A 144,179-nucleotide genomic window follows, 5' to 3' on the forward strand; every position below is an offset into this window, starting at 1 on the left:
CCTTGAAAATATAAAATAAATAGAGAACATTTTTTGTTTGAAAAAAAAAAAGTAAAAAAGTCATTGTTGGAAAAAAAAATCGAATCCTTAACATCTGGCCTTGTCTGCCAATGGAAATGAAAGGGTCAATGCTTATGGTACAACCACTTCTTATTATATGACACGTGTCTCTCCTGGACTCAGATGCTCCTGTTCTTTCATCTCTCTGGTATTGTGCAATGCTGATCTCACTGGGGGTGGCAGGGGAAGGAGGAGGTCTGAGCAGATGGTATAAGACTCCTCTGTCTTCTCATCCCACCATCTTCTGAGCGCTGAGTCGGGCTGAGGCTGGAAAAACTGAGAAAGATTGAACCAGACCGACAACACAGGGATCGAAGGTAACACACAAATGATGGGGGGGTTACATTGAATGTGCATGTGGTTATTGACCAGGAGTGAGTATGCAGATAAGAGAAGTCAGAAATCAGCATGACAACTAGGATCCTAGGAGGAGAGGTCACCATATAGAGAAATCTATTATCCCGATATCTGTACTCCTAGGAGGAGGGGTCACCGTATACAGAAATCTATTATCCCAATATCTGTACTCCAAGGAGGAGGGGTTACCATATACAGAAATCTATTATTCTGATATCTGTACTCCTAGGAGGAGGGGTCACCGTATACAGAAATCTATTATCCTGATATTTGTACTCCTAGGAGGAGGGTTCACCATATAAAGAAATCTATTATCCCGATATCTGTACTCCTAGGTGGAGAGGTCACCATATACAGAAATCTAGTATCCCAATATCTGTACTCCTAGGAGGAGGGGTCACCATATACAGAAATCTATTATCCCGATATCTGTACTCCTAGGAGGAGGGGTCACCATATACAGAAATCTATTATCCCGTAATCTGTAATCATAGGAGGAGGGGTCACCATATACAGAAATCTATTATCCCGATATCTGTACTCCTAAGGGGAGGGGTCACCATATACAGAAATCTATTATCCCGATATCTGTACTCCTAGGAGGAGGGGTCACCATATCAGAAATCTATTACCCCAATATCTGTACTCCTAGGTGGAGAGGTCACCATATACAGAAATCTATTTCCCTGATATCTGTACTCTTAGGGGGAGGGGTCACCATATACAGAAATCTATTATTCTGATATCTGTACTCCTAGGAGGAGGAGTCACCATATACAGAAATCTATTATCCTGATATCTGTACTCCTAGGAGGAGGGGTCACCATATACAGAAATCTAGTATCCCAATATCTGTACTCCTAGGAGGAGGGGTCACCATATACAGAAATCTATTATCCCGATATCTGTACTCCTAGGAGGAGGGGTCACCATATACAGAAATCTATTATCCCGTAATCTGTAATCATAGGAGGAGGGGTCACCATATACAGAAATCTATTATCCCGATATCTGTACTCCTAAGGGGAGGGGGTCACCATATACAGAAATCTATTATCCCGATATCTGTACTCCTAGGAGGAGGGGTCACCATATACAGAAATCTATTACCCCAATATCTGTACTCCTAGGTGGAGAGGTCACCATATACAGAAATCTATTTCCCTGATATCTGTACTCTTAGGGGGAGGGGTCACCATATACAGAAATCTATTATTCTGATATCTGTACTCCTAGGAGGAGGAGTCACCATATACAGAAATCTATTATCCTGATATCTGTACTCCTAGGAGGAGGGGTCACCGCATACAAACATATTTGTCTATCTGGACGACCTTCATTCTCCATCTTTCCATTCTGCAGCAGCTGACCTTTGTTAAATCCTAGGGTCTCGACCATAGACTACTTGACCAATCTTTACTCCTTGGGGTCTACTTTAGGTTGCTTTCACACTGATCCGCTTTTGCATTAAAAAAAGCAAAAGAAAAGCACAAGACCATGAAATCCTATGGAACTTTTCACACCGATCAGTTGAAGGTTTGTTGCATTTGTAAAATCCTGCCTGCTGCATTTTTGGTGCATGTTTGTTTCACCAACAAGCACCTACGTCCCCCTTGAAATAAATGGAAACCACATCAAAAATGCACCCGCGGTTGCCTTTTTGGTGCGTTTTTTGAGTTTCACGTCCTTTATTCATGAGTGCAAAATGAAAAAAAAAAACTCTTTTTGCAAGTGAGCAGTGTGAAAAAAAGCTTTATTAAAAATATTGTAAACAAAAAAAAACAAAAAACGAATTAATACATTTACACATTTTTGCAGGAAAATGTGCATTTATTCTTATTTTATTTTATTTAGCTATTTGTTTATTTTAAATCATGCATTTCAATTGTTTTTTTAGTCATAGAAATGTTCCAGCAATACGAGACATCAAAGTACAAGGATAAATCTCTAAGTCACATATCACTGACATACAAATTCCAGCTGCAGATGTTTCTCTGGCAAAACTGTTCCATGCAGAGCTTGAAGATTTTGTATACCGACAACGAGGCTCAAAAATCAGATTAGGAAACCGTTGAGTATTTTTTGTTCCATTTAACCATCTAAAACGCTCTTCCTAACCCCTCCATAAAGAAAGGGAAAACCAATCCTGATACCTGAACATAATTTTGCATCTTTGACCTGTGTTAGTAAATCTGTACACATCATCACAACTACTGAGTGTATCCAGGTAGATTATACCGCGTTTCTTTCAGGGTGAATTGTTCTCTCTTTTTGGTGGTAAATGGTAATGGAGACTTCCAATTTTTTTTTTATTATTATCAAAGAAAAACTAAAAACCCAAAATAGTAAGAAAAAACATTTTTTTTTTCAAAATGTAGCATTCAATTTCTTGCTTTTACCATGGCCTGCCACCAAACAACAACCCAGAATAAATTCTCCTGCTTCTGGCGATTGCAGAGATACCACATGTGGATGGGGGCCACCCATGTGCACCAGAATCGCCCACTGCTGGCTCCATGGGGCCCATACAAGCACAATGGGCTCACCCACCCTGGGTTCACTCACCTCCCATGAGTAGCAACCCATCTGCCCGCCAGCCGCACGCATGGTGTGCCAGTAACATGGGGCCGAACTGTAAAGCCCACTCACTATGCTACTGGTCTCTCTCTTGACAACCGCATGTCTTAGTGCCAGGGATATCAGGTACTTCAGGCCTGAAGGGTTCTTGTGTTTCTAGGATAGCATCTCTCTCTGCTTATCCACCACTGGCCCCTAGCTAGACCAGGTTTGTGACACCATTGGGTAAACCAGGATTCTTCTTTACCAAGTGGAAGTTTGTAAGGGGTACTCTGTCTAGCTTAGCCTCAAAGACTGCATTCCCACCACTCAGAAGCAAGGTTACTGGAACCCACTTCTGACTAGTGTTGGGTGAATGGTTCGGGCCAAGCAAAGGTTAGTCCCAAACATTGCCTCTTCTCCCATTGGAGGAAACCTGAATTTGCGGGGTGATCATTGGCATGTCCACCCGCCGAGTGCCGTGCAATGCACAATGACTTCTATGCCCTGTCTGGGCATAGCTTTGCCCAATCAGTGCGAAGTGAATAGCAGTTGCTAAGGAGTAGGGTCGACCACTGCATCCTTAGCAATAGAGTCATCAACTGTCAATGGGCTTCCCAGCTGACAGCTGAATGAAAAAAGAAAAACATTGCTGGCAATGAAAAAAAAAATGGTGTGGGGACCCCCCCCCCAATTCCATACTAGGCCACCCTTGAGGTCTGGCATAGATTTTAAGGGGAACCCCAAGCCAATTTGTTGTTAAGAAAAGCATGGAGTTCCCTCCAAATCCATATCAGACCCTTATCCAAACATCCAGAAAAGCTGAAGGTCAAGCCCCCCCCTCCAGGCCACATACCTTCAACGTGGTGGGGGTTCTTTGGGACATGGTGGGGGTGTTTTGGGGGCAGAGGGGGCTCTGCCCCCCACCCAAAAGCACCTTGTCCCCATGTTGATAGGGACAAGGGCCTCTTCCAGACAATGCTGGGCTGTGGTTGTGGAGGTCTGTGGACAGGGGTCTTATTAGAACCTAGAAGCCCCATTTAACAAGGGGACCCCCAGATCCCCCCTCCCTATGTCAATGAGTAGGGGGTACATTGTACCCTCTACTCATTCACCAAAAAGAGTGTCAATAAAAAGAAAAAAACACAGTTTTTCATAATTCATATAGTAAAAAAAACAGATGTAGGTCTGCCCGCCAGCACCGCCGAACCCCAAAAATGTAATAAAAAACGCTGATCGCTGAATGTCTGGGTTGCTGTTTGACAAATCTTAACCACTTGCCCTCTGGGCACTTATACCCCCTTCCTAACCAGGCAAATTTTCAGCGTTTAGTGCTCTCACACTGTAAATGACCATTACTCAAAAAATAACTTGCATATAAGCCTTCAAAATGGGGTTTCGATTTTATTTTTTACATTTCGGGTCCCATACACTTCAATGGGGTGGAGTCCAAACTTTCGTGATATTTGAGAGTTCTGGTGCAAACCTAACTGGGGGGGGGTGGGGGGTTTGGTTCAACCCATCTCTACTTCAGTCACATGAGGTGGCCAGAGACTCGGTCCAAGAAAATTTTATTGCATCAGTCACAGTTCCATTCGAATTGTAAATATTCTCACAATCCTCTAAGCTTTGCATCCTCCGTTCATATAATTCTAATTCAAGGATTCAATGTCTCCATCCCACAGGAGAAGCACATCTATCTACCTCCTACAAAAAAAAGCTTGGGTCTCTGATCCTTATAAACAGCATCCTCCTCCCATTTGGCCATAAAGAGGTTGGCCATGTCAGGAGCAAACTTTGCTCCCATTGCCGCTCCTCTATTTTGTAAAAAGTAAGACCTTCCAAACAAAAAAAAATGTATGTCCCATTGCAAATTCTAGTAGCTGTAGTAGAAAGTTCATCTGTATAGAAACTTATATCCCACTTAAGAGAATAAAAAAAAGAAGAATTCCCCTTGGGGTTTTCAGGCAGAAACAAGAAGCAGAGATAAATCCGTGAAAAGTTATATTTATTTTATTGATTCAACGGCTTATTTGCCATCATAGATTTAAAAATACAGGCTCTGGCATATAATATTATAGCATATCAGTGGATAAACAGTATATGCAACATTTAATACAAAATAGGTTACAGGAACAATTTACAAGTACAGCACTTTTTCAAAAGTTGCAAAATAGCACCCGGGCTGCCCCAATGCATTTCGACCTTCAGGGAGTCAGGGTCTTCTTCAGGGGGTAAAAAGCAACAAAGCCCTGGCGAAAGGAGTAGTTATATTGTATATTCTGCAGGTAATCAAAGAAAAAAGACTTTCAATATAATAGGTTTTAACCGAAAAATGTATGTAATATCAAAACTTATTTAGCTAATATTTACCAGTACCACCGAACCAATGCTTTTCAACCAGAGACTTATAATAAAATCTGAAAAACGGAACAGTGCCTTCCCTCAAAGGGTCATCCTGGATCCGCTGCCCCACTATTTTGACCCACCTCAACCACCCACCAAGATGGACACGGGGGGGGGGGGGAGGGGGGACAAAAGAAGGGGAGAAAAAAGGAACACGACTTCACGGGGGCATCAAACACTAGCTTACAAGAATTGACAGTGTCTGGAGTTTCCCCAGGGTGATCAGAGGAACAGAGGAGGAGGTTCTTGGCACACCCAAGGTGGCCACACCTAAAAATAATGAAATACAATATTATATGATATGGAGCAAATACATCACAAAAAATGTATATTATAACTAGTTGTTTGACTGGAGTATTGCGTATATTGTGTTAATCTACAAAAGCATAGATAAGTGGGAATAGTGAAATGAGAGGGAATGCCACTTTGTTTCCCAAGTAATGTTTAAACAAATAATATCAGGTGTGATATTCCATATTGTGACAATCGGTATTATGCTAAATAATGTGAATGTAGTTCAAAAATGACAATAATAATAATAATAATAATAATAATAATAAACTAGTGATGCAAATATACCAAAAATGTGTGATTATATCCCACTTAAGAAAGCCATCCACAGCATCAAGTCCCTTCTGATGGCAAAGGATAGTATATGAAACATCAGCAAATATTATCATGTCCATTATGGTCACCCAGGAGGCCCAGTCCCTTAATATATCAGTTGTCACCAGCCAGACCTGTCATTCAGATTCGGTGTGAAGGAAGTGATGCAACAAGCTGTTTTCGGGACTGAAGAATCAGCTCATCTCTAATTGTGACTTATGTGGCCACTTATTGAAGACGGCGTCCAGATATCTTTGGCTGTAAAATGTTTGTTCTACTCACAAATGCCAAACAGAGATTAATTATTTCTCATTTGTGTTTGTATGTTCTCAGGGTGATGGAGCTGGGTGTGCTGGTGTTGCTGTTGCTGGTCCCCACGTCTCTTGCACAGGAAGGTAGGTGATAAATCCTTCCTATACTTACTACTAGTGGAAATAAGTGACTTGTAATATTCCATCTTCTCTGCTATTCAAATGCTCCTCTGCTTTTACATTTCTCCTTTATTTAAAGAGGTTCTCCAGAGAAGAGCTTGGCTTCTCCCCTCATGTAGGATTCTCTGCACACTACATTACTACTTTTAGAGCTCTAAATTGCATAGGAGAGCCCAGGGCTGGGTGAGGTCTGAGCCATGACCTGAAATCATATACACAGAGGGAGACAGCCTGTTAAGGGTGGAGCTGTCATAGACACCCATCTGCAGTATGTAGTCTGTGTGTGGAGAGCGGAGGGCTGGGCTGGTATTGGGCAAGTTTTGGGGTCAGCCATTCAGTACAGTTCTCTGCAAGGACCTTTTGGAACCAGAAACAACTGAAGGTCATAAAGTGTGAAAAGTTAATACCCTCTGATATGTTGTCATTGCTGTCTGTTTCCACTTTGGGCAGAATGAGTGAGTAATGTATCTAGAACTGTGAGCTTAAAATGGTTGTAAACCCTTACATGTATTAACTGAAGTAACTCTCCTCAGGTGATGCACAGAGATAAAACAAACCCTCCTACATAAGCTGTACCTGTTTATCTGCCGCATACTTTTCTCTCTAGCCATTCAAAGTACACAAACCAAAGAAATGTTTTTTTCTTGCTCCTGAATGCAGGAGGGGTGGGGATCTGATACACACACTGCACAGCATAGAGCAGGAAGCTGAGTGTAATCTGAGCCCTGAGTGGAGGGAATGGACACATCCCCCTTTACACAATCTTACAGGGAAATATGGAATGCTGAGGTTGTCAATCATCAGATCATAACACTGACAAGGTCTCCTGAAGTGACACGTGGGTGTCATATATGCACAATATGATAGGACCTCAAAGGGCTGACCAGCGGTGATATCAAAAGCCCAGAAACACAGAGAACAGTGTATCCATTGAAACAGTGTAGGTTTATCCTACGTACGGTTAAAAACAAATGACATGAACTGTGGTTACCAGTTGATGACCAAACCCATACCACAGGCATGCAGGAACACGGGGGAACATGGTTGCCAATGAAGACCGTGGGATCCATGTTGGAACCTTCTCGCCGGCCACAGCAAGGAGACGGGTGGATAACCAGAAGTAGCCGGAACCAGGAAGTCTGTGGTGGTGGATACTCACACTGGGACACACCAGAGAATCACGCCAGTTGCCAGGATAACATGTTTTGGGGTAAGGGAAATACCCTGTAACAAGTTATCATGACAACCAGCATGATTCTCTGGTGTGTCCCAGTCTAAGTGTCCACCACCACAGACTTCCTGGCTTCGGCTACTTCCGGTGACGTGGATCCACCCGCCACCTGGCCTCCTCATTCTCAGTAACTGAAATGAGAGATTATTGCATAAGACCAAGATCACCCTCCTGCAGCAGCCAAGTGATCATGTGGGCTATGGTGGAATTTGCAGAAGAAGAGGAGCAGGAAGAAAAGGGTCCATTTGCAGCAGATGGAGACAACTGGTTGGCTTTTACTTTAGAGGAGAAAGAAGAGAAAAGCATTGTCATCCCCTCAACTACCTTCTCTGTATGCTGTGGCTGTAAACTACAAACACTCCAAGATAGAAAAGGCAGATCTGTCCTGCCTCTAGATGGTGGGACCTGATCACCACTTCACCCTGTAGAACCTGATTTCCCCCACTATATCCACATGCAGAACCACTTTAGGCATGTAACCCCCATCCTGAACTATACCAGTCCACATGCCCTCAACATGAGAAGGGTACCTTACTTTCTCCACAATCCTGGCATGGTGATTGTGGGAGTCTGTGGGTAAGAGGCTTATTGGGATCTAGAAACCCCCATGAATGCAGTATAAATGAACCTCCAGATATCCACCCTCTCCCCATATGAATGAGTAAGGAGTATATACTCACAAAAAAAAACTGTAGATAATGACACGTTTCTATACATTCTTTATTAAAAATAAGAAAAAAAAAAAAGTCTCACAATTCAAATCCACCATCAATCATGTCATCAAGCCATTCAATCTCAATGAATGACATCTATCACTTCACGGTGCTACAGTCACCAAATGACAGCTTCCCCATTGACAATTGGAATTTTTGTAAAGGGGCTGAGATGGTTGATGATGTCATTGACCAAATATGGACATTTCTATATTTGGCTGATGATGTCAGCCATCTACTTCCACAATTTGTTTACATTCAGCCATCAGCCATAGGGATGAGCTGAACACCTCCCCCCGGGTCGGTTCGCACCAGAACTTGCGAACAGGCAAAAAATTTGTTTGAACACGCGCACACCATTTAAGTATATGGGACACAAACTTGAAAAATCAAAAGTGGTCATTTTAAAAGCTAATATGCAAGTATTTTCATAAAAAGTGTTTGGGGACCCGGGTCCTACCCCAGGGGACATGTATCAATGCAAAAATAAAAGTTTTAAAAACTGCCATTTTTGCGTGAGAAATTATTTTAATAATGCTTAAAGTGAAACAATAAAAGTGAAATATTCCTTTAAATTTCATACCTGGGGGGTGTCTATAGCATGCCTGTAAAGTGGCGCATTTTTTCTGATTGCAAAATGACATTTCTAAAGGAAAAAAGTCATTTAAAACTGCTTGCGGCTATAATGAATTGTTGGTCCTGGCAATACAGATAAAAGTAATTGAAAAAAAATGGCATGGGTTCCCCCCAGTCCATTACCAGGCCCTTTGGGTCTGGAATGAATATTAAGGGGAACCTCAAACCAAAATGTAAAAAAAAAAATTGGATGGGGATCTCCCCAAATTCCATACCAGGCCCCTCAGGTCTGTTATGGATATTAAGGGGAACCCTGCGCCAACTATTTTTTTTAAATTGGCGTAGGGGTCCCCCTCAAAATCCATACCAGACCCTTCAGGTCTCGGGAACCTCGGGCCAAAATAAAAAAAAATGGCCTGGGGTCCCCCAAAAATCCATATCAGACCCTTATCTAAGCACGCAAACTGGCAGGCCGCAGAAAAAGAGGGGGGAACAAGGGGAACAGGCGCACCCCCCTCCTGTACCGTACCAGGCCACATGCCCTCAACATGGGGAGGATGTCCCCATGTTGATGGGGACAAGGGCCTCATCCCCACAACCCTTGCCCGGTGGTTGTAGGGGTATGCGGGCGGGTAGTTTATTGTAATCTGGAAGCCCCATTTAACAAAGGGGATCCCCAATTCCCAGCAACCCCTTCCAGAAAAGTGTCAAAAATGGTAAAAAACACAAGACACAGCTTGGGACAAGTCCTTTATTAAAAAAAAAAAATGTGAAATGGTAGGGGTACAATGTACCCCTTTACCAATTCACATGGGGGGGCGGAATCTGGGGGCCCCCTTTGTTAAAGGGGGCTTCCAGATTCCGATACACCCCCCACCCACATACCCCCACTGGGCAAGGGTTGTGGGGATCAGGCCCTTGTCCCCATCAACATGGGACATCCTCCCCATGTTGAAGACATGTGGCCTGGTACGGTTCAGGAGGGGGAGGCGCTCTCTCGTCCCCCCTCATTTCCTGCAGCCTGCCAGGTTGCGTGCTCGGATAAGGGTCTGGTATGGATTTATGGGGGCACCCCCACGCAATTTTTTTTTAAATTTTGGTTCGGGATTCCCCTTAATATTCATAACAGACCCAAAGGGCCTGGTAATTGACTGGGGAGGGGGAACCCATGCCGTTTTTTTTCAATGACTTTTATCTGTATTGCCGGGACCCAACAATTCATTATAGACGCAAGCAGTTTTAAATGACTTTTTTTCCTTTAGAAATGTAATTTTGTGCAGGGACTGTTCTAAACACAGGAAAAATGTGCCACTTTACAGGCATACTATAGACACCCCCCAGGTATGACATTTAAAGGAATATTTCACTTTTATTGTTTCACTTTAAGCATTATTAAAATCACTGCTCCCGAAAAAACTGCCGGTTTTTTTTCTTGCATTGATACATGTCCCCTGGGGCAGGACCCGGGTCCCCAAACACTTTTTATGACAATAACTTGCATATTACCCTTTACAATTAGCACTTTTGATTTCTCCCATAGACAAACTGTTCGCTATTCGGCAAACAGGCAAACACCCTATGTTCAAGTCAAACTTACGTTCCACTCGAACATCGGGCTCATCCGTAGTCAGCCAAAAATCTCCCACAGATGAAGGGGCAGTAAGGCTGAGTCATGATATAGAGTGTAGCACTACCCCTGCAGGAACTGCTGGTAATTGGCTCTCCTCCTCCTGCACAGCCAGGCAACACACATTCTCCAATTGTATACAGACATACATAGTCAGTCCCTTGGCTTTGCTTTTATGTTTTATTAGGGGTAACAACTTGGATGGGTGAAGGGATTTTTTGGGATGCACAACTTGAATCAAATAACAAAAACCAGGGACAACTTCCTCCCTATGTACAAGGTATTGAACCGTCCTCCTTTCTGGACACTGACAGTCTCTTAAGATGAAAAAATGCAAAAGCTCCTTAAGGGCTAGGAACTCTCAGTCCCTTAGAAGGGATTACTTTATGTAGTAAGCAACAACCAAGAGTATCTCCCACTCCTCTGTAGAAAGGGATTCCAGTTCTACTGCCTGCAAGACTACCAGCCCACCTGGCTGCTCTGAAGATCTCCCAGGGCAAGGGAAAGGAAGGGTTGAGCACAATGCTGTCTTCCAGAAAGGCTTTCTACATGTGGCAGTCTCTCCTCTTGTAAGACCCTGAGTGTGCGGATGTAATCACACTGTCCTTCTTGCTCCCACCAGGGCCGGTGCTACCACTAGGCAAACTAGGCAGCCGTCTAGGGTGCATTGCTGTCTAAGGGCGCCCGGCCACTGGTTTCCCTCCACGTCTGCATGCTCTGCAGGCTTCAGCATGTAACCAACTCATTCTCTGGCAGCTGCTCCGTCCGACAGGTAGCGTAATTAAAGGTGCAGCACTGGAGCCATCGCTAGAGGAAGCAGAGCCGATGCTTCCTGTATAGCGCCGCCTCCTGTCACATGGGCAGGGCAAAGGGGGTGGGGTCAGGGGTGGAGCCAATGGGGCAGCAAAATTACCTAGGGTGTCGAAAATCCTTTCACCAGCCCTGGCTCCCACTGCGCCTTAGGTAAGATTCCTTTCAAACCACACTGCTGTTAGGGTCCTCCCAAGCCAGCCCAAGCTCAAGCCCGAGGCAGACCCCCCATGAACCAAACGAGTTTTCTTAACACTCCATCTTCCACCTGACTCACCCTGCCACCATGACTCATCCATATTTAAGGCCTGGCTCAGCCACCATGCAAGGCCCACTGCCTGGGGATTGGCAAAGCTCCCCTAAGTATGCAGATTAACCCTCCTGGCCTCCGCCCTCCAGCTTATAGAAATGTCTCCAAACTTCCAGAACCAGGTGGAGGCACCAGAGACCTGCCTGTATGAGTCACCCAGCCTGACCTGTAATAAATTCTTGACCCAGATTCAAGTCTCATTTTACCATGAGCCAATAAATTTGCCTGCACTAATCTAATAGCATACTAGAAGGTGCTACACTCACCCCCTCCTAAAAACAGCCATCTCCTCATTTTCTGAAAAAAATATAAAAATAATGGCTCCTGATCCCTGAAGCAAGGGCATCCCATAAGAAAAATTGGAGGGGAAAGGGGAACGACATTGGAAAGGGCTATGCACAAAATATACAGCGCATTGGTGTAATAAATGAGTGTAGAAAAATATAGTAGTTCTGTACATTAGCATATACATTGCATTTACAATCCTAGCTGACAGGTCCCTGTCACTAGCTAAACAAATGTACAATGCAACTAGGTATACATTACAATAGGTCAGCAGAAGCACCACTTCCGCAGAGGGGTCCCTTCTCTGACAGAACATCAAGACGTTGAAAGTCTGACGTTGAGTCTACTTGGAGCCTATAGACCACCTAGTGGCCAGACGAAAAAAGCTAGGCAGCCCTGAAAAATAGCAAGCCAAACCTAACTAATCTACTTAACTATCTACAGCAAATGGTTCTGCCCGGAAGGGGGTTATGATCCAACTAGTAGAACAGAAACCTTCAAAAAGAAAATATATAAACAGAGTCCATGTAAATGTATTTTTTTCAACATGAAGCAGTCCAGGCCAAACTCCTCCTTCTCCTCCTAAATAGAAACGCACAACAAATAGCAGGGCTGAACAAGGAATGGAAGGCATCAGCAAGTCCTTTCCAGACTCTTCTGGCTGGAATCCTGCGTCAGCCACTTTACTTAAATGAGAACGCCACTCACTACAACAAGGGTGTCCCTGGGCTCAAAAATACATCTGAGGAAGGGGGCACCTGGGTGATACTGTAGCTCCACCAGCGTCCAGAATGGTAATTAAGTAGCTTCTTTTAGGCCATCTGGCCTTAACCAGGACTACTCTGTCTTTGTAGATGGCCTGTTCCAAGCTCATGCTTGATATCCTGGAACCAGGCCCAAAATTTTGAATTGTGAGGTCCCCGAGTGGCTTTGGAACATATAGAAAGTCCCACAAAATGTCATCCTCCCACTGAGTACGAAAGGTCTTGATGTTGTCCATCATATCTTTGGGGACATACGTGTAGTCCGATCCCCATTTCAGTGAGGTCCTCTTTTTCACTTATTGCTGGAACCGCAAAAAAATGGGGAAGTTCCTTAATCCTGCCCTGTCCAGGGGGAACATAGGACTGTGGGGACCTAACAATGCAGTTCTGATATGCAGCATTCTAGGCCCCAGACTGGACCCGATGCTACATGTAAGCTGAGATCAACTTTAACCCTTCTCCACAAGATCACAGCTGGTTCAGTAAATCGCTCGGCCTGTGTAGGGGTTGACACTTCACCAGAGAGTTCTGCTACCAGTTCCCCTTCCTGTGTGTAATTCCCCTATCCCCACTAGACTTCAGACTCACTGACAGTGGACCACTTGTCTAGCTCTGACTCCAAGGACCCAAACTCAGCTTGCAGTCTGGGTGACCACTAATCAATCTCCCCACCGCTATCACTCCTCGTCGGCTCACCTAAATACACCTCTTTCCAGGCTGGGGTGACTGGAACAGCTGGCTTCTCTGATCCATCCACCTGCTCTTGAGAGACAGTACTGATGGGCACCAACTGCTTGGTAGTAGTTTTCCCTGGGCTGTGGGTGGTTGCAGGCCTCCAGCCTCTGCTGCGGGTGTACTTCACAGGGGAATCTCGGTCTGGGGACTCAACCCTGCTGGTGCTCGTTATCTTCATGGGGGAATCTCTGTCCTGGGACTCAACTATACTCTCTGAATCCACTTCCTGTCTCTTTCTGGCCAACCAGGACTTCTCCACTGGCTGCTCTGTACACAGACCTGACTGCAGATCCACACTGTATTTAACAGGTCCCAAGTCGCTAGGTGGAAAACACGCAACTGATGCATTTCTTCACTGCCGACTTCAAATGAGGGCGTCAGGTGAATTCAGAAGTGACGAAACACGTCGGTGACGTGATCTCCACGACAACCGGAAGTGACGTTTGCGGGTCACTGTCAGCTGGTAACACCAGGAAGAAGCTAGTGCGACTGTTCGATAGATGCAGTCGCCTCTCTTTACAACACGACCGGTGACTTTGCTATGGTTTGCTTCTCAATGCTCTATTGTATATTCTTGCTAGTACTTATATATCTTGTAAGGAGGGGCTTTTGGCTTCAATAAAAATTAGGCTAAACAGGATTATGCTATGTTGTTCTTTTACTCTTTCACATGATCCTCATTTACTGGAGCCTTCCATACCCAATAAGAATCTTAGCAGAGCCAGTGGATATCTCTTATGCCGCGTAGACACGAGCGGAGTTTCCGTCGGAAAAATCTTGGATGGTTTTTCCGACGGAATTCCACTCAAGCTTGGTTTGCATACACACGGTCACACGAAAGTTCTCTGAACTTTCGACCGTTAGCAACGCGGTGACGTACAACACTACGACGAGCCGAGAAAATTACGCTGAATTCTTCCGAGCATGTGTCAAATTGTTTCTGAGCGTGCGTAGGAATTTTTCGCGTCGGAATTGCATACAGACGAATGGCATTTCCGATAGAAACTTTTTCCGTTGGAAAAATAGAGAGCCTGCTCTCAATCTTTTGCTGGCCGAAATGCCGCCAGCAAAAGTCAGATGGAGCGTACATGCGGTCGCATTTTCTGACCAAAAGCTCACATCGGACTCTTTCTGGCGCATTTTCCGAACGTGTGTACACGGCATTAGAAGTGACAACAAAGGATGTGCTTAAGGCGTTAATTTTTCTGATATCTGGTGAGTTTACCCCCAAAGGGGCGAGATCTTTTTCACGTGGTGATACGCCTGGGTGTGCAGTGCACAAGTAACAAGAACTTAAATCACCGTAAAGACATTTCACCCAGTGAAAGTCACTTCATTTAACTTTTCTTATATGAGGAATTATAGAAAAGCGTGCCATATGCAGATGGACGGACATGAGTGCCGCTATGGCAGTTTAAAGACACGGGATGTGTTGGACTTTTTAATTGCTATTTGTTATATGTACGATTTATTTTATAGTAGCTGCTAAATATATGTGTGTTTAGAGTGTAGGTGTATATTATTGACATCAATTTCCGTAGAGAAATCTTCCTTGGTGCTGAGCTTCAAGGCCGTTTTTTATACACTTTGTGTTATAATGATCTTTGTCTGTTTTCTTCCCTAGACTTGGAGAATAAAGTCTTCGTCTTCCCCAAAGAAACCAACACGGCTCATGTCATTCTAAGACCTACAATTACAAGACTATTGCAGCAAGTGAGCGTCTGTCTACGTACCTACAGTGAACTTTCACGCCAGTATTCTCTCTTCTCTTTATCTACTCCAACATACAAAGATGCTTTTCTAATCAGGTTCCAGGCTCCAACCACCTATACGGTATACATAAACCATGAAAGCATTGTTTTCAAGAGGGATTCGGAGCCTCCAGACTGGAGCCATATCTGTGTGACCTGGGACTCGAGAACTGGGGTGGTCCAACTTTGGGCAAATGGGAAAATCTCTGCCACGCAATATATTTGGGGACAGTCTTCTATTGCAGTTACAACCAGTGTTAATCTGGGACAGGAACAAGGTTCTTATGGTGGAGGGTTTGATGCTTCTCAGTCATTGGTTGGAGAAATAAGTGACGTCCACATGTGGGATTATGTCCTGACTCCAAAAGACATTCAGAAGGTCATATCTGGTGACCTCCAAGGAAATGTCATTAATTGGAAGGCTCTAGTCTATGAAATGAAAGGGGACGTTCTTCTGCAGCCTATCAATTTGCGTAAGTCTGTAATTTTATCTATATATACTATAATTATTTAGATCCTCTGATGTTCCTTGCAGAATAACTTCAAAAACTGTGATTTATTTGTCATGCACATCAACAATGAGAAGCAGGGCTGCTGTTAGAAATTATGAGCAGGGGAAGGGGCCAATAAATTATATATTTATTGGCCCCTTCCCCTGCTCTCCATTTTGAAACATTCCCCTGTGTGCCTGCAGCAGCTGCCTGCCCTGCAGCAGAGGAGAGGAGAAAAGCAGGCCATGCTGCAGGGGAAAGGAGCACACAGGGGGGGGGGGGGGGTCCGGACAGCAGATGGAAGGGGAGCATGTGCTAGAACCAATCCCCCCGGTAGTGCAGCGGGAAGGAGAAATAGGAGGAATGCAGGGGAAGGCAGAAGAGGATTGGTGTCTGCAATAAGACAGTGCAGACAGTCCCCCTTTTGAACTGATGGGGCCTGGGCCCAGTACAGGAGGGTTGGCTTTACTGCCTTATCAGCAGACCTGATGAGAGGTAAAAATGATAATTGTAAATGAAAAATCGAACAACAAGGAATCGATGTTCTCATGGAGTAACTTAGACAGAGAGGAAGCCTTGCTCTCTTTTCTTCTCATGGAGTAACTTGAGCAACTGAAAGTGGTAACCTAGATTCCTAATGATGAGAGTTTTTCTCAGGTCTAAAATAAAAGTTCCTTCTTGTGATTTTATCATTTATAAGTGGGGCACTGTCCCCGTAGGGCTTGCTGAGTGTTGACTTCATAGGCCCCTCTCTGGTTACCTGCAGCTGGTTGCTGATAGTTTCCACAAGGTTGCTGAGGGGTTTCCAGGTGGGAGAAGGGATGAGTAGGATACTCCAACCGGAACTACTCACAATGGAAAAGGACAACTCTTCCTTGTGAAAGCAGTCACACTGCGTTAACCATACAACCGCATGTATGGAGGAATTAAGTCTTCTTGCTCTCACTAGCAGCAGACTTGATGAACTACATTATATTCAGGACACTCTCTAGTATCCCCTTTACTAACACCCATCCACTGACTCTTCAAGCTGAAGGCGGCGGCCCCCTCACTCGACAGGCTCCAAAGACACAGATCTGTACTCACAGTAGGCAGAATCAGGTCCCCTCTGGTGTTTCCCTTCCAGTAAGCTCTGCGGGACCTCTGGGTTCAGTTTCTTTCTCTCTCTAGGCCCCTGGGTCGCTCATCAGGGAGCCCGCACGGCCCCCTCTACAGAGGAGAGGACAGCCGCCCCCTACCCCCTGGTCTCTGTTCCCCTGGCTCAACTCCCCTGAGCACACGTGCCCTTGACTTTTATTATACTGTAGCTCCCAGCTGTCTCTGATTTTGAGAGACGGTCCCTGATTTTTGAACAAAGTCCCTCTTTCCTTCTCATTTGCCCCTCGTGTTGGTCTGATCCATATAGATGTATATAGAATGCACTATTTATCTTTCAAAAAGTGTTTCCCAGCGCTAAACATTTCATTCAATTTCTAAATTGCTGCATTTGTAAATTCCAAAAGTCAATATAAGGGAATAGAAGTGGTAAAAAAAAAAAAACACTTGTGGGTTTAACTACCGTATGTATCGGCGTATAACACGCACTGGCGTATAACACGCATCCCAAGTTTAGGAGGGCATTTTAAGGAAAAAGTTTTAAGAGGGAAGTTTAAAGGAAAAAAAAAAAGCTTACATTTAAATGCCCATCAATGCAGCCTTATCAGTGTGCATCTGCAGCCTTGTCCATCATTGCAGAATGATCAGTGTCATTTGCAGCTTGCCCAGCATCATTTGCACCTTGCCCAGCGCGGTTTGCAGCCTTGCCAGTGTCATTTTCAGCTTGCACAGCACCATTTGCAGCTTGCACAGCGCCATTTGCGGCCTTGCCCACGTTTAAATTTCCCTCCACCGAGACAGACCGAGCGAGCGGCGCCGAAAAAGACTGAGCTGACTGTACTGTGTACTCGGCTTCGCTCGAAGTCCCGCCTCCCTGCTGTTTCTGGAGCAAGCGCTGCCGAAAAAGGCCAAGCCGACTGTACTGTGTACTCGGCTCGGCTCGGCTCGCAGTCCTGCCCAAAATATCGGCGTTGCTCGACATTTTTTGGCGGCGCTCGGTATTTTTCAGCCGCGCTCGGTATTTTTCAGCCGCGCTCGGTATTTGCAGCTCACAGACAGTGGGGATCAGCGTATAACACGCACCCACAACTTTCCCCCCGATTTTAAGGGGAAAAAAGTGTGTGTTATACGCCGATAAATGCGGTAATAATTTTTGGGGGGAAATTCTCTTTTAAGAGGGCTATGTCCTATGTCTACATACTTTTGCTAACAGGTGTCCCTCATTCCCATCTCAAAAAGTTGGGAGGTATGCTTTTACGCAGTATCCAAGCATGCAATGCAGCACTTTCCTCTGCCCTTCGCCAAGGACTGTAACAAAGCCTCTGCACTCACTTGTCACAAAAAAGAGAAAATGTCGCCCTAGGACTTTAAATGAGGTGAGCACCACTAAGCTAATAAAAGTAACAAGAGTAAGTCCAGTATATATATATATTTTTATTCAGTAACAGTATTACATGCATTATTGTTATTAGAGAAAGCCACTTAATACAAGCTACATATGACTGGGTAGAATAAAATTAGTAGTAATAGTAGTAATGGTACATTTGTGTATGAACAATCACATAACATAACATACAAATGTAGCACTAACCCCCTGAAGGAGCTGCTGGTTAGATTTGGGCTTACCGTTACCTCCTGTTTTCCTTGTTGTACATATAGGGGTTCCCGTGGTAGGTGGCCCAGTAACTTAGAGACTGACAACAGATCCACTTGAATGGATTTTATTTGCAAAAACTTAGACAATGAAACAATCTCTCGAATTGGGATCAAAGGGTTGGAAAGGGAAGTTCAGGTACTCTTAGCCCTTGAACACACGGTCGGACATTCTGACAACCAAATCCGTACATACGGTCGGACAAAGTTGTCGGAAAATCCGATCGTTCAGAACGTGATGACATTATTTCGTTACGATGGGACTACGTTCAGGCTAGTAGCCAATAGCTTTGGTCTAGGAATTTGATCTGAGCATGCGTGGCACTTTGTCCGATCGGAATTCTCTACACACGATCGGACAAAGTCCAATCGGATCACGTCGTCGGAAAAATTTATAGTCCTGCTCTAAAACTTTGTTGGTCGGATATTCCGACGGAAACAGTCCGATGGAGCCCACACACGGTCGGATTATCCGACAACACGGTCAGATCGGACATTTTCCATCGAAATGTCTGACCACGTGTAGAAGGGCTTAGTGTCAAAGTCAAATTTGTTGAAGAACTTGCTTACTTTGACTGCATCCAGAGAATAGCCATTCGCAACTGGATGTTCACTCAGGTTGGACAGTCCCTCTCTCACAAGGCCTAGCAGCCAACAAGGTGTTTACTCAGGAACAAGTCTCTGCCACAGACGTTGTTGTAGAACACGTAGAAAACTAAGCTTGAAAAGACTTGTAGGATACCTGGATCTTTCAGCCAGCTCGGCGATATCCACAAGACCGGATTCTCTCGGTTACTTCAGCCCTTCCAGGCTCTTACTAAGAAACCAACCCGTACGTGGTCTTCTTCTGAAGAGTCTGAACCAGAAACGGCACCCAACCACCTCAGGATCCTTCTTTTAGTTTCCTTGCCTCAGGCTAGCCAGCCCCGTGACATTAAAGTTGGGTGGATCCACACCCCAGGCCATAGCCTTCCTGGGGGCTGGTCAGGAGGACCAGGACCATGAAGTCAGTACATCATTCTGGACCGGAACCCCGAACCACGTGTCATCCGCATCTTAAGTACCCTCTCCCAGAAAGCACAGTGAGAGCGCCACTCCCACTGGGCGGGCTCCGAGAGAGAGTGACTTAAGCACCTAACCAGACAATAGTTCCATTCCTGCCAGAAGAGACAGTGCCCCCTGTGGCCAGGCTGAACATCTCACGGTCCAGTCAGACTGATGCCAAAGTCTAATTTAGACGATGGTACCCAAACCAAACTGCAGTTCAGGCAAAACTTTAACTTTGGAAAAATGCATAGTGCATGCTCTTCAGGAGCCGCTGCTACACAAACATCAGGTGTACCCAACATGTTTTGCGAGTCCCAGCTCACTCTTCAGGGGTAGATGTGTATGAATTGTACCTAAGGTGAAAGGATACAGTTTGGTATATGGCATGATACTGGTATTTTAAGGCAGAGGTTAAGTCCAATATCAAAATATCACCTCCGTAACAACTTGTTCAACTCCAGTCTGTTGGTCTTTGACGGCACCCCCGAACTCCAACACATATTCCACCAATACACTGCGGGACCTTTTTCCACACGATAGGCCTCCAGCGGATAATCAGCTTGGAGACAACCCCCTTCCCGCAGTGCAACCATTACAGTATTCCAGCTAACCTTAGAATACACCGGAGGGGCACATTTTTATTTATTTTTTTATTGAAAAGCCTGTGGCATACAAAACACACCCAAAAACCTCCACTCGGTGCCAAAAAAAAGTGCACACACATCAAGAGTGTAACACAAAAACGTGCAAAGGGTGTACCACTGTCCTCCATGAGGAAGGACCTTACCTTGATCCCCCGGGGCGTTAGGCTCCAGACTAGGGACTGAGGTACCATGAATGGCCCATCTGGCCGAAACCAGACGACCACCTTTCTCTGGAAGGTCTGCCGAAACAGACCCACCCAAGTACTCGGTTGGGGCTCCCCCAAAGGGAAACCCCCAGAGAGAGAGGGCAAACCAAGCCAGAAGGCCTATGTCCACCCCCTCACAAGACTTTCAGGGTTGGCCCGAGGACCGACACCCTACTCATCACACATGCACAGTGACAAAGACGTGGCACAACACACAAAAAATAAATAAATAAAGTGAGGAAGGGATAATGAAGAGAAGAGTGAAAAAGGTGGCCATTGTGTAAAACAATGACCAGGCCCTCCGGCCAGGAATCAAAAATTCCTCTGGTCCCAGACAAAAGGCCCGGCCATAGAGGCCCTAGAGGCAGGTATGAAAAGACATGTGTTATGGTGAAGTGACCTTGGTGCCAAACATCAAAGTGATAAATCACAGTGAAAGTAAGGCACCCTGAACTGCCACTTCAGGGGCACATCACCACAGGCTTTTCAAAAGCATCCCTGACCCCCAGCCTAGACCAAAGCAGCCCCCACCCCAGGCAGAAAGGCATGGAGATCCAGGAGCTTAGTGAGAGCCCTTTGCCATCAGGCCTCACCCTCGCTTCCATCACTCCTACCTAATTACATTCGGGAAGTACTGGTCGTTCCCCCGGTGGGAGAAAGGGGAACCAGCGTTCCCTCCCGAAAAACTGACCGGAGCTAGAGCTGCCCCAATCCAGGCCAGAAGTCCAGGGTCCCCTCCCTTCGGGGCCGACCAGTGGTTCTCCGTCCCCATCAGAAGGCTTCCCTTTCGGCTACGAATCGCTCCAGGTTACCTTCACACCAGCAGGTTTGGCATAACAACCGCCACCCCTGCTCCACCTCGCCGTAGAGCAGGGACGGAAGCAAGCGCCACCTCCTGGCAACTGATAAGAACAGATACTACACTTGATCTTAGCGGAGGTGCCCATACTACCGATGAGCCCCCTACCCTCTTTCCATCACATATGTTTACTGCCACCGTCAAAGACCAACAAAGCACCAAAGCTCCTAAAAGAAAGAAAACTCATAAGCCAACAAACACAGACATCATATAGGGAGGGCGGGTGGGAAAAACTGCCTCCTCCTTCCTTTCTCCGCAACTTTCTGTTCCCCAGCCCAGTCCCGCCTCCTCCTTATATATTACCACTCCCCCTTGGACTTTACTCACTGTCCCCTCCCCTCTTAGCTCTTTATATTAACCCATGCATTGTCTCCGCTTAACACACTGTCATGCCTGGTCCTGCGCTACTTTTTTCTTTTCTGTCTTTTCCGTTCCGGGCCTCACTTGAATGGCATGGACAAAGCACTATAGGCAAATGTGGTAAAAAGACACCAGAGACTAGCATGAGTGGAAATAAAAAAGGTGAGCAAAAAGATGAGAAAGAAATGAAGTGCAAACATAGGAGAAAACCAGTATGATCAGAGACAAGCTGCAGGTGAGCACTTGGGGGGGAACCATGTGGAAAAAAACAAATGAGTATGCCTGAGTGAGATAAGTGTATAATTACATCGGTGGTAGATTCCAATAAGGGGCATCCACAAGCATGTGTGTTCAGTGAAAGAAGAGCTGCAAATGAACCCATGCAGTGCTAAACCTCCAAGTTATATCCAGGAAGGGCTCAGGAGGCTCCGCCCTCAATGTCATATGTGGATGACAGGAAGGTGCACAAGCACCCCTATAGGTCATCCAGATGGTACAATGCGTGCAGCCGTGTCCGGTCCCCTCCCACTGTCCAATATGCCTCCTTATTGAACTAGTGGGGGACAGTCAGAACAAGCCGAGCTGCGCCTGAGCACAATGAGCAGACCTAACCAATAGATCCTGCTCCCTGGTAGGCAGAGAGCACTCTAAGTTCTACCTGACCATCTTCCTGGTAAGCAGAAAGACCAAAAACGATACTCTCTTTTCAATCATTTTTATTAAGTTTAAAGAGAAGGCAAGAATGAAAACAGTATGATTAATCGGCCTGCAGGACCTTCAATACAGAAAATATTAGATACAACCCTAGCTTGAAGGAAGATAAAAATGTCTAAAAAACAAGATTTCAACATTGAAGATGGGACTGAGGTCATAGAGGAATATTGACCACTTAAGCCCCGGGCCAATTGGCTGGCCGAAGACCAGAGCACTTTTTTTGCGATTCGGCACTGCATCGCTCTAACTGACAATTGCGCGGTCGTGCGGATGTGGCTCCTAAACAAAATTCACGTCCTTTTTTTCCCACAAATAGATCTTTCTTTTGGTAGTATTTGATCACCTCTGCGGTTTTTATTTTTTGCGTTATAAACAAAAAAAGAGCGACAATTTTGAAAAAAAAACGCATTATTTTTTACTTTTTGCTATAATAAATATCCCCCAAAAATATTTTTTCCCTCAGTTTAGGCCGATACGTATTCTTCGACATATTTTTGGTAAAAAAAAAAAATTGCAATAAGCGTTTTTTAATTGGTTTGCACAAAAGTTATAGCGTCTACAAAATAGGGGATAGTTTTATGGCATTTTTATATATATATATATATATATATATATATATATATATATATACTGTATATATATTATTTTTACTAGTAATGGCGGTGATCAGCGATTTTTATCATGACTGCGACATTATGGTGGACACATCGGACACTTTTGACACATTTTTGGGACCATTGGCATTAATACAGCGATCAATGCTATAAAATTGCATTGATTACTGTGTAAATGTGACTGGCAGTGAAGGGGTTAACCACTAGGGGCCAGTGAAGGGGTTAAATTTGTCCTAGGGAGTGATTCTAACTGTCTGGCGGGATGGGCTAGCAGTGACACGACACTGATCCCTGCTCCAGATGAGAGGGAGCAGACGATCAGTGTTCTGCCACTAGGCAGAACGGGGAGATGCTGTGTTTACATTAGCATCTCCCCGTTCTCCAGCTCCGTGACACCATCGCGGGCACCCGGAGGACATCAAGTCCGCCGGTCCCGTGGGTGCGGTCAAAGAGCTTGTGGCAGGTGCACGCTCGCCGCAGGCGGCGCAAGTGCGCGTGCACGGAGGAAAATTCAAAGTAACATACAGGTACGTTACTTTGCCCAGCCGTGCCATTCTGCCAACGTATATATGTACAGGAGGCGGCCGGCAAGTTAAACTCCATCTGGGCGTGGAGAGGAAGTCAGTCCCCTGGCCCTGAACTACCATGGATCCTATGTTGCAGAAGATCCTGCTGGGTGAACATTCCACTGGAGAGGATAACGACATGCCACCCTTATGGGAGCAAACTGTAGACTAGGCGCTTTCCACATATAAGCTCGGAGGCTAGAGTCCAAGCCTACTCAACAAGACTGAATTTATACAGCCTACTTAATCCACAGAGGGATTAACCAAGTATAAGTGAAGAAAAAGAGGGGATAGAAAAGGAAAGAGGACACCAAGGTGGCCTTGAAAAAAAGAGAAAGAGGAGGATGTCGAAGCAAAGAGTCTACGGGGAAATTTCCTACTGCTGAACTGTAAGTCCAGAGCAGAGAGATACTTTGATATAGTTTGCCCGAGGTTCCCAGATTGCCTCAAATTATCGTGTAGTGTCCACTGTCCAGTAGTTTAGCCACTATTTGTTCCTGCATCATGATCCAGAAGATCTTCCTCTTAGTTGCCGCAAAAGAGGTCAATGGTTTCTTCCATGCCCCTTGCGAGCGTAATCTTGGCTCCCAAGAGAATGAAGAACATTAGGGCCTGCATACATTTGGAAACTTTTCCCACCCTACATCCCAGCAGGAATATTATGGGGTCCGGAGGCACTGATACCCCCGTATTAGGTGGAAGATTTTATTCCAGTACGATCTGATGAGTGGGACAAGAACACCATGTGAGAAACATGGAGCCCACCAGACCATACCCTCTGGAACATAAGGGGTGATAGGGGCCATTCTGGATGGAACATAATACCATCTTGTTTAGATTTTCAATTTTGCTTCAATCAGGGAGACATTCATCTTTGTATGATCATTCAAAAGATTGAAACCAACGGTTCTGGTGCCACGTGATCGCCACATCCAACTCCCAGGCTCGTGCATAAGATGGTTTGTCTTCTCTGTTTGCCAGTAAGGAGTAAAAACATGATACTCTCTTCTAGCACCTACCTAGGAGAGTGCTGCACAAGCTTAAAATAATACTGTATACTGTTAATAATTGATACAAAACAAGATACAGTGGAACCTTGGATTACGAGCATAATCCGTTCCAGGAGAATGCTTGTAATCCAAAGCACTCGCATATCAAAGCGAGTTTCCCCATAAAATTAATTGGAAACAAAGATAATTTGTTCCACATTGACTTCTATTGCATGTAATACCACATGTGACCAGAGGTTGGGGGGGGGGCGCCAGTGAGATTTGGAAATACTCGGAAACTGCTCGGAAACACTCGGGAACCCAGTATTTCCGAGTGTTTCTGAGTATTTCCGAATATTTGCGAGGGTTTCCGAGCCTCTCCAAATGGCCCCCGCACCTCTGGCCAAATGCGGTACTGCACACAGCAGAGGCTTGAATCCTGCTCGTTTTGCGAGACAACTCTCAAAGGATTAAAAAAAAAAAAATTGCTCGTATTGCGAAACGCTCGTTAACCACGTCACTCGCAATCCGAGGTTCCACTGTACATATAATCTATATATCAACTCCATTCTTTCTGTGTCTATTCTTTGTTCTAAAACTGCATCAGTGATAGAAAAATGATAGCTGAAATGTAAAAGATGAAAGGAGTTACTATCAAAGGTACAATTGTCCTTTAATGTTATATGGCGACCTGCAACCATTAACCACTTCCCGACCGGTGCATGCCGGTGTACGTCGGCAGAATGGCAGGCATATTGGCGTACAGGTACGTCCAATCTTAAATGCCTCCCTGCCATCGCGAGCGTGCCGCTGGCGGCGCAATTGCATGCCAGTCGGGACCCCCATGAGTCCGATCGCAGGTCCCGCGGACTCGATCCCCGTGGACATACCCACGATCGTCTCACAGGGCCGCTGAACTGGGAGATGCCATTGTAAACAGCATTTCTCCATTCTGCCAAGCAACTAGTGACGCTGATCTCTGCTCCATGTGATTGGAGCAGAGATCAGTGTTCACTAAATGAAAGCCCAACCCCCCCACAGTTAGTAACACACCCCTAGGAACACTTAACCCCTACACTGCCATCCACTGGTTAACCCCTTCACTGCCAGTGTCATTTACACAGGAATCACTGCATTTGTATAGCAGTGATTGCTGTATAAATGACAATGGTCCCAAAAATGTGTCAAAAATGTCTGATGTGTCCGCCATAATGTCACAGTCACAAAAAAAATCGCCGAACGCCGCCATTACTAGTAAAAAAAAAATTATTAATAAAAATGCCATAAAACTATCCCCTATTTTGTAAACGCTATAACTTTTGTGCCGAACCAATCAATAATCGCTTATTGCGATTTTTTTTTACCAAAAATATGTAGAAGAATACGTATCGGCCTAAACTGAGGAACAAAAAATGTTTTTTTATATATTTTTGGGGGATATTTATTATAGCAAAAAGTAAAAAATAATGCGTTTTTTTCAAAATTGTCGCTCTATTTTTTTTTATAGCGCAAAAAATAAAAACCGCAGGGGTGATCAAATACCACCAAAAGAAAGCTCTATTTGTGGGGAAAAAAGGACGTCAATTTTGTTTGTGAGCCACGTCGCACGACCGCGCAATTGTCAGTTAAAGCGACGTAGTGCTGATACGCAAAAAGTGGTCTGGTCTTAAGCCAGCAAAATGGTCCGGTCTGTAAGTGGTTAACATACAAATAAAATGTACCGCTATCATTATCAAAGTGATTGTAAGGGTTTTTTTTATTTTTTTATTTTATTAAAATAACAAATATGTAATGCTTACTTGTTCTTTGTAATGGTTTTGCACAGAGCAGCCCCAATCCTCCACTTCTTGGGTCCCCTGTCAAATGCCGCCAGCAAAAGACCGATGTGAGCTTTTTGGTCGGAAAATGCGACCATGTTTATGCTCCATTCGGCATTTCCGCCAGCAAAACGGTTGAAAGCGGGTTCTCAATTTTTCGGTCGGAAAAAAGTTCCGATCGGAAATTCCAAACGTCTGTACCAATTCCGACGTGCAAAATTCCTACGCATGCTCAAACAATTTGATGCATGCTCGGAAGCATTGAACTTGTCGTAGTGTTGTACGCCACCGCGTTCTTGGCGGTCGAAAGTTCAGAGAACCTTTGTGTGACCCGTGTGTATGCAAGCCTAGTTTGAGCGGAATTCCGTCGGAAAAAACATCCAAGATTTTTCTGACGGAAATTCCGCTCGTGTGTAGGGGGCATAAGACCATCTGATAAGCACCGTCAGAGCTTGAGAGGTCAAAGATGGGTGAAAGGAGACGGGGCGGGAGAATTTGTGGGCTGGTTATGTGCAAGGCCGTCTTTAATATTGATTGAAGGCGGGGCAAAATTTTTCTTGCCCCCAATCCCCCCCCCCCCCTCCATGCAATTTTGCACTCCACCTGCTCTGAGACATACAATAGATAGCAGCTAGACTTAAAATCAGTTTACTGAATCAGATCAGGCAGCAAATGCGATTGGTTGCCAGCAGTTACAGCATATCATTACTGCTTAATGACTGGTTGCTAGAGGTTACAGCACACATTATGGCTCACTGATTAGTTGCTAGAGGTTACAGCAAATGATTTCTGCTTGTTAATTAGTTGCTGGAGATTACTGTAAAGTAATAATGCTCACTGACTGGTTGCTAGGGGTTACAGCACATCATCTCCTCACTGCAGGGGAGCATGATACACATATGAATGCCACCTTTATTTACATATCAATGCTGTCGGCTGCATCTATTTCCTTAGTAATGGTGCCACTATTTACATATGAATGCCGGTAATTTACATGTAAACACGGGGTCTGCAGGTGAGTCCTCTGTACACAACAATAGGGCAGAGCTGGTACCAACCCTTCACACTGAGATATCGGGACACAGTCAGGACTAAAACTTCAAGGGCTAAGGGAATTTACACTGGGATAGTTGGCAAGTATGAGGCAGCTGCTTTGGGCCCCATAACAATGACAGGGCCCAGGGCAGCTGCCCTTTTTTGCCCTGCCTTAAAGATGGCCCTGGTTATGTGACTGGGAAAGTCCTTAAGATGTTTCCTCTACAGCTACGGTCAGGGCCCTTTAAGAAGCATTAGCACATTAGACAGTCCGGATCTGCATGCAGCAGAGGTATACTATATGGTGTGGCATAGTCTTTGCACATTTGCAGTGTAGATGTGGGACAGGCACTAGGTAAAGGCGGTCAGATGCACTGACAGTTTAGTGTAGCGGTCGTCTTGGGTTGGTAGGTGTGCACTATAGGTCTGGCATAACTGCGGTATGCGCTGAGCGTACTTGGTATGCTCTTATCAGTCTCTGTTAGCAATGTCAGTAATGGGCTGATGGCCCTCTCACTAATCCTAAGGGTACAGCAGTAGGTACCAAGGTGGAAGCGGCCCCCTCTCTCTCCTGAAGCCTCTAGCAAACAGCGGCGTGAGCGGGTGGTGGTAAATAAATGCTCCGATCTTGTAGCAGTGGCGTGGGTACTGCAGTTGGAGCCACTTCTGCACTGCAACAGGGGTCCTCAACTAACCGTCGCAGGATCTGGTTTTCTCCAGCCCAAGACCTCCAGTGAGCAGGAGCAGAAGTAGTCCTCTCTCCTCCAGACCCTGGGCGCCAAAAACCCTGAACGTTCCCAGGCAGCGCAGTAAAGATCTTCTCTGACACCTCCTTGTGTCATAGAGTCTATTGGGATCTGTAGTTCCTGCAGCCATCCCTGTGCAGTGTAGCAAATCCCAGCATGCATTGCAGCTACTGTGTCCTCCTCTTGCTCTTGATTAGTTGAGTGGCGGCAGCCATGATAATCACACATGTTGGCACCCTACATTGCTTTTAACTTTACTTCATTTTATTTCTGTGATCACCAAGTCATTTATAACTTTTTGACTTCAATAAATCCGTATTTTATATCATTTGACCCGCACCATGTGGAGCTCTTTTTTCTTTTCTCCCTTCTGTGTGGTTTAAACCCTCAAACATTTCTCTCCCCATTTGGGGCGATTGGAGTATTGGACCGTGTCTGAGCTGGATTCCAAACTACCTCGATGTTCCAGTTTGCGAAACACGCCATTGAGTACACTGCTGTTTGAAGTTCCTCCACCAGTCCAACGGACCTCCTTCCATATACTCTCTGGTCCTAGAGTGAGACCTCAAGCCTTTTCAGACTCAATTGTCATATGACTTTGTGAGTCCAACAGAGCTGGTAAGAAGTATTTATCTACCTTCTTTTGATGTTTACAGACAAGCTGGCCTACATGAATATACTTGCCCAGTGACCTGTTTTTGTTTTATGACGGTCCAGTCATCTCTATATCAGCTCCATTGTGAAACTGGTGCCCATCCTATGGACTCTTTTTCTCAAATTATTAACTATATGAATTTTTGTATCACTCTACAATTTATGTTGATTACACATTAATTATTTTACGTTGATTATATTCAGTAATATTGAAGCGCTACACATATTTTTTCTTTTGTATGCTGAACTTTGTTTGTTTTTAGTGTTAGCTGCTATTTTTGGCCATCACCGGCCGTCTTGTTACAGGTTTAACTTTAGCGCAGTGTTTTCCCTTTTACATGATAATCACACAGACACATGCCGCCTGCTGCTGCACTTTTTTTGGGGGGGTGCGGGGGGGGGGGGACGCACCAGACAGACAGCACCCGGCTACACATTCATAAATGTAGCAACCAGTTTTTGAGAGTGTTGGGACTCCTCTACTTCAATAACTGAGGCCTCTGCTTTTTATTAAAATGCGAGCAGAACCTTTGATGAAAAGAAATACCCTTCATTTGGGAAGATGGGAAATGCAAGCTGGCAATGCACATTGGTTCCTGGATCCAAAACCCAATCAATATTTTGAAACAAAATAAAATGGAATCTAATGATCTCTGAGATATATGAGGGTATCCATTTTTAAAAAAAATACAAGGTAAGATGGAGAGATCAAATGAAAAAAAAAAAAAAACACCACATCCCAAATATGAAGAAAATTCAAGCAATTGGAGAAGGGGGCAAAGAGGTAACAAACCTCAGGGATTTTTACGGTGTTAGGTATAGAGATCAAGACTCATAAGCCCTTGTACACACGGTCGGAAATTCCGACGGAATGTTTCCTAACGGACCGTTTTGTCGGATATTCCAACTGTGTGTGGTCTGCATCGGACTGTTTCCGTAGGAATATCCGACGGACCAAATTTTCCGACAAAATGCTCCTATCGGACATACTCCGATCATGTGTAGCCTACTCCGACGGACAAAGTGCCACGCATGCTCAGATCAAATTCCTAGACCGAAGCTATTGGCTACTAGCCTGAACGTAGTCCCGTCGTAACTAAATAACGTCATCACGTTATGTACAATCGGATTTTCCAACAACTTAGTCAGACCGTGTGTATGCAAAATCACTTCCGGACCTCTTGCGGAATTAATCCGTCGGAATTACTCCGACGGATTTGGTTGTCGGAATCTCCGACCGTGTGTACAAGGGCTTACATAGCGTAAAATTTTACGTTTTATTGTAGTAAAAACACAAGAAAAAAGATACATTCCTATCAAAAGGTGAGTTATCTAATAAAGCATATACAGGCAAAGCACTACCACTCTCGACATGTTTCACTCGATCGAGTTTCATCAGGAGATTGCTGGTATGGCACTTTCTATACTATAGATAGCAAAACATAAGGAAAGTATTAAATAATAATACATTGACATGGAAAAACATGTACATTGGCATATAGACTAGGGGGGGAATGTGCTAAGTTTATAAAGAAACAATGGTATCAAAACATAAGGACATGGAAACATGTGGACACATAAAACAAACCAAACCTCACCAAAATTGCTTTGAATCCTTGAAAGATATACACAGAAAAATAATTTCAGTGAATGCACTAGATATCCCATCAGTCCATCATTCCAGCTCAGCCTCTTAGTTACTTGCAGATAACTATTGCTATAATGTTTCTAAAACAAAATAATATGTATAGATAAGCCTTATCCCTTGTACACACGACCGGACTTTTTGACGGACTTTCGGCGAAGTTCCGACGGACTTTCCGAATGAACGGACTTGGCCACACACAATCACACCAAAGTCCGACGGATTCGATTGATGACATACGACCGGACTAGAATAAGGAAGTTCATAGCCAGTAGTCAATAGCTGCCCTAGCGTCGTTTTTTGTCCGTCGGACTAGCATACACACGAACGAATTTCTCGGTCCGGCGGAAGTTCAGGTGGAAAAATTTAAAACATGTTCTATTTCTAAAGTCCGCCGGATTTTTGGCAAGCAAAGGTCCGATGGAGCCCCCACAAGATCGAATTGTCTGACGGACTCGCTCCGTCTGACCTTTGCTGTCAAAAAGTCCGGTCGTGTGTACGCGGCATTCGAAGCATGAATAAGGATAACGGCGATTGTAAAGGTTAGTATATGGCACCTGACAACGGAATGTCAGGAGAAAATATTCACCTTGAATTTAAATAAGGTCGAATCAATCGAGGCGTTTTACTGGCACTGCTGGGAATTAGCTGATCAGCAGGAAAGAAAATATGTTCGACGTGATGGCAAACATCAAAACGGAAAGGTTTGGTAAAAAACCATACACCGTTTCCAAGAGAAACCTATAGGTAATGCAAAGTATAGAATAATAATACTATTACTGCTAAAATTTGGTTGCTGCTCAGGCAATCTAATAATTAAATGTGCATATTACTGTATACAGGGATGTCTCAGGCAGAGTATGATGGCATGTTACTGCCATTTAAATAGCTAGTTTCCGACTCGGCGGCGTCTGACGTCACCGCCGAGTCACGGGGCGTGAAAAAGGATGCCAATGCACATGCGTCAGAAGTGAAGGAGCGGCCCCATGCAAAGGCTTTGCCCTCAGTGCCATCGCAGTTTTTGATTTTTTTATGTTGAATGTTGTAATTCAATAGCAGTTTAAAACTTGCAACATCAACGTTATCTTCCTTGATTTTATCTTTTTTTTTTTGCAATAAATTTTTTTTTGCAATACATTTCCTTGATTTTATCAGCACCCAATGCCTCTCTTTGCATACCTCTCACCCGCTCTACTTCACTATCCAGAGTGGATTTCTCATATCCCTTCTGTTGAAACCTGGTTTATTTAATACTTTTATGAGATACGTTATGTTTTGTTATCTATAGTATAGAAAGTGATATACCAGCAATCTCCTGAAGAAATTCTATCGAGTGAAACATGTCGAGAGCGGTAGTGAGGTAACTCACCTTTTTTCTTGTGTTTTTACTATTTCAATAAAACTTAAAATTTTAAGCTATGTAATGATCTCTATACCTAACACCGTAAAAATCCCTGAGGTTTGTTACCACTTTGCCCCCTTCTCCAATTGCTTGAATTTTATCCATTTTGTTAATTCTAAATTCTACTATTGTTCAGTATCTAAAGCTTTGATATGTAGCAGTAATGGTCTTTGTTTTCTTCCCTAGACCTGGAAGGTAAAGTCTTCGTCTTCCCCCATGAAGCCAACACATCTCATGTCATTCTAAGACCTACAATTACAAAGCCATTGCAGAAAGTCAGCGTCTGTCTACGCTCCTATTCGGATCTTTCACGCCCCTATACGGTCTTCTCTCTTGCTACTCCCGAAGAGGAAAAGGCCTTTCTAATCAACATACAGCCTCCAGACACTTGTTCTGTATATATCAACCAGGAAGTAACTAGTTTTAGGACAGACTCAGAGTCTTTGAGACACACCTGTGTGACCTGGGACTCCGACACTGGAGTGGTCCAACTTTGGGTCAATGAGAAACTCTACCCGGAAGTAGTCTCCATGAAAGGGTCTTCTATTGCAGCTGAAGCCAGCATTGTTCTGGGGCAAGAACAAGACTCTTTTAACGCTTCTCAGTCATTGGTTTGTGAAATAAGTGACATCCACATGTGGAATTATGTCCTGACTACAGAAGACATCAAGAAGGTCATCTCTGGTGACCTCCATGGAAATGTCATTAACTGGCTATCTCTGCACTATGAAATCAAAGGGGACGTTCTTGTCCAGCTTAAACGCCAGAGTAAGTCTGTCGTCTGTCTTTATACAGCTTTTTAATTAGTAAGATTCTCCAATTTTCAGTATATAATTACATTGAAAATTATGATATATTCCTCATGACCATGAATAATGAGAGGCGACAATGACAATTATAAGTGAAAAATCCCCCAACAAAAAAAACAGGGGCGGACTGGGCTGGGGGACAGGGTGACAATTTCCCCCTGGGCCGCTCTGATACCAAAAAAAGACTGCCACAGCGCCGCCGCCACTTCACTCACAGTCAGACAGTATCGTGGCCGGCCAAAAACCGTTTTCACTTGTTCCACCGCTGGGCACTGGTTGCTAAGCCGCCTCGCATCTAGCAACCAGTGACATCACGATAACTAATGCAAAGGCAAAGGCCCCAGAATTCAGAGCAGAGGAGGATTTAACTTCCTCCTCTGCACTTACTGCTTAGCTCCACCCACCTAATCCAGCTTGTGCAGCGGCATGCTCAGAGGAAGAAGTAAACTGGATTTCAGAATCTCTCAAGAATGTGAGGTGAGACCAGGTGCTGAGGATTGAACCATGTGTGTCATGAGGAAGAGATCCATACAGAGAGGAGGACGGCAGTCGGCAGATGAGCTGGGTGCAGAGCAGGGAGCAGATGACACTCTTAAAGTGAGGAGGAGGAGGACACATACTCAGCTCTGTGAGACTCATGCTGTGACTTGTAGTCCTTCACTTTTAGGGAATGTGATCCCCCCCCAAAGTGAAGGACTACAGGTCCCATCATGACCCCCCCCCCCCCAGAGCTGAGAATGTGTCCCCCTCGGGCCTTCAGCTAGTGAAGGAACTACAGGTCACAGCATGAACCTAGAAAATCTAAGGGGTCATATCCTTAGATCTCAGGGGTTCATGCAGGGACTTGTAGTCCTTCACTTTTTGGGGATGCAACCCTCCAAAAGTTAAGGACTACAGGTCCCAGCATGAACCCTCAGAGCTCAGGATGTGCCACACAGCCTCACCCCTCCCCACCCCACTTGCGAAGAACTACAGGTCCTAGCATGGACCCGTGAGACCTAAGGGGGATCACATCTTTAAATCTCAGGGGTTCATGCAGGGACTTGTAGTCCTTCACTTTTGGGGATGCAACCCTCCAAAAGTGAAGGACTACAGGTCCCAGCATGAACCCCTAGAGCTCAGGATGTGCCACACAGCCTCACCCACCACCCCACTAGCGAAGAGCTACAGGTCATAGCATGAACCCATGAGACCTACGGGGGTCACATCTTTAGATCTCAGGGGTTCATGCTGGGACTTGCATTCCTTCACTAGTTGTGGGGGCGGAGGGGGCTCAGGTCCTCAGCTCTGAGGAATTCATACAGGGACCTGTCTGTACTGTTTGTACTTTAGTTCCTGGAGTCCATGGTTGTACAAGTTCCCCGCATTAACCCCCCCCCCCCCCCACCTTTGTGATCATGGAAAACCTTAGACTGTTTCCTCCGATCCACCACTTTGCCACCACTGGCTCCACTCACCCCCCAATACCCCACCAAGAACCACCTTGGTAAACAACACAGAGCTCGGTACACTAAGCAAACTTGCTTTTTATTATTCCCTGCAAAGCAAAGAGAAAACAACAAGATCGCTTTGTAAAAGCACCACATATCACACACAAATTGATGTGTCCCACCACTTCCTGCTCAGGGATGGTGGATCAGCAAGCCCAGATAGCGGGTTCCTGACCCACCATCCCCGAGCATCAGTGTGAAGAACAGAGCCCGCACTAGAGGAAGCAGAGCCGATGCTTCCTGCATAGAGCATGTGCTGTTAATGCCCCAGCTGAAGGTCTGGCAACTCATAGCGGCAGAGCCACAAACCCAGAAGACACACTGAGGGTAAAATGTCAGCTCCCTCGGCATGGACCGGCCTGCGATACGGGGACTTCGTTCTAAGGTAAGTATTTCATAATGAGCCAGTATGCGGTGCATAGTCATACTAGCTCATTATGAATTTGCCTTGCAGGCAACCGTTAGTCTGCAAAGGTGGAATTAATTTATCTTCATCGATTTCTTGAGGTAGATTGATAAATATTTCTGTCCCAATTGAAGGAGCCTCTCCCACCCAGTTTGCAGGAGGGCCACCGTATTCCCTCTGACCATTAGGTATGAGCCCGATGTTCGAGTCGAACGTAAGTTCTACTCAAACATCGGGTGTTCGTCTGTTCGCAGAATAACCATGCCCCCCCCCCCCCCCCGAGTCTGCTGGGAAACACACGAGTCCCGGAGACAGCAGGGACCATCCAGATTGTGCAGCGCGACTCGTGCATGCATAGTAGGGAACCGGGAAGTAAAGCCGCAAGGCTTCACTTCCTGATTCCCCTACCGAAGACGGCAGCACCCAAAAGCCGAGCAACAAATCGGCTTTGGGTGCCGACATTGCAGGCTCCCTGGACAGGTAAGTGTCCATATTTTAAAAGTCAGCAGCTGCAGTATTTGTAGCTGCTGACTTTTTGACGGACCTCCGCTTTAAGAATGTTTAAAGTGAAACAATAAAAATGTAATATTCCTTTAAATATTGTGCCCGGGGGGTGGCGGGTCCCAGCAATACAGATAAAACTTATTGAAAAAACAGTATGGGTTCCCCCCCAGTCCATTACCAGACCAATCCCGAACCGAAATGTAAAAAAAAATTGCATGGGGTTCCCCCCAAATTCCATACCAGGCCCTTCAGGTCTGGTATGGATATTAAGGGGAACCAATTTTTTTTTAAAATGGCGTAGGGGTCCCCCTCAAAATCCATACCAGACCCTTATCTGAGCATGCAACCTGGAAGGCCGCAGGAAAAGAGGGGGAACAAGAGAGCGCCCCCCCCCCTCCTGAACTGTACCAGGCCACATGCCCTCAACATGGGGAGGATGCTTTGGGGTCTGACCCCCAAAGCACCTTGTCCCCATGTTGATGGGGACAAGGGCCTCATCCTCACATCCCTTGTCCGGTGGTTGTGGGAGTCTGTGGGCGAGGGGCTTATCGGAATCTGGAAGCCCCCTTTAACAGGGGGACCTCCAGATCCAGGCTCCCCCCAATGTGAATTGGTAACAGGGTACGCACAGCCCCCCTCCCCCAAAGCACCACCCATGTTGGGGGCATGTGGCCTGGTATGAATACCTATTGTACTGCATTATTTTAGAAGGTGCAGGAAATCATGCAGGTTTTTCTGGGTTGCAGGCTAATCTAAACCAAAAATAGCATTTGGTCAGGCTCCCTTGTACTGGAGGGCTCATGAATAAACATGGCTAAACTCTTGCGAAAAGGAAGATGAAGAAGGGAAGTTAGGAATGAAGAGGAGAAAGAGGGAGTAGGGGCGAAGGAATGAGAGAATGCCAGCAGACGGGCAGAAAAAGATAATGCAGCAGAAAGTATACAGGGAAGAGGGAAACAGAAAAGGGGCAAGGCAGGTCCTGGGGGGTTATAAGTGGAACCAAAAGATCCATGATAGGGTGGCTCTGGTATGCATATACAGGGGGCTCAAGAGGGCAGTAACATCTCATCAAAATCAGAACAATATATCTTTCTCATGACACACAGTATCAGTGCAGAACACTCAATACCTTATACGGGACCATAGTTTCCACCCATCTTCCCAGTTCTCTTTAGTGAGCCCCCAAAGGGGGTTTCTTACACAAGGTGTCCCTCTGTCAGTCAGGGGTCAGGCTCAGAGACCAGTAGCTATAGCAGTAGAGAGGTTCACACCACCCAGCACTAACTGGTCCAAAGACCGATCTACATCAGAGCACCTGATGGTGGAGATGGGTTTTTCTGCATGATAGTATCAGGTTGCAGTCCTCAGGATCACCCCACCAGGAGGTGAGCAAGCCAGGGTCTGGACACAGATCTAAGAGGAAGGGATCAAGCAGAAGTGTAGTCAATAAACAAGCCAAAGGTCGGTAACAAGTGTTTGCAAGTTGAGATCAAGTGAAAGCATAGTCAAGGAATAAGCCAAAGGTTAGTAACAAGTGGTTGCAGGTTGGGATCAAGCAAACTTGTAGTCAGTAAACAGGCCAACGGTCAGTAACAAGTGGTTGCAGGTTGGGATCAAGCAGAATCTTAGTCGGTAAACAAGCCAAATGTCAGTAACAAGTGGTTGCAGGTTGGAATCAAGTGAAAGCATACTCGAGGAGCAGGCCAAATGTCAGTAACAAGTGGTTGCAGTTTGGGATCAAGTGAAAGCATACTTGAGGAACAAGCCAAATGTCAGTAACAAGTGGTTGCAGGTTGGGATCAAGTGAAAGCATACTTGAGGAACAAGCCAAATGTCAGTAACAAGTGGTTGCAGGTTGGGATCAAGTGAAAGCATACTTGAGGAACAAGCCAAATGTCAGTAACAAGTGGTTGCAGGTTGGGATCAAGTGAAAGCATACTTGAGGAACAAGCCAAATGTCAGTAACAAGTGGTTGCAGGTTGGGATCAAGTGAAAGCATACTCAAGGAACAAGCCAAAAGTCAGTAGCAAGTGGTTGCAGGTTGAGATGAAACAAAAGTATATTCAAGGAACAAGCCAAAGGTTGGTAACAAGTTGTTGTAGGTTAAGATCAAGTGAAAGCATAGTTGAGGATAAAGCCAAATGTCAGTAAAAAATGGTAGCAAAAATAAGGACAGCTCCAGGTGTATAAAAGAAGCAAGATATCAGCTGGAGAGAGCACAATATTCTGGCAAACAGGAAGTGAAGAGACATGGCTTAAATAGGAAGTTCATGGGAGGAGCAAAGAGTTCAAGGTTCACCAGGAACAAGATACAAGGCAATGTTGTCCAAGGGATTAGACAGGGAGCAGTCTAGCATCTTGGGTGAGACAGCAAGAAGAGCTACAGCCAGAAATGTCAGAGCTCCCAGATTTATATCTGGACCCTGACACCCTCAGTCCCAGGCCACGAGGCCAGCAAAAACCACGCTACTGACCTGCTAGGCAAAGGTAAGGGGTAGCAAGGTTTTTCCACCTTCTCCATTGTGAGTCCATAACTACACCTCCAGGCACTCCAGCCTTGCAGAGGGCTCTCTCCTCCACTCAGGTACACAGGCCAAAGGCCTATATGGTGTTGGTCAGGGGTGACGTGTTCCCATACCTGAACTACCAGTCTCCACCATAGCTGGTATTAAATGGGCACTGACTCCACCCACTACATGACCAGAGGGGTGGCAACAAATAAACACACGGTTCAGGATCTGCAAACTACATATTTATGCACAAACAAAAATGAATATAATTACCTTCCAGAGATTTATCATTGTATCTTTTTATTTTTATTTTAGACTCTAGCATTCATAAATAAATATTTTTTTTTTGCTCTGGACCTAAAGCTTTGACCTCATAAATTTTGTCTCTTTTCTTCCCTAGACTTGGAGGGTAAAGTCTTCGTCTTCCCCAAAGAAACCAACACCGCTCATGTCATTCTAAGACCTACAACTATAAAGCCATTGCGGAATGCCAGCGTCTGTCTACGTACCTTCAGTGATCTTCCACGCCCCTATACGTTGTTCTCTATGGCTACTCCAAGATGCGCTGATGCTTTGCGCATCTACTTTGAGCCTCCATACACCTATAAACTATTCATAAATAATGCAATGACTGCTTTTACACTAAACTGGAAGTCTTTTTACTGGAGGCACATCTGTGTGTCCTGGGACAGCAGATATGAAGGAGCCTATCTTTGGCTCAATGGAAAGCTCTCCTCCCAAAGGGGTTACATGAGAAAATATCATCCCAATTATTATATTGATGCTGAAAGCAGTATTGTTCTGGGACAGGACCAGGATTCTTTTGGTGGAGGGTTCGATGCTTCTCAGTCATTGGTTGGTGAAATAAGTGACGTCCACATGTGGGATTACGTCCTGACTCAGGAAGACATCCAGAAGGTCCTCTCTGGTGATCTCCATGGAAATGTCATTAATTGGAAGTCCTTACGTTGTGAAATTAAAGGGGAAGTTCTCGTCAAGCCTGAAACTCAACGTAAGTCTATCCTCTTACTATATACACATTATTAATTATAAAGGTCCTTCAACTTTCAGTACAGAATTACATTGAATATTATTTTATTTGTCATACACATCAGCAGTGAAAGGTGACAATGACACAAAACTGAAGGGTTGTGGTTTCAGAAACCAAGGTCCACCTTGAGTCTATTATCTCTTGTGTCAAACAGGATTATCGTTTGCAGTTCGTGATTTTTCCTTTCCTGACTATTTTTAAAGGTCACTTTAAGAACTAAAACCTTCATGTCTGCCATAGAATGGCCTGGTTGTGATAAATGATGTCCCACTGGTGTGCAGAAGTCATCTAAACGTTCTTCTATGATGTGTCTGTGTAACTTTATTCTTTTTCTTTTGTAATTTCTGTCTTGTTTCACCAAAATAACATTCTTATGCCCCGTACACACGATAGGATTTTCCGACGGAAAAAATCTCGGATGGTTTTTCCCGACGGAATCCCGCTCAAGCTTGGCTTGCATACACACGGGTCACACAAAAGTTCTCGGAACTTTCGACCGTCAAGAATGCAGTGACGTGCAACACTACGCCAAGCCGAGAAAATGAAGTTTAAAGCTTCCGAGTATAGCACTAACCCCCGAAGGAGCTGCTGAAATTTGATTCTGGCCTGCACTCTGCTAATGAACCCCCCCCCCCCCTCCCCGAATTGGCTCAGTCCCCTTGACACAGCTGTGGTGCAATGCAATAAAGTACAAGATAATATAATACAATATACCGGTATTGTTACCTCAGGATCCACTGGCTCCACCTGCTGGGAGAAAACAACACTCCACACAACTGGATACTTAACCAAATATATTTTACTGTGAATATGTTTCAAAAGTTGATCACAGTAATTGTGCTGTCGTCCCAAAATAGGACGACACTACAATGGATTTCAACATAAACAATTAAAAACAATATATTGTAGACATGTCACTGGAGAAGTGATCGAGGGGGTGTACATCTCACCTAGGTTGCTACACAGTGTGAGATGGTAAATCCAGGATGGATCAGTTTCTCAGCAGCGATATGCTGCTGAGTTATTTAATTTTGCCGGGCCTGGGTTTATATGGAATGGCAGGTAGGTTTGGTAGAGGGACCTGTCATTCCACATCCCCCGATCCAGTTCTGGGTTTGGGATCAGGTGAGCTTTGATCCTAATTAGCCTGGGAAGCTAAAGGCTCTGCAGGGTCTGCAGGTGATTGCTCTCAGCCAGGGAAACGAACAGTCTGTGTGTTTGAGGAAGCTGCAAGCACAGCCACTGCTGGAGCTAAAACTCACCCTGCGATATCCAGGTGAAAGACGCTGTGTTTGTAAGTGTCAGATAGGTGAGCAGAACCTGTTAGTAAGCGCCCAGCCGGGCTAGGACTTTTATTTTTGTTGTACTTAGAAAGCACGGTGTTGCTGTATATTTTGTTTGCTGGACTGTTTGTACCACGAATAAACGCCAAGATCTGCTTTATAAATTCCAAGTCTGCTGTGAACTGTGTCCAAACACACCCTACCCCGGGAAGATCCCTTACAATTGGTGGAGGTAGCGGGCAACACGGTTGCTAGGGGCAACGGTGTGGACAGACTTGGCTACAGCTGCTGATGTCCTGGGTGAAAGCTGCAACTACACTCCAAGAACAGTCCAGCAACATGGAGGAGATGCTGAAGCAGTTTATGCAAGTGAGTTTGCAACAACAGCAGGCTCAGACAGAGGCCAATAGACGACATGAACAGTCCATGGCTGCACAACAACAACTTATCGAGCACCTGATAGCAATTCGAGAGGCGCCTGTGGTTGCTAATCCACCCACAGTGATGGGAGCCGCTCCAGAGATTTTTTTTGGGAGAAGGACTGTGCAGAAAGCGCTGCAAAAGATGACTGCTGAGGACGATGTTGAGGCCTTTCTAACAGTATTTGAGCGCGTGGCTGAGCGAGAGAAGTTACCAGCCGCTGAGTGGGCAGAGGTAATTGCGCCCTATTTAACAGGTGAACCCCAAAAGGCCTACTATGACCTCAGTGAGCAAGAGGTTAAGGACTATACTCGGCTAAAAGAGGAGATACTTGCCCGACTAGGAGTTACTACTGCAGTCCGTGCCCGGAGGGTACGCAACTGGAGCTACAGTCTGGACAAATCAGCGAGGTCCCAGATGTATGACCTAATCCATTTGGCAAGAAAGTGGTTGGAGCCAGACACTTCTACTCCTGCACAAATCCTAGAGAAGGTCGTGATGGATCGCTACCTCCGAGCGCTTCCTACTGACCTGCAACGCTGGGTGGGACAAGGTGATCCTAAGAATGCAAACGAACTTGTCAACCTTGTGGAGAGGTTCCAGGCGACTGAGGACTACCTCCGTGATGTTCCTGCAGCATCTTCACCTCCCCGGAGTGCCAGATCTGTGCCGTCAGCTGGTAAGAGACTTCCATCTATTGGGGGAGTGTGGAGGGGTGCTGATGGAGGGAAAAGGGCTCAAGTGGTGTCTCAGGGACAAAAGACTGGTGATGGTCCCGGGTGGCTAAGGGGCTCTGAAAAGGACTCCTTGCCAAGGGGACCAGGCCCTATCCAGTGTTGGAGATGCCATGAGGCGGGACACGTGTCTGCCCATTGCCCTCTTACCTCTGAACCCATGGAATGTGACGCTAGCCGGCGTCAGTCGCTATTTGCGGAACCATCTTGTGCTGCAGTTCCTGGACTAGAGACTGAACCGCAAATCTGCAACATCACAATCAATGACTTTCCTGTTAAAGCGTTAATGGACTCAGGAAGCCTTGTAACCTTGGTGCATGCTAGCCTGGTGACTGGGGACTTAGAGTCTAAAAAGCATATGAGCGTTGTGTGTATACATGGTGATACACAAGTGTACCCTATAGTGCTGGCTAAAGTCGGGACTGAACAAGGCACAGTACAATATGAAGTGGGTGTGGTTAAAAACCTCATGCATAATGTAATATTGGGGCGCGATTTTCCTTTATTCTGGGCTCTCTGGGAAAAAAGAAAAATCCCCAAAAGGAGTGAGGATACCTCTAAGGTGGTTGCCTTGTCCACTGTGAATGATAAAAGTGTACAGGATGAAAATGATTGTTTTCCTTTGCAGGTCCTGGCTGGGGAGGAGGAGGCTCCTCCCACTGAGCAAAATATACTAGACTTAGAGGTGTCTAGCGATAATTTTGGGGCTGCACAATTACAGGACCCCACTCTCAAAAATGCGAGAGAGCAGGTTGCTGTTATGAATGGGGTACCTCAGGAACCAGATGCTGAAAAAAGATTTCCACATTTTTCGGTGACTAATGATCTTTTCTATAGAGTCAATAAGGTTAAGGATGAGATTGTGGAACAGCTTCTGGTACCTAAGCCGTACCGGCGTCAGGTGCTTGACATGGCACATAACCATGTTCTTGGGGGACACTTGGGGACTGACAAAACGCGAGAGAGGGTTCTCCAGAGGTTTTTTTGGCCGGCCATATATGATGACATTAAAAAATACTGTGAGTCGTGCCCCACATGTCAGGTTAGTGCCCCAGTGTCACATTTTCGCAGTCCTTTGGTTTCGCTCCCTATTATAGAGGTGCCTTTTGAGCGTATTGCCATGGATTTAGTGGGTCCCATTGTAAAGTCAGCTAGAGGACACCAGTATATTTTGGTAGTCCTGGATTATGCGACCCGCTATCCTGAGGCTGTACCCTTAAGAAACACTGCATCTAAAACAATTGCACGTGAGTTGTTTTATATGTTCTCTAGGACTGGGATCCCCAAAGAAATCCTAACTGACCAAGGTACGCCATTTATGTCGAAAGTAATGAAGGAATTATGCAGACTATTTAAAATCTCACACATCCGTACCTCTGTATACCACCCCCAGACGGACGGATTGGTGGAGAGATTTAATAAAACTTTGAAACATATGTTGAAGAAAGTGGTGGCAAAAGATGGTCGTGACTGGGATCATTTATTACCCTACCTCATGTTTGCTATTAGGGAGGTGCCCCAAGCGTCCACAGGGTTCTCACCATTCGAGTTGGTCTATGGTCATCACCCTAGGGGTCTACTAGACATTGCAAAAGAGACATGGGAGAATGAGTCCACCCCATACAAGAGTGTTATTGAGCATGTAGCACAAATGCAGGACCGTATAGCCACTGTAATGCCCCTGGTAAGGGAACACCTCCAGAGGGCTCAAGAGGCCCAAAGTAGAATTTACAACCGGTCCGCAAGAATCAGGACATTCAACCCAGGCGATAGGGTCCTTATACTAGTCCCCACTGTTGAGAGTAAATTCTTGGCGAAGTGGCAAGGTCCCTATGAAATTGTTGAAAAGGTCAGTGAGGTGAACTACAAGGTGCACCAACCAGGTAGAAGGAAGCCTTTCCAAGTTTATCACATAAACTTGATCAAGCCCTGGAAAGACAGGGAATCCTTGGTGGCGACAAATACTGTTAATAATTTGTCACCACCAATCCCTCCAGTCAAGGTAGGTGATACTCTATCAGTGTCACAGAAACAGGAGGCTCAGGAATTTTTACAGAAAAACAAAAACAAGTTCTCTGACCTCCCAGGGCGTACACACCTCATCCATCATCACATTGAAACTGAGCCTAGAAGCAGAGTAAACCTTAAGCCCTATAGGATACCCGAGGCACGTAGGGAAGCCGTATCTGCCGAGGTAAAACGCATGCTTGCTCTGGGGGTAATTGAGGTGTCACAGAGTGAATGGTCCAGCCCAATTGTGCTAATCCCAAAGCCCAATGGAACTTGGAGGTTCTGTAACGATTTCAGAAAGTTGAATGAGATCTCCAAGTTCGATGCGTATCCTATGCCCAGGGTAGATGAGTTGATTGAGAAGTTGGGTAACGCCAGGTACATAACCACCCTCGATCTCACAAAGGGCTACTGGCAGATTCCACTTTCTGACGAGGCTAAAAAGAAAACTGCATTCTCCACCCCTGATGGGCTATTCCAGTATGTAGTGATGCCATTCGGGTTACATGGAGCGCCTGCAACTTTCCAGAGGTTGATGGACTTGATTCTGCGACCACATCGTGATTACTCAGCTGCCTACCTCGATGATGTGGTCATTTTTAGCCCTGATTGGGAAAGTCACCTCTGTAAGGTACAGGCCGTGTTGGATGCCATAAGTGATGCGGGGTTGACCATAAATGCCGAGAAGTGTGCTCTAGCCCTAGAAGAGGCCAAATATCTAGGCTACATTATTGGGAGAGGGTTGATTAAGCCACAGCTAAATAAAATTGAGGCAATACAGAATTGGCCTAGACCCCTGACAAAGAAACAGGTTAGAGCTTTCCTGGGTATTACGGGGTATTACCGTAGATTTGTGCCGAACTTTGCCTCAGTTGCTGCTCCACTAACTGACTTGACAAAGGGCGGAAAGACAGCAATGGTCACGTGGACCCCAGAGGCCGAGAAGGCTTTCCAAAGCCTTAAGTCTGCCTTGTGCCAACCACCTGTCTTAGTCACCCCCGATTTCAGGCGAGAATTTCTGGTCCAGACAGATGCCTCTAACACAGGCTTAGGTGCAGTACTCTCACAAGTAGTGAATGGTGAGGAGCATCCAGTGACGTACTTGAGTAGAAAACTAACCCCGGCCGAGAAAAATTATGCCATTGTGGAGCGAGAATGTTTGGCAGTGAAGTGGGCCCTAGAATCGTTAAAGTATTACTTGCTAGGCAGGAAATTCAAGTTGGTGACAGACCATGCCCCCCTAACATGGATGAAGTTAAACAAGGAGAGAAATGCAAGAGTGACTAGATGGTTTCTGTCCCTACAAAACTTTAATTTCACTGTGGAACACAGGCCAGGGAAATTACAGGCAAATGCTGACGCATTGTCAAGGGTAAGTTGTCTGTGGGGACAAAAGGCTCAGCCCTCCGGTCTGAAAAAGAGGGGGGGGATATGTAGACATGTCACTGGAGAAGTGATCGAGGGGGTGTACATCTCACCTAGGTTGCTACACAGTGTGAGATGGTAAATCCAGGATGGATCAGTTTCTCAGCAGCGATATGCTGCTGAGTTATTTAATTTTGCCGGGCCTGGGTTTATATGGAATGGCAGGTAGGTTTGGTAGAGGGACCTGTCATTCCACATCCCCCGATCCAGTTCTGGGTTTGGGATCAGGTGAGCTTTGATCCTAATTAGCCTGGGAAGCTAAAGGCTCTGCAGGGTCTGCAGGTGATTGCTCTCAGCCAGGGAAACGAACAGTCTGTGTGTTTGAGGAAGCTGCAAGCACAGCCACTGCTGGAGCTAAAACTCACCCTGCGATATCCAGGTGAAAGACGCTGTGTTTGTAAGTGTCAGATAGGTGAGCAGAACCTGTTAGTAAGCGCCCAGCCGGGCTAGGACTTTTATTTTTGTTGTACTTAGAAAGCACGGTGTTGCTGTATATTTTGTTTGCTGGACTGTTTGTACCACGAATAAACGCCAAGATCTGCTTTATAAATTCCAAGTCTGCTGTGAACTGTGTCCAAACACACCCTACCCCGGGAAGATCCCTTACAATATATATATATATATATATATATATATATATATACCTGGGAGCTCCCCCTACTTTTAAAGCTATGCATGAGATCTCACTTAAAGTACTTAGTCTTTGATCGTCTTGCCTTCGCTAGCTAAAGTAACTCCTTGTAACTTGTAATCCACAGGTTAAAGTAAGTTAAGTTGAGGTAAAGGTGCTCCTGGTGTAACTTCAGTACTATATTACGAGGCTTAAGACGTCAGAGTAGATAGGCCTCAAGTCTGCTCAGTGTCAGTTGCTCTGCTCCTCCTCCGTGGAACTATAAATCCCAGTGAGGCCTGTGTATGAATCTAACTGCATGTGAAAGTTAACAAACTGTGGGCCGTAACCCGCTCACCAACTGGATCAGAGCTCCGTGTAGTATTTTTGGTCCAGTGACTGCAGCTTGCTTCTCCATCAGGTGGGTTTGTAGCTCCCTTCCACTCTGCTGGGTGAACCCGGTCCTCTGATGCTCAAACGAGTGTCTCTGGATCTCTCCAATCCGGTCACTGTGTCTCTGGCACTGTCAGGTCACTCACACAAACTGTTGGAGTTGCGCTCTGCGATGGTTGTAGGCCCCTTCTCATGGAAGGCGTCCTCACAGATCCCCACAGGCAGACCATGCAATCCCAAGAGACCTAAAATGGCCGCTTGGGCTCCTTTTATGTCCTACCAGCATTCAGTGCAAGAGAGGGTGTCCATGGGTAGGTCTCCAAGCATCCTGGGTAAAAAAGGTCAACCTTCAAATGTAAATAATCAGTTACTTCCTGTATTCAGTCTTTGTGCTTTGTGAAAGCAATATTCGTTTCAGTTCACTACCTGTGTTTGACCGCTAGATGGTGCCAAATACTAAGCTATAGAATAGTCCATAGGCTTACATTGTAAAACATCAACATTACATTAGTAGGCAAAAGTTGTCAGCGCTACACGAGCATGCATTGAATTGTTTCCGAGCATGCATAGGAATTTTGCGTGTCCGAATTGCTACATTCTGATAGGAACGTTTTCCATTTTGGAAAAATAGAGAAACTGCTCTCAATCTTTTGCTGGCAGAAATTCTGCCAGCAAAAGTCTGATGGAGCGTTACACATGAGCAGAATTTCCGACCAAAAGCTCACATCGGACTTTTGCTGGCAGAATTTCCGATTGTGTGTACGGGGCATTAGTTGTAGTTGTGGCAAGTTGTAATGAGGTACACCACACATTACAGGGCAGCACAGTGGTGTAGTGGTTAGCGCTTTCACCTAGCAGCAGTGGGGTCGCTGGTTCAAATCCTGACCACGACTCCATCTGCCTGAAGCTTGCATTTTCTCCCTGTGCCTGCGTGGGCTTCCTCCGGGTACTCCGGTTTCCTCCCACACTCCAAAGACATGCTGGTATGTTATTCAGATCCTGTCTATAAAATTGACCCGTGTATGTGTTTGAAAGCACGTCGAGATCCTACGGGGTAAATTAACGCGCTATATCAAGATGCAACTCAACATAACAAGACATGGCATAGAGCAGTAATGGCGAACCTTGGCACTCCAGATGTTTTGGAACTACATTTCCCATGATGCTCAACTACACCACAGAGTGCACGAGCATCATGGGAAATGTAGTTTCATAACATCTGGGGTGCCAAGGTTCGCCATCACTGGCATAGAGCAATACTCCCATAGAACCATGACATTGCTGATTTCACATAACACAAGTCTTGCCTCCCTCTTGCACAAATGCTACAGTTGGTATTCTCATTTAATACCTTGACAAAAATGTAACCAATTTTACTGGTACCAGGGATTACGACAAGGTTTTATAAAACCAACATTTTTATTACATGGTTAAAATTACATTAAGGCTCGGTTCACACAGGGGCGACTTGTCCGGGCAACTTAGCCGCCTGACAAGTCACGCTCCGTTCTGTACTATGGAACCGTTCTAATAGTCGCTCCGACTTAGAAAAAAGGTTCCTGTACTATTTTTGGGGCGACTGCAGGTGACTTGCATTGACTTCTATACAGAAGTCGTTTTGCAAGTCGCCACTGAAGTCATGTGCAGGTCACGTCTGTGAGTCGCGCTGCAAGTCGTGCCACCCCTGTGTGAACCGAGCCTTAGTGTCAATATTTATTTATTGAAAGGTAACAGATAATAATATCACAGAATACAGAAAGTACAATAAATGTCAGAGATACATCAGAACAAGGTGGAAGGCCCATAAGCCAAGGTAGCTATAATCATGGATTTTTTTTTCAAGTGGAACTCAGTTCCACCACCTCTGGCTCAGACCCTTTGGTGCCCCCTGCTCACCACAATCACTTGTAAACACAGAAGTCAGGTTTCTGTGTTTACAAGTGATAACTCTGCACTCTGTGTGTAACCCCCCCCCCCCCCCCGAACTCTGCACTCTGTATGTAATGCAATCCTGGTATTTATTGCCCCTTTAGGACCCTCCTACTTGTAATAATATGCCCAAACCATTGTGATTCCATTTTGATATGTATGCTTTGATATGCATTGCCAGTTCAACTATTAAAGAATGCTTAGAAAGATGATTAGAAAGATGCTTGTGCAAGTTTGTGAATATTGACTGACCACACCCACTATTTGATGTGACTTGGAGGGTGTGTGTAGGGGAGTGGTTTTGGGGGGGGGGGGGGAGGTTGTGGTTGAGTAACAGTACCTATTGTTTGAGAAAAGGGGCTATAAGGCCTTAATACTATAAGGCTATAATACTATATTGATGCACACAAAAATATGTTACGGAATAGTTACAAGTCATTATGGGGGTGTGCTCTGCCAGAAATCGAAGGGTAAGAGCATAGAAAAGTAGGAAAAGCAGAGAAAAGGGGATGGGGGGGTAGGAGAAAAGGAAAAAGTAGGGGTAAGAAACCAAGCTAGCCACCATAATGTTGCCATGGTTAAGGAGCAGTAGCAAGTACATGTAGGAACTTCAGGAAAACATTAACTTATCAAACGTTAATGCCCCGGAGCTTGTTGTTGGAAATTCCGGCCGTATGTAGGCTCCCTCTGACTTTTTTCATCGGAATTTCCAACACACAAAATTGTAGATCTCGATCTAAAATTTCCCTACAACAAAATCCGTTGTCGGAAATTCCGAGCGTGTGTGTACACAATTCCAACACACAAAGTTCCAGACGTGCTCGTAATCAAGCAGAAGAGCCGCACTGGGCTATTGAACTTAATTTTTCTCGGCTCGTCGTACGTGTTGTACGTCACCGCGTTCTTGACGTTCGGAATTTCCGACAAGATTTGTGTGACCGCGTGTATGCAAGACAAGTTTGAGCCAACGTCCGTCGGAAAAAAAAATCCCATGGATTTTGTTGTCGGAATGTGCGATTGTGTGTACGGGGAATTACAGTACAATTGGAATTGGACAACCAAACAGCCCAGTTATTCCTGAACTTTGCAGCCATTAAGGTCGTAAGTCTAATGTTAAGTTGACATTGAATAAATATACAGCCTTGTTACAAGGGCTGCCGGGCGTTTACACACATGTGTTACAGGGCCAGCCAGGCGTCTCTATGCACGTGTTATAGAGGCAGGAGATGGCCTATAGTTTGCAGCAATAGTTAAGTCTTTGTAAGGCCGCGTACACACTCGGGGACTGTTCGCTCAACTTTGTCCGCTGAACAGTGTTTCAGCGGACAGTCCGCCCGTGTGTGGGCTTTCAGCGGACAGTTTCAGCGAACAGTCTGCTGAACAAGGTTTTTCGGAATTTCCGAAAAACTGTCCGCTGAAACCGCGAACAGTCCCCTCGTGTGTAGGCTTGTTCGTCAAACAAAGTATCGCGCATGCTCAGAAAGAATTTATACGCCGAAGGTTGCATTGCAGTGTATAGGACGTCGTTTTCTAGTCCCGTCGTACGTGCCGTTCACGTCATCGCGCACGGTTTCAGCAAACTGTTCGTTCGTCGCGTGTGGCCATGTCCGTCCATGCTAATTTTGAGCGGACTGTCCGCTGAAACTGTTTGACGGACAAAGTTGAGCGAACAGTCCCCGCGTGTGTACGCGGCCTTAGGCCGCGTACACACGCGCGGACTGTTCGCCCAACCTTGTTCGTCAAACAGTTTCGGCAAACAGTCCGCTCAAAATTTGCATGAGCGGACTTGCCCACACACGAGCGGACTGTTTCAGCGAACTGTTTGCCAAACAGTTCGCTCAACTTTTGAAATGAACGGACTCGCCCACGTAAGGCGGAGCCAAGTCCGCCCATTTCGAGCGCGTGTACAGGTAGGCGGGGCCCGCGAAGGAGACGTCGCGGGCTCCGCCGCCTGGAATGGGCTTAAAGGGGAACCCCAACGCCGAAAAAAATCGGCGTGGGGGTTCCCCCAAAGTCCACACCAGACCCTTGTCCGAGCACGCTACCCGGCCGGCCAGGAAAGGGGGGCGAGCGAGCGCGCCCCCCCTCCTGAGCCGTACCAGGCCGCGTGCCCTCAACATGGGGGGTGCCTTGGGGAAGGGGGGGCCGCGCGGCCCCCCCTTCCCCAAGGCACCCCCACCCCAAAGCACCTTGTCCCCATGTTGATGAGGACAAGGGCCTCTTCCCGACAACCCTGGCCGTTGGTTGTCGGGGTCTGCGGGCGGGGGGCTTATCGGAATCCGGGAGCCCCCTTTAATAAGGGGGCCCCCGGATAACGGCCCCCCACCCTATGTGAATGAGTATGGGGTACAATGTACCCCTACCCATTCACCTGTGAAATAAAGTACAAAAAAAAAACACAACACAGGGAAAAAATATTTTATTGCACAGCTCCGGGGGTCTTCCGTCTTCGGGGGTCTTGTCCCCCTCTTCGGTTCTTCTGCCGGGCCACCGCGCCTTCTTATAGCTCTTTTACAGGCGGTGGCCCGGTCTTCTGTCACCGTCTTCCGTTCTTCTGCCGCCGCCTTCGGTTCTTCTGCCGGGCCACCGCGCCTTCTTATAGCTCTTTTTGAGGCGGTAGCCCGGTCTTCTGTCGCCGCTGTCGCAGCCGCCGCCGCCGCCGCCTTCCGTTCTTGTTCTTCTTGTTCTTCTTCTTCTCCTGGAGATGTTGACTCGACGAGCTCTCCGGCCGGAATGCCAGGGACACGCTCCGCTGCCACTTATATAGTGACAATGGGGCGGTGTCACATGGTATATGTCACATGGGTTGGTCACATGGTGACCCCGCCCCCTTACGATGTCATAGTCCCCATGTGACATCAACCCATGTGACCAACCCATGTGACATATACCATGTGACACCGCCCCATTGTCACTATATAAGTGGCAGCGGAGCGTGTCCCTGGCATTCCGGCCGGAGAGCTCGTCGAGTCAACATCTCCAGGAGAAGAAGAAGAAGAAGAACAAGAAGAACAAGAACGGAAGGCGGCGGCGGCGACAGCGGCGACAGAAGACCGGGCCACCGCCTGTAAAAGAGCTACAAGAAGGCGCGGTGGCCCGGCAGAAGAACCGAAGGCGGCGACAGAAGAACGGAAGGCAGCGGCGACAGAAGACCGGGCCACCGCCTGTAAAAGAGCTATAAGAAGGCGCGGTGGCCCGGCAGAAGAACCGAAGAGGGGGACAAGACCCCCGAAGACGGAAGACCCCCGGAGCTGTGCAATAAAATATTTTTCCCTGTGTTGTGTTTTTTTTTTGTACTTTATTTCACAGGTGAATGGGTAGGGGTACATTGTACCCCATACTCATTCACATAGGGTGGGGGGCCGGTATCCGGGGGCCCCCTTATTAAAGGGGGCTCCCGGATTCCGATAAGCCCCCCGCCCGCAGACCCCGACAACCAACGGCCAGGGTTGTCGGGAAGAGGCCCTTGTCCTCATCAACATGGGGACAAGGTGCTTTGGGGTGGGGGGGGCCGCGCGGCCCCCCCTTCCCCAAGGCACCCCCCATGTTGAGGGCACGCGGCCTGGTACGGCTCAGGAGGTGGGGCGCGCTCGCTCGCCCCCCTTTCCTGGCCGGCCGGGTAGCGTGCTCGGACAAGGGTCTGGTGTGGACTTTGGGGGAACCCCCACGCCGATTTTTTTCGGCGTTGGGGTTCCCCTTTAAGCCCATTCCAGGCGGCGGAGCCCGCGACGTCTCCTTCGCGGGCCCCGCCTACCTGTACACGCGCTCGAAATGGGCGGACTTTCCGAGCGGGAACAGTTTGCTCATTTCGAAAGTGGCCTACACACGGGCGGACTGTTCGCTCAAACACAGTTTCAGCGGACAGTTTTTCGGAATTTCCGAAAGACTTTGTCCGTCCAACTGTCCGCTGAAACTGTCCGCTGAAAGCCCACACACGGGCGGACTGTCCGCCCAAACACTGTTCAGCGGACAAGGTTGGGCGAACAGTCTGCCCGTGTGTACGCGGCCTCAGACTTAGGAATTGTCACAATCATTGTTCTTAGCATTTCAGGAGGGAAATACCGAGAGGAGGAAGCAAGATTGAAGACAGATTGCAGATAGGGATCAACTTCTGCAGAGAGATACTTATAATATTAATTTGAGAACTCTTCTTCTCCCGGGGATTTACGGTTGGGCAATTTATTCATTGTTAGACAGATTTCTTGAGGTGTGAAGGGTTGCGAGATAAGTTGGTCAGCAGTTAGAGTGGGTAGCTGCGCCTTCTGGAGGAAGCCTTTAATGAGGGCTGGAGCAGCATCACACCTAAGTAGATCATAGAGAGATTGCTAATAATCTCCAAAGGCATTGGCTATGTAATTCGGATTACATAGCTTACATTGGGAAAAGGGATGGGTAAGGAAGGCAGTTTTGCTGTGCTGACTTCCTCCTGGGGCTGTACCTCTGCTGTGCTCAGTATGTCAGTACAGCACAGGAATGGTGGAAACCCCTCATAATGAGCACAGCAGAGGTACAGCACCCGGAAGAAATCAGCACAGCACAGGGATGGTGGGAGCCCCTCATAATAAGCAACCCCAGGAGGAAGTCAGCATAGCACATGGATGGTGGGAGCCCCTCATAATAAGCAGCCCCAGGAGGAAGTCAGCACAGCACAGGGATGGTGGGAGCCCCTCATAATAAGCAGCCCCAGGAGGAAGTCAGCACAGCACAGGGAGGGTGGGAGCCCCTCATAATATGCACAGCAGAGGTACAGCCCCAGGAGGAATTCAGCATAGCACAGGGATGGTGGGAGCCCCTCATAATAAGCAGCCCCCAGGAGGAAGTCAGCATAGCACAGGAATGGTGGGAGCCCCTCATAATATGCACAGCAGAGGTATAGCCCCAGGAGGAAGTCAGCACAGCACAGGGATGGTGGGAGCCCCTCATAATAAGCAGCCCCAGGAGGAAGTCAGCATAGCACAGGGATGGTGGGAGCCCCTCATAATAAGCAGCCTCAGGAGGAAGTCAGCACAGCACAGGGATGGTGGGAGCCCCTCATAGTAAGCAGCCCCAGGAGGAAGTCAGCACAGCACAGGGATGGATGGAGCTCCTCATAATGAGCACAGCAGAGGTAAAGCCCCAGGAGGAAGTCAGCATAGCACAGGGATGGTGGGAGCCCCTCATAATAAGCATAATGAGTCGTCGTCGATGTGAGGACAACTGATCCGAAATCCGAAATTCATAAACAAAAATTCGTATTGTGTACAGAATTCGGACGCAGGGCAATTCGTATTTCGGATCCTCCCGAATGTACGAATTTTGGGAAATTCGTACGAATTTGAGATTCGTACAAAACGAATCGCACATGTCTAATAGTAAGGGCCGTTGGATTGCTGGAATGTCGGTGTAACAAAACATAACGGAAAGGTAAGGATGCTAATAGTAGTACCTGGGAAGCCAAGGCTGCATTGTACAGACATTAACAGTGCTCGTGGCATATTCAGTCAGATGAGTTTTCCACCGAGGGAATGATGAGAAGAGCTTTAGGTTATAGGCCTGCATACCGAAGATATCCACAGAACAGTGACATGGTAGGCATAGTTGCCAACTGTCCTGAATTTCCCGGGACATTTTCCTGATTTAATTGTGTCCCGGGAAATTTGGTTATTCGCGATTTTTCGCCCCGCCGGCCCGCTAGAGGTCCGCGGCCGGCGGAGACAATGTCCCGCCCCCTAATTACAACACAACTCCGCCTACAGCCAAAAAAGTGTCCTGGAATTTTTTTTTTACAATGTTGGCAACTATGGTGGTAGGCAAATTTTTATGTGCAGTGACTGGACTAGGAAAAAAGAGAAAGAGTCAAGTGAAAGAGAAAAAGAAACAACAAACTGTAGTTAATACACTTCTGTTTAAAAAACGCTGGCGCAATGGGCAGTCTAGACTTCGGTAGTGCCTTAGGGGGGGAGGGGGGGTGGAACAAATGTGTTGTACAGTAAACTGAACAAAAGAAAGACATTTGTGAGCTCTGAGCCTCATGCTAAAAAAGTTAATTTGTGGTGTAAGAGAGAGAGGCTTTGTTGTGAGTAATGGACCCATCAGGTCCATTCTATTTCCAGTCACTATGGAGAGGACGAGAGCAGGAGGCTGCGCATCTCCAGGAAGCAATTGCCGTTGCTTGAAAATTTGGATGACTTTTTCCACACTGTAGATAGGGATCATTCTACCATTCGACCGTTCCAAGTTACAAGCAACTTTCTGAGAAAACCCAACCTGTAGATGATGCTATTATTCCCCAGAACTTTCGTCAGGGGGCTGAGCTTCTTCCTATTAAGTGCTGTCTGTTGCGAAATATACGTATACAAGGAGATACCAGTAAATTTGTCTGGAACTGCAGGATTTTGCTTGGCTTTCTCCATTACCCTTTTTTTTTCACATGGAAATAGTAGATACGCGCTAGGGGCAGGGGTAAGGAACCTTGGCTCTCCAGCTGTTCTGAAACTACAAGTCTCATGAGACATTGCAAGACCCTAACAATCACAGGCATGGTGGGATTTGTAGTTTCTAAACAGCTGGAGAGCCGAGGTTCTCTATCGCTGCGCTAGGGTATCCCTGGGTGCCATAAAAAAAGGAGGAATTTAGGCTTGGGTTTGTGGTGGGCCTTGTCTATGCACGGCTCAATATCACTCAAGGAAGGTATGAGGGCCTTCATAAAAGGTGCTAAATGAAGTTGGTAAGATCAGCCGGAGCTATAGATTCTGGTATACTCCTAAATGTAATATTGTTCTGCCGCGAGCGGTCTTCTAGATCAGATCTTGTTCTGAAGGCATTGAATCTTCGACTCTCCTGGTCGGTATAGGCATCAACAAACTCATTGTGTGCAGTATACAGATCCGCCAATTTTAGACTCCAGGTGTTGAATTTTGTGAACTGTGTCATTTAGGTTAGCAAACATATCAGAGAAGTCATTGAATGAAGGCTGGGCTGGGAGTTGGGACTTTATATGAGACCGTGACCATCCAGAACACAGGTCTCCATCCCTATTTATATGAAAAATAAAGGGGAAAAAATTGGGGGCAATTGGGACTTTATATGGAACACATCACTGGGCAGAATAAGTCATCAAATGTCATTAAAGTAGTATATTAAATATGGTACAGAGTAGATAAAACATGATAACTAAATCACATTATAGTAAAATAATAATAATATGTTAAACACTGTAACACATGATACATGATAGCAACATTCAGCATTCCACCCAACATGTATATACACAAACAAAATTATATTGGTATAAACTTGATGGCTTAAACATTGAGACCCCTTGATAGATACATGATTGCTGTGACATAACATCAATTGTGAATGCTCGACGCGTTTCGTGGAAGTTTGTCCACTCATCAGGAGCAGCTAAATGGGGATCCCTATAATATAATATAATATAATATAGATGATTGTTAGTCATATCAAACAACGATAGGAAGAGAGGGAACAAAATAACTGGTCCTAACACTCTTACCTATGGGCATATTGTATAAAAATAGTAAAGCATATGTGATAGTATTCATGATGATGGAGGGCCTCAGGGGATGAGTAAAGCACCCCCCCCCCCCCGGGAGCTGAGGAGATAGCCAAATGGCAGCAAGGCACGGCAAGCCAGGAAACACGTCTGAAAGTGAACGGCAGAAAAGTTCCCCTTCCAATAGTGTAGTGTAGCATATGAACCCAAAAGGGTAACTGTAATAGATAATTTTATATAATAGTGAGCGGATTAGGTAGTAAACGAACAAAACCACAAGATGGAGGGTAAGCGTGAAAAAAGTAGTGAGAGAATAAATGGAGGGGCATATCGAAAACACGCCAAATGTTCAAGTAGCCACAGTGCAAGAAAGTTAGAAAATGTGGACAAGGGACGAACCCACCAAAAACACCAGAAGCCATATAAAGACCAGCAATAAGTGACCTAAATAAAGAAAAAGGCATATAAGGTAGAGAGTACACCTGTCAGAGTGCGTAAGATACAGAATCCGTGGAGATGCCAGATACCAGCCAGCCACCAAGGGACCATATAAAGTCCTAATTGTCCCCAATTTTTTTCCCTGTATTTTTCATGGGCTGGGAGTTGGCCGTTCTGCTGAAATGAGAGCCGGTGTTCTGACAAAAAGCGTCGGCCTATCGAATAGTGTTCCGGCCCGTACTGGGGCCGGCGCAGGCGCGGCGCTTGCGCAGTACGGAGGACAAGGAGACTCCGAAAGTCTCCGAAAGAAGAACGGCGCCTGCGCACTGAGTCCAGGTTGAAGCCCCACCATCCAAGTGGACATACGGTTGCTCATAGTAACAGGGCCCCTCGTTGAATCGCTTCGCTCGCCACGCTTCGGGCACGGCCTCACTTCGGGCTCGGCTCTTTTTTATTCTAACTGTGTCCACTTGGATGGTGGGGCTTGAACCTGGACTCACTGCGCAGGCGCCGTTTATCTTCGGAGATGTTCGGCTTCTCCTTGTCCCCCGTGCTGCGCAAGCTCAGTACAGGGCGGACAATCTCTGATGGGGGGACACTATCTGATACATCACCGGCACCAACTTGCTTACCTCGCGATCCCGCTGCCGAGTAGAAGTCGGTGAGGCGCTGGGACAGCTTGGATAGCTTCCTGTGCTTGGACGCGTCTCCTAGGAGGATCAGAGAGGTACCGAGTGGGCTCAGAGTCGGGGGAAGGCTCTCCCTGTTGGCGCTGAGAAGTTGCTGAGAGCGTGAGGCTGAAGGAGCTCTCGGTTTGGCAGCCATCTTCACTGCCAGACAGGCGTTCACCCCTTTAAATGACATTAAAACTGTCCATATAAATAAAATATTCAGGGGTTTATCCCCAATAGTGTACATGGTCACAACTCTCGAACATGAGATTTCACATCATATTGTATGTTCCCAAAATACAATAATCCAGAGAGGTCAACACGTTTCACGCAAGTGTTTCCTCTGGACCTTTACTCAGGATCAGAAGAGTATGACCTACATCCCTCTATCTCTTTTTTTATTTTATTTTTAATTTTTTTACACTTTTTCTAACTGTCATGTTGGGGCTTTAAGTGAAGCATCAGGGGTCTAAACCGACCCCTGATGTCTCACAATTGAGACAGAGAAAGAAACATCGGTTCATCAGTCCCTTTCTCCGCAAGCCTCAGTTGCATTGGACAGTGAATGAATGGGAAGCACCCACAGGCTTCCTGTTCATGAAAAAAACTGAAGCATAGCAAACAGTGTTCACTATGCTTTAGTGATGACTAAACACAGGGGCAATCTGTACCGGTTGCTCGCTGTTTTCATTTAGGAAAGGAAGGGGCCAGTAAATATAGCATATTTACTGATGCCCCTGCTCTCCATGCTGAAAATGTTCCCCCTGTGTGCCTGCAGTAGCTTGCAGGCGGCGGGGGAGGAGAGGAGAGAAGCCGGAAGTACTGTGAGGAAAAAAAGGGGCACATGGGGGGCGGTGGCTTGAAAGCAAGTGGAAGGGGGTGCATATACAAGAAATGATCCCCATGAACCGCAGATGGAGGGAAAAAGAGTAGAAGACGGCAGCGCTGCAGGGGGATCCACAAGTGTCAGCAACAAGGCAGTACAGCTGGCCGCTCAGCCGGTGCTGGGGCCCCTTTTTGAACTGATGGGGCCTGGACCCAGTATAGGAGGGCCGGTTTTACTGCCTTAAGAATGGCCCTGCTGGCAGGGGATCACTTGTTGGAAAAGAGATCCTATATGTACAGTTTTGCTCAAAAGTTTGCATACCCTGGCAGAAATTGCGACATTTTGTCATTTATATTGAAAATATGACCGATCGTGCACAAAAAACTGTCTTTTATTTAAAGGCAGCGATCACGTGAAGCCATTTATTATCACATTGTTTTTTGGCTCCTTTTAAAATGATAACAGAAATCACCCAAATGGCCCTGATAAAAAGTTTACATACCCTGGAATGTTTGGCCTTGGTACAGACACAGAAGGTGGCGCACACAGAGGTTAAAATGGCAATTAAAGGTTAATTTCCCACATTTGTGGCTTTTTAAATCACAATTAGTGTCTGTGTATAAATAGTCAATGAGGTGGTTAGCGCTCACATGGATGCACTAAGCAGGCTAGATACTGAGCCATAGGGAGCAGAAAAGAACAGTCAAAAGATCTGCGTAACAAGGTAATGAACCTTTACAAAGATGGAAAAGGATCTAAAAAAGATATCCAAAGCCTTGAATATGCCAGTCAGTACTGTTCAATAACTTACTAAGAAGTGGAAAATTTGGGGATCTCTTGATACCAAGTCAATGTCAGGTAGATCCAGAAAGATTTCAGCCACGACTGCTACAGGAACTGTTCGAGATACAAAGAAAATCTGACAGGTAACCTCAGGAGAAATACAGGCTTCCCTGGAAAAAGGCGGTGTGGTCGTTGTTTTTAACCACTTGCCGCCCACCCATAGGCAAATTACGGCGGCAAAGTGGTTTCAAAATCCTGACTGGAGGTCATAGGACGTCCTCAGGATTTTGAGCCGCTGCGCGCCCCCGGGGGCGCGCATCGCAGTGATCGTTGTTGCGGGGTGTCAGTCTGACACCCTGCAACTACGATCTCGGTAAAGAGTCTCTGACGGAGACTCTTTAACACATGATCAGCCGTGCCCAATCACAGCTTATCACAGTGTAAATAGGAAGAGCCGGTGATCGGCTTTTCCTCACTCGTGTCTGTCAGACGCGAGTAGATGCAGCCCCCCGAGGATGCCCACACTGGACCACCAGGGATGCTACCAGACCACCAGGGATGCCAAGCACCAGATATGCCACCCTAGACCACCAGGGATGCCAGTCAGTGCCCACAATGGATGCCAATCAGTGCCCACAGTGGGCATCACTGATTGGCATGCATTATTGTTTGGCACTGATTGGCATCCATCAGTACAGTACAATGCCGCCTATCAGTGCCCATCTGTGCCAACTATCAGTGCCCATCTGTGCCAACTATTAGTGCCCATCCATGCCGCCTATCAGTGCCCATCCATGCCCATCGGTGCCGCCTAGCCATGCCCATCTGTGCTGCCTATCCATGCCCATTCGTGTCGCCTATCCATGCCAATCCGTGCCAGCTATCAGTGCCAATTTGTTCCACCTATCAGTGTCCATCCATGTCGCTCATCAGTGCCACCTATCAGTGCCCATCAGTGCCACCTATCAGTGCCACATATCAGTGCCCATCAATGCCACCTCATCAGTGCCACTTCATTGGTGCCACCTCATCAGTACCGCCTTATCAGTGCCGCCCCACCAGTGCCCATCAGTGAAGAAGAAAACTTACTTATTTACAATGTTTTGAAACTGAAACAAAAAAAACATATTTGTTTTCAAAATTTTCAGTCTTTTTTTATTTGTTTAGCAAAAAATAAAAACCGTAGAGGTGATCAAATACCACCAAAAGAAAGCTCTATTTGTGGGGAAAAAAATTATAAAAATTTCATTTGGGTACAGTGTAGCATGACCGCACAATTGTCATTCAAAGTGTGACAGCGCAGAAAGCTCAAAATTGGTTTGGGCAGGAAGGTGTTTAAGTGCCCGGTATTGAAGTGGTTAAGGAGCACAATACGATGATACTTGAGCAAAAAAGTGCTCCATGGTCAAGTTGCCAGAAAGAAGCCTTTACTGCACAAGTTCCACAAAAGAAAAAGCCCGGTTACAATATGCCCAACACCACCTTGACAGGCCTCATTGGGTTTTTTTGAGGCATTGGCGCAGTAAAGACTTCCTTCTGGCAGCTCAACCATGCAGCTCTTTTTTGTTCAAGTATTGTTGAATTGCGTTCCTTAAAAACAGCCACACCGTCTTTTTGGAGAGCAGCCTGTATTTCTCCTGAGGTTACCTGTGGGGGTTTTCTTTTGTATCCTGGGCAATTCTTCCGCCAGTTGTGGTCTACCTGACCTTGGCTTGGTCTCAAAAGAACCCCAAATTTTCCACTTCTTAATAAGGGATTAAACAGTACTGACTGGCATATTCAAGGCTTTGGGCCTTTACCTTTTTATATCCTTTCTCCTCGTTATAAAGTTTCTTTAACTTGTTACGCGGGTCTTTTGACTGTTCTTTTCTAAGTCCTCGTGGCTCAGTGTCTAGCCTGCTTATTGCATCCATGTGAGAGCTTGTGATTTAAAAAGCCACAAATGAGAGAAATGAACCTTTAATTGTGTCACAAATGTCACGTCTACCCCAACACAGGTGGTCAGACACTATAGCTGGCTACTGTGTGCTTCACCTATAGCAGCCCCCTTTCCCTTAAGAAAAGCAGGCCTACCGGTACCTGGTTGCCCCCAGGACTTATACACAATGCTATAGAGTCTGGCCACCACGCCAGGGCAGATGCGAACTGAGCAAAGCAAACGGGTACTTGCAGTTTAGCAGATAGCATGGTTCAAAAACAGTTCAGCTAAATGCAGGCTGAGTTCAGAGGATAATCCAGTCCAATCCGGGTCATACACAGGGGATCCAACAACAAGCAAGGCAGACTAGCGGGAGGCTTGATCTAGAACAATGCAGGTAAGTCTGTCTCTATCACAAGCGAGGGATAGAGGGTTCGGCTTGCTTATATCAGGTGACTGAGCAGATCAATCATCTAATGCCCCATACACACGGTCGGATTTTCCGACGTAAAAAGTCAGATCGGATTATGTTGTCGGAAAATCCGATAGTGTGTGGGCTCTATCGGACTTTTTCCGTCGGAAATCCCGACCGAAAAAAGTTTGAGAGCAGGATCTAAAACTTTCCGAGAACAAAATCTGATCGTTTGTAGAGAATTCCAATGGACAATGTGCCACGCATGCTCAGATTAAATTATGAGACCAAAGCTATTGGCTACTAACCTCTACATAGTTACATAGTTAGTAAGGTTGAATAAAGACACCAGTCCATCCAGTTCAACCTGAGTGAGTGTCTACAATTGTTCCTATCCCTGTACATTGCACACTCACATCGGTCCCTACCCTCAAGGAGCCCACCATCCAAGGTCCCCATTCATATACTAGGGGCCAATTTTTTTGGACAGGAGCCAATTAACCTACTTGCATGTCTTTGGAGCGGGAGAGGAAACCGGAGTACCCGGAGGAAACCCACGCAGGCACAGGGAAAACATGCAAACTCCAGGCAGGTAGTGTCGTGGTTGTCCCGTCATATGCAACGAGCATCCCCTCGTTCCGAACGATCAAATTTTCCGACAACTTTGCCCGACCGTGTGTATGCAAGACAAGTTTGGCACAAAATCCGTCACAAAAAAAAAAAAAAACGATGGATTTTGTTGTCGGAATGTCCTACCGTGTGTACAAGGCATAACAGATGAACACAGACAGGGAGGAAAAGCAACAGCCAACACCTGGTGCTGGAATGAGGAACAGGGGCAGTAAGTGATCATGACAATAACTCACCTCTGAGGAGGGGCCCCCGGACCCTCAAAGATCAGTTGGACATCCAGCACAGGACCATCAGACTGGGCAGAGATCCGTGGATCGACTAGGTCATTTTTTAATGAGCGGTGATCAAACATCCCGTAAGAACATACAAGAGTCCCTTTCTGGCCTCTTTAACCCCTTCAGTACCGGACACTTTCACCTTCTTCCTGCCCAGGTCAATATTCAGCTTTCAGCGCTGTCACACTTTACATGACAATTAGTCAGCCATGTAACACTGTACTCATATGACATTTATATAATTTTTTGAGACAGATAGAGCTTTCATTTGGTGGCCTCTTAACCACATGCCAACGAGCCGCCGCAGTTATACTTCAGCAGAATGGCACGGCTGGGTGAATCGACGTTATGTAACGTCGCTTCGCCCTTTGGCCACTAGGGGGCGCACGCCCCCCCCCCCCGCTTGCCCCCCGGAGCCGATGCGAGTGCCCGGCGGTCTCGATCACTGCCAGGCTTCCGCGATCATTCGGGACACACGGAGAACCCGGTTCTCTGAGGGGAGAACTGACAGATCGTCTGTTCATACAGAGTCCCCCCCACCCTTCAGTTAGAATCTCGCCCTAGGACCAGGGCCGTCTTTAATATTGATTGGACCCTGGGCAAAACCCCCCCCCCCCAATGCAGTTTTGTTCTCCACCTGCTCTGAGACATACAATAAATAGCAGCTAGACTTAAAATCAGTTTACCGAATCAGATCAGGCAGCTATTGCCATTGGTTGCCAGAGGTTACAGTGTATCATTACCGCTCACTGACTGGTTGCTAGAGGTTTCAGCACACATTACAGCTCACTAATTAGTTGCTAGAGATTACAGCACATTATTTCTCCTTGTTGAGATTACTGTACAGTAATACTGCTCACTGATTCGTAGCTAGAGGTTACAGCACATCATCTCCTTACTCCAGGGGTCATGCTATACACATGGCCTTTATTTACATATCTATGCAGCTATTTGCATATGAAAGCTGCTGCTATTTACATATGAATTATTTACATGTAAACACAGGGTCTGCAGGTGAGTCATCTGTACACAACAATAGGGCAGAGCTGGGCAGCATTAGTAGTAGCACTTCACACTGAGATATCAGGAAACGGCACAGGGTTAAAACTTCAAAGGACAGGGGAATTTAAACTGGGATAGTTGGCAAGTATGAGGCAGCTGCTTTGGGCCCCACAACAATGACAGGGCCCAGGGCAGCTGCCCTTTTGCCCTGCCTTAAAAACGGCCCTGCCTAGGACACACTTAACCCTTTCACTGCCCCTTTAGTGTGAACCGCTTCACTGCTAGTGACATGTTTACAGCAATCAGTGCATTTTTAAACACGCTGATCGCTGTATTAACCACTTAAGGACCGCCTCACGACGATGTACGTCGGCAGAATTGCACGGATGGGCACCAGCACGTACCTGTACGTTGCTCTTTAGGTGCCTAGCCGTGGGTCAGGAGTGCGCCGCCGGTGGCACGCTACCGACCCGGTCCTGAGCTCCGTGACCGTGGCCGCGGGACCAGTGGACCCGATCGCCGCTGGTGTCCTGCGATCGGGTTACAGAGCTGAAGAACAAGGAGAGGTCTGTGCAAACGAACCTCTCCCCGTGCTTCCTACTGTGGCTGTCACCGATCGTCTCTTCCCTTTTATAGGGAAAGACGATCAGTGACATCACATGCCAAGCCACGCCTCCTACAATAAAAAAAACACATAACGTCATACATAACACCGACACTGCCCCCTAGTGGTTAACTCCTTCACTGCCAGTGTCACTTACATAGTAATCAGTGCATTTAAATAGTACTGATTGCTGTATAAATGACAATGGTCCCAAAAGTGTAAAAAATGTCTGATATGTTCACCATAATGTCGCAGTCACAATAAAAATCACTGATCGCCGCCATTACTAGTAAAAAAAAATATTAATAAAAATGCTTTAAAACTATCCCCTATTTTGTAAACGCTATAACTTTTGCGCAAACCAATCAATAATCGCTAATTGCAATTTTTTTTACCAAAAAACATGTAGAAGAATACGTATCGGCCTAAACTGTAGCAAAAAGTAAAAAATATTGCATTTTTTTTTTCAAAAGTGTCGGCCTTTTTTTGTTTATAGCGCAAAAAAATTAAAACCGCAGAGGCGATCAAATACCACCAAAAGAAAGCTCTATTTGTGGGGAAAAAAGGACGTTGATTTTGTATGGGAGCCACGTCGCACGACCGCGCAATTGTCAGTTAAAGCGACGCAGTGCCGAATCGCAAAAGGTGGCCCGGTCATTTGGTAGCCAAATGGTCCGGTGCTGAAGTGGTTAACAAAAGAAAAGAGGCTCAGCAGCTTTATTGAATTCACCAGCCCTCTTCCCGCTGAACGATAACATATGAATATAGATATATATATATATATATATATATATAATTTTTTTTTTTTTTTTTGCTGAAGTGGTTAATGACCAGACCATTTTTTGCAATTCGGCACTGCGTCACTTTAACTGACAATTGCGCCGTTATGCGACGTGGCTCCCAAACAAAATTGACATCCTTTTTTTCCCACAAATAGAACTTTCTTTTGGTGGTATTTGATCCCCTCTGCGGGTTTAATTTTTTGTGCTATAAACAAAAAAATGTGACAATTTTGAAAAAAAACACAATATTTTGTACTTTTTGGTATAAAAAAATATATAAAAAAAAGAAAAAAAAATGAATTTCCTCAGTTTAGGCCAATATGTATTCTTCTACATATTTTTGGTAAAAAAATCTCAATAGGTGTGTATTGATTGGTTTGCGCACAAGTCATAGCGTCTACAAAATAGAGGATAGATTTATGGCATTTTTTTTTTTTTTTTTTACTAGTAATGGCTGCGATCTGCACTTTTTAGCGGGACTGCCACATTGCGGCAGACAGATCGGATACTTTTGACACTTTTTGTTGGGACCATTGACATTTATACAGCAATCCCAGCTATAAAAATGCACTGATTAGTGTATAAATATCACTGGCAGGGAAGGGGTTAACATTAGGGGGCGATCAAGGGGGGTTAAATGTGTTCCCTGGGAGGTGTTTCTAACTGTGGCGGGAGGGGAGTGCCCAGAGGAGGAGACCAATCGCTGTTCCTAATTACTAGGAACAGCAGATCTGTCTCTCCTCCCCTGGCAGAATGGGGATCTGTCTGTTTACATTCGCAGATCTCCGTTCTGTCTCTCTCAGGGGGCGATCGTGGTTCCCCGGCGGACATTGGTTCCTACGTAACGCACGGTAAGCTTTTTGGAAGTTGTCTTTTTTTTTTACACACTTTTTTGGAAAATTAAGAAATTAAATATTTTTTTCACAGAGTTGTCATATTAACAAGTTATATCTCACACACAGCCTGGGCATGCTTAGAAATACAGCTCGTCACATTCTGCTACTCCTCCTAAATATGGCGAAAAAACTACGTGTGAAACTTTTTCAATGTTTGGACTGATTATATACTGGACATTGTATCTTATATATCACACAAAAAACTTGTTTTCACAGCCTAGACTCATAAAAGTGCCCAAAATTCAAGGAGCACCTTTTGGCTTTTAAGAAGCATAAATTGGGCATAAATTACATGTGTGAAACTTTTTCAATGTTTGGACTGATTATATACTGGACATTGTATCTTATATATCACACAAATAAACTCGTTGTTTTCACAGCCTAGACTCATAAAAGTGCCCAAAATTCAAGGAGCACATTTTGGCTTTTAAGAAGCATAAATTGGGCATAAATTACACATCTAATTTTCTGACTACCTATTACATTTTTGGAGGCCCTGGAGCACCAGGAAGCACCCACAAAATGACCCCATTTTGTAAAGCAAACACTCCAAGGTATTTTCTAAGAGGCAAAATGAGTCTTTGGAAAATTCCATTTTGAGCCACAAGGTTTTGGAAAAATTTTAATTATTATTTTTTTTCACAAAGTTGTCAACCAATAAGATATTTCTAATGCACAGCATAGGCATACTTAAAATTACACCCTAATGCCGCTTACACACAAGCGGTTTTGCCGTCGGAATAAACTCTGAAGGTTTCTCCGATTGAATTCCGCTCAAGTAGTCTTGCCTACACACGGTCACACCAAAGTCCGACGGTCTTGAGCGCGGTGACGTTCAACGTGCACGACGGGACTAGAAAAAGGAAGTTCAATAGCCAGTGGACAATAGCTTCCGTCTCGTACTTGCTTCAGAGCATGCGTCGTTTTTGGTACGTCGGAACAGCATACAGACGAGCGGTTTTCCCGATAGAAATTGCTTCCATCTGAAAAATTTAGAACATGTTTTCTTTCTATGTCCGTCAGAATTTTCGACATAAAAAGTCCGATGGGGGCATACACTCGATCGGAATATATACGTTGAAAAGCTCCCGTCGCACTTTTTTTCCTGTCGGAAATTCCGCTCGTGTGTACACGGCATTAGACACATTTTTTCTACTCCTCCTTAGTATGGCATTACCACATGTGTGAGACTTTTTCACAGCCTAGCCACAAATAGGGGCCCAAAATCCAAGGGGCACCTTTAGCCATCCTATAGGCATAAAGTACACATCTAATTTCCTGACTACCTATCACATTTTGAAAGCCAGTAGAAACTAGACATGCACATTCGTTTTCATCCGAACGCATTTTCGTCCGAATTTCAGAGATTTTATCCTTTGTTAAAACGAAACAGCAGAAACCTGAAATCCGAAAGATCCCACATAAAAAAATGCTTTATTTTAGTTTCGTTGTGACAACAGTTCGATGTAGATAGAAGGTTCGACATGACGGTGACAATAGCGATCTGTGTCTTTTAGACATGGGCGCCGTCAATAAATTTGTTTCGTTCTGTTCCGTTACGGTTCGTATTAAAATTAATTCGTACTTCGTATTTCGTGTCCGAAATTCAATTTCAATTCGTACGATGAATTTAAAGGCAAAAATATACCTCAATATGACAGTCGATGCTGATGAAAGTTTGTTTTTTATCCGAAATACGAAATTCCGTTGAAGAATTTCCTATCTGAAATACGGATTTTCGTTAGATGAGGGGGCTCCCACCATCCCTGTGCTGTGCTGACTTCCTCCTGGGAATTCGTAAACAAAAGTTCGTATTTCGTACAAAATTCGGATGCATGGCAATTCGTATTTCAGATCCTCCCGAAACGTACGAATTTAGGGAAATTCGTACGAATTTGAGATTCGTACGAAACGAATCGCACATGTCTAGTGTCTATCGAACCTGCGGTTGAATGTGCCTAACCTTAATTCTATTAGTCCAAGATTATTCTACATAGAGAGAAAAGATTCGACATTATAGAGACATGAAGGTTCCACGAAGCAGCTAAAAACATACGATCGCTGCGAGTGGACATTTATGGTCAAATGCTCCGCCCATAGGCTATAATGTTGGTTGAGTAGTAATAATATTTAATAAATATAATTATTACTAGTGTCATACAACATTAGAATTCTACTATAGCTTGTATGTAAAACATTTGATCGGAAATGTAAGATTTCGGCGTCGTACAGTTTAGCTGCTCCGTCTAATCTTCTTAGAACATTCGACAGACACCATAAGCCTTCAATGACAGATTCAACCTTAATTAATTCGGATTTTTGGACGAATGCGTTTTTTAGTGAATCGAAATAAATAAAAACTAATTTCGGGAGTAACTAAATAAATTTATTTTTCCGACTAAAACAAAATTCCGAAACTAAACATTTCAGTGTGCACATGTCTAGTGGAAACACCCATAAAATTACCACATTTTGGAAAGAAAATGTCCCTTCATTAACCCCATCCCTAGCTTGGACATCTTTTGAAGACTTCATTTTTTTTCAACATGTTTTTGAAAAATGTGGACTGAAAATATATATTTTTTTTACACAAAGTTTTCATCTTTCATATGCCAGGAACCACCATGCACCCCATTAAAGTAACTTCAGACCAGGCTTAGAACAGTTGATGCAACTTTACTAACGATTTTGCGACATAGTTCACATGTACAGTTCAATGTCACATCCCCATGTCTATCTCAGATAGGCTGCTCGGGTATACCTCAACAAGGTGATAGTCCATAGACCCAAGGCTTGGTGGTTTTCAGGGCTCCCAGTGACTTCCGACAGACTGTAGGACCCAAAAGTCCCCCCAGGGAACTCCACAGCCGTCATGGCATCTTCTTGAGCGGTCCAAAGCTCTGAAACTCGGCCATCCCATATATATATATATATATATATATATATATATATATATATATATATATGTATACAGTATATATATATATATATATAAATATATGTTTACAGTATATCACAGGGCAGGTAGACTGGGTCCAAAAAGCGAGGAAAGAGAGACACAGATCATTAACCCCTTTCCCTGCCTGGACCAGCCAACTAACTAACCCATTGTGGGCAACCTGCCTGCAGGCATCTATAAATCTAAATCTAAAGCTTTGATCCGTATCAGTAATGATCTTTGTGTGTTTTATTCTCTAGACTTGGAGGATAAAGTCTTCCTCTTCCCCAAAGAAACCGACACAGATCATGTCATTCTAAGACCTACAATTACAGAGCCATTGCAGAAAGTCAGCGTCTGTCTACGTTCTTATACTGAACTTTCCCGCCCCTATACTCCCTTCTCTCTCGCTACTCCCGGGAAGGACAACGCCTTTGTGATCTACTTACAGCCTCCAGAAACCTGCTCCGTATATATCAACCAGGAACTCACTAGCTTTAAGACAGACTCTGAGTCTTTGGAATGGAGACACATCTGTGTGACCTGGGACTCCGACACTGGAGTGGTCCAACTTTGGGTCAACGGGAAACTCTACCCCAGAAGAGTCTCCATGAAAGGGTCTTCTATCGTAGCTGAGACCAGCATTGTTCTGGGACAGGAACAAGACTCTTTTGGAGGAAAATTTGATGAGAAACAATCATTGGTTGGTGAATTAAGTGATGTCCACATGTGGGATTATGTCCTGACTCCAGAAGACATCAAGAAAGTCATCTCTGGTGGACACAATGGAAATGTCATTAACTGGTTATCTCTATACTATGAGATCAAAGGGGAAGTTCTTGTCCAGCCCAAATTTCAGTAAAAGCGAATGAGCTCATCGTATACACTTGTATATACTCATATACACTATGTTGTTAGGATGCCCCAACTGCTGGTTCTGAATTATAGTGATAATAATGATTTAATTGTCATCCCCATAAATAATGAAGGTTGACAATGATTAGTGAAGATAAAATACTCAAAGAGTCAACGTCTTCAAGAACACATGAATATTGTAAACAGGATTCCAAATCATTGGATTTTTTTTCTAAATGGTAACATATCAGTCCAGGTCATTTTATAATCTTATATAACAATAGATAGTAACATAAACCATCTGAAATAAAATATCTATAGAAGCAATATACAATCTGCGATCTTTCTGTGTTTTTTCTTTGTTTTAAAAACCTGAAATCTGATTGGTTAGTTTATTCACCTTTCAAACGTCCCTTCTACTTCAAGTATTTGTAGGAGGTAAAAGGGGTTACAACCAAGGATGGGATCCATCAAACACTCCCAGCCTAGCACAGGGGGGGCGATAAGTGTGGTAGCTGTGATCGGGTAAGTCCAAGAACAATCACCGCGCTGCAAATATCTGACATCCACTGATAATATTCACCATAGTTATAATTAGCAATGAGCCAAAATGTACCCAGTTTCGGTTTGGGGTACTTCACCAAAATTTGGATGTCAAATCTGAACTCCATTGAAATCCATGTCTTAAACAGGGGCTACTCAGTGTTGCCAACCGTCAGTATTTTTACTAGCAGCCAGTAAAAAAACATGCAATTTTCTCCTGCCAGTAAATGCCAGTAAAAAGAAAAGGTTGCCAGTGAAAAAAATATGGCTGTGACGCTCGGCCCGGTGCCAGCCAAGACCATACAAGTGCCTGCTACTTTATGTTCGGGAGGCTCTGGTGGAGGAGGTGCCTGAGAATGCCCTGTGATGTCATGGTGGAAGGGAGCCAAGCAGAGCGGCCAGAGCCTTGTGTGTGGGTCTGTGGGATGGGGGCAAGGCAGGCCCAGGAGTGGGACCATCAGTACTGTTTGGACTGGAGGGACCACCTGGATTGGAGAGAGACTGTCACTGTGACTCTGGAGGGGGCGCGTCATGTCGGTAATCTGTACTCCTCCACACTGATGTCAGTATCACCGTGAGAGTCAATTTCATGTGTGTGCCACCTATTCTAAGTTCTTGCACCCCTTGAGTCCTGTCCCTTAGCTACTTACTTTACTATATCAAAAATAAAAAAATAAATATATTTTTTGCTTTATTATCTACCTTAAATCACATTGCTAATTACATATTGTACTTCTTTGTAGCCTAAATAGTGAAATTTGTACTTAAAACTGTAATCTTGTAACTTTTGGAAATGCCAGTAAAAACTGGGCTGTGCCAGTAAATTTTGGGTGTAGTGTCAGTAAATTTCAATCTGTTAGCAACACTGGGGCTACTATCTAAATGTAGTTTTCGGCTGGGCTGTAGTCAGCTCAGGTTGATTGTATAGATTTTCATTTGGTCTTAACCTAAGCTTTAGCTGGGGTGTGATTCCTTACTGCTGCCAGTTGGAGTCACTGGCACCACTGGCAATAGAATGAGATTTCACAAAAAGGAACCGAGTTATGAATATTTATATTTCCTTCAGCCAGTCCAGTAAGGGGTTAAGGCCACTGGTGCATGCTGGGGGAGGGTATAAATATTTGAGACAGGCCATGTGCTTGCTCTCTTTTCCCCAGGGCTGAGGCCTGGGGAAGTTCTGCTGGATGGAACTCTACGCTATTAGGCCCAGCAGCTTGTTTGGGACATAATGTGTGCTGAAGTGGTCCTGAAGCTGTCCTGCCTGGTGTGGAGGAATCTGTGTTAAGGAGAAAATCCAGTGGATGCCCCTTTCTGGAGAAAGCCAGGAAGAAAGATGGTTTCTTGCAGAGCCTGGTGACTCACTTTGGGAATAGTGATAAACGAACTTCCAACGGGACGTTTTGCAAATGCGAACCGCAAACGTGGCCAAAAGTTCAGCGGGCCCCATGGACTGGCCCCAGGTCATATTTTAAGCCACAAAATACTTACTAGCTGTGCACACATAGCCCCACAACATGGACACTGATATAACAAAAGTATTAAGTGAATCTGGGATCGACAACGACAAGCATTCTTTTTATATCTGTGAAATTTTGACAAATCAGGAGCGTATGAAGGCCATGGAGGAGAGGCAAGGTCAGGCCAGGCTATGAAGGGGGTGCAGGAGATGATCAGTGCCACAGTCAGAGCAGTGCAGTCCTGTGCCAGTTTCCCAGTGTGCCAACCTGTACTTGAGCCCCTCCCTCTGCCCGGCCCTTACCCCCACCTATGCAAGGCTCCACTGCGGTGGTCCGGATGTGCCAGTCCAGTGCTGATCCTCAGCCATGGTGCTGGCACTGCCTGCTGATTGGCTTCTCTGCTGCTATCTCCCCCACTGTCTGAAACCAGCACCGCGAAAGAGACTCAGCACTGACACCAGCACCGTGATAGAGAGCACTGACACCAGCACAGTGATAGAGAGCACTGACACCAGCACAGTGATAGAGAGCACTGACACCAGCACAGTGATAGAGAGCACTGACACCAGCACTGTGATAGAGAACACTGACACCAGCACCGTGATAGAGAGTACTGAGACCACACCAACACCGAGATAGAGAGCACTGACACCCCACCAGCACTGAGATAGAGAGAGAGCACTGACACCACACCAGCACTGCGATAGAGAGAGAGCACTGACACCAGCACCAAGATAGAGAGAGAGCACTGACACCAGCACCGAGATAGAGAGCACTGACACCAGCACCGTGATAGAGAGCACTGACACCACACCAGCACCGAGATAGAGAGCACTGACACCACACCAGCACCGAGATAGAGAGAGAACACTGACACCTGCACCGAGATAGAGAGAGAGCACTGACACCAGCACCGTGATAGAGAGCACTGAGAACACACCAGCACCATGATAGAGAGCACTGACACCAGCACCAAGATAGAGAGCACTGACACCAGCACCGTGATAGAGAGCACTGACACCAGCACCGTGATAGAGAGCACTGACACTAGCACAGTGAGAGCACTGACACCAGCACCGTGATAGAGAGCACTGAGACCACACCAGCACCATGATAGAGAGCACTGAGACCACACCAGCACCAAGATAGAGAGAGAGCACTGACACCAGCACCGAGATAGAGAGAGAGCACTGACACCAGCACCGTGATAGAGAGCGCTGACACCAGCACTGATACCAGCAACTCTCTGCGGGACCCAAAAATATGACACCACTCAACCTCTTCAAACAGGAGGGTACGGGCATATAGTACGGTGTGCTTTTTTTGTACAAGGAAGTGAGCCAAAGGTAGAAAAAAGGTTGATTAAATAAATTGTTTATAGAGTTATGCATATACATGGTCTACTGATCACAGGTGTTGAATTCCTCCGAGATCCATGCCTCATTCATTTTTATAAATGTGAGGTAGTCAACACTGTCGTGGGCTAGGCGAGTCCGCTTATCGGTCGCGATCCCCCCTGCTTTGCTGAACGTCCTTTCGGACAGGACACTGGACGAGGGGCAAGCCAACAGTTCCATTGCAAATTGGGCAAGCTCTGGCCAGAGGTCAAGCCTGCCCACCCAGTAGTCCAGGGGTTCATCACTCCTCAGAGCGTCCACATCGGCCGTTAACCCGATGTAGTCAGACACCTGTCGGTCTAGGCGTTTCCTGATGCTGGATCCAGATGACACCTGCCGATGGGTCAGCTGAAAGAATGATCTCATATCAGAAGAGACCAACACATCTTCAAACCGCCCTCTTCTTGCAGGCGCTGTTGGATTGGTACCCGCAACTCCTTCTCTGGGAGTGGGAATTGCTCCTCTGCCAGCGCATGCAAAAGCAGAATGCAGCATTTCTCTAAGCAAGGCCTGTAAGTGCTCCATTCTGACAGCCCTCTGTGATGGTGGTAACATTTCTGCCATTTTGTGTTTTTACCGGGGGTCTAAGTACGTTGCCACCCAGTACTGCTCCTTGACCTTTATGCCTTTTACACGGGGGTCCCTGTTAAAACACTGGAGCATGAAGGCCCTCATTTGCACTAAACTGGAAGCGGTGTGGTGGCCTGGCTCCTGCTCATCATCCAGGATAATGTCACCCTCCTCATTCTCCTCCTCCATCCACGGACAACAACAGGGATCCCAGAAAGATTTAATGCATGCTCTTCTTGCTCCTCCTCATCCGCCCGGTACCATCCTCCTCTGACTTCTCTTCAGACTCCTGTTGTTGACTTGTCTCAGATAGAGTAGTCCCCCTGGGAATTCGTCCAGCATTGCCACTTCCTCATCTTCCTGCTCCTCCACGACTTGATCAATGACATTACGCAATGCACGCTCCATAAAGAAGGCATAAGGTACCATGTCACTGATGGCGCCCTTGGCTGCGACTGACCAGTTTGGTGATCTCATCAAATGTCCGCAGAAGTCTGCATGCATCGCGAATGAGCAGCCACTGGTGCGGTGAAAAAAAACCAAGCTCCCCAGAACCTGTTCTGCCGCAGAGTTCGTACAGGTAGTCGTTAACTGCACGTTTCTGCTGGAGCAGCCTATCAAGCATATAGAAGGTTGAGTTCCATCGCGTCGGGCAATCGCAAATAAGACATCTGACCGGCAGATTGTGTCACCGCTGAATGTCAGCAAGGCGAGCCATGTAAGATCTTCTGAAATGGGCCGAGATTTTCCTTGCCTGCCGCAAGATGTCATGGACCCTAGGGTATTTGACAACGAATTGCTGCACGACCAAGCTTAAGATGTGTGCCATGCATGGCACGTGTGTAATTTTGCCCTGTTTCAATGTCCTAAGCAGATTGGCACCATTGTCACACACCACTTTACCAACTGTCAAATTGAGCGGTGTTAGCCACTGATCTGCCTATGAACGCAAAGCTGAAAGGAGTGCCGGGCCAGTGTGGCTCTTGGCTTCCAGGCACAACAGACGCAGCACAGCATGGCAACGTCTCTCCTGGCATGTCGAATAGGTTCTGGAGATCTTGGATGGCGCAACGGAAGAGACGCTAGCAGCGGAAAAGGAGGAGTCAGCCGAGGAGGCGAGGGAGGATGGAGTAGGAGGAGGAGAAGAAGAGCCAGACCTGCATGCAATCCATAGCGGTAAAACCAAATCTACACGGGTGCCACGGGTTACATGCTTGACGGCCGTCAGAAGTTTCACCCAGTGGGCAGTAAAAGTTATATACCTTCCCTGCCCGTGTTTGCTAGACCATGTGTCTGTGGTCAGATGTATCTTGGCACCGACACTGTGTGCCAGAGATACATTCACTTGCCGCTGAACATGGCCATATAGCTCTGGGATGCCCTTCTGTGAGAAATACTTCCTTCCTGGGACCTTCCATTGTGGTGTTCCAATGGCCACAAATTTGCGAAAGGCCTCCGAGTCCACCAGTTATATGGCAGTAGTTGGCGGGCTATGAGTTCTGACAAGCCAGCCGTCAACTGTTGGGCAAGAGGGTTATCTGGCGTCATCATTTTTTTACACGCGAACATTAGGCCCACGGAAGCCTGCCTTTTCCCAGAAAAACGTGAGGATGGCATGATGGAAGGTGGAGTGGAGGACAATTCTGAAGGAGAGAGGAGAAGGAGAAGTAGAAGAGGCTGGACGGTGAGAGCCTGGAGTGTGGCTTTGTGGGTTCCATTGCTCCCACTGGGCTCGGTGATGGCTGCTCATGTGCCTTCTTAAGGCGGTCGTCCCTAGGTGAGTGTTGGGCTTACTGCGACTTATGCGTTGACTGCAAAGATTGCAGATGGCAACATTATTGTCATCAGCGGACACGTTAAAAAAAGCCCACACTGCGCAGCCATGTGTCGGCATCCTGGGAGCGCCAGATGTGACCGTACATGGTTGATGCCTCGCTCCTGATACATTAGCAGTCTGCTTTGTCCCTCCTGTGCAATCTAAGTTCCACCTGCTTCTCCTCCCTATCTGCTGGTCCATATCTCCCTCTGAACTCCCCTCCTCTTCCTCTCTTGTGGGCACCCACGTGACATCACTAGACATGTCATCATCGACGTCACCTTCCCCACCGCATTAGAGATTGCGGAGTAGGCAGCAACAGCGGGGACCAACCTCCTTGGGCTGATCTGGGTACTGTCATCAGACTGCTGAGTGGCGGTTGTTGCTACCTCCTCTTCCTAATCCAATGCCAAGAATGGCTGCTCATCGGAAATGTCTTGTGATGGTTTGGAAAATAATTCCTGTGACTCAAGCGGAAGGTATATGGTGGTGGTGTTGATGGTAGTGTCTTTGGGGGTGCACACAGCAGAGAGTGAAGAGGGTGCTGATCGAGAGGATGAGGAGGGTGCAGAAGAGTAAGGCTGAGTGAGCCACTCAACCAAGTCTGGTGCGTCCTTTGACGTAATCGCACGCACCTTCTGCAATTTTCCACTTTAGCTCAAGCCTGTTGCTCCTGCCCTACCCCTACCACCCCTGCGGAAGGGCCTGCCTCTTCCTCTGCCTGTCATTTTTTAAATGACCCTGTGACAAAAGTCTCTAGAGAAGTGCAGTATGTATGTGGAAGAAGGTATATAACACCCCGCTTCAATCGGTCGTTTTGGGGGGCCACTGGTCTATCACACCAGTTATAATACTTTTTTCTAATTGCGTTTGTCACTCTTTGTAGTATCGCTGCAGAACCGCTCAGCAGTCACAATGCTGCACAGTAGAAATGCACTATACTATGCTTTCTATATTTGAAAGTATTTTATACGTGTATTAAACCCATATATACTGCACACAAAATAGTACACCTATGCCAGTCCTTAAAAGGACCTTTGTGGACCTAATAGTAGCTAGCTAGTAGCTAGTGAATTGCAGACTGACCCTGCTCCAAACACCAAACTGTCCCTACACTGAGAAACGACAGCTGCAGAATCGGTCAGCAGCACTGCAGTGCACTATAATATGTTTTCTATATTTGAAAGAAAGTATATTATAAGTGTATTACAACCCTATATACTGTACACCTATACCACTCCTTAAAAGGACTTTTGTGGACCTAATAGTAACAGACTGACTGTCCCTGCTCCACACAGCGTCCTTTCCCTACACTGACAAAAGACAGAATGTAAAATGGCCGCCAGATCAGGTCTATTTAAAAGGTAGGGGGTATGTCCATATGCTGAAATGTCTCAATTGTCTGTCCTGTACCCCATGATGGATGTGTCATGGGTCAAAGTTCTTCACAATGTAAATGAATATGTCCACCGCGAACAGTGCCAGAAGTCCGCCGGTTTGGCGAATCGCGAACGAGAAAAGTTCACCGCGAACCAACCGCCGGGTGAACCGCAAGGCCATCTCTAGAGTCCACCCCTTCTTAAAGATACAGGAGAACATCAAACATCCAGCATGTAGCACAATGGCTGAAAAGGTGTTAGTGCATTGCTGGACCAATACAAACACCAATGTGATATGAAAAACAAAAACGCCACCGCCCTCGTCTACAGCTGGCTATCGCAGTAAGCGGCATTGAAAGGCTGAAACAGATAACAACAAAGCCTGGAGAATGCCCAGGAAAAATCCAAGCCTACTTACCGACCAGCTCGCAGACAACCAAATTAACCTGTTTAACAGTATGCGTTAAAAAAAGGGGTTTAGTCCGTTTTTAACGCATACTGTTAGACAGGTTAATTTGGTTTCTGCAAGCTGATTGGTAAGTAAGCTTGGGTTTTTTCTGGGCATTGCCCAGGCTTTGTTGGTATCTGTTTCAGCCTTCCAATGCCGCTTCCTGCAATAGCCAGCTGTAGATGGGGGCGGTGGCGTTTTTGTTTTTCATATCACGACAGTTTGGTTGAGAGCACAACCAACTAAGTGGCAAATTAGGTTTAATGTTGATAAATGTAAAGTTCTGCACTTGGGGTCTAATGCCCTGTACACACGATAGGATTTTCCGACAACAAAATCCATGTTTTTTTTCCGACAGATGTTGGCTCAAACTTGTCTTGCATGCACACGGTCGCACAAAGCTGGTTGGAAATTCCGAACGGCAAGAACGCGGTGACGTACAACACGTACGAGGAGCCAAGAAAAATGAAGTTCAATAGCCAGTGCGGCTCTTCTGCTTGATTCCGAGCATGCGTGGAACTTTGTGCGTCGGACTTGTGTACACACGATCGGAATTTCCGACAACAGATTTTTGTTGTCGGAAAATTTGAGAACCAGCTCTCAAATTTTGCGTGACGGAAATTCCTATGGAAAATGTGTGATGGAGCCTACACACGGTCGGAATTTCCGACAACAAGTTCCCATCAAACATTTTCCGTAGGAAAATCCTATCGTGTGTACAGGGCATTAGAAATTCCATGCATCATACATACTAGGGGGAGTACAACTGGAGGAATCCATAGTGGAGAAGGATCTGGGGGTTTTGGTAGATCATAAGCTCAATAATAACATGCAATGCCAAGCTGCAGTTTCCAAAGCGAGCAAAGTCCTTTCTTGCATTAAGAGAGGTATGGACTCCAGAGAGAGAAATATCATTTTTCCCCCCTGTACAAATCATTAGTAAGACCTCATCTGGAATATGCAGTTCAGTTTTGGGCACCAGTTCTCAAAAAGGATATCGGGGAACTGGAGAAAGTGCAGAGAAGGGCAACCAAACTGATAAGAGGCATGGAGGAGCTCAGCTATGAGGAAAGATTAGAGGAACTGAATTTATTCACTCTTGATAAGAGGAGATTAAGGGGGTATATGATCAACATGTAAAAAAATATAAGGGGTCCATATAGTGAACTTGGTGTTGAGTTATTCACTCATTCACAGAGGACACGGGGGCACTCTGTACGTCTAGAGTAAAAGAGATTTCTTCACAGTAAGAGCTATGAAAATATGGAATAGATTCCCTCCAGATGTTACATTTCCGGCACGTGCCGAAAATAAAATAATTTTATAGATGGGTTTACTTCCGCTTTAAGTACCCTCCCAGTAACCGGCACCAGGTGAGGACTGATTACTAGAATCTGCTGGCTGCTGGGAGACACCCGCTGGTAGACATTGGAACTGCACTGCACTGGAAAGCAATAGACTTGTGCACAACGGGAAATTTTGTTTCGTTTCGGTTCCTTTCATTCGTAAAATACATCATTTCGTTCTGTTATATTCATTATGTTACGTTAATAAGTTTTCGGATAATTCATTATTATTCGTAGAGTGTCAAATTAATTCATTCGTATTCGTTGAAATTCGCTATTTATGTATGTATAGACATTTGTGATAATGATTCGTAGTTTGGAAAGTCGTTTATTTATTGAATCTTTTAACACACACAATGACAACGTCTCTTCTCCTCGGCTCAAATACAATACAACACCCTTCTCACTCAGTTCTCAGGAATGCACTTTGCCAGTAATCCAACCTCCGGCACAAAATTAATTAGCTGATTGGACTATAAGATTTAATTTGAGCTGACCTTTTGTTTCATTAGATCTTTAAAGAATTACCAAATTCATTCTAATTCATTTGAATTCATTCGTTATATTTCTTTCGTATTCGTTGTTATTCGTTATTTTTTTATTCGGACATTCGGATGCATCTGAATATCCGAAAGATGCAAAATTCGGCCGAATTTCGATTTGTTACGAAACGAATTGCATAAGCCTAGAAAGCACATGTGCTGCGTTTCTTCACATGGTTTCTAGTAGTAACACCACTTGCCTCATGGGATCCCACTGACGAGCCCCCAGAAAATGTAATGGCCCACTTGCTTGGTCCACAGATCTAATCCCAGATTCCAATCCCTTAATGAAGCAAGCCACCAGGCACAAGGTATTTTCAGCCAGACACATCAAATCTCACTGGGTCCTCAGACAGCAATCGGGCAGATAGTGTTTGTATTGTTTTGTAGACTTGGGATAGGGATAGGGAAGAGCTTTGGGATATCTTGCAGCAGCTATACAGAATAGTTTGCAGCAGCTATACAGAATAGAGCATAAAAAGGTAGCCCATGGTTTTAGCACAGAGGCCTTCTCTTCTCCAAGGCACACTCTGGCAGCCAGTCTGGGACAATCCCTCTAGCCAAAAAGGGGTGTACAGGCAACAGTCTCTTGTGGGAATTCTCTAAGGCCTATGCACTCTGACCCTGGCAGTCTGAAGACCTCCTCTCAGCTTCAACTTGACTCTGCATGAATTCCCCCAGGAGGATCCCCCTCTGAGTGTTGCCTTGAATGTTCCTTGCCCAGAAGGAAGGAAAAGGGGAAGCGCCACCTAAGTGTAGTATCACAAACAAGGATTTGTTTCCAGCGGTTTATAGGTTTTGTAGCTTATCAACATAAGTGGTATGTCCACCATATGTCATCTGTCTGGCCGGCGCCACCGGGATGTGGTCCACTGTGCAGGCTACGCGCACAGAGAGGCCTTCTGAAGGAGAAGAGAACTTCGAGCATGTAGCCTGCATTGTCTATCTTCCTGGCGACGTCACGTCCACCGGAGTGTCCAGCGTGGGTCAGCGTGGGCTTCCTGTTACAACAGAGCGTCCATTCCTTCACATCCATCCACAGTGGACCACATCCCAGCGGCGCCTGCGGGACAGATAACACATGGTGGACGGCCCACTTATGCGAAAAGCTATTTTATCTTTTCAATCCTGTAAGTGTTTTTAGCCGTTGAAAATAAATCCTTATTTGTGATACTGCACTTAGGTGGCGCTTCCCCTTCTCCTTCCTTCTTGTCTTCTTCACAGAGTTGGCTTAACTCTGAGGACGGCAGCCTCCAGTGCCTCACATACAGCTCCTATTTTAAAGACTTTTTTTATCCGCTCCCAATTAAAAAAAAAAAAAAAACAAGTTTTCCTCAGTTTAGGCCAATATGTATTCTTCTACATATTTTTGGTAAAAAAAATCACAATAAGCGTACATTGATTGGTTTGCGCAAAAGTTATAGAGTATACAAACTATGGGAAAGATGTATGGCATTTATATGGTGTTTTTTTTTTTGTAGTAGTAATGGCGGTGATCTGAGATTTTTAGCAGTACTGAGACATTGTGGCAGACGGGTTTCGACACTTTTGACACATTTTTGGGACCATTGACATTTAAAGAACGTCAATCAGTGCTATCAATATGCTCTGATTACAATGTAAATGTCACTGGCAGGGAAGGGGTTAACACTAGGGGGCGATCAAGGTGTTAAATGTGTTCCCTATTGTGTATTCTAATTGTGGGGGATGGGACTAATTAGGAAAGATGACAGATCACTGTTTCTACTTTGTAGAAACACACAATCTGTCTTATCTCCTCTGACAGCACAGGGATTTGTGTGTTTATACACACAAACCCCCATGCTTCCACTCGTGCACGCAAACACGCGTGGCCAGCGGTGATCACACCCGCACGCGCATCGAGTTCCCTGCTATGCAGTGGGAGCATGCATGTGCCTCCAGCGGTGCTCATGCGCCCTCTGGTGGCTATCCTGGGCAAAGCTGTATATGTAGAGCACAGGAGAGCCATTCTGCAGCAGTATATCTGCAGGAGCCGGTCGGGAACCGAGTATTCTACATATACAAATATTTTGCTTAAAAGAGGTTGGAAACCCAACAGGTCAAAATCACATTTAGTTCGATTTTCCAGGATGTGCCTGGCTGAAGGATCCAGCAAGAATGGCTGAATGGGTAAAACTGAGCTCATATTTTTTCCTCCAGCCAGAAGTTGCTCTCGTTATGTTTTATGCCCCAGACCTTTCACCATTTTTGTTATCTGTCTCTGGACTTGCTCTGTCTTAATATATTTTTGTAAGTGAGGCCTCCAGAACTGGACACAGTATTCTAAATTAGGTCTCACTAAAGATCTATAAAGAGGAATCAAGCCCTCCTTCCTCCTGCCGGTGATCCCTCTAGTGATATAAAGATCTATAAAGAGGAATCAGGACCTGCTTTCCCCCTGCTGGTGACCCCTCTAGTGATATAAAGATCTATATAGAGGAATCAGGACCTCCTTCCTCCTGCTGGTGACCCCTCTAGTGATATAAAGATCTATATAGAGGAATCAGACCCTCCTTCCTCCTGCTGGTGATCCCTCTAGTGATATAAAGATCTATATAGGGGAATCAAGCCCTCCTTCCTCCTGCCGGTGATCCCTCTAGTGATATAAAGATCTATAAAGAGGAATCAGGACCTGCTTTCCCCCTGCTGGTGATCCCTCTAGTGATATAAAGATCTATATAGAGGAATCAGACCCTCCTTCCTCCTGCTGGTGATCCCTCTAGTGATATAAAGATCTATATAGGGGAATCAGAACCTCCTTCCTCCTGCCGGTGATCCCTCTAGTGATATAAAGATCTATAAAGAGGAATCAGGACCTGCTTTCCCCCTGCTGGTGATCCCTCTAGTGATATAAAGATCTATAAAGAGGAATCAAGCCCTCCTTCCTCCTGCTGGTGATCCCTCTAGTGATATAAAGATCTATATAGGGGAATCAGGACCTCCTTCCTCCTGCTGGTGATCCCTCTAGTGATATAAAGATATATATAGGGGAATCAGGACCAACTTCCTCCTGCTGGTGACCCCTCTAGTGATAACTAAAGATCTATATAGAGGAATCAGGACCTCCTTCCTCCTGGTGGTGACCCCTCTAGTGATATAAAGATCTATATAGAGGAATCAGGACCTCCTTCCTCCTGCTGGTGACCCCTCTAGTGATATAAAGATCTATATAGAGGAATCAGGACCTCCTTTCTCATGTTGGTGATCCCTCTAGTGATATAAAGATCTATATAGAGGAATCGGGACCTCCTTCCTCCTGCTGGTGATCCATCTAGAAATATAAAGATCTATATAGAGGAATCAGGACCTCCTTCCTCCTGCTGGTGATCCCTCCAATGATATAAAGATCTATATAGAGGAATCAGGACCTCCTTCCTCCTGCTGGTGATCCCTCTAGAGATATAAAGATCTATATAGAGGAATCAGAACCTCCTTCCTCCTGCTGGTGATCCCTCTAGAGATATAAAGATCTATATAGAGGAATCAGGACCTCCTTCCTCCTGATGGTGATCCCTTTAGAGATATAAAGATATATATAGGGGAATCAGGACCAACTTCCTCCTGCTGGTGATCCCTCTAGTGATATACAGATATATATAGGGGAATCAGGACCTCCTTCCTCCTGCTGATGATCCCTCTAGAGATATAAAGATCTATATAGGGGAATCAGGACCTCCTTCTTCCTGCTGGTGACCCCTGTAGTGATATAAAGATCTATATAGAGGAATCAGAACCTCCTTCTTCCTGCTGGTGATCCCTCTAGTGATATAAAGACCTATACAGAGGAATCAAGACCACCTTTCTCATGTTGGTGATCCCTCTAGTAATATAATATCTTGAAATATGTAGGACTTAAGCCCAGATCCCAGCCTGGGCCCAGCCCCTATAAACAAAAGACTCAACAAGGTGTGGAGTAAATGGCCATCCGGCCTTTTATTAATAAAATATAAAATTTAATAAATAACTCTTTTAACTTTTTAACCACCATTTCAAACTCCTTTTTAACTGGGTCATTACTAGGAGAAACCACAAACTACTGGTCACTGTGACAACTAACTTGAACTTTGAACTCTTGCCTCCAGTCGGAATACCCCAGACTCGGAGGCGGATACCCAACCCATCAACAGTGACCTACCCTTTTTACCCTTCCAGGTTAAACCCCTCTTAACCTGGAAGTACACTAACCACTCCCATCCAATGGATGGGTACTACATGTTCCATACATATACTTTTACTTCTCCTCTTCCAGCGACCCAAAAGAGTGCCTCATCCTGGGAAACCATTGTAACCAACCCTAATAAATACCGGGCGGATGGGTAGGAAACAATTCCTCCACCACATGGAACTGACGTCACTTCCCCCTTTCTCCTAGTTCTTTTTTGCCTGAGTGCCGCCCAGCCCCTGTGACCACTCCCCTTCTCTTAAAGCTCCAACATAACCCTTCTTAAAATGGCAACTGTGCAGTCCAGCACTGTTCAGAAAAAAACAAGTTCAGAAAATTACCTGTTGATCTGCCACCTGTTGTGGGATGATAATGTGCAGCAGTATTGTGGGCAGTTGTTTTATAGCTACTTAAACCTTCACCTTCTCCTTATCTCTGTAACATAGACACTAATCATTCTGGAGTCAAGATAAGAACTGGGAGGGTTAAATGTACTTGCTGAGATAACACAGGAACACAGAATATAAAGGACAGCTCTGAATTCCTGACATGTTCAACTGTTTTTTTTTTTTGGCACCTTTCGTTTTCTGACAACTGGGTAGTATTATTATTATGCAGAATATACTGTATACAGCAGAAATAGTTGGCCTTGCAGTTTACAAAATGGGAGACACACACACAATATAAAAATATATAAAAATAAATACAAATTGTAGATGGTATAGTTCCTATGCAATTAAACAAGGCCTTGCTCAAGAGAGCTTACAGTCCAAAGGGGGGGGGGGGGGGCAAGTGTTAAAAAAGGTAATAACTGAGGGTTGGGTTGATGGAAAGGGTAGAAGTTTCGTTTTGGAGGTGGAGGTGAGGTAAGCTTAGAAGAGGGTGATGGGATTGCCAGTGGAGGCAATGTAGATGCCGGTGATAGGACTGCCATTGGAGGCAATGTAGAAGCCGGTTATGGGATTGCCATTGGAGGCAATGTAAAAGCCGGTGATGGGATTGCCATTGGAGGCAATGTAGAAGCTGTGATGGGATTGCCATTGGAGGCAATGTAGAAGCCAGTGATGGGATTGCCTTTGGAGGCAATGTAGAATCCAGTGATGGGATTGCCATTGGAGGCAATGTAGAAGCCAGTAATGGAATTGCCATTGGAGGCAATTTAGAAGCCAGCGATGGGATTGCCAGTTGAGGCAATGTAGAAGCTGGTGATGGGATTGCCAGTGGAGGCAATATAGAAGCCAGTGATGGGATTGACAGTGGAGACAATGTAGAAGCCAGTGATGGGATTGCCATTGGAGGCAATGTAGAAACCAGCGATGGGATTGCCAGTTGAGGCAATGTAGAAGCCAATGATGGGATTGCCATTGGAGGCAATGTAGAAGCCGGTGATGGGATTGCCATTGGAGGCGATATAGAAGCCGATGATGGGATTGCCATTGGAGGCAATGTAGAAGCCAGTGATGGGATTGCCATTGCAGGCAATATAGAAGCCGGTGATGGGATTGCCAGTGGAGGCAATGTAGAAGCCGGTGATGGGACTGCCATTGGAGGCAATGTAGAAGCTGGTGATGGGATTGCCATTGGAGGCAATGTAGAAGCCGGTGATGGGATTGCCATTGCAGGCAATGTAGAAGCCGGTAATGGGATTACCGTTGGAGGCAATATAGAAGCCAGTGATGGGATTGCCAGTGGAGGCAATGTAGAAGCCAGTGATTGGATTGCCATTGGAGGCAATGTAGAAGCCAGTGATGGGATTGCCATTGCAGGCAATGTAGAAGCCGGTAATGGGATTACCGTTGGAGGCAATATAGAAGCCAGTGATGGGATTGCCAGTGGAGGCAATGTAGAAACCGGTGATTGGATTGCCATTGGAGGCAATGTAGAAGCCAGTGATGGGATTGCCATTGCAGGCAATGTAGAAGCCGGTAATGGGTTTACCGTTGGAGGCAATATAGAAGCCAGTGATGGGATTGCCAGTTGAGGCAATGTAGAAGCCGGTGATGGGATTGTCAGTGGAGGCAATATAGAAGCCAGTGATGGGATTGACAGTGGAGGCAATATAGAAGCCAGTGATGGGATTGACAGTGGAGGCAATGTAGAAGCCAGTGGTGGGATTGCCAGTGTTGGTGGTTGATACCTAATGGTTGGTAAGATAGATGAGTCTGATAGAAGCAATCATGGTGGGTTGGAGGAGGATAACCTGTGTAAAGGAAGACCATTGAAAAGGGAGTTGCAACAGTTGAGGCGAGAGATAACCAGAAAGAGAATTTGTTAGGGGCATTGTTAGTTAACCACTTCCCACCCGGCCAATGCACATATACGGCCGGGTGGGAGCCGCCTACTCCTGATATGACGTTCAGGAACGTCATTCAGGAGTAGCGGGATCGCGCGTGCGCGCGCCCGCGCAGCGGCGCGATCCCGATGCGCCCGTGTCACCCGGACACGGCGCATCTCAGATCGGCAGGAGGGCTCTGTGATTGGCCCTCCTGATCACATGACGGCCGTGTCCAATCACGGCCGTCATGTGATGTAAACAAACAGCCGGTTGCTAGGCAATCGGCTCCTCCTCTCCTCACACAGAAGTCATCGCTGTGGAGAGGAGAGCAGATCGCTGCAGCCGGCTGCTGATCAGTGAGTATGGGCTGCTTTTTACAGCTTTTTACTCACTGATCACCAGTCTAGTGTACACAGTAAACACACCACACAGTAAACACATCACACAGTATAAACACAATGTCCCCACACATGTCCCCAAAACATACATGTCCCCAAATAATAAAAACACATGTCCCTAATAATAAAAACATGTCCCCCACATATGTCCCACTAAAATCACATGTCCCAATGATTATCTGCACACATATGTACGTGATCACCTGCACACATATGTACATGATCATTTGCGTACATATGTCCGTGATCACACAAACCAATTATTATACACTTAACGGATTTTTTTTTACCAAAAACATGTAGCAGAATACATTTTGGCTTAAATTTATGACAAAATTTGATTTTATTGGATTTTTATTGAAGTAGAAAAAAGAAAATATAGTTTTTTTTTTCCAAATTTCCGCTTTTTTGCGCTTATATCGCAAAAAATAAAAAACGGAGTCGTGAATAAATACCACCAAAATAAAGCTCTATTTGTGCGAACAAAATGATAAAAATTTCATTTGGGTACAGTGTAGCATGACCGCGCAATTGTCACTGAAAGCGCTAGAGCGATGAAAGCTGAAAATTGGGCTGGGAAGGAAGGGGGCGAAAGTGCCCTGTATTGAAGTGGTTAAGAAGGGGCAAATTTTGAAAATGCTTGGAATTGTTTTAGGGATTGGATATGAGGCCTGATGGAGAGTTCAGAGTTTAGGATAACACCTAGCACCCTCCACACATCGAGTCAAAGTTGTGCTATTGATCTCAATGATAATGTTGTGGGGGGGGGGGATCAGAAGAAAGAAAATATTACAAGCTCAATTTTGGACATATTAGGTTTGAGAAAGTGGTGTGAGATCCATACTGTTTATCAGTCAGTAAATTAATAAAACACAAAGGGGATTGAAGGGGTGTGCTGAAGAGTAGAGGGATGGATTTTGGTGTAGAGATAGGACTGGCTGTGCTGTGGGAGGTTATCAACTGGCCCAGGGAAGCGGTGTAGAGAGGATAGTACGGGGAAACTCCAGATAATGCTGTCTTGGAGGAGAAAGCCAAAAACTGCAATAGAAAGTTCAGGTCCTTCCCACTCACACCTGTATGTTCGATCCAGGATTGCTGTGACTAGTTGTGCAAAATAGAAACATAGATTCATTATGTTACGAATTTTGTTTCATTAATTCATTTCAGAATTAGTTTCGTTTTGTTTCATTTAGATTCATTTTGTTTATTCATTTTTAAATCTAATTCAAAATTTTCGGAACGATTCAAATTCAGATCTGTCGAAAAATGATCAACTGATTCTAATTCTGTGTGAAGAATAGCTGGTTGTTAAAGTGATTGCAAAGGTTTTTTTTTTTTTGTTTCAAACATGTTATACTTGCCTGCCCTGTGCAAGGGTTTTGCATGCTCCTTCTCTGGGGTGTCCCGGTGGTGCTCCTGGCTCCTCCTCTTCATTATGTGACCCCACGGAGAGCTGCTTCCCATGGGGGCACCCGTGCGGGCACGCTGCCGAGTCCTGCTGCTAGGTCCATTGACACAGACAGTGGGACTCGGCCTCGCCTCTGGCTCCTGTCACTGGATTTGATTGACAGAAGCGGGAGCCAATGGCTCCTGCTGCTATCGATCTATCCAATGAGTATACAAGACAGTGGCTGGATCTGCTGGGCTCGTCACTGGAACGATCGGGTTAAGGTAAGAAAAAGGGGGGCTCTGGGAGGCAGATGCATTAAGGTGAAAGGGTTTACAAATCCTTTAAGGAGCGAGACGGCTTCCTTAACAACCGGAGATTCATGAACTGTCATTGGGCTTCCCCCGTAGACAGCTGAATGTAAGCAGAATTGCCAGCAAATAAAAATTCAGAAAAAAAAAAACAGAGTAGGTTTTCACCCAATCCATATCAGGTCTCTCAGCATACAGCTCCCTCCCCTCCTAAGTCATACCAGTCCACATGCCCTCAACATGGGGGGGTGCTTTGGAGCGGGGGGGTTACCCCCCCAAAGGACCTTGTCCCCATGTTAATGGGGACAGGGGTCTCTTCCCCACAACCCTGACCCAGTGATTGTGGGGGTGCGGGTGGGGGGCTTATCGGAATCTGGAAGCCCCATTTAACAAGTGGGCACCCTGATCTCAGCCACCATGTACCCCTACTCATTCACCAAAAGGAAAGTTAACAAAAACACAACACCGGGTTTTGACAAGTCCTTTATTAAACAAAAACATAAAAACTCCGACACCGGTGACCTAACCTGGTGACCTCGCCCCCATGTCCTAGCATCTTCACCCTGCAAGAAACGCAGCATTTTAGTTGCCATCAAAAACTCCCTGACCTTTATGTTACAAGTATCCTTGCTAGACCCTGAAGGCAGTTTTATTATTTTGATCTGTAAAAATAAGTTCTCAACCCCATACCTAATTGTGTATTGGCTGCACAACCAATACAGTACACATTATTGCATACATGTTTTTGAGTTTTGGGAAGAGAATATTTCGATTTTGCGGTCATAGGTGGGGTCTGGTATCAGTTTATTTAAGGCGATAAAAATAACACATTGTTTCATTGTTATTTAACCCTATACGGAAACTTACACCAACTAAGGTTCCTCCGCAGGATTTTCCGCAAAATCAATGCCGTCAAAAAGGGACACCTTCTCATTTGTGGGGGCTTCAATCTCACCGTGGATCCTGTCATTGACTCTTCATCTCCAGTCAAATGTTCAACACCCAACCTCCACACCCTCCTCCATTCAGAGGACTTGTTCCACATGTGGCGTTGTCAACACGCCGCTGAGAGGGACCATACTTTTTTTTTTCTCATAGACATCATACGTACACCAACATTGACATGTTCTTGGCAGACAAATGGTTTCTCCAGCAGATCTCCTTCTCGATTTCAGACATAACATGGTCTGATCATGCTGCTGTCTCCATTTTACGTGGAGGAGAAGGAGGCCTGCAGACCTGTATGTTTGGAGGTGTAACTTCTGAGAAGCTTACTCAGCACCTCCGTGTTTACTTCGATACTTACACTGAATCTCCAATTGATGCTTTCCTACGTTGGAATTCCCATAGAGTAGCATTTCTCAACCTTTTCAACATAGAGGAACCCTTGAAATAGTTCTCCGGTCTTGAGGAACCCCTGCTAAAAATTAGAAATCTACAACTCATGATACATTAGTGCTGCCTTTCTCAACCTTTTCAACACAGAGGAACCCTTGAAATAGTTCTCCGGTCTTGAGGAACCCTCTGCTAAAAATTAGAAATCTACAACTCATGATATTTTAGTGCAGCCTTTCTCAACCTTTTAACAATGGAGGAACTCCACAAAATAATTTTCAGGTCTCGAGGAACCCTTGCTAAAACTAGCAACCTCTGGAGGAACCCCAGGGTTCCACGGAACCCTGGTTGAGAATGGCCGCATTAGTGTGATGGTCAGTAAGAGGAATGGTCCTTACACTTGTGGTCATTGGGAAGAATTACCTACTTACAGATAGCTAAAAAGATCAATGGTGTGAGTGGGAACTTATCTAAGAGGCAGAAATTGCCCAATGCTGAAGGAACCCCTAGCAACCTCTCGAGGAACCCTAGGGTTCCACGGAACCCTGGTTGAGAATCACTGCCATAGAGCATACATAAGAGGCATCATTATACAGGCCTGTGTGCGAGCTAAGAAAAACTATACTTAAAAAAATTGATACACTTCTCAAAGGGATCCACACTCAACCCTGATGCTATCCGATCCACTTTGGGTAAATTGCAGCTGGAACTGAGAAGTCTGCTCTTTGCCCAATTCAATCGATCTGATCGTGCTCTTAAGATTTGACATTATGCGAGTGGAACACGAGCAGGTAACTTTTTAGCAAATAGGCTTAAGGCCCAAAAGAGTAAAACTAGAATTTATCACCGTGTACACTTCCAATCCCATCATAAAATTATTAATCCCCATCAGTCTCTTTTGGCGACTACTATATTTCTCTGTACAGTCTTAAACAAGATACCCAGACATCGTAACCATCCATACAGGCCATTGATAACTTGTCAGCTCGCCTACAGTTATCTACACTATCTGATGAACAGCTATCTCATTTAAACGCCCCTTTTTCCCATATCTGAGATCATAAAAGTTATCGATTCACTCCCTAAGGGAAAAGCTCCAGGCCCGGACAGCTTTACGACCGACTAAGCTGTTTAAACATACTTTGTCACCATATCTTTGAGATACTGTATCTTTACTGCTGCAGCTACTACTACTGAGAATTTTCCCCCAGAAATGCTGAAAGCTCACATTGTAACCATCGCTACACCAGGAAAAGATCCAATGATCCCTGCTAATTTCAAGCCAATCTCGTTACTTAACACAGATGTCAAAATCTATGCCAAACTATTAGCAAGCAGGCTTTTTAATATCGTATCCTCTCTTGTCAAAGCTGAACGGGTTTCACTAAAGGAAGACAGGTGTCTGATGCCACCAGGAGAATAATCAATATTCTCCTTTATGCTAGGTCTCGTTGTACACCTTCTCCGTTCCTTTCTTTGAACGCAGAGAAGGCGTTCAACAGAGTTCACTGGGGCTACATTTCTTGGGTGTTGGTGAAACTTGGCATTCGAAACTTGGCATTCGAGGTTCCATCCCCTCAGTCATACACACGACCGGACTTTTTTACAGCAAAGGTCCGACGGAACGAGTCCGTCGGACAATTCGATCTTGAGTGGGCTCCATCGGACCTTTGCTTGCCAAAAATCCGGCGGACTTTAGAAATAGAACATGTTTTAAATTTTTCCACCGGAACTCGGCCGGACCAAGAAATCCGTTCGTGTGTGTGCTAGTCCGACGGACAAAAACCGAACGCTAGGGCAGCTATTGGCTACTGGCTATGAACTTCCTTATTCTAGTCCGGTCGTACGTCATCACGTTCAAATCCATCGGACTTTGATGTGATTGTGTGTGGCCAACTCCGTTCATTCGGAAAGTCCGTCAGTACTCCGCCAAAAGTCCTTTCGGAAAGACCGTCGGACCTAGTCCCTCAAAGTCCGGTCGTGTGTACGCGGCATTATACTCACGTCCCTTCCCCCAAGTGTACACGTCCAATCTTTTATCAAAATTATTCAAAATCACTAACGGCACACACCATGGCTGCCCACAGTCCCTTTCCAGATTTAATTCGGTAATTGAACCTTTGGCAGAATCTATCCGTTCCTACCCTGACATTTAATTCAGTGAAATCGGAACGTGAGAAAGATTGGGGAAATTACTGCGCTAAACCAATATAAGCGAAGCTGCTAACACTAAAATAAAGTCCAAAGTATATGTGAAATCAAAGTGTAGTGCTAAATTTTCTCATAGAACAATATAACAATGATAAATTGAAAATATTGAAATATGAACATGTGATATGTAAACACAATAATAGCGTATGCAAAAAAATATTGTCAATAAAGATTAAGTCCAAAAAGTAAAAGACCAAATGGAAACACCAAAGTAGTTAACTTCCTAAAACGTGTGTCCACCAAATGGTTGACTCAAAATCTTCTGTAGGGATAATACCGATGTGATGGGATGAAATAAGACTGGCTGTGGAACTGTAAAATTCTTCTATCAAAGAGATGTAGATATCTACTCTTACCAGACAAGGTGGACCCACTTGCCAGCAGCAGTGGGTCAATCGAGCTCGTATTGGCTGGGAGCCCGGGAATCAGAAGCTGTACCAACCCAGATACGTCTGGAACCCGAAGGAGGATCGATCCAAACATGGTGGGTCCACTTGTCAGCAAGGATAGATCATTGGAATGCATTCTGGCAGGAAGCCTGGGACTCAGGCGATTCCCCAGAATGAATGAGACTGTAACTCAATGAAGGGTCAGTCTGAAGACTGGTATTGGATGAAGGGGTGCTCTCAGTCAAGCCAGGATAAAAATATGGAAAAAATAGAAATGCTCCATATGGTGCAGGTAAATAAAAAAAGGGGGATTCATTCTTAAAAGGTACAAACATCGATGGATGAAGGGGTGCTCTCAATCAAGCGAGGATACAAATATGGAAAAAATAGAAATGCTCCATATGGCACAGGTCAAAAAAAAGGGGATTCATTCTTAAAAGGTAAAAACATCGATGACAGATGAGTACAAAAATTGAGATCACAGGATAAAAGGTTAAAAGCAATGTGGGGAGCGAATGATGCAAGCCCGAAGCGTTTCGTCCCAACGGACTTCAACTGGGGCATAACACTGCTCCCCCACATTGCTCGTATTTAGAGCATATCATATCAAACATGTAATAGCGGGAAATGTGGCTCCACCCTTAGCATTAAAACCGGAAGTAAGGACCTCCGGCATGAGTTCCACGCCTCATTGTGGGATCCCATGAACGCAATCCTACACATAAGAATAGGGGGCGTGGCTACGTCCACTGCACCAAGAAAAACATAAAAGTAAGGCCATCGGCGCGAATTCCACGCCTCACTCCGAGATTCCCGGGTCATGGAACACGCCACAGCCATCTTGTGACAACGTAACCACAATGGCAAAGGCGCAGCCTCAGCATGGCTACACTTTGTTTTCACAATTTAGTGAAATCTCCTATTATAAAGTACATTTTACTATATAATCTTATATATTTATATATTTATACTTATATATTTATATATATATTGATATATATTTATATATATAATCTTGGATTTAGGTACTCCTTGGCTCTTAAACGCTCCTTACAAAACTCACCCCCATATTCTTGGAGTATTACTAGTGTTTCCTATCACCGATCTAGGTTTGCCAGCACCCATCGATCTTTCGGGATAGAAGCAGAACGACGGTCGGTCTGCCTATGTAAACAAGGCAGATCGCCGTTCTGTGAGAAGGGAAGGTAGTGATCCTGTGTTTCTGCTAAACAGGAACGTGGATCTCTGCCTTCCCACAGTACAAGCACCCCCCCCCCCCCCACACACAGTTAGTAAGCACTCCCTAGGCATACATTTATCCCTTTGATCGCCCTTGATGTTAACCCATCCCCTGCCAGTGTCATTTTTTAGTACCGATCACTGTATTGGTGTCACTGGTCCCCAAAAAAAGTGTCAGTCAGTGTCCGATTTGTCCACAGCAATATCGCAGTCCCCCTATGACTAGTAAAAAAAAAAAAAATTAAATAAATAAAAATTCATAAATATATCCCAATCGCTTGCAGACACTATAACTTTTGTGCAGACCAATCAATATAAGCTTATCAGGATTTTTTTTTTTACCAAAAATATGTAGCAGAATATATATTGGCCTAAATTGATAAAGACATTTGATTTTTTTTACTTTTTTATATTGGATGTTTTATAGCAGAAAGTAAAAAAATATTGTTTTTTGTTTTTTTCAAAATTGTCAGTCTTTTTTTTTTTTTGTTTATAGTGCAACAAAATAAAATAAACAGAGATGATCAGTTACCACCAAAAGAAAGCTCTATTTGTGGGGGAAAAAAAAAAAAGGACATCAATTTTGTTTGGGTACAACATCGTATTGTCAGTTAAAGCGACGCAGTGACGTATCGCAAAAGATGGCCTGGTCATTAAGGGGGGGGATCCTTTTGGGGCTGAAATGGTTAAATAAAATGTAGAAAACATTCCAACTATGGTAGAGGAGAGGAGGAGGAAAAGAAAAAAACGTGAATTGTTGGGTGAAGGTCCACTTTAAGGAGGCGATAGGATCACAATATATACCAATATGTAAATGGTGACTGTAGCACTCAGAGAAAACGATTCAGTCTAAGCCCCTGTACACACGGTCGGAGATTCCCACAACCAAATCCGTCGGATTTTGCCCGTCGGATTTTGTCCGTCGGATCTTGTCCGAAACTGTTGCATACACACGGTCGGACAAAGTTGGCGAAAAATCCGATCTTTCAGAACGTGATGACGTAATTTCGTTACACTAGTAGCCAATAGCTTTGATGTAGGAATTTGATCTGAGCATGCGTGGCACTTGGTCCAATCAAAATTCTCTACACATGATCGGAGTATGTCCGATCGAACCAGTTGGTCAGGAAATATTTCCAACATGTTGGAAAATTGGGTCGGACGGAGATTCGGATGGAATCAGTCCGATGCATACCACACACAGTCGGATTATCCGACGACACGGTCCGATAGGACACATTCTGACGTATTCTCCGACTGTGTGTACAAGGCTTTAGGACGCTTACCAAGACATGTGGCCACGCAATGAAGTTGAACGAGAAGCTCTCTAACCTAAAACTGTGTAAGGGGGTTCTTTACTGTCATAGCAGTAAGGATGTGGATGGTGGTGTCACAGGGAATGTTGATAATTAAAAAAAAAAAAACCTTTCTGTTGATTACAAGTTAAAAATCTGTATTTTTTGCTAGAAAATGACTTGGAATCCCCAAACATTTTATATATATATAACTTTTTTCCTTACAGGTTACCAGTTTAGGGTTACAGAGGAGGTCTTGCTCTAGAATTATCGCTCTCACTCTAGCCGATACCTCACATGTGTGCTTTGAACACTGTTTACATTTGCGGGCGCGACTTACGTATGCGTTCGCTTCTGCATGTGAGCGCGGAGGGATGGGGGGGGGCGCTTTAAAAAAATAAAATCGTATTTATTTTACCTTATGTTTTTTTGTTTTTATAATGTCCTTTTAATTTTTTTTTATCACTTTTATTGCTGTCACAAGGAATGTAAACATCCTTGTGACAGTAGTGACAGGTACTCTTTATGGAGGGATTTGGGGTCTAAAAGAACCCCAATCCGCTCCACTGCACTTGAAAGTATTCAAAATCTGCGTTTTTTTTGTATTTTAGATTTTTTTTTTAAAACTTGCATCTTTAAAGGGGTTGTAACGGTTCATTTTTTATTTTCTAAATAGGTTCCTTTAAGCTAGTGCATTGTCTTTGTCTGAATTTCTCACTTCCTGTTCCTCCTCAGTAAGCTGTTCTGGCTGACTAAACACCGCTCGGATGATGGTGAGAAGTTTACTGAGGAGAAACAGGAAGTGAGAAATTCAGACAAAGAAAAAAAAAACATTTAGAAGGGAAATCGAAGGAAAAGGTAAGTGAACCAACAATGCACTAGCTTAAAGGAACCTATTTAGAAAATAAAAAACAAAGCTTTACAACCCCTTTAAGGCTCCAGTAAGTGGAAGTGATGTCATGACATGTTACTACATCCAAGATCCCATCAAACCCAATTCTGGCTTTGTTCGGGTCTCCAGCCAGATGGCGGACGTGCGGCCATGGGCGTCGGCAAGGGGGAGCAAGGGCCCCCCCCCCCCGGAATCAGGAATCGGCAAGGTGTCCGCACGCAGAAACAGGTGTCCGTGGCCGCCGCAGACTTTTTTGAATCTGCTGCTCTCGGACTCACTGAGACTGTCCCTCCCCCCCCCCGATGCGATGCGATGCGATGGCTCGGGCCTCGGCTCCAGTCACTCGTGTGTACTCTGTAGAGAGAGATGAAGATCCGGCCGGCGCCACCCTCTGAAGTGGAGTGGTGGTGGAGTCCTGCCTGCGTACTGAGTGATCTGTGGGACTGTCTGGGGGAGGGACTGTGCTGTGCAGCGGCCGCCCACCACGGGAGAGAAGAACCGGAGGATAGCCTGAGCCGAGGAGGAGGAGGAAGAAGCAAGGAGGACTCGTTGAGTGTAAAATATATATAATATATTCTTTGCAGGGGGAAAGGTCGGAGAGTCTGGAGTGCGATGCTGCAGGAAAACCTGGGGATCTATACACAGGCGAAAAAAAGGTAAGAGTAAGAAGACTAAGCAAAGGGGGATTTATTCTATAGGGGACCTAGCCTAACCTGAGCTGCTCTAAAGAGGGATCCATACGGGGGACCCTGGCCTGGCCTACTCTAAAGGGGAATCTATATGGGGGACCCTGACCTGACCTGCTCTAAAGGGGAATGTATATGGGGACCCTGTCCTGGCCTGCTCTAAAGGGGAATCTATATGGGGGACCCCAATCTGGCCTGCTCTAAAGGGGAATGTATATGGGGACCCTGTCCTGGCCTGCTCTAAAGGGGAATCTATATGGGGGACCCCAATCTGGCCTACTCTAAAGGGGAATGTATATGGGGGACCCTGGCCTGGCCTGCTCTAAAGGGGAATCTATATGGGGCCCTGGCCTGGAATGATCTAAAGGGGGATCTATGGGGCACCTGGCCCTGGCCTGCTCTGAATGGAGATCTATATGTGGGACCCTGGCCTGCTCTAAAGGGGGTCATGTTAGCTATATATACAGTATATATATTCTTTGCAGGGACTGTCTGGAGTACCTGGTGGTGCAGGAAAACTCGGTAGCACAGGAATTATATGCGCTAAAGGGGATCTACGGGGCTCCCTAACCTGGCCTGCTCTAAAGGGGAATCTATATGGGGGACCGTGGCCTGGCCTGCTCTAAAGGGGGATCCGTATGGGGGACCCTGGCCTGGCCTGCTCTAAAGGGGGATCCATATGGGGGGCCTAGCCTGGCATAATCTAAAGGGGATCTATATGAGAGGCCTGCCCTGGCCTGGTCTAAATGGGGATCTATATGGGGGACTCTGGCCTGGCCTGCTTTAAAGGAGAGATCTATGGGGGACCTGCCCTGGCCTGCTCTAAAGGGAATCTATGGGGGACCTGCCCTGGCCTGCTCTAAAGGGGATATATGGAGGACCTTCCCTGGCCTGCTCTAAAGGGGAATCTATGGGGGGGCCCTGGCCTGGCATGATCTAAAGGGGGATCTATGGGGGACCCGGCCATGGCCTGCTCTAAATGGAGATCTAGTTGTGAAACCCTGGCCTGCTCTAAAGGGGGTCATGTTGGCTAAATATATATATATATATATATATTCTTTGCAAGGACTGTCTGGAGTAGCTGGTGGTGCAGGAAAACTTGGTAGCGTGGAGAATATAGGTGGAAAGTTAAGACTAAAGGGGGATCTATGGGGACCCTGGCCTGCTCTAAAGGGGGATCTATGGGCAACCCTAGCCTGCTCTAAGGGGGGGGGGGATTTATGGGGACCCTGCTGTAAAGGGGATCTATGGGGACCCTGGCCTGCTCTAAAGGGGGATCTACAGGGGACCTGCCCTGGCCTGCTCTAAAAGGGTATATATATGGGGGACCCTGACCCAGCCTGCTCTAAAGGGGGATCTATGGGGGGCCCTGGCCTGGCATGATCCAAAGGGGGATCTATGGGGGACCCGGCCCTGGCCTGCTCTAAATGGAGATCTATATGTGGGACCCTGGCCTGCTTTCAAGTGGGTCATGTTGGCTATATATATATATATATATATATATATATATATATATATATATTCTTTGCAGGGACTGTCTGGAGTACCTGGTGATGCAGGAAAACTTGGCAGCACGGGGAATATAGGCGAAAAGGTAAGACTAAAGGGCGATCTATGGGGACCCTGACCTGCTCTAAAGATGGATCTTTGGGGGAACGTAGCCTGGCCTGCTCTAAGGGGGGATCTATGGGGACCCTTCTCTAAAGGGGATCTATGGGGGACCCTGACCTGGCCTGCTCTAATGGGGGGATAAATGGGGACCCTGCTCTAAAGGGGGATCTATGGGGGAACCTAGCCTGGCCTGCTCTAAGGGGGAGGATAAATGGGGACCCTGCTCTAAAGGGGATCTATGGGGGACCCTGGCCTGGCCTGCTCGAATGGGGGATCTATGGGGGTGAAAAGGGGTGGAGCATGGATGACCTTAAAATTATGCCCCGCCCCCCTGAAAAAAGTTCTGTGGATGGCCATGCGAATGGCTGCTTAGCTGCATCAGTTGTTATTACAAGAAAGCGTCGGCTCTAAAAAAATGGTACCGGGGTGATCCCTGCATATCATCCAAGGGACAATCATTTGAAGCAGACGTACAGATACCTGATTTTGTGGCAGGTGGTTAAATACAGACACAGGTTGAACTGGACGGACCGGTGTCTTTATTCAACCTCACCAGCTATGGAAATACAGAGAAACTGGTTGTACGGTATACCACTCTGTATGGTGTCTGGTTTGGGGTTGGAGGTCTATTATTATTATTAGGGTTTGTATTGGTGAATTACAGCCACCGGAGCCCAGTACTGAAAAGTGCCGAATCTCTTTTCCAAAACGTTCAGAATGTTTCTGTGCCATACACCACCAATGTACGGGTCAACATCTGCTCAAATTCGGGGTCCCTGGAATCAGGACAAGTAGGGGATTATAATTTAGTTAAGACATTTGGATCGGTATAACACAACACACGATGAAAGCCCCGTCAGTGCTAAGATAAGGAGCGAGCGATAATAATTCCGGTTTGCATAAGGTTAGTACTTATGTGTAATATTTTATTATTTTACGGCCTTCCTTGTGGAATATTGACCTCATTAAGGAAGAGATTTAATAGGGATATATACAATGTTTGATTTCATAGGAACTTCTCAGTCGGTAGTTCTATTGGGGTGTTTATTAATAGATATCTGAGATGTTTAATTGAGGAAGTGGAAATAAAAGTATATTGGATGTACCTGAGATTACGGGACACACTGTACTCATTTTTATTTTTTTTACATTTTTGGACTATGAGGTTCTTGTTGAGTAATTTTATTGTTTTGAGAAATGCTGATCTTGCTGATGGAGGTCGGAGGAGGAGTTATTATCGAGATTGGGACTTTATAATCCCCCTCCGTCCTCCCATCTCACCATCAACCAGGAGGAACTTCTGAGGGGCTGAGACTGGACGAAGGGAGAAGGCTTCAACAAGACCAACAACACCGGCGTACACAGAGATCTCAGGTAACACACAAAGCAGGGGAACGAAGCTGAATATGTTTGATTGTCCTGGAGTAAGGAGGATAAGAATACAAATCTTAATAATTCTTGATTCTGGACGACAGGGCTTTTTTTCTTAGAGAATAGGTGCAGGAACTCCCCCTTTTCGAGTCACCTCTTTTCTTCACCCCTACCCACCTATGGGCACCATTCCTTGGTTTCACCCCCTACCCATCTCCCAGTACTGCCTTTTTTTAGAGAATACAGAACCAAGTATCATTTTGTAATTGTAGCACTGACCCCCGAAGGAGCTGCTGGTTTTGTTGGGCTTACCGTTACCTTCTTGACCTCGCCTCCGTCTAGGGGTATCCCATGGTAGATGGCCCAAAGAAATGCAGAAACTGACACTGAATCTTCTTTTTGGGTTATTTATTTAGAAGATAACACAGTCTCTTAATGCAGGATGGAGGGTTAGGAAGGAAGTTCAGGTACTTTGGGAACTGCAAAAATAGAAAGTCTCCCATAGAAGAAATCCAGAGAATATATGTTTCACAACTGGAGTCTCACAACCCCTGGATAGACCTCCTCTCACTAGGCCTAGCAGCCCGTAGGGTGTTAAGTAGAGCAAAGTCTCTGCCACAGACTTGGTTATAGAACACTTGAGAACTAAAGTCTCTGCCACAGACTTGGATGTAACCGAGGGACGTAGACAAATTTAGAGAGCTATCATACGGTATCAGTATCTCTCAGCTGGTCCGCCGATACCATATGAGTGTAGATCCTTGAAGTGTCCTTCAACTGAGCCTCCAGGCTCCTTCAGAGAAGCCAGTCTTGCGCATGGCCTTCTCCCAAAGAGTCCTCCCCTGGATGCTTCTCCAGTTGCTGGGCCTCTCCTCAGATGAGATGGCACCAAACCTTCCTTGGATCATTAGGGCCTCATATCCATTCAGGCCTGTCCCTGCAGTTGCTTCGCCTCGTGCTATCCAGCCCCGAAGGCTCAGAATTGCATGGATCCGCACCCAATGCCAGGAGGGCCATGAGGGCTGGTCAGGAGGACCAGGACCAAACAGACAGAAAATATCTTCTGGACTGGAACCCCCGAAGAACGTGATCTCAGCCCCTTAAATACCACCTCCCAGAATACACAGCAGGAAAAACCCTCCCACTGGGCTGCTTCTGAGAAAGGGATGGCACTCAATACACCCAACTAGACTGCTTTCTACCACTTGCTGGCGGTGACAGTGACACCTGCAGCCCAGGAGAATTCAGTGCAATCCAGCCAGACTGGTACTGAAACCAAAATTTAGAAAAATTAGCCCTAAAACCCAACTGTGGTTTTAGGAATATTAATTTTCAAAACATATAGCCCATGCTCGTCAGGAGCCGGCACTACATAATTTTTATGGAATTTTTATGGAATTTGGTAATGATAACAAGAAAAGCACTAAAATAGATCCCCTTCAGCCAGTAACAATAGAGCTCCCCCCTAGCAACAATAGATTCTCCCATCAAAAACGGACCACCCACAATAAAAAATTCCCCCCAAGCAACAATAGGCTTGGGGAGATCTCTCAAAGACTTTATGGCAGCCAACAACAATAGACCCCTCCGTCAACAGTAGATCTCTCCTAGCAACAACTGACCCCCAGCAATATAAGACCCCCCCAAGCAACAATAGACCCCCCCACCAGAAACAGTAGACCTCCTCAGCAACAATAGACCCCTAGTGCTGGAGGTGCCGGAACTGCGTTCCCGCTGGAAAAAAAGCCCTGCTGGTTGGTGACCAACAACATTAAAGGTAGAGGAACCGAGAACCCTTAGAAGGAAGGTGACCACTGAGCTAAGCCATTGCTGGGATAGGGGAAGAGAGAGTGCCAAGGGTGGCTTTTAAATATGGAATCCCACTCAGTCCTTCGATGCCAAGGCGGGTGTGGGGGAGGGGGGTGCTCAAAGTCTTCTGTATCCTAGAAACAAGTTGGGACATAGGCATACCTCCCATCATTTTTAGGTGGGAATGAGGGACACCTACCAGCAAAAACATATGTAGGCATAGGACACGCCCCCTGCCACACCCACTTAAAGGAGAATTAGCCCAAAAAAAAAAGGTTAATTAAATCCACAAGGGCTTTTTTTTTTACCACTACTTTTCCTTTATATTGGCTTTTAAAAATTAAAAATGCAGCAATTTAGAATTTCGATGAAAGGTTTAGCGCTGGGAACACTTTTTGAAAGAGAAAAAATTGCATTTTATATACATCTATATAGATCAGACCAAAATGAGGGGGAAATGAGGGGGGAAAGAGGGACATTGCTCCAAATCAAGGACAGCTGGGAGCTATGCATAGGAATGCAAGTATATATATTATCTATCTATCTATCGATAGTAGAAATATATATATATATATATATATATATATATATATATATATCTAGATAGAGATAGAAATATATATATATCTATCCAGATAGAGATAGAAATATATATATATCTATCCAGATAGAGATAGAAATATATATATATATATATATATATATATATATATATATATATAGATAGATAGATAGATAGATAGATAGATAGATAGATAGATAGATAGATAGATAGAGATAGAAATATATTATCCTTAATTTATAAAGATAATTTTTTATTTTATTTTTTTGGATATGTTTTATAGCAAAAAGGAAAAAAAATATTTTTTTTTTTCAAAATTGGCGCTCTTTTTTTTTTGTTTATAGCGCAAAAAAATAAAAACCACAGAGGTGATCAAAATATATAAATGTTATTTGAGTACAGCGTCGCACGTCCGCACAATTGTCAGTTAAAATAACGCAGTGCCGTACTGCACAAAGTGGCCTGATCAGGAAGGGGCGGGGGGGGGGGGTAAAGTCTTTCGGAGGTCTAGTGGTTAATGATCATTATGTCTTTGTTTATTTTATTATATCTGTAGGTTATTCAGGATGGACCTGAGGGTTTTGGTGTTGCTGCTGGTGATCCCTCCATCATTCTCACAGCAAGGTAGGTGGCAGAGCCTGCTTGGAGATTGGGGAGGGGGGGGGGGGGGTATTTGAAATCTGCAAAACTTGAACCCTATAGAATTCTATGAAATTAAATTCTTAATTTTCAAGGCTAATAGGTAAAAAAAAAAAAGAAAAAAAGGAGGGACTGCCATAGGGACATTTAACAAAGATTTTATTTATTTATTTATTTAAGTACCAAAGAGCTTGGAGAGAGTTCTTTTAATTTGACTTTGAGGGCACCGTGGTACTCTGTGTTTACAAGTTAAAATCTTTTTTTTTTTGCCTCGAAAATTACTTACCCCAAACATTATATATATATATATATATATATATATATATATATATATATATATATATATATATATATATATTTTTTTTTTTTCTAACACCCTAGAGAATAAAACGACGGTCGCTGCAATACTGTATTTGCGCAGCGGTCTTACAAGCGCACTTTTTTTTTGGAAAAAAAAATCACTTTTTTGAAAGAAATCAAAAAAAAGTTAGACCAAATTTTTTTTTATATCAATGTTTTATTGATGTAGAATAAAGTGATACAATCTTTTGTTTGTGAAATATATATATATATATATATATATATATATATATATATATATATAATATATATATATATATATATATATATATATATATATATATATAGATATAGATATATATATATATATATATATATATATATATATATTAATATTATATTAATATATATTAATATTATAATATTAATATATAATATTGTGAAAGATAATGTTACACTGAGTAAACTGATACCCAGCATGTCACGCTTCTAAATTGCGCCCCGCTCGTGGAATGGCGACAGATGTTGACCATTAAAAATCTCCATAGGCGATGTTTAAAAATGTCCAAAGGTTATAAGTTTTGAGTTACAGGGGAGTTCTTTTGCTAGAATTATTGCTCTCGCTCTAACGATCGCGGCGATGCCTCGCATGTGTGGTTTGAACATTGGTTTCCTATGCGGGCGCTGCTCACGTACGCGTTCGCTTCTGCGTGCGAACTCGGAGGGACGGGGCACTTTATTTTTTTATTTTTTTATTATTTATTTTACTTTTTATTTTTACACTGTCCCTTTAAAAAAAAATAAAAAATGGGTCACTTTTATTTCTATTACAAGGAATGTAAACATTGTTTGTAATAGAAAAAAAAAAAAAAAAGCATGACAGGACCTCTTTAATGTGAGATCTGGGGAGGTCAAAAAGACCTCACATTTCATATTTACACATAAAAGCAATAAAAAAATAAAAAATAAAAATAAAAAAAGTGTTTTTTTTTTTTTTTTAATAACCCTTTAACCGCTTGCGGACCGACTCACGCCGATATACATCGGCAGAAGGGCACCTAAAGGCAGATTAATGTACCTGTATGTTGCCCTTTAAGAAGCAGTTTGCAGGCTTGCGCGCGCCCGCCGCGACCTCCGTGAGTGTGATGGCGGGTCTCGCGGAATCTTCGGATACCCGCGATCGTCTCACGGAGCCGAAGAATGGGGAGATGCCGATGTAAACAAGCATTTCCCTGTTCTGCCTAGTGACAGGGCACGCTCTCTGCTCCCTGTGATGGGGAGCGGTGATCAGTGTTGTGTCATGGGTAGCCCCTCCCCTCCTACAGTTAGAATCACTCCCTAGGACACACTTAACCATTACAGCGCCACCTAGTGGCTTACCCCATCACTGCCAGTCACATTTACATAGTAATCAATGCATTTTTAATCGCACTGATCGCTGTATAAATGACAATGGACCCAAAATAGCGCCAAAAGTGTCCGATGTGTCCACCGCAATGTCACAGTCACAATAAAAATCGCTGATCGCCGCCATTACTAATAAAAAAAAAGTTATTAATAAAAATGCCCTAAAACTATCCCCTATCTTATAGACGCTAGAACGTTTGCGCAAAATTAATTATTAAACGCTTATTGCGATTTTTTTTTTAACCATTTTAAATTCCTTGTAATAGGAATAAAAAAAAACCTGTGTGTAAAAATAAAAAATAATAGGTAAAATAAATAAGAAATAAAAAATAAAAATTTTTTAAGCGCGCCCCGCAGAAGTGAACGCATACTTGTGTAGCGCCCGCATATGAAAACGGTGGTCAAGCCACACATGTGAGGCATCGCCGCGATCGGTAGAGCGAGAGCAATAATTCTAGCCCTAGACCTCCTCTTTAACTTAAAACATGCAACCTGTCAAATTTTTTTTAAACATCGCCTATGGAGATTTTTAAGGCTAAAAGTTTGTCGCCGTTCCACGAGCAGGCACAATTTTGAAGCGTGACATGTTGGGTATCATTTTACTCGGCGTAACATTATTTTTCACAATATTAAAAAAAATTATGGTATCGTTTTATTCTACTTAAATAAAACATTGATATAAAAAAAATAAAATAAAATTGGTCTAACTTTTTTCTGATTTCTTTCAAAAAAGTGAATTTTCTTTCACAATATGAAATAAAAAATGGGCTAATTTTACTGTTGTCTTATTTTTTTTAATTAAAAAAAGTGTATTTTTTCCCCAAAAAATTGCGTTTCTAAGACCGATGCGCAAATACGGCGTGACAGAAAGTATTGCAACGACCGCCATTTTATTCTCTAGGGTGTTAGAAAAAAAATCTATAATGTTTAGGGGGTTCTAAGTAATTTTCTAGCAAAAAAATTAAAATTTAACTTGTAGACAACACCTTGCGTGAATTACGGCATCAATGTGGCGTGGCATGGAGGTGACCAGCCTGTGGCATTGCTGAGGTGTTATGGAAGCCCAGGTTCTTTTGATAGCGGCCTTCAACTCATCGGCATTGATGGGTCTCTGGTGTCTCTTATCTTCCTCTTGACAATACCCCACAAACTCTCTATGGGATTTGAGTCAGGTGCTGGCCAATCAAGCACAGTGATACCATGATAATTAAAACCAGGTATTGGTAGTGTTGGCAGGTGCCAAGTCCTACTGGGAAAATTAAATCAGCATCTCCATAAAACTGGTCAGCAGAGAAAAGCACGAAGTGCTCTAGAATTTCCTGCTAGAGGGCTGCACTGACTTTAGACTTGATTAAAACACAGTGGACCAACACCAGTAGATGACATGGCTCCCCAAATCATCATGGACTGTGGAAAATGTTGCATTTCATTTGGAAATCAAGGTCTCAAGGTCCCAGAGTCCGGAGGAAGAGTGGAGAGGCACAGAATCCAGGTTACGTGAGGTCCAGTGTGACGTTGTAGCCATGTCGTCTACTGGTGTTGGTCCACTGTGTCCAAAGTCATGATTTTATGGAGGAACCCCATGCAAATAAAGCATGGAGCCCCCCTCAAAATCCATACCAGACCCTTATCTGAGCATGCAGTCTTGCAGACCAGGAAAGGGGTAAGACAAGTATGCAAGCCCACCACCTGAACCATACCACACCATATGAGCCAGTGAGAAACTGCTTGGAACCCTTCCCTCCCCAACAGTGAGGTGAAAAGCAAAGGGGTAAGTCAAGTATGCAAGCCCACCACCTGAACCATACCACACCATACGAGCCAGTGAGAAACTGCTTGGAAGCCTTCCCTCCCCAACAACAAGGTTAAAAGCTTGATACCATCCATAAATGTACTCAGTAGATGAAATGGACATTAAAGTGGTTGTAAACCCTAATGCCGCGTACACGCGACCGGACTTTTTGACAGCAAAGGTCTGCCGGAACGAGTCCGCCGGACAATTCGATCGTGTGTGGGCTCCATCGGACCTTTGCTTTGCCAAAAATCTGGCGGACTTTAGAAATAGAACACGTTTTAAATTTTTCCACCGGAACTCCGCCGGCCCGAGAAATCCGTTCGTGTGTATGCTGCTGGTCCGACAGGCAAAAACCGACGGACGCTAGGGCAGCTATTGGCTACTGGCTATGAACTTCCTTATTCTAGTCCAGTCGCACGTCATCGCGTACGAATCCATCGGACTATGGTGTGATTGTGGGTGGCCAAGTCCGTTCACTCGGAAAGTCCGTCGGGAACTCCGCCGAAAAGTCCGGTCGTGTGTACGCGGCATTACACACCACTTTTACCTACAGGTAAGCCTACAATAAGGCTTACCTGTAGGTACCGTGAATATCTCCTAAACTTGCACCTTTTAGGAGATATTCACTCTCGGCACATGCGCACTGAAGAGACGTCTCGCTCATTGGTGGCACAACTAGCAACCCAACTCTCTATCACTGCCCATATGGCTACTATTCACTTCTTTCCCCACTGTACCATCTTATTGTGAAGAACTATTACATACCTTATTTAGAACTGTACAATGGCCCATTGTCTAACACTGGCACCCCCAGAGAGCCCCACTGACCCAAGTTATCAGGCTATGGGATACTTAAATACAGAGAGCCAAACTAAACCAATGAGCTCAGCTTTAGTGCCATATGGTAACCTGCAACCATTAAAGTGGTTGTAAACCCTTACAAACCACTTTGACCTACAGGTAAGCCTAGATTAAGGCTTACCTGTAGGTCCCAGCAATATCTCCTAAACCTATATGGTTTAGGAGATATTTGCCCGAAAACGGGCACCACTGTCTACGGCGCATGCGCCATAGACAGCGGCGCGCAGGCGCACTGAGCGCGGCATTCTCAGCGACGGAGCTGCCGTGCGTGTCGGCTCCCGTGTGCATGCGCGGGAGTGACGTCATCGCGGCTTCGCCGAATGACAGCGGCGGAGCTGCGAGACCCCACCAACAAGATGGATGCGGTGGACTACAGGGGACAGCGGCGTCTTCGCTGGCTCCTGTGTCAGGTAAGTGACACATAATGGGCTACTATTCGATGCATAGTAGTCCATTATGCTTTGCCTTTGCAGGGAATGAAAGCGGAAGTAAACTCATCAGGGTTTACTTCCTCTTTAATATAACAATGAAATGTACGTCTAGTTTTAATATTAATCTATTCATGAATGTGGCATCCAGTTTATATACCTGATAGTGCCGAGGCTCCTATATTTCAGAAATGAGGTCTGTGTTTAATTCAAATATTATCAGAACATTGGCAGATAAAAAAAATTCCCTTTTTTTTTGGCCAACTAATGCCGCGTACACACGCTCGAAAAATTTCCGACAACAAATGTGCGATGGGAGCTTGTTGTCGGAAATTTCCGACCGCGTGTAGGCTCCAACGGACATTTCCCATCGCAATTTCCGACGAACAAAATTTGAGAGCTGGATCTCAAATTTTCCCGACAATGAAATCCGTTGTCGGAAATAGTACACAATTCCGAACGCACAAAGTTCCACGCGTGCTCGGAATCAAGCAGAAGGAGCCGCACTGGCGATTTTGAACTTCCTTTTTCTCGGCCTCGTCGTACGTGTTTGTACGTCGCCGCGTTCTCGGCGTTCGGAATTTCCGACAACATTTGTGTGACCGTGCGTATGCAAGACAAGTTTGAGGCGGAAAAAAAAACAAAAAAAACATGAATTTTGTTGTCGGAATGTGCGATCGTGTGTACGCGGCATTGGAAGGTGGTACACGGAAGCTGTCAGAGCACATTTGTTTTCTTTTCATACGAGATCCTGGATCTGAAAACGACAAACCTCTACACAAAGTAGAAGAAATATAATGCCGCGTACACACGATCGAATTGTCCGGCGTACTTAGTCCGGCAAACAATCCGGCGGATAGTCCGGCGGACTTTCTACCGAACGGACTTGGCCACACAGGGACACACGGAAAGTCCGGCGTTTGCTGGCGTGATGACGTACAGCACGTACGACGGGACTAGAAAAGGGAAGTTCAATAGCCAGTAGCCAATAGCTTCCTTTTCGTACTTGCTTCTGAGCATGCGTCATTCTTAGTCCGCCGGACTAGCACACTGACGGACGTATTGTCCGCTGAAACCCAAGTCCGGCGGGAAGATTGGACTGCAAAAATACTTTCTAAGTCCGCCGGACTTCACGCTGACAAAGTCCGCTGAAGCCCACACACTATCGAATTGTCTGGTAAAATGCGTTTCGGCGGACTAAGTACGCCGGACAATTTGATCGCGTGTACGCGGTATTAGTGATCCTCTTGAGATATATGAGGGTAACTAATTATTTGTAATTTTTTAGGCTCTATCAACTATAAATGAATGCTGAGTTTATTGTTCTGCATCTAAAGCTTTGATAAGGACCGGTAATGAGTTTTGTCTGTTTCCTTTCCTAGACTTGGGGGGTAAAATGTTCGTCTTCCCTAAAGAAACCAACACGGCTCATGTCATTCTAAGACCTACAATTACAAGACCATTGCAGGATGTCAGTGTCTGTCTACGTACCTACAGTGAACTTTCCCGCCAGTATTCCCTCTTCTCTTTAGCTACTCCAACATACAGAGATGCTTTTCTAATCAGGTTCCAGGCTCCAACCACGTATACGGTATACATAAACCATGGAAGCAATGTTATCAAGAGAGACTCAGAGCCTTTGGACTGGAGCCATACCTGTGTGACTTGGGACTCGAAAACTTTTGTGATCCAACTTTGGGCCAATGGGAAGAATTCCTCCCATGAATATATTTGGGGACAGTTTTCTAGTGTAACTGAAACCAGTATTATTCTTGGACAGCAACAAGGTTCTTATGGTGGAGGGTTTGATGCTTCTCAGTCATTGGTTGGCGAAATAAGTGACGTCCACATGTGGGATTATGTCCTGACTCAGGAAGACATCCAGAAAGTCATCTCTGGTGATCTCCATGGAAATGTCATTAATTGGAAGGCTCTAGTCTATGAAATGAACGGGGACGTTCTTCTCCAGCCTACAAATTTGCGTAAGTCTGTCATCTTATCTAAATACACTTTCATTTTTAAGATCCTCCAGCGTTCAATACAGAATAACTCTAAAAAATGATGATTTATTTGTCATGTACATCAGCATTGAGAGGTGACAATGACAATTATAAGTGAAAAAAATCACACAAGGAATCAATGTTCTCATGGAGTACAAGCAGAAGTGCTATCCCAGATTCCAGATAGGACTTTCGGTGGTTATACTTCAAAATGTGATCAGCCTGGAAATCCAAATCCGACCACTAACAGCGCTTATACTACATATCAGTGTAACCATCAATCACCTATTCAAATCATGAAGTACCTTTAGATCCAATACCTAATTCAAGAGCTTATAACCACTAACACAAAAAAAAAAGGATTATGTTCAATAGATGTGAACACACACTGTTCCACGTTAGTCAGTCCAGCATCACAGAATAGAGCCCTTCACATTCATTTGTATTTATATCATTAGCATGTATATTCTGTGCTCTATCTTCCAATGTGCCTGGATATGCGTGGGTACAGTCCTACACCTTCACCAAACTTTTCACCTCCGTGAATATGCACTCAGATGGCCGCTTACCAGACACTAGTCTCTTTTGAGCCTATCTCCGCTGTGCGGAACTCCTCTGTATGGTTCTGTGTGCTCCGTTGGTTTCTCACTCATTAGTTGCGGACATAGAAAAGATTCAAGGGGTCTGATATAGTGTAGTATCTTTTATTAAGAATCAGATTACCCTGCCCCCCTTACAAATTATGCTTACATTATAATCATTTTAAAAAAGCCAGTAAAATTTGGGGTGTCAGATGTGCCATACAAGCGCCTCACCAGTGGGCTGCAGCTCTCGTCCGTCGCAGTCCCCGTCTGAAGACCCGGGTCCTTGTCGGCTCTCACTCCCCTTCTCTGCTCGCGTGACCACGCCCTGACGCGTTTCGTGTTTACGTCTGCAGAGGGCGTGGTCACGCGACCTACGTAGCAGTCTTTTATACTAATGTTGTTGTAGGTGAGGGGCGTCGCTAACCTGGTGGTTATACTGGGATGATATTCAGCCACAGGCATCACCCCCATACTATATTTTTAAAGCCAGTGGCCGGCTGTCTTGTTAAAGTAATCCTAGCGGCTAGATAACCACTAGACTGCTTTTGCAACCCCCCCCCCCGTTGCTTTCTACGGCTTCCTCAGGCTCTCTCATCCAGCAGAGCAGGGACAAGGGGTAGGCAAGAGAAGCAGCTGCCCCAGGCGCAATGGTTTATTGCAGGGATGTGTGCACCTTGACCCTAAACCAGAGGGTAGGGGGGGTGCAGTTCAGTTTGGCATTGTTGCCCTGGGCGCTGGATGGCCTTGTCCTACCACTGCCGCCTGGGATCAGCTTTGATTGGGTCTCCGCTATGGTAACCTGGAAGTATGACCTGACATCACTTCAATCAAAAGCGCAGAGCTTGGTCTTTTAAATGCTTTTAAGGGCAGAGGAGGGATTTGGGGGGTCTTAAAGACTCCAGATCTCTCCATATAGAGGACCCGTCACATGCCTATTGCTGTCACAAGGATGTTTACATTCCTTGTGACAGCAATAACAGTGAATAATTAAAAAAAAGTAAAAACACTGAAAAAATATGTGCCCCTGCCCCCTCATGCTCGCACACAAAGGCGAACGCGCGCGTCGATCCCGCAAGCATGCAAACAGCAATCATCTCACACGTGTGAGGTATCACTGCGGATCGTGGGCAGTACTTCCAGCACCAGACCCCCTCTGTACATCTAAAGTGGTGACCTGTAAAGGCTTTTAAAAGCCTTGCCTATGGATAGTAAAATTGACGTTGTTTGTCGCCGTTGCAGGGGCGTGCTCAATTTTAAAGCGTGACATGTTTGGCGCAACATCATATTTTACAAAGAATCGGGTTATGTATTGTGCTTTTTTGCATTCAAATTCAAAAAGGTGTATTTTTGTCCCCAAATACTGTGTGACTTAAAAAAAAAAAAATTGCAACAACCGCAATTGTATTCTCTAGGGCCCCTGCTTTTTTTAACCACTTGCTTACTGGGCACTTAAACCCCCCTCAGTCCCAGACCAATTTTCAGCTTTCAGGCGCTGATGCACTTTGAATGACAATTGCGCGGTCATACAACACTGTACCCAAATGAAATTTTTATCATTTTTTCCCTACAAATAGAGCTTTCTTTTGGTGGTATTTAGTTACAGCTCGGAGTTTTATTTTTTGCTAAACAAACAAAAAAAGATGCAAAAAAAAAATAAATAAATAAATCATGTTTTAATAGTTTGTTATAAAATTTTGCAAACGGGTCATTTTTCTCCTTCATTGAAGTGCGCTGATTAGGCGGCACTGATAGGCTGCATTGGTGGGCACTGATGGGCTGCATTGGTGGGCACTGATGGGCTGCATTGGTGGGCACTGATAGGCTGCACTGGTGGGCACTGATAGGCATAGTTAAGGCGGCACTAATAGGCACAGATAAGGCGGCACCGATGGGCACAGATAAGGCGGCACTGATGGGCAAAGATGGGCACAGATAAGATGGCACGGATGGGTGGCACGGATAAGTGGCACGGATGGGTGGCACGGATGGGCACTGATAGGTACCACAGATAGATGGGACTGATGGGCACTGATAGGTGGCACTGATAGGTGGCTCTGATAGGTGGCACTGCTGGGCACTGATGGGCGGCACTGCTGGGCACTGATGGGCAGCACTGCTGGGCACTGATGGGCGGCACTGGGGTGCAGCACCTTTGAGGCAGATTTTGGGTGGCACTGTGGGTGGCACTGCTGGGTGGCACTGTGGGTGGCACTGTGGGCACTGCTGGGTGGCACTGTGGGCACTGCGGGCACTATGGGCACTGCTGGGTGGCACTGACAGGGGGGCACTTACTTTATTTCAGGATGGCACTGCGGGTGGCAGGTGGGCACTGGCAGGGGGCAGGTGTCCGCTTAAATTGCTGGCCGTGATCGGGACTGATGTCCCGAACACGGCCGCCGGCGATCGGCTTTTTTTTTTTCTCCTCGCGCTGTCAGCGCGAGGAGGAATACTAGCCGATTACCGGCTCCGTTTTATCACATGATCAGCTGTCATTGGCTGACAGCTGATCACGTGATAAGGGGTCGGGATCGACCCCTTACACGGATCGGTGATCAGGCGAGTCTCACGGACTCGCCGATCACAGAGCGCGCCGCGCGCGCCCCTCAGGGGGCGCGCAGGCCGCTCGTATCCGGGACGACGTCAATAGACGTAGTCCCGGAAATGTGGGTCCGCGCTATTGCCGTCATTTTGCAATAGCGCGGTACCCAAGTGGTTAAAAAAAAAAAAGCATATATGACCTTTTAGAGTTGTAAGTCATTTTCTAGCAAAAAATACTGATTGTAACACGTAAGCAAAGAATTTCGGAAAAAAGTCTGGAAGTGAGCTAAAAAACCTTTTCTAGGCTGAAAACAATATACCAGTGGTTCTCAACCCTCGGGGGTCAAATGATGATTTTCCAGGGGTTACTGAATCCTGGGCTGTTCCTGAAGCCCGCACTGCTCTCCCAGCCTTTTTGCGGCTGCCCGGCTGGGCTGTTCCTGGAGACCGCGGCCGCCCACTCAGCCTCTTCGCAGCCACCCATTCAGTTCATGGCATGGCTGGGGGGGGGGGTGGCAGAAACTAGAGGTCAGCTGACTGGTGAGGAATGCGAAATGGGAGGGGCTGGAGGAGACCCTATCTCCTGATTTTGGTATAGGTGTCACTGCTACGAGACACCACAAGGTCGGAGACACAGTGAGTAACACCACCTGTGATTATAGTTGCCATTAAAAGTCCCCACTACAGTTCTCAGATCAGCAGATGACCTCGATCAAGAGCACCTAAGTTGGCTGATCAGAACTCGCCGCCGGCACTGCCACTCATCCCGTTCCCCCCACCAAGGAGTAAGAGAAGGAAGAAAACTAGAGAATACATGGAAGGGAGAGGAAAGAGGGGGAGGAACAAAGAAAAAGTGAGAGAAAGAATAAGAGAAAGAACAAAGACGGCTAGAGAGAGGGATGGGGGAAAAAAAGTGAAAGGGACTCAGGGAGCGCTAAATGTCCGTGGGTTGGGGCGCAAATTGAAATTTCTTGTCTTGCCTTGGGTGCTGACAAACCACGCTACGAAAATAATTTTACTGTTATGCCGCGTACACACGATCGGAATTTCGGCCAGGAAAAAGACAGATGGGAGCTTTTCATCGGAAAATGCGACCGTGTGTAGGCTCCATCGGAATTCTGCTGGCCTAATTCCCGCCAGCAAAAATTTGAGAGCCTGTTCTTAATTTTTTTCCGACGGAAAAGGTTTCTATCGGAAATTCCGATCGTCTGCGGCAATTCCGACACGCAAAATTCCTACGCATGCTCGGAAACAATTCGACGCACGCTTGGAAGCATTGAACTTAATTTTTTCCTCGGCTTGTCATAGTGTTGTACGTCACCGCGTTCTTGGCAGGCGGAATTTGGTGTGACTGTGTAGGCAAGACAGTTTGAGCGGAATTCCATCGGAATTCCGTCGGGAAAACCATCAGAGCTTTTTCCGACGAGAATTCCGATCGTGTGTACGCGGCATTAGGGGTCCCCACAACTTGGGAAATTTTATCAAGGGGTCACGCCACTAGAAAGGTTGAGAACCGCTGCAATATACAGTTAAAGCGAAACTAAACCCTCCTAAACTTCTCCGCCCAAGGGTGCGGCCACCATATCCTCTGTTTGATCTGCAACTGCCATGGTGTTGAACATGTGATCAGTTATGACTCCAGCCATTTCATGGTTTGACAGTTTGGTGGAGGGCACAAGCGAATGTGACAGTTAGCAATCCCGGCATGCCAGAAATGTAACTGTTACATTGATGGGCTTAGTTCAGCTTCAACCCCTTCAATACCAGGCACTTTCACCCACTTCCTTCCCAGACCAATTTTCAGCTCTGAGGGCTCTCACACTTTGAATGACAATTGTGCGGTCATACTACACTGTACCCATATGACATTTTTATCATATATGGGGATTGAACAAGTCTCCCTCTCATTATGTGCCCACAAAGTCCACCAATTTTTTGACTTGTTCAATCCCTATATATATATTTTGGATGTTGGCCAGGGTTAGGGGTAGGGTTAGGGTTAGGGTTTCCCCTAGAAGAACAAGGTTAGGACTCAGAGATTTGAATATGGACCTCCGCCAAAGGTCAGGAGGCGTGTCCCCAGAGGTCTTCCCTTCCGACATTTTTATCTTTTTTTTTTTTACACAAATAGAGCTTTCTTTTGGTAGTATTTAATCACCACCAGATTTTTCTTTTCTTTTTTTTTTTTTTGGGGGGGGATATGAGTGAAAAAAGAGCATCAATTTTGTAAAGTTTCTATTATAACATTTAGCAAATAAGTAATTTTTTGTTCATAAATTTGGGCCAAAATTTATACTACTACACATCTTTGGTAAAAAATAACACAAGTTAGTGGATATTATTTAATCTGTGTGAAAGGTATAGAGTCTACAAGCTATGGTGCCAATCATTGAAAATTGATCACACCTGATATACTGACGGACTATCTAATTTCTTGAGGCCCTAAAATGTTAGGAAAGGACAAATACCCCCCAAATGTCCCCTTTTTTTTGGAAAGTAGACAGTCCAAGGTATTTAGTGATGGTGGCATGGTGAGTTTTTTGAAGTTGCAATTTTTTTCCACAATTCTTGGTAAAATTAAGAAATTATATATAAATAAATATATATATATATATATATATATATATATATATATATATATATATATACAGTATATATATATATATATATATATATATATATATATATATATATATATATATACAGTATATGTATATATATATATATATATTTATCTATTTATTTATTTATTTTTACACAGAATTGTTATATTAACACGTTATTTCTCACACACACAGCATATGACACCCCAAAATACATTCTGCTACTCCTCCTGAGTATGGTGATACTGTGGGACTTTTCCACAGCCTGACAACATACAGAGGCCCAACATGCAGGGAGCACCTTCAGGCGTTGTAGGGGCATAAATTAGTAATCTAATTTCCTGACGACCTATTAGCCCTTGTACACACGGTCGGACATTCCGACAACAAAATCCGTCGGATTTTGTCCGAAACTTGTGTTGCATACACACGGCCGGACAAAGTTTTCGGACAATCTGATCGTTCAGAACGTGAAGACATTATTTCGTTACGACGGGACTACGTTCAGGCTAGTAGCCAATAGCTTTGGTCTAGGAATTTGATCTGAGCATGCGTGGCACTTTGTCCAATCGGAATTCTCTACACACAATGGGACAAAGTCCGATCGGATCATGTTGTCGGAAAATTTTATAGCCCTGCTCTAAAACTATGTTCTGACAATTCAGGACTGTGGAGCGCATGAAGGCAATGGAGGAGACGGAAGGTCAGGGACCAGGGTCGGCAAAGAAGGGGGTGCTGGAGATGATCACCAGCAGCGTGACATACAGCAATGACACCTGCACCGTGATAGAGTCATCTGACAACAGCACCGTGATAGAGAGCACTGACATCAGCAGCGTGACATAAAGCACTCACACCAGCACCGTGATATACAGCACTGACAGCAGCACCGTGACAGAGAGCACTGACATCAGCACCGTGATATACAGCACTGACACCTTCACCGTAATCAGCCCCAGGAGGAAGTCAGCATAGCACAGGGATGGTGGGAGCCCCTCATAATGAGCATAGCACAGGGATGGTGTGAGCCCCTCATAATAAGCAGGCCCAGGAGGATGTCAGCATAGCACAGGGATGGTGTGAGCCCCTCATAATAAGCAGCCCCAGGAGTAAGTCAGCACAGGGATGATGTGAGCCCCTCATAATAAGCAGCCCCAGGAATAGGTCAGAACAGCACAGGGATGGTGTGAGCCCCTCATAATAAGCAGCCCCAGGAGTAAGTCAGCACAGCACAGGGATAGTGTGAGCCCCTCATAATAAGCAGCCCCATGAGTAAGTCAGAACAGCACAGGGATGGTGTGAGCCCCTCATAATAAGCAGCCCCAGGAGTAAGTCAGCACAGCACAGGGATGGTGTGAGCCCCTCATAATAAGCAGCCCCAGGAGTAAGTCAGAAAAGCACAGGGATGGTGTGAGCCCCTCATAATAAGCAGCCCCAGGAGTAAGTCAGCACAGCACAGGGATGGTGTGAGCCCCTCATAATAAGCAGCCCCAGGAGTAAGTCAGAACAGCACAGGGATGGTGTGAGCCCCTCATAATAAGCAGCCCCAGGAGTAAGTCAGAGCAGCACAGGGATGGTGTGAGCCCCTCATAATAAGCAGCCCCAGGAGTAAGTCAGCACAGCACAGGGATGGTGTGAGCCCCTCATAATAAGCAGCCCCAGGAGGATGTCAGCATAGCACTGGGATGGTGTGAGCCCCTCATAATAAGCATAGAACAGGGATGGTGTGAGCCCCTCATAATGAGCATAGCACAGGGATGGTGTGAGCCCCTCATAATAAGCAGCCCCAGGAGTAAGTCAGAACAGCACAGGGATGGTGTGAGCCCCTCATAATAAGCAGCCCCAGGAGTAAGTCAGCACAGCACAGGGATGGTGTGAGCCCCTCATAATAAGCAGCCCCAGGAGTAAGTCAGAACAGCACAGGGATGGTGTGAGCCCCTCATAATAAGCAGCCCCAGGAGTAAGTCAGCACAGCACAGGGATGGTGTGAGCCCCTCATAATAAGCAGCCCCAGGAGTAAGTCAGCACAGCACAGGGATGGTGTGAGCCCCTCATAATGAGCATAGAACAGGGATGGTGTGAGCCCCTCATAATGAGCATAGCACAGGGATGGTGTGAGCCCCTCATAATAAGCAGCCCCAGGAGGATGTCAGCACAGCACAGGGATGGTGTGAGCCCCTCATAATAAGCAGGCCCAGGAGGAAGTCAACACAGCACAGGGATCCTTTAAAGTAATTGAACGCACCTTCTGCAACTTCCCACTTTGGCTCAAGCCTGTTGCTCCTGCCCTACCCCTACCACCCCTGCGAAAGGGCCTGCCTCTTCCTCTGCCTGTCATTTTTTAAATGACCCTGTGACAAAACTATCAGTCCCTATACCGATGAAGGACTGCTGCAGTATAGGGCAGCGGTCAGCAGTAGTGCACCTCAAATCTATGTATTGTGGACCGATACCAGTCCTTATAGAATAGCAGACTGTACCTCACTCAACCCTATGTACTGTAGCACCCTACACCAAGTTACCAGTCCTTATAAGGACCTTTGTGGACCAAGTAGGTTGTGTGTGACTGATTAGCAGACTGTACGTCAGTCCCTATACTGCTGAAGGACTGCTGCAGTATAGGGCAGCGGTCAGCAGTAGTGCACCTCAACCCTATGTATTGTGGACCGATACCAGTCCTTATAGAATAGCAGACTGTACCTCACTCAACCCTATGTACTGTAGCACCCTAGACCAAGTTACCAGTCCTTATAAGGACCTTTGTGGACCAAGTAGGTTGTGTGTGACTGATTAGCAGACTGTACGTCAGTCCCTATACTGCTGAAGGACTGCTGCAGTATAGGGCAGCGGTCAGCAGTAGTGCACCTCAACCCTATGTATTGTGGACCGATACCAGTCCTTATAGAATAGCAGACTGTACCTCACTCAACCCTATGTACTGTAGCACCCTAGACCAAGTTACCAGTCCTTATAAGGACCTTTGTGGACCAAGTAGGTTGTGTGTGACTGATTAGCAGACTGTACGTCAGTCCCTATACTGCTGAAGGACTGCTGCAGTATAGGGCAGCAGTCAGCAGTAGTGCACCTCAACCCTATGTATTGTGGACCGATACCAGTCCTTACAGAATAGCAGACTGTACCTCACTCAACCCTATGTACTGTAGCACCCTAGGCAGACCAAGTTACCAGTCCTGATAAAGAGCTTTGTGGAACAAGTGAGTTGTGACTGATTAGCAGACTGCAGCAGAAGGGCAGCAGTCAAGTATAATATTCTTTCTATATTTGGAAGAAAGAATATTATACGTGCACAAGCCTATTACCATACCACTGATACCAGTCCTGAAAAGAACCTTTGTGGAACTAATAGTAACAGCTACTGTTTAAACTGACCCTCACTGCCTGACACACTGCTTCCTGCCTGTTCCTATATAAACTGGCAAAACAGAGGCTACTGGAACAATAACTGGTTACTGGAATAGCACTTTTGTGGACCTGATAGTAACAGCTAATGATGATGATGATGACTAATCTGGCTGTCCCTACAACAGCAACACACAGCGCCCTGTCCCTTTCTCTAAACTGACAAAAGACACTCAGGCTGCTGCAACAATCAGTAGCACAGCAAACCTATATACACCTAACACCTATACCAGTCCTGAAAAGAACTTTTGTGTACCAAATAGCTAGTGATTTATCTCTCCCTACTCCACACAGCAACCTCTCCCTATAGTGACAGAAGAAAGAATGTAAAATGGCCACCGGATCGGGTGTATTTATAAGTTAGGGGGAATGTCCAAGTGTCCATGTGCTGTCATGTCTCAATTGGCTGTCCTGTACCCCATGATGGATGTGTCATCATAGGTCAAAGTTCTTTTACACAGAAAAATGCGGAAGTCCGCCGGGCGAACGGCGCCAATAGTCCGCCGATTGGGCGGACGGCGAACGACCGGAATTCGCCGCAAAACGACCGCCGGGCGAACCGTTTGGCCATCACTACTACCAGGTTCCCTTACCCGCATTTGCGGCGGCAGCACCCGACAGCTGATGGAAACGACACTGCTGGACTCCAGGTCCTATTGTTAAAAGTCAGCAGCTGCAGTATGCATAGAAATTTGTCCAAATTTCATCCGAATTTCGTTCCATTAATTCAGATTCTTTTACGTTTGTTACTATTGTAATTCAGAAATTCGGATACATCTGAATTTCCGAATAATAATAAAAAAATTTCAGAATTTTGATTCGGAACGAAATGGACCACACCGTCTAATGCACATTAGTTTCTGGATACAAAACATAAATATTTAGAAACAAAATGAAATGGAATCTACTGATCTCTGAGAGTACCCAATTTAAAAAAAAAAACGTTTTATTCCAAATTCTATTATCTGTAAATGTACTTTGAGTTTATTGTTCAGCATCTAAAAGCTTTGATATGTAGCAGTAATGGTCGTTATTTTCTTCCGTAGACCTGGAAGGTAAAGTCTTCGTCTTCCCCTATGAAACCAACACAGCTCATGTCCTTCTAAGACCTACAATCACAAGGCCATTGCAGAAAGTCGGCGTCTGTCTACACTCTTATTCTGATCTTTCACGCCCCTATACGGTCTTCTCTCTTAGTACTCCCGAAGAGGAAAAGGCCTTTCTAATCAACATACAGCCTCCGGACACTTGTTCTGTATATATCAACCAGGAAGTCATTCGTTTTAAGACAGACTCAGAGTCTTTGAGACACACCTGTGTGACCTGGGACTCCGACACTGGAGTGGTCCAACTTTGGGTCAATGGGAAACTCTACCCGGAAGGAGCCTCCATGAAAGGATCTTCTATCCCAGCCGAAACCAACATTATTTTGGGGCAGAAACAAGACTCTTTTGATGCTTCTCAGTCATTGGTCGGTGAAATAGGTGACGTCCACATGTGGGATTATGTCCTGACTCCAGAAGACATCAAGAAGGTCATCTCTGGTGACCTCCATGGAAATGTCATTAACTGGCTATCTCTACACTACGAAATCAAGGGGGACGTTCTCGTCCAGCTAAAACACCAGCGTAAGTCTGTCATCTGTCTATATTCAGCTTTTTAATTAATAAGATTCTCCAACTGTTAGTATATAATTACATTGAAAATGATGATATAGTCCTCATGCTCATGAATAATAAGAGGTGACGATGACAATTATGAGTGACATAACACCCAACAAAAAAAGCAACGTTCTCATGGAGTAACTAGAACAACAAAAAATTTGGAACGGGATTCCTAATTATAAAAACACTTTCTTGTGATTTTATGATCCGTTTACAATTTTTTTTTTCAAAGTGAACACATTGAACACATTTTACTGAACCATAAGTAGGGATGAGGTTTGGGATCCCCATTACTGTGAGTTTATCAGAATCACAGCTTGAAACTCAAAGCTCCAAAATGCTCACCAGCCGAAGTCTAATGGTGCTTGTGTATATATGAGCCCTCAGGGGATTGCAGCTCCATGCCTGAACTTTAAAGGCTTCCCAGTCTTAGGGTTCAATATTGAGTTGGCCCACCCCTTGCATCTATAGCAGTTTAAATTCTTCTGGGAATGCTGTCCACAAGGTTTAGGAGTGTGGGAATGTTTGACCATCCTTCTTTGTGCAGTGGTCCAAATCATTGGGTGTGGGGTTGTTTTTCAGGGGTTGGGCTTGGTCCCTTAGTTCCCTTAGGTCCCTAAGTTCCAGTGACAGGAACTCTTAAGGCATCAGCATACCAAGACATTTTGGACAATTTCATACTCCCAACCAGTGCACAAATAAAGGTCCATAAAGACATGGATGAGTGAGTTTGGGGTGGAGGAACTTGACGAGTCGTGACCTTGACCCGATAGAATACCTTTGGGATGAATTAGAGCGCAGACTGCGAGCTAGACCTCCTTGTCCAACATCAGTGCCTGACCTCACACATGGGCTTTTGGAAGACTGGTCAAACATTCCCATAGACACACTCTAAGCCCTTGTACACACGGTCGGACATTCTGACAACCAAATTCGTTGGATTTTGTCCGACGGATTTTGTCTAATGGATTTTGTCTGAAACTGTTGCATACACACGGTCGGACAAAGTTGTCGGACAATCCGATCGTCCAGAATGTGGTGACGTTATTTCATTACGACGGGACTACGTTCAGGCTAGTAGCCAATAGCTTTGGTCTAGGAATTTGATCTGCGCATAGGTGGCACTTTGTCCGATCGGAATTCTCTAGACATAATCGGACAAAGTCCGATCGGATCATGTTGTCGGAAAATTTTATAGCCCTGCTCTAAAACTATGTTGGTCGGATATTCCGACGGAAACAGTCCGATGGAGCCCACACAGAGTCGGATTATCCGACAACGCGGTCCGATCGGACATTTTCCGGAGGAATGTTCGACCGTGTGTACAAGGGCTTAAACCTCGTGGACAGCTTTCCCAGAAGAGTTGAAGCTGTTATAGCTGAAAATGGTGGGCCAACTCAATATTGAACCCTACGAACTAAGATTGGGATGCAATCAAAGTTCATGTGTGTGTAAGGGCAGGTGTCCCAATACTTTTAAAAATATAGTGTATCATGAATGACTTTCATTCATGACTTATGGTTTACTATTGTGATGCTGTGACTGGCCACAGCTATCATATGGTACAGGGTGCTGTGATTGGCCAAGCACCCAATAGATTCCATTCATGCCTGTTGTTTACTAGGTGTCATGTGATTGCACAGGGATAACATAGTATCTGGGCAGATCACAGTGGTCCAATACCGAGCACCAAATTCCACTGTGTCCATTTGACACAGAGGTAGCAGATCGCTCCACCGCCACCCAGGGGGCACACCAGTGTGCATAAGTGGGGCAACATACAGGTACGTTGCGGCACCTTCTCAAGCCACCAGCCAGCAGTAAAATTACTGTTGGCCGGACCAGCAAGTGGTTAAAGGTTGGGGATGGCAAGGTTCTTCTGCCTTCTCCATTGTGAGTCCATAACTACCCTTCCTGGAAGTCTAGAGGGCTCTCTCTTCCACTCAGGTACACAGGCTACAGGCCTACATAGTGTTGGTCAGGGGTGACCCGTTTCCGAAACCTGAACTGCCAGACCTCACCCATGACATCACCAAAGGATTGGCAACAAATAAAGGGCACTACACTTGCCAAAAAAATCTGTCAAAACACATACCGTAAGTTTTCCTTGTGTTCATGGTCCAAGATCTGCAAACTATACATGCAGTAAAAAGGAATATATTTACCTTCCTGAGCTTTATCAGTGGATCTGTTTTTTTTTTATTTTAGATTTTAGCTTTCATTAACATGTCACAGTAATGATTATTTTCTTCCCTAGATTTGGAGGGTAAAGTCTTCGTCTTCCCCAAAGAAACCAACACTTCTCATGTCATTCTAAGACCTACAATTACTAAGCCATTGTTTGAAGTCAGCCTGTGTCTGCGTACCTACAGTGAACTATCCCGCCCCTATTCTTTGTTCTCTATGGCTGCTCCACGATACCCTGATGCCTTTCATATATACTTAGAGCCTCCATACACCTATAAGGTATTCAAAAGTAATGCAATGACTGCTTTCACACCAAACTGGAAACCTTTTTACTGGAGGCACATCTGTGTGACCTGGGACAACAGATATGAAGGGACCTATCTTTGGCTCAATGGAAAGCTCTCCTCCCAAAGGGGGCGCCTAAGTGGATATTATATCGATGCTGAAAGCAGTATTGTTCTGGGACAGCATCAGAGTTCTTTTGGTGGAGGGTTTGATGCTTCTCAGTCATTGGTTGGTGAAATAAGTGACATCCACATGTGGGATTATGTCCTGAATCGGGAAGACATCCAGAAGGTCCTCTCTGGTGATCTCCAAGGAAATTTCATTAATTGGAACTCCTTACGTTGTGAAATTAAAGGGGAGGTTCTCGTCAAGCCCGAACCTCAACGTAAGTCTGTCCTCTTACTATATACACCTTCCCTTTCTTTCTTTTCTTCCTACACATTTCCTTTTATGAGTATTTTTAACCACTTCGTACGCTTAGGCAGTATATAAACAACCTCGGGTTGAAGCGGTTATACCAGGATCATGGACACAGCGACAGTCATAATCCTGGTATCTGTTTCAGCCTATGATCCTCTTTTTTGTAAAAGCGATCTGAGCATCTATATAGCTGCCCAAACACTTTTACAAGGAGTGGACCGAACCCCCCCCCCCCCCCCCCCCGCCACCACATGCCACCTGAGTCCAAGTGACAGATGCACCCCGTTGGGGTCAGGAGTGCACCACAAGGTAGTGAACCCTATGGCTGACTGCTGTGGATGGCGCTCTAGGTGATTCCGGAGAGCAGGTATTCTGGAGCACCAACAGGTATTTCCCAGGGCGCGGAATCTAAGAGCCAGCGGGTGTTCCCCAGAGGATCCTAGTGGTGGGGATAGATTTAGCTGCAGTTTGGCTCCAGGTCGCGACCCCCAGGGCCTTCCAGTTCATGCTCACGGTAGAGTACAGGAAGTTAGAGAGGAAGCAGCAGACTGCGACAACAGGATAGTCAGGAGATAGCCAAAGGTCGGGCAACAAGCACGTAAGGATAATCAAGGAACACACCAAGGTCGGGATATGAAGCAGACAAGAACAGTCAGGAACAAGCCAAGACCAGTAACTATAATCAGACTTAGAACACACAGCAAGGGGCACACAGAAGCCAAACACAATATTGATCAGCAGGGTTGGCTTGCAGTGCACAGGCTAATATAATGTTTCCTGATAGGGATTGGGGTGGAGCCATGCTTTGAGGAGAGATTACATAAAACAACCAGGTAAAGGGCAGCTGGTCTCTCAAGCTGAACACATGGAAAGGTAAGCTGACAGACAAACATTACTGCAGATCCATGACACCACTGTTTCCAGGTTTTCCCATCCTACTAGGGACCTTGAAACCACTGTGGATGATCGTGCTGACTAGGGTTTAATCACTTCCAGTTTCGGTTGTTCACAGTGGCGGCTGGTCGGTCATCAAGACCCCATCTAGGTTGCAGGCGGGCAGTGGGCGGGTTGCAGGCTCCTACATGCAGCGGGCAGTGGCTCCTGTGTTCTCTCCTCTTCTGAATCACGGCGGCTTCCACCACGGTGTCTCCTCCCTCCAAGGTGTCTAATAGGATCACGTGTCCTTTCAGCTAACTGGCTTCCTGACTGGCCGGGGTGAGCATCAGTGTGGCAATAGGGAATATTCATTCGCTATTGTCCCACAACTTGGTGAGCTCAGAGTCCAGTGCTCTGCGCCCCGAGCCCACCCTTTTTTGAAGCCCATTAGAGCCTCTGACTCTAAACACATGCTTTAAAAAAAACACACACCCCCATTGGAATCCATTGTCCGGCGCCCTGAATGTAGATCAGGGGGCCGGATGCATGGATAGGTGCCCTTGCGGCCCTAATGGATGGGCCAACACTGGTTATTCATTTACCGGCCATCACCGGCTAGTAAAGCAGCTGATCAACCAATCTCAGTTTGATCAGATGCTTTGGGGAGCAGTGGAGCAATCTCCCAGACCCCAGATGTCTTTAGTGAGACGTCTGGGGCCCAATCTGGCCCCAGACTCCAGATTTCTCACTAAAGAGTACCTGTCATCATGTTGTTCATCCCTTGTGAAGGCAATAAAGTTCATCCAAAAAACATTTTAGGAACATAATGTAATAAAATGTTAATAAAATAAATAATTAAAAAAAAAAAAAAAACCTTAAAGCTCCCCCGTTGCCCTGTGCCCACGTGTAAAATGCACGTAGGTCCTTCGCCCAGAGCTTTTTTTTCTGTCGGAAAGTGGCAGGACGTTGTTCAGCATTCCTGTCCTCTCCATCCTGTCACTGAACACAGAAGGCGATAGAGGACGTTTTTGCACTACTCACTTCCTCCACCGTCTTATGTGTCCTTATGTCAGGCACTCAGGACTTGTGTAGAGCAGTGCATAGATCAGTGGGTAATTGAAACACAGCATGGAATTCAGTGGCGCCTGGTGCTCCATCTTTTGGGGGTAAGGCAAACAAACCACGGCCACCCCCCCCACCTTTGGTCCGTCGGTTGGTCCACCATCAGTCCAATTAACCAACTCTCCCCGTCACTCGCTCGTTCGTCTGCCCACCAGCCCCACACTTACCCCATCTAGGTTGCAGGCAGCTTCGACTCCTCCTCGGTGGCTTCACCCTTTTTTCTCCTCCTCATCGAAGGCTTCCTCCACATCGGCCAATATGGGAGCTTCTCCTCTCGGCCAATTGAATCTTAAGTCCCACTTCCCGATTGGCCGGGAGGAGAAGCAGGAAGACAAAAGTGAATATGAATTAGTTATTATCACACAACTGGACGGGCTCTGAGCCTCGAGCCCACCCTTTTTTGAAGCCAATTAGAGCCTCAGGCTGTAATCATGTGCTTCAAAAAAAACATTGAAATCCATGCGTCTGGCACCCTGCATGTAGATTATTCGCCAGCGCGTGGATTAGGGGGGTGGCGCCCCTGCACCCTGTATGGAGTGGTCATCACTGATGGAGGTAATAGTAATCTCCCCAATTGCTTGCCTCCACACAGTGTGGGTAGTTCTCTTGTAACCTCATAGAAACTATACTAACAGAATTTTGAATTAAAGATATAGTATCAACACACCAGAAAAGCGGTTACCTACAGAGAGACTATGGTGTCAATGGGGTTAATGAAAACTTAAAAGTTTATTGAAAAAGTCTATCACATTGTATAAAAAAAAAAAAATCACTAAATTTAACGTAGATACTATTTAGATTCATCAGCATAAAAAAAAGACAACCTTGTCTTCCCACACCTTCCATCCCCTCGCCCATTACATCAAAACAAGGGCCATAAACACCAGTGGATGTGTCTAAACCTTATAGCAAGTCTTCAGGCTCATCAACACCCGTGCATGAGTGCCCCTGGGAGCACACAATGATTAGGCAGAGAAGCAATGATTCCTCCAACCGTGTAGGTGGTCTGGTGTAGTGGTCATCAACCCTGTCCTCCAGGGCCCACTAACAGGCCAGGTTTTATGTATAACCTTGGGGGAGATGCAGACTAGAATACTGTAATCCAGTGATTCTCAACCAGGGTTCCGTGGAACCCTAGGGTTCCTCCAGAGGTTGCTAGGGTTTCCTTCAGCATTAGGCCATTTCTGCCTGATAAGTTCCCACTGACTCCATTGATCTTTTTAGCTATCTGTAAGGAGGTAATTCTTCCCAATGACCACAAGTGTAAGGACCATTCTTCCCAACTGACCATCACACCATTGTATCATAAGTTGTAGATTTCTCATTTTTAGCAGGGGGTTCCCCGAGACTGGAGAACTATTTCAAGGGCTCCTCCTTGCTGAAAAGGTTGAGAAAGGCTGCCGTAATCACTGAGCAGCAAATGATATCACCTGTGATGTATTTCAGTTATCTTGCAAACCTGGCCTGTTAGTGGGCCCTGAGGACAGGATTTGATGACCACTGGTCTGGTGTGTTGTTAAAGAGGAAGTAAACCCTGATGGGTTTACTTCTTCTTTCATTCCCTGCAAAGGTAAAGCATAATGGACTACTATGCATCGCATTTCATCGCATTGCATCGCATAGTAGTCCATTATGTGTCACTTACCTGACACAGGAGCCAGCAAAGTCACTGTTGTCCCCTGTACTTTCGAGCGTCCATCTTCTCGGTGGGTCTCGCTGCTCCACCGCTGTCGCTGGCATGCGCACGGGAGCCGCCACTCACAGCATATCGCCGTATCAGTGCGCCTGCGCGCCTCTGTCTACACCGCAAGCGTCGTAGACAGGGGTGCCTATCTTTCAGCAAATATCTATACGGTTTAGGAGATATTTTTGGACCTACAGGTGAGCCTTAATCTAGGCTTACCTGTAGGTCAAAGTTGGTTGTAAGGGTTTACAACCACTTTAACTGCAAGGAAAGTCAACTCCCTTATTAGATGCTGTATAAGCAGGGGAAACCCACGGTAGAATATGTGATCCCTCCGTGGGGGTATATAACCCCTCAAGAAAGCTCAAATGACACAATTTTCCCATCTAGTGGATCTTTGTAGACCTGCGGTGTGTGCAACAGAGTCACAATGTATCTCACGGTTCAGCTGATAGTATCTTAACCACTTGCCACCAAATCATGTAGCTCCAGGCATCACCCACGGGACCGTATTTTTAGATCCGACGGTTGGCTTTCTTGTAATAACAACCGATGTGGCTCGTCTGGGTTCCACCAGGAGACCAGAGGCACCAGCCAGCGGACGTTCTCGCCGGTGGGACGGGAAAGCCCTGACAAGAAGCACCGATTGTTATAACAAGGATTGGGAAGGGACATCCCTCCCCCTGCCGCCGCTCTGCCTGGGTCTCCCGTTTCACCGGGAGACCCGAGCGACAAGCCAACATGTTACTCAACACAACCCAATCTTTATTTTTATTTTTTTCCATAGGTTTGGGTAGAATATTTTGTACATTTGCCTTGAAAGTCATTTCTGAATATATGCATTTGATGCATTTGATCTATGCAAAAATGTTTTTTTTTTTTTTTTAAATGCCCCAGTAGGCAAGCGATTGATGTTACTTGGTAACCTGAAAAAAGTGAGCCAACTAATAAAGTGTATAGTGGTGGTCTTAGGCTGGATTCCCACTAGAGCATGCAGTAGTTCACAGCCGAAGTCCGGTGCGTCTCTATTTACTGTTTCGGGTACGATTTCAGCACAAATTTTGCGCTGAATTCGGACCGGAAATGGACCAAAAAATGCACAGGGCTCGTGTGCAATTCACACCGAAGCCGCTGCAGGGATATGTGGACTGGCTCCATAGAGAGCCAGTCAAAACCTCCTGCCATGCAGAAACCCGCATCCAGTTTGCATTATTGTGAACACAGCGTTAGGGCTCCTATACTTCTACAACTTTGGTTGTCAAGGTTGTCATTTTAACCACTTCCCGACCAGCCACCGCGGTTATACTGTGGCAGTTTGGCTCCCCTGGGGCCAGAATAGCAGGCACGCGGGTGCCCGCTGCACATCGGGGGTGCCAATGCTCGTGGTCGATGGTCGCGATGAGCGCCGGCCACGAGTGATCGTGACCAGGAGACACAGAACAACACACACTTCCCTGTTCTGACAGGAGTCACAGATCGTGTGTTCTTATTAGCTAGGAACCACAATCCGTCACTTCTTCTAGTTAGTCCCTCCCCCCAGTGTTAACCCCTTCACTGCCAGTGACATTTTTACAGTAATCAATGCACTTTTATAGCACTGATCGTTGTATTAATGCCAATTGTCCCAAAAATGTGTCAACATTTTCTGTGTTCGCCATAACGTCGTGGACACGATAAAAATCGCAGATCGCCGCCATTACTAGTAAAAATCCTGTAAATCTATCCCCTATTTTCTAGACGGTATAACTTTTGTGCAAACCAATCAATATACGCTTATTGCAATTTTATTGTTACCAAAAATATGTAGAAGAATACGTATGGGCCTAAACTGAGAAAAAAATTGCTTTTAAAAAAAAAAAGGAATATATTTATTATAGCAAAAAGTATAAAACGTTTTGGGTTTTTTTTCAAAATTGTCGCTTTTTTTTGTTTATAGCACAAAAAATAAAAAACAGCAGAGGCGATCAAATACCACCAAAAGAAAGCTCTATTTGTGGGAAAAAAAAGGACATTGATTTTGTTTGGGTGTAACGTTGCACGACCGCACAATTGTCAGTTAAAGCGACGCAGTGCCGAATCGCAAAAAAGTGCTCTGGTCAAAAAGGGGGTAAATTCTTCCGGGGCTGAAGTAGTTAATTAAAAAATTAGCAGGACAAAATTAGTAAGGTTGAATAAAGACAACAGTCCATCCTGAGTGAGTGTCTACAATTGTCCCTATCCCTATTAGGGATGAGCCAAACACCCCCCGGTTTGGTTCGCACCAGAACTTTCGAACGGACCGCAAATTTGTGCGAACTTTAGAACCCCATTGAAGTCTATGGGACTCGAACGTTCGAAATAAAAAGTACAAATTTTAATGGCTAATATGCAAGATATTGTCCTAAAAAGGGTTTGGGGACCTGACTCCTGCCTCAGGGGACATGGGTCAATGCCTAAAATGTTTTTAAAAACTGCCGTTTTTTCGGGAGCACTGATTTTTTTTTTTTTTTTTCAAATAGTTTTATTGAAAATAATGAGTGAAATACAAAGTAGGACATAAGAAGAAGGAGAAAAAAATAAAAGGGATTACAGACAAACCATAAGTGAGATACAATGTCAATAAACAACAGTGACAAGGAGCATAAAGCTCGAGCAAGTGCATATAGTCGAGGGAATATTCCAGTTCCACAGGAAGGAAGGGAGCTGGAGGGGGGGAAGGGAAGGACAGGGGGAGGAAGGAAGAAGTAAGAGGGATGGATACCAGTAAGGGATCAAGGTTAGTATATAGTTAGTAAGCTGTATTGTCTATCGTCGTGTCATTCACATCGCAGTGGGTTCAGGTTATTCTAGGGAAGAGTAGATGGGAGCACTGATTTTAATGACGATTAAATTGAAAAAAAAAGTGAAATATTCCTTTAAATATCGTGCCTGGGGGGTGTCTATAGTATGCCTGTGAAGTGCCACATGTTTCCCGTGTTTAGAACAGTCCCTGCACAAATTGACATTTAACGGAAAAAAAAAGTCATTTAAAACTGCTTGCGGTTTTAATGTAATATCTAGTTCCGGCAATATGGATGAAAATCATTGAGAAAAATGGCATGGGTAGCCCTCCCTGCCCATTACCAGCCCCTTTGGGTCTTGTACGGATATAAAGGGGAACCCCGTACCCATATTAAAAAAAGGAAAGGCGTGGTGCCCCCAGGCCCTATATACTCAGAACAGCAGTATACAGGCGGTGCAAACAAGACAGGGACTGTGTAGGTTTGATGTGTTAAGTAGAATCTGTTTGTAATTTTCAACTGGTACATTTTTAAAGTGTAGCTCCAGTCAAAAAATCAATTTTTAAGCTTTTTGGAAAACATAGGGAAGGGTTATTACCCCTGTATAATTTGTTTTGCCGTCCGTCTTTTTTCATCTCACTTGCTGTTGTCTCCTTCCGTTTGCAAGTAGGAGATGTTTGTAAGTTTGATGTTTGAAAGTAGGGGCCTGCCCTATATGCTCTGCAGAAATGTCCGAACAAGGTGTTGGTGTTGGTGGAGTGACTCTTGGTGGGTGCTGGATCGCCCTGCTGTGAACAATTATGTCAAGAATTGTAATTACATGCCATTGTTGAACAGTGGTAGAAAAATTGGGCCTTTGGTGGTTGTGTTGCTGGTGCCACAACACTAAAAGTCCTCACAGTTACTCTCGGTGGGCACAGGAACGGGCCCTGCTTTGAAATATTATATCAAGAATTGTAATTACATGCACCTGTTAAACAGGGGCTGAAAAATCTCCCATATACTCTAGTTGTAGTGCAGGAATGAGCCCTGCTGCAAAGCATTGCATCAAAAATTGTAATTAAACGCCCCTGTTAAACAGGGGCTGAAAAATTGGGCCTTAGGCATTGGTGCTGGTGCCACGACACTGCAACCTCTCCCATATACTCTAGTTGTAGTGCAGGAATGAGCCCTGCTGCAAAGCATTGCTTCAAAAATTGCAATTAAACGTCCCTGTTAAACAGGGGCAGAAAAATTGGGCTGGTGGTATCACTCAGAATCAAAAATGTTCTTCCAAGATATCAGCGGAGGAGGAAGAGGATAGACAATCAACATAACAGGACAGTCACTCAGCATCAGCATAGGCAGTCTTGAAGGGATGTGATATTTAAAAAAAAAATGATTTGGTTACATCAGCTTCAGGTGCTTGGTAGCTGGTGGTGATCCAAGACTGATTCATCTTTATGAAGGTCAGTCGATCAACCGAGTTGGTGGACAGGCGCACCCTGTGATCAGTAACAAAGCCACCAGCAGCACTGAAGGTGCTATCCAAAAGAACGCTGGATGCAGGACAGGCCAGTAGCTCAATTGCATACTGTGCAAGCTCTGGCCAGTGATCCATCCTCAAGACTCAGTAAGCCAGAGGATTTTCGGTGGGAAAGGTGTCCAAGTCTGACCTTGCCCATAGGTATTCCTGCACCATGTAAATCAGACGCTGACGATGGTTGCTGGAGCCGATCATACCTTGGGGCTGCGGACTAAAAAATTGTCTGAACGCATCGGTCAGACGGCCACCTTCTCCACCGCTCCTTCTGACCGATGCCTCAGCAACACGTTGTCCAGGACCAGGAGTTTGTAACCTCCCAGTCTCTGGGAACGCGTTGCACAGACCTTTCTGCAAGGCCTCCCGGAGATGTCTCATCCTCTGCTCCCTCTGCGATGGCAAGATAAGGTCGGCAACCTTACCCTTGTACCGTGGATCAAGGAGAGTGGCCAGCCAGTAATGGTCCCTCTCCTTGATCCGAAGAATACGAGGATCCTTCCGCAGGCTTTGCAGGATCAGGGAGGCCATGCAGCGTAGGTTAGCTGAGGCATTCGGTCTGGAGTCCTCTGGGTCACTAAGGACAACATGATCCACAGCTACCTCCTCCCAGCCACGTACAAGTCCACGGGTTTCTTGGGACTGTAAATCATCCCTACAAGACTGTTGCTGCTGCTGATGCTGAGTGCCAGCCTCCACCTCCGTGCTGACACAATCATCCTCCTCCTCCTCGTCCTCTTCCTGTGTGATGGGTGGGACAGCAGGAACACTGTCTAGATAAAGGGGGCCTTGAGAGGCAAGGAAGTCCTCCTCTTCCTGCCTCTGTTCTGCCTCAAGTGCCCTGTCCATTATTCCACGCAGCGTATGCTCCAAGAGGTGGACAATAGGTACAGTGTCACTGATGCATGCACTGTCACTGCTCACCATCCTTGTGGCCTCCTCAAACGGTGACAGGACAGTGCATGCATCCCTGATCATGCCCCACTGGCGTGGTAAGAAAAAACTGAGCTCCCCTGACCCTGTCCTGGTGCCGTAGTTGCACAGGTACTCATTGATGGCCCTCTGCTGCGTCTGCAGCCGCTGCAGCATGGCCGACGTTGAGTTCCACCTGGTGGACATTTCAGGTGGTTCTTGGGCAGGTTCAACTCCTTTTGGAGCTCAGCCAGCCGAGCACAGGCATTAAATGATCGGCGGAAATGCACACACTTTCCTGGCCTGCTTCAGGACATCCTGTAAGCCCGGGTACCTGCCCAAGAACCACTGCACCACCAGGTTAAGGATGTGAGCCACACAGGGCACATGGGTCAGTTGTCCCTGTTGGAGGGCGGAGAGGCGGTTGGTGCCATTGTCGCAAACCACCAATCCTGGCTTAAGCTGGCGTGGTGTCAACCACCTCTCGGCCTGCCCCTGCAGAGCTGACAAAATATCTGCCCCAGTGTGGCTCTTGTCCCCTAAACAAACCAGCGCAAGCACGGCATGCCATCGTTTTACCTGCGTACTTGCGTAGCCCCTTGAATGCCTACGGAGCACCGCTGGTTCTGAGGACAGAGCACTGGAAGAGGCCATGGAGGAAGAAGAAGAGAAGGGGGGAGAGAGGTGTGTCACAACCTGTAGTAGCATTTTGGAGGCGTGGTGGTGGAACAACCCCCAACACTACTGCACCTTCTCCTGCATCCTTCCCAGCTGCCAGAAGAGTGACCCAATGGGCCGTGAAAGACAGGTAACGTCCCTGTCCATGCCTGCTGGACCATGAGTCAGAGGTAATATGCACCTTACCGCTGACCGCCCTGTCCAGCGAGGCAAGGACATTGCCTTCCACATGCCGGTAGAGAGCCGGAATCGCCTTCCGTGAGAAAAAGTGGCGTTTGGGGACCTGCCACTGAGGAACCGCATATTGCACAAACTCACGGAAGGGGGCCGAGTCTACAAACTGAAAAGGCAGCAGTTGAAGTGCTAGCAATTTAGCCAAGCTAGCATTCAACCGCTGGGCATGTGGATGGCTGGGAGTGAACTTCTTGCGACCTTGGTCCAGCAGCTGGGGCAGGGAAATTTGCCTGCTATAATCGGACGTGGGTGTACTGGTAGCAGAGTGCCCGGAAGCACTTGGCTGTGACACACCTAATTCTACACCTTCATTCCTCTCAGTGCAGGTTTCAGAGAGGACTGAAGGACTAGTGTGGTTGGAGATCCCAGCTGATGAGGAGCAAGGAGAGGTCCGCTTTGTTCTTTGGTGTAAGTCTTTGAGGTACGCTTGCCAATGAGCTGCATGGCAGGTCAAAATTTGTCTGGTCAAGCATGTGGTGCCCAAGCGGCTGATGTTTTGGCCACACGAGATACGCTTGAGAAATATGTTGCAAATAGCAGTGGTGCGATCTGAGGCACTCGTCTCAAAAAAGGCCCACACCAAAGAACTTTTAGAATAACGAGCAGAGGCAGTGCCCTGCACAGGCGGAGCTTTGCGGTGTGATTCAGTCGGTGTGCTGCCCCTAAGCTGGCCTCGTTGGACATGTGCCTCCTCCTCCTCCTCCTCTCTCCTACCAGGCACCCACATGGAGTCAGTGCCCTCATCATCCCCTCCCTCTTCAATGCTGGAGCAAACCTGGCAGTATGCTGCAGCTTGTGAAACATGACTGCCAGATTGCTGTCCTTCTTGAGCATCCCCTCTCTCTGCGCTCACGCTACTGCCTTCCTCTAGCTGAGTATCATCATCAGAGCCTACAAAACACTGGGCATCCTCCTGGAGCATGTACCCAACACTGTGCTCAAAGAGTTCAGGGGACTCCTCAGGAGGACGTGGTGGGTCTAGGGAAGGAGTCACTGATGATGACATTGAGACGAGGGAAAACAATGTGTTGGTAGCTGCTTTGCTAGTACCCTGAGCCAGGGTGAGATGAGGAGGATGAAGAGGGCTTGGTCATCCACTCTACCAAGTCTTCGGCATGATGCGGCTCAACACGTCCAGCTGCCGAAAATAAGGACAAGCGTGTCCCATGGCCACGTGCTGAATGATGCACCGCGTCCACGACCAGCACTGTTGTCTCTAGACACAGAGCCTACTTGCCCTCTTTTATCGGCTCGTGCCTGTCTGCCTCTCCTTGTTGGCCTTCCAGACATGGTAATGGCCTGAAGGGAGATGGGAAAACCAGCAATTGGGTAGTGTATATTGTGCTGGAGGCACATAACACCCACTAACTCCTGCAAATGCCTTTATTATAGAACAACAGGAATTAAAGGGTAGATACCGGTGTATACTGTGCTGTGCTGGAGGCACACAACTAACTAACTAACTCCTGCAGATGGCAGATGGCTCAATTAGAGAAGAGCAAAATAGGTGGATAATGGTGTGGATAATGGATAACTGTGGCACACAGACAACACCCACAAACTCCTGCAGATGGCTGAAAGCTCAATTACAGAAGAGCAAGAACGCTAAATCGGTTGATAACGAATGGTGTATACTGCGTTGAAGGTACACAGAGAACACCTCCTACAGACGCCAACACACTACACAAGGCCGCTGCACTTATATAGTGTGGGGCATGTACTACACAGCCTGAGCTATCCTGCCTGTGGCCAATCATGGCTCTCCTTGCTGCTGGCACTGCGACTGACCAAGCACAGTGCATGCTTGGCCAATCATGCGCCAGCAATGCACTGTGGGCTGTAAGCACCACACAAATTTGGCATGAATGGCCCATAACGTTTGGTATTCGCTGAACAACCGATGTTCGACTTGAACACCAAGCTCATCCCTAATCCCTGTACATTGCACACTCACATTGATCCCTACCCTCAAGGAGCCCACAATACAAGGTTCCCTTTCATACACTAGGGCAAATTTTGGACAGAAGCCAATTAACCTACCAGCATGTCTTTGGAGTATGGGAGGAAACCCACACAGGCACAGCGAGAACGTGCAAACTCCAGGCAGGTGGTGTCGCATTTGGGATTTGAACCAGCGACCCTTTTTACTGCCAGGTGAGAGTGCTACCCACTACACCACTGTGCCGCCCAAATTTTGTTATCTAAATAACACCATTGACCGGATAACTGAGACGATGGAAAAAAGTACCAACACACGTCTGTTACTGGATTTGAAGGGCACATTACAAAAATGGAAATACATATAATGATCTTCCTGAGATATATGAGTATATATTTTGTTTTCATTTCTAGCATCTATAAATAATTTATGAATTTATTGTTCATAATCTAAAGCTTTGATCTGTCTCTATAATGAGTTTTGTCTGTTTTCTTCTCTAGACTTGGAGAATAAAGTCTTCGTCTTTCCCAAAGAAACCAACACAGCTCATGTCATTCTAAGACCTACAATTACAAAGCCATTGAAGAAAGTCAGCGTCTGTCTACGATCTTATACCGACCTTTCCCGCCCCTATACTACCTTCTCTCTTGCTACTCCCGGGAAGGACAACGCCTTTCTCATCTACTTACACCCTCCAAACACTTGTTCTCTATATATCAACCAGGAAATCACTAGTTTTAAGACAGACTCTGAGTCTTTGGACTGGAGGCACATCTGTGTGACCTGGGACTCTGACACTGGAGTGGTCCAACTTTTGGTCAATGGGAAACTCTACCCCAGAAGAGTCTCCATGAAAGGGTCTTCTATCGCAGCTGAGACCAGCATTGTTCTGGGACAGGAACAAGACTCTTTTGGTGGAAATTTTGATGCTAAGCAGTCATTGGTTGGTGAAATAAGTGACGTCCACATGTGGGATTATGTCCTGACTCCAGAAGACATCAAGAAAGTCATCTCTGGCAGACACAATGGGAATGTCATTAATTGGATATCTCTATACTTAGAGATCAAAGGGGAAGTTCTTGTCCAGCCCACATTTCAGTGAAAGCGAGAAGCTCATCGTATACACTTCATTGTTAAGATACCCCAGCTGCTGATTCTGAATTACAGTGATAATGAGGATTTATTTTTTCATCCCCATCAACCATGAAGGTTTATAATGACAATGATAAGTGATGATCAAACAATCAATGTTCTCTTGATGATTGGTGAAGGGAATGGTCTCATAGCTAAATGAAAACACATGAAAATTCTAAACAAGATTTTGATTTTTGTTTTTATTACCTATGCCGTGTACACACGAGTGGAATGTCCGACGGGAGCTTTTCATCGTATATTTCGATCGTTGTCTATGCCCCATCGGACTTTTTATGTCGGAAATTCCGACGGACCTAGAAAGAGAACACGTTCTAAATTTTTTCGACTGAACCAATTCCTATCGGGAAAACCGCTCGTCTGTACGCTGTTCCGACGGACCAAAAACAACGCATGCTCTGAAGCAAGTCCGAGACGGAAGCTATTGGCTACTGGCTATTGGACTTCCTTTTTCTAGGCCCGTCGTACGCGTTGTACTTCACCGAGTTTTGGACGGCCGGAATTTGGTGTGACTTTGTGTACGCAAGACAGCTTGAGCGGAATTCCGTTGGAACTCCTCCGGAAAAACCTTCAGAGTTTATTCCGAGGGGAAAAACCGGTCGTGTGTATGGGGCATAACCGTATTTCTTTCTTGTAATTTTATAATCTTGTTCAAAACATAATAATCAAAAAATAAATAGCAACATAAACCATCTGAAATAAAATATATAGAGAGGCAATATACAAGCTGCATTCTTTCTGTGTTTTGACGTTGTTATAAATCCTGAAATCTGATTGGTTACTTTCCCCCCCTTCCTTCGACTTCAAGTGTTTTCTAGGAGATAATAAGGGTTATTATCTAGAGGAGATCCATTGAACACTACCAGCCTTGCACAGGGGGCAATAAGTGAGGTACTTGCAGTTATATTAACCACCGCAGTACCGGGCACTTACACCCCCTTCCTGCCGAGGCCAGTTTCCAGCTTTCAGCGCTGTGAAAGACAATTGTGCGGTTGTGCTACACTGTACCCAAACAAATTTTGTTATCGATTTGTTCCCACAAATAGAGCTTTCCTTTGGTGGTATTTGATCACTGCTGGGGTTTTTATTTTTTGCGCAACAATTAAACAATTAACAATTAAAGTAAATAAGTACTTTTTCTCCTTCACTGATGGGCACTGATGAGGTGGCACTGATGGGCACTGATGATGTGTACTGATAGGCAGCACTGATGGGCACTGATGATGTGTACTGATAGGCAGCACTGATGGGCACTGATAGGTGGCACTGTTATGCAGCACTCATGTGCACTCATGGCCACTGATAGGAGGCACTGAAAGGTTGCACTGATGGGTACTTATGAGTGACACTGATGGGCACTGATAGGTGGCACTGTTATGCAGCACTGATATGCACTCATGGACACTGATAGGAGGCACTGAAAGGCTGCACTAATGGGTACTTATGGGTGGCACTGATAGGTGGCATGGATGGGCACTGATGGGCACAGAGGGGAAATGATAGGTGGCACTGATGGACACTGATAGGTGGCACTGATGGGCATCACTGATAAGGAGACATCTGGCAGTCATTAGTAATGGGCACTGACTGGCACCATTTGTGGGCACTGAATGTCATCCCTGGTGGCCATGGGTGGCATATATGGTCATCCATCCTTTGTGGCCATCCCTGGTGGTCCTGGTGGCATCCCTTGTGGTCCAGTGTGGGCATCCACGGGGGGGGGGGGGCGTGGGCTGTGCTGATAATCCATCAGTGCAGCCCCCCCCTGTCAGGAGACCAGCCGATCGGCTCTCCTCTACTGGCGTCTGTCAGACACGGCTTTTCCTATTTACACTGTGATCAATTTTTAATGTCATGTGACAGTGGAACTAATATGCAGCACTGATGGGCACTGATAGATGGCACTGATGGGCACTGATAGATGGCACTGATGGGCAATGATATATGGCACTGATGGGCACTGAGGAGGAGTGGACTGTGTCAGTAGTTTTTTTTTTATTACTTTTTTTATTTTAATTTTTTTACAATTTTTTTGTTATTTTTTTTTTACATTGCTTTCTTTTTTTTTTGGAGAGGGGGGAAGTGGATGGTGGATCAGTGTTTTTTTTTTTTTTTTTTTTTTTTACAATTTAAGTTTTAACTTTTAAATATTTATTAAAAAAATTTTATTATTATTATTATTATTATTTTTTTTTTTTATCAGCCCCATTGGGGGGGGGGGGGGCTTTGGTGAGATATCAGAGGTATAAACAGACCTTTTACATCTCCCCTTTGAGAGAGGGAAAGGGATTAAGGACACAGATTCCCCAGTCCCTTTCTCTGTAACCTCAGCTGCACTAAAGAAGAATGAACAGGAGACAGAGGCCCCTCCCCCTTTATAAACTGAAGCATCATAACACAGTTTACTCTGCATAGTTATGAATGGACAGTCAGTGACTCTGTACATTCAGAAAAGGAATGGAGTCGGTAAATGACGTATTTCCCGACTCCTTCCTCCACTCTCCACCATGACAGACATGGGACAGAGGGGGGCCTGAGGAGGACACGGAGGACCCAGGGGAGCATAGATGGGGACCCGGAAGAGGACACATTTGGGGACCAGAGCAGAACATGGAGGGGGGCCGGAGGAGGACACAGAGGGCCCAGGGAGCCGGAGGAGGATACATGGAACATTTGGGGGTTATCGGCACGGTGGTGGGGGAGTTACAAGCACAGATCTCCCTGTGTGGCTTTCAATAAAGCAGCTGAAAGCCGCGAGAGGAGGACAAGCGGCTGTCAGCTGCTTTATTGAAAGCCACACAGGGTGATCGGTGCTTGTAACTCCCCCACCACCATGCCGATCCTCTCTGAGACTGCAAAGGTATGGGATTAGGCATCGGGGCATTAGCACTAGTATCGGTATCGGTGCAACCCTACTATAAAGTACATACAATTATATAAGATCCTAGAACAAACCAGAATTTTTGTTACAAATACAACCAACTATGTGAGAAGGGAACCATTGACACCGATACAGTGATCAGTGCTAAAAATATACACTGTCACTGTCAGGAGTGCTGTTAGAAATCACAGGGCTCCATACAGCCTACCTGACAGGGCTCCCCCCCAGGGCCAAAAGTGACTGAGGTCCCTTTCTCTGCAACCTGAGCTTCGCAGATACATGAATAGGAAGAGCTCTGAGGCTTCATGCTTATTCACAAACTGAAGCATAGTAAATATCGTTTACAATGCTTTAGTGATGAATGGACACAGGAGTGATAATATATACTACAGTTAGTGTAATATATATAATACAGTGCAGAGTATGTAGTGTGTATAGTGCAGTGCAGAGTATATAATACAGTGTATTGAAGTGGTTAAGGGGAACCCTATGGCAGGATTAAGAAAAAAACTGCGTGGGACCCCCCCCAATCCGCACCAGGCCCTTTGGATCTGATAAAGATTTTAAGGAAAACTCCATGCTAAAAAAAAATAAAAAATGGCATGAGATCCCCCCAAAATCCATACCAGGTCCGTTGGGTCTGGTATAGATTTTAAGGGGGGAACTTCATGCCAAATTTTTCCTTTTTAAATGGCGTGGGGGTCCCCCCAAAAGTCCATACCAGACCCTTATCCAAGCATGCAGCCTGGCAGGCGAGGAGAGAATGGAACGAGCGCGTGCCCCCCCCCCCCCCCGAACCATACCAGGCCGCTTGCACTCAACATGGGGAGGGTGCTTTGGGGGTGCCCCCCCCCCCTCCAAAGCACCATGTAGCAGTAGTAGTTGCAAGTATCCCTATGTTGTGTGAGAGAAATATCCTGTTAATATGACAATTTTGTAAAAAACAAAACAAAAACAAAAATCCTAATTTTGCAAAGAATTGTGGGGGGAAAATATTACAACTTCAAAAAAACACACCATGCCTCTTACCAAATAACTTGGATTGACTCCATTATAAAAAGGGGTCATTTGGGGGATATTTTTACTTTACTGCCTTGTTAGGGGTCACTCTCATTCAATCTATTTCTTTTCCCCAGTTTCACTAGGTTGGTTGCTGTTCATTTTATCCCCCTCTGGCACTGACTTTGCACTACTGAGATAGATCACGTATACCTGGTTCAATTATACTAAGTTACCTATCTGCAGCCCATCAAAGTACCCGAGCACCTACTGTATCTGCAGCCCATGCCTCATAGAATATACGTTGGGGTGTTTGCTTTCTCAAATGGGGTAATTTTGTAGGTAATTCCACTGTCCTGGTGCACCAAGACCTGCAAAAGTGTGATAGGTTGTCAGGAAATTAGATTAATAATGTATGCCTCTAGAAAGCCTGAAGGTGCTCCCTGCATGTTGGGCCTCTGTATGTTGTCAGGCTGTGGAAAAGTCCCACACAAGGGGTATCACCATACTCAGGAGGAGAAGCAGAATGTATTTTGGGGTGTCATATGCTGTGTGTGAGAAATAACGTGTAAATATGACAATTCTGTGTAAAAAAAATATATATATAAATATAAAATAATATAAAATAATAATAATATAATATAAATATAATATAAAATCCAAGTAAAAAAAAATTAAAAAATAAATAAATAAATAAATCTAAATATATATATATTTTTTTTTTTTACTTGGATTTTATATTAGTAACATACCCCACTTGGTTTCTATACCATAGTCATGCAGGTCATCCACATTTACTATCTTTTCTCTGGAGCTACGAGGATCTGGTGGTTGGTTGCTTTTTTTCTCCCTTTTTCGGTGTATTTTTGGCACCAATTTTTTTTGTACACGTATGTATACATATATGTATTTAAGGGTTTTTTGTTTGTTTTTTACATACACTTTTATACATATTTTTCATTCTTGTCAACACCTCAGCTGTAGTTCTATTTATTTCATATATATTAATACACAGACACATTTTTCTCTAGCCATCACTTTGGAGGATATGTTGGACTGCCCTCCGTGCCCACCATTCCATCCTGTCCTGTTTGCACTGCCGGGCCCTCTTGAATCCTATACCCACGGTTCCTGGGTGAGACGTTTTTCTGAGGGCTACCATGAGCATGTTATGTCTTGCAGATTTCTAAGTAGGGGTCCCTTTTGGTTGATACCCAATGCCAGCATTAACAGAATAAATTTTTCATTTTTTTTTTTTGTGTCATACATTCCTAAACTATTTTACTTTATTTTTTTTTATAGATAATTTTATAACTTATAATTTATAATAATAATTTATATAATTTATAATTTATAATTTATAATTTATAATTTATAAAATATAATTTATAATAATTTATAATTTATAATTTTATATTTTATAGATAACTTTATAGATAATTGTGTGTGCATCAACCCCTTAGAAAGTAAACGTCATATCACGCAAATGCATCTGGTTATATAGATGCAAGTTCACACCAATCATGGACTCATTTTTGAAATGCTGTACTTGGCTACAGAATAAATATGTATATATTGATAAATCTGCTTGACAATTTGGTATTATGTTACTGTTGATCTGTTGGAAATTGTATTTACCAAAACATTTTTACATCATTGATTTTACAATTAGGTGAGTTGTGCCTCATATAAAGTCCCACGGGTAATTCATGCATAATTTTATATCTTTATACAACCCTTTGCTACATATATCCCGGCATGGAGGGGCTCAGTGAAGGTGGTGGTGAAGGTGTGGAGGTGTCGGATCGGGTCACACAGATCATAAAAGGAGATCCGCCCGGCCTCATAATCCAGATATATCCTGACTCTGTTACTGGAGAGATTGGTGGGTAAGTAGATCCGATTACTGTTGTGTAACAGATAATACTCATAATTAGACCTGACCAATCCCCAGGACTTGTTACTACATCCAATCCCTGAATCTATCCCTCTCCTCTCTATACTGGGGTAACACATCCCGACTCTCCATTCATGTGACCCCCCGACATCCACTTCCCAGTAATGTCTCCCTGAGGAGAAACTCCGACTGCTCATCACCTGAAGACACCGAAATCTCTCTGGTGTTTCTGTGAAAATGAACATATTTGACCTGAATACAGTTTTCCTGTCATCTGATATGTGTAGATAATTATGAGCTGTGTTTCCATCCAGTAATATGTCTGCAGCTCCCTGTATATAGAAGTATACATTTACCTCTGTTATTATATCAGATAAACCTGTGTGTAAGACCCCCGCCACATCCAGACCCCCTCCATCATGGAGGAGCTCCTCATGTCTCTCTCTGTCCTCATTATCTCCATCCTCAGTATCACACAAGTCACCTGTGTCTGATTCCTGTAAGACAGTCAGTGGATCCGTCACGTTACACAGCTCCTCAATGTGACGCAACTTCCTGGACAGCTCCTCCTTCTTTATTTCCAGATCCCGGATGTAGATGGAGATCCGCTCTGCCCTCCCGGAGATGTCCCTCAGGGCTCTCTTCTCCAGGTCTTCCAGACGTCTCCTGAGATCTCTAAACAGGGCAGTGACTCTCTCGGTGTCACCGGCGGCTTCTTCTTCTACTTTCCTCCTGTGTTCCTGCAGACTCTGGACTCTTTCCTCCGTCTTCTCTCTCTTTGTCAGAAGTTTCTGCAGAACATTCCTCAGTGTCTCCTTCTTCTTCTTAGAGGCCTCTTCCGGCATTTCCATCTTATGTCCTTTATGATCTCCAGTCACACAAAACTTACAGATACAGGTCTCATCCTCAGTGCAGTAATACTCCAGGATCTTCTTATGGACGGAGCATTTCCTGCTCTCCATGGACAAGGTGGGGTCACATAAGACGTGTTCTGGGGACTTTTTGTGGACTCTCAGGTGTTTATCACACAGAGAAACCTCACAGAGCAGACAGGATCTAACAGCAGGTACAGGAGAGTCCACACAGTAAGTACAGAAGACCCCAGACTCATCCCGATCTGGCTGAGGAGACAGGAAAGTCTCTGCTATGTTACGTAGTGTTATGTTCCTGTGCAGTGCAGGCCGATCCGGAAATTTCTCTCTGCATTCAGGACAGGAATATCCTCCAGACCCCTCCTGTGTATCCAGCACATGATCAATACAGACCCGGCAGAAGTTGTGACCACATCTCAGGTTTGCAGGATCGGTATAAATGTTCAGACAGACGGAACATTCCAACTCAGCTCTCAGATCACCAGACGCCATCGCTGACAGCAGAAGAGAAACTAACCTGAAAGTCTCTGACACCGGAGAGGAATGTGGATGGGGGAGGGGTGACGTCCTCCTACACAGGGTGAGGCTGAATGAGTAACATAGGACACGTAGATAAGAGTACAGATGGAGGAGGTTTTTTTCACAGTAGTAATGATAATAATACCTTTCAACATTAGAAGACAGAGAAAGAGGGAAAGACAAATATAGAGAAGAAACCGGGCACACTGCAGCCTGCTGCCACACTGCCACTGAAGACTGCACGAGTGTTATTACAGGCGGATGAGCTCTCTTCTCCAAAATGATATGTCAACGGGCTGAGGTACTGTCACTACATGTCTAGAAGACGAGGTTATTGACTGCGAAAGACACAGAACCCAAACAATGATACGTAATTTAGCATTACGGGAACTTACCTGAGTGGAGGGGTCTTATCCCATTGATAACTCTGGCACTAAAACAATGAAGGTACAGTGTGCCCGGAGATCTCTCTACCCAACGTTGCTGTCTTCCCAAAACTTGAGATCCTCTGTTACCACAACCACCATTAAGACACAGGCCGCATCTTCTGGGTGTATCCCAGTGTATCATTGGATATAAAAGTCAGACGTGAATATTACAAGATACGGTATGTGTCTATTCATCCAAGTGGACAAATGCTCATAGTTTAGAAGCTAAATTGTCTCTCAAACGCAAGTTCATTTCTCTCTACTAATAAAGGATCCTATAGGCTGGAGGCTGCAGATAAGGATGGATAACTGTTACCTCAAAAGGCATCACAAAATCCCTAAAGACCTGGAAGTTGCAAAAGTAACAAGGAGGAAGAGGTCTTTATACATTGAGGCTCCAACCTTTCCGCTATTGGTTTTCATTTTCTTAGATCACAAGGGATATGTTTCATCTATTATAGGATCACAAATATATAAGTCATAGGGAGACGGGAGTTAATTACACAACTAATGAGCTGCATGCGGATACAACATGGTATGCCCTGGCCTTATGGAACAGCCTAGGTACTGGCTAAACAGTTTTCCTGGTGCCTACATGGCAGCATACACATGGTTGGTTGCTCCGGCCCTTAAAGCGGGAGTCCGCCGGGACTCCGCGTTTTTTATTTTTTTTTAAAAGCCAGCAGCTACAAATACTGCAGCTGCTGACTTTTAAAATAGTGACACTTACCTGTCCAGCGCGCCCGCAATGTCGGCACCCGAAGCCGATCTCTCGATCGTCTCTCGGGTGCTGCCGCCGCCATCTTGGGTATGGGAATCAGGAAGTGGAGCCTTTCGGCTTCATTTCCCGGTTCCCTACTGCGCATGCGCGAGTCGCGCTGCACAATGAGGATGGACCCCGCTGCCTCTGGGATCTGTGTGTTTCCCAGCAGGCAGCGGGGGACTTTTGGAAAGGGGCGTAATCTACGCCCCTTTCCGCAGAGAGCTATCCAGGAAGTGGGTGCAGATACCTGTACTGTACAGGTACCTGCACCCCCCTCCCCCCTGAAAGGTGCCAATTGTGGCGCCGGAGGGAGGGAGGATTCCAATGAGCGGAAGGTCCACTTTAGGGTGGACCTCCGCTTTAACCAACGCACAAGACCACTTTAAATCTATAAAAGAAAGAGTCAGCCCCCCCCATATGTCATTCTTTTTTCTGTCCTCAAGCCTGCAGGATCATGGATCACCTGGAAACAGCCCTTACCACACCAATATATTGGTGCAACCATTACAGGTTCATGCTCTCCTGTACATGGAGACCCAGGACTTAGGCTGTTAAACAAGTATGGGAGTCCATTATTCTGTACATCTCTTTGAGGTTTTGTTTAAGGGACAGGGGATTTATTGCACATTCCTCCTTGACCTGCTGTAAAGTCGGCTACGCAAGTTCCCACCCTGGATGTCTATGCAGCCCTTGTCTGGTTCTTGCCTTTCTTTTTCCCTGCTCCAACCTCCTCCAGCAAGTCAGCAGCAGTTTCCCAGTTCTCGTATGGTTAATCATGGATGACCAGAAAAGTGTTCCTCTTTTGGGACTTTAAATGGGAAAAAGATTACTTAGGGAATTAATTCATATGTGGATTTATTTGGAGTAAACCACGTAGGAAAAGATTCAGTGAATGATACAGGTATAAAACGTACATAAATATGAATATACAAAAAAAAAAAACAGTACACAGGATGCAGCATACATCAAAGAAATGCAATACAATATGAGAGAATCACAATCATTAACTCCGCTAAACATGTAGGTTACATGTACGGAGGAAAAAACTACGCGTTTCGAGTAATCACCCTTCTTCAGGGGTACTGATTGGAAACAGCACAATATAAGTGTGTCATAGAGTATTGCTGGGGAGCATTCCTGCATCCACATGGATGTTGCATTAAGAACAATAAAAGACTGTCGGGGACAGCCAGGTGCCGATGATCCCAATGACTGCTACAACGAGTCGGGGGGGGACCCTCTGCTTCAAACCTGAGAGGACCCCAGGGGAGGGAGACAGAATTCTCCACAGAGGGCACCAGAACACCCGACAAGGTAGTGTAGATAGGCAAAAATGGGCCTCTGTACCCTGGGATTGTGTTATCGTGTTGGCCCAACCTGATGTTGGTTCAACGGTAATGGCTCCCCTTGACACGAAATATGGTGGTCTCAAGTGGGGGGAGGGGCAGGGGAAGAAATGAGAGAGATGTGGGGGATTTCTTAGGTAGAAGTCATAGGTGTATGGCTATGAACGTTGTGGTGACTGCTCAGCATGGCTGGATGCTGACGTATGGTTAATCAGGGCACGCCATACCTGCTCTATGCCATCTCCCTCCTTCTTGCTTGTCAGCAGCACCCTGCACGCCTCCTGGGGCTGGTTTATTGAATGCAGAGGCGGAGCCACGTCATGGAAGCATGCGCGGTAGCTTCATGAAGCCAGTGGCGGCCATCTTGGTACACCCAATTAGGCCCTGCATATATAAGTAACTTATGGGTTCATTATGGCGGCAGTATGTCCAAACATTGATAGATCAGGAAGCGGTAGTGCCAGTCCCGGGATCTGAAAAATTCTTAGGGATTTATTCCCAATCTTTTTGGTACCCAAAAAAGAGTCTGGAGGCCGGTTCTAGACCTAAAATGATTAAACAAATTTATCAACTTAGAACATTTCAAAATGGAATCCCTCAACACAGTAGCCCTAGCAGTACAACCAGAGGATTTGATGGTCTCTATAGACCTCAGAGATGCTTACCTACTCATACAAATCCATCATGTTTTCCATTCTTTTCTGTGGTTCAAAGTAAGGAAATATTGACAGCCCGCATAACCTTTACGAAGATGTTGATGGCAATTCTTGCTCAAGAGAAAGAGATACATGTTCTACATTATCTGGAGGATATACTGATCCTATCTTAAGACAAGGAAGGATTGGCTAATAAACTAAAAAGAGATCGTTTTTGCTGCACAGAAAATGACATACCTGGGGGCTTTATTCGATACCCCGAAAAGACCGGTATCACTCCCACCAGAGAAGATCCCTATGATCATAGGGAAAGTAGCAAGAGCACTGGTGAGCAGGACAATGTCAGCATCCGAATGTCTAATGCCCTGTACACGCGGTCGGACTTTCCGACGGAAAATGTGCGATCAGATCTTGTTGTCGGAAAATCCGATCATGTGTGGGCTCCATCTGACTTTTTCTGTCTGAATTTCCGACACCCAAAGTTTGAGAGTAGGATCTATAAT

The 144,179-nt window shown here is 45.4% G+C and overlaps 3 protein-coding genes across 3 annotated transcripts; 2 read left to right on the top strand and 1 right to left on the bottom strand.

Moving 5' to 3' along the window:
- The first annotated feature begins 256 nt into the window (after nucleotides 1-256).
- LOC143961853 (uncharacterized) lies at nucleotides 257-68,163 on the top strand. Its single transcript, XM_077471189.1, has 6 exons — nucleotides 257-377; nucleotides 6,319-6,380; nucleotides 15,092-15,691; nucleotides 31,942-32,523; nucleotides 37,875-38,486; nucleotides 67,263-68,163. Exons 2-6 carry the CDS (start codon nucleotides 6,323-6,325, stop codon nucleotides 67,862-67,864), a joined length of 2,454 nt encoding a protein of 817 aa, XP_077327315.1. The 5' UTR covers nucleotides 257-377; nucleotides 6,319-6,322; the 3' UTR covers nucleotides 67,865-68,163.
- A 51,887-nt stretch (nucleotides 68,164-120,050) lies between these two features.
- On the top strand, nucleotides 120,051-133,386 carry LOC143961858 (C-reactive protein-like). Its single transcript, XM_077471194.1, has 2 exons — nucleotides 120,051-120,405; nucleotides 132,664-133,386. Exons 1-2 carry the CDS (start codon nucleotides 120,273-120,275, stop codon nucleotides 133,263-133,265), a joined length of 735 nt encoding a protein of 244 aa, XP_077327320.1. The 5' UTR covers nucleotides 120,051-120,272; the 3' UTR covers nucleotides 133,266-133,386.
- A 5,404-nt stretch (nucleotides 133,387-138,790) lies between these two features.
- Nucleotides 138,791-140,495, bottom strand: LOC143961854 (nuclear factor 7, ovary-like). The gene has a single exon (XM_077471190.1). It carries the CDS (start codon nucleotides 140,454-140,456, stop codon nucleotides 138,915-138,917), a length of 1,542 nt encoding a protein of 513 aa, XP_077327316.1. The 5' UTR covers nucleotides 140,457-140,495; the 3' UTR covers nucleotides 138,791-138,914.
- Between the last annotated feature and the right edge of the window lie 3,684 nt (nucleotides 140,496-144,179).

Source organism: Lithobates pipiens, unplaced genomic scaffold (assembly GCF_037356315.1).
Source record: "Lithobates pipiens isolate NorthernLeopardFrog02 unplaced genomic scaffold, aLitPip1_a1.2 Scaffold_8, whole genome shotgun sequence".
NCBI classification, from domain to species: domain Eukaryota; kingdom Metazoa; phylum Chordata; class Amphibia; order Anura; family Ranidae; genus Lithobates; species Lithobates pipiens.

Bases quoted from the DNA above. Each gene is read 5' to 3' on its own strand.
- LOC143961858 (XM_077471194.1), top strand. From the start codon at position 120,273: ATGTGGGATTATGTCCTGAATCGGGAAGACATCCAGAAGGTCCTCTCT. The intron at 120,406-132,663 runs GTAAGTCTGTCC...TTTCTTCTCTAG, and splicing joins CGTCAAGCCCGAACCTCAAC to ACTTGGAGAATAAAGTCTTC.
- LOC143961854 (XM_077471190.1), bottom strand. From the start codon at position 140,456: ATGGCGTCTGGTGATCTGAGAGCTGAGTTGGAATGTTCCGTCTGTCTG.
- LOC143961853 (XM_077471189.1), top strand. From the start codon at position 6,323: ATGGAGCTGGGTGTGCTGGTGTTGCTGTTGCTGGTCCCCACGTCTCTT. The intron at 32,524-37,874 runs GTAAGTCTGTCG...TTTCTTCCCTAG, and splicing joins TGTCCAGCTTAAACGCCAGA to ACTTGGAGGGTAAAGTCTTC. The intron at 38,487-67,262 runs GTAAGTCTATCC...TTTATTCTCTAG, and splicing joins CGTCAAGCCTGAAACTCAAC to ACTTGGAGGATAAAGTCTTC.